This window comes from Hypomesus transpacificus, chromosome 3 (assembly GCF_021917145.1).
Source record: "Hypomesus transpacificus isolate Combined female chromosome 3, fHypTra1, whole genome shotgun sequence".
NCBI lineage: Eukaryota > Metazoa > Chordata > Actinopteri > Osmeriformes > Osmeridae > Hypomesus > Hypomesus transpacificus.
Genome location: NC_061062.1, coordinates 13,092,521 through 13,218,678, shown reverse-complemented (window position 1 = coordinate 13,218,678; position 126,158 = coordinate 13,092,521). Strand labels below are relative to the sequence as shown.

Here is a 126,158-nt window from a genome sequence, read left to right as displayed (position 1 = left end):
GACAGCTGAAGGTGAAATCCCCTCCCTAATTTATGACAATTATGGGTGCAGATCTCTACGAGCATCATATTATCTTATTCATAATCTTCGTAAGAGAGAGGTCAGATACAGGCCAGGCTGGTTCCCCGCCTGGGAGTGGGAAATGGAGCCAGGAGGAAGGCAGGAGATGGAAAATGAAAACAGCTATTCATACAGACTGTAGATTCAATTTGATATTCATTCAGACTGAACTGTTCATCAGTGTAAATATTCACAAAGCTAAAGAACTGTATAATTTGTTCATTTCTCAGGGGAAGGTGACATCAGAATCAGGAATGAATTTAGACACAATTTGGTCCAATTGCAATTGCAATTGAAATGAATCAATAACAAAATAGTGGCAAACTATGGTGAGCAAAAAAAAACACGGTTTGATTTGATTTGATCTCATGACTTGAACCTTCTACAGGACGTAGTGATATATCTGATGAATTCTTCAGAGAGTCATTTTACCATCTGTGTCTCAGCAGACATATGCCACTGCTGTAATGAACTGGTGAGCTGTTAAATTTAACAATGATTAAGTAGATAACGACCCCCCTGGGGTACGTTGGGTAAGACCTGATGTCTGTAACACACTTCATTACCCTGTGGATCACATGGTCCACATCCACCCCAAACCAGACACGACAAGACCAACACCCTGTCGACTCATCACTAACTAAATCTACAGTTTATCTGGGGTCAAGCAGCAGTCCAAGGCAAACATCCACCCCCAAGGACAGATAGATACTGGCAGAAGATACCGTTTCCAATTCCAACCAGCCTCTGATTACATCTCAGGCTCTCTGTCATAGCAGTTAAAGAGAAGGGTGTGGTTGCAGTGAAATACTGAATATATGGAGTGAAACTGTTAATATTCCTAAATCCCCAAATAGTAATGTGCTAAATTGAACGACAGGAAGCTGTATATAAGGTTATAACACTAATATACTGACTCATAGGCTCTCCACTGGGAGATCAGGGAGGAAGTGTTTACTTAATGACAGCCATAGGTTACTATCCACTCTCCGGACGTACACACAATCTCTCATCCATACAAATAAACTATTCATAAAGTGCCACGATCATTACATTGGCATCTCTGCTCTTTTTCATAGACTGTATTTTTCTCACTTTGGAAAATAAACAAATTAGAATAATCATGAACGTGTTCCTACTGGAGCATCAGTTAGAGCAGAAAGTTCTCTTCACTGCTGCCTGCAATCTGACTTGCTCCAGTTTAAGGGTGACAAGCTCATTGGTTTAAAAGGGTGGTACTAGATTTTCAAAATAAAACGCCTACCAAGGGACACAACACAACAGCAAAGTATGAAGAGACAGAAAGTTAAACTTTCATCCACACATTACTATAAGGACCACCTCAGACAGAGCTTCGCTCCTCCACCCAGGGGCACACTTAAGGAGAAATCAGAGCGCTCTCACAGTCTCACAGCCGTGAGATTAAACCCAAACACATATTGTTGGCTAAGAGCCGGCTCCCTTGGAGTCCAGTAAACAGCAGTGATAGGCATGTAGTCCACATCAAACCTCTGACAGTCTGGCCCATTCATCATTCTGTCTGTGAACGGGGAGAAAAATAATACTGCAAAAAGAACACAAAAGCTCCCTGAGGACTGTGGTGGAGCTGGAAGAGACATGAAAAAAAAACTAACATATTCTTCTGTCCTGCCATAAGGGAGACAGAGCAGAGCAGGACGACCTGTCTGCTACTGACGGGGGGCGGAGGGTGTATTTTGTCTGTGTTTGCCAAGGGGCAGGCAGACATGTAGCCCAGGGTTGTACAGTACGTTGTGCTGGCAAAGCTTCAGTCGTTTCCAGAGCTGCCTCTCAATCTGTTGTGAAACTGCCTGCTTTTCCCCAGGAAGTCTGCAGAGCAGGAAAGAAGGCAGGCCCTGCTCACCATCTGTTCTACAGAAGAGAATTAGAACACAGATCTATCTAGATCTATCAAGATCAATCTAGATCTTTCGACCGATAGGTGGTGTAACATTTTAGGTTTTGGAGGCAGTTAACCCCAAAAAGCCATTGGTAATTTGATTACTTTGATTACTTAATAAGTATTATTAGAATAGATGATTTAAGTCTCTATGTGGGTTTGCTTGCCAAATGTTGCTTCTTCCGTCTCTGGCCAAACTCTTCTCTCAAGGTTTTCCAGATGTCCTAATTTGCATCAATTCAGAGTTAACCCCACAGAATGGTGCACTGATGTCACATGACTGGGGTGTGAAGATGTAAACATAGCCTCTGAGCAGCGAGGCAGCATATAGTTTAGGCACCAGAGATCCCAGTTCAACATATCCTTTTAGCATCCATCTTATTTTAAGCTGTTCGTCTGACACAAAGAAGCGTGTCATTTAAATTCAGCCTTATACCCCTAATAGAAATGGATGGCATTCAAGGGCTCTCTAGAAAGGTTAAGTGAGCAAGCCAGTGGGATCCATCGATTGTTTGTCTGTCAGTAGGCAGCTGTCCTCTCTGTTTCAAGGTTAAGTCAGCTCATTGACATGGTGAGTCTGATGGACAATCGCATCACTAAACCGAGGCTCAGCTTTGGCAGGGGAAGGAACATGTTTTGAATTAAGGCGTAGGTAACAACTCGGCCCATCCAAGACCTCTACCCTCCTCTCCCGACCGATCTAGTTAATTGCCTCTTGGGAGAGACAAATGTTTCCCTTGAGTAGTTTCATTCATCATTGGTGCAAGACGGACAGTGTTAAGGAAGAATTCGAGTGGCACTGTGTCGATCTGAATAGTCAAGGGATATGGTTTTAATACAATTTATTAGACTATACAATTACATATGATTTAAACAAAGTACTTTGTGATCCGTCTTGGCGAAGGGTGTGATAGCCACAAATCGTTCGCAAGAGTGATGATCAGCCAGCACACATGCACTGCCTTATATAAACTTAAGATCAAATGGCATTCTATATGGTCAATCAATCAATGAAACAAACTCTGTGATTGGCCAACTCAACTTGGTGACAGTTTGAAACAATACATCTCCTATGTGTCCCGAAGTTCTTTGATGTCACAGCTCTCTCCAGAGCAGTAGATAATAAAGCCACAGGGGTTGACCAGTCAAATGGTCAACTGTCCTTTGTGTGACCATCTTCAAACAATACTTTTAATTAACACAAACAATGAAACAGGACACAGTCCTTCTAGCCAAAGTTCAGAGCAACTGTCTCATTGACCCCTTACAGTAACCAGAGGACAGAAGGCCATATAAAATGCTTCACCCATCCCCCAGGGCAAGCTGCCCACAGAGCCATCAGCACCTCACATTCCTTTGAACTCAACTTAATTATCTTCCCTTCCTGTCTCTTACCAATGAACATAGAAGATTATAGATTTCATACACATACATCTATGCATATGACCAACATTTCCATTACATTTCCATTCTTTTTTTTTTTAAACAACACCATAATTCAAACAGTGCATTGAGAAAAATAAAAATCAACATCAAAATAAGTATGCAATGCAACTCAGTAAAAAACATCCATACCGAATACAAACATACACAAAGCAAATGTATTACCATCAATCTAAACATACCCTTATATTTAGAACATCAGAAGCAAACACATTAATATCTTCTTCTGTAAATCTGATTTCATACTATCATTCACATTGATCTCTTCTTCCATCTTCAGTTGGCTATAGGCAATCTTCTTTCAGGCAGTGTAGTCTAGTCGAACCAATTGCAAACGACGATCAAATTGCTCGCAGCAACTTTCAACGACACTGCACTTTGCGTACAGCTCGGAAATTTTCTTGGTACTACGCAGAACGCGCATCCTCTCCTTCCGTCTCCAGGCAAGGCGCACGCTCGCCATGGTTAGCGTGTATCCACGTTGCTCTCCCCTCGACCCTAACCGCCGAATTAGTCGTCAGGAGAATCTGGTATGGTACCAGGACTTGCGTTTCAGGTCCTTCACCACGATCCAGTCCCCTGGTATCAAATCATGCAGCGGTCCAGTCACCGGAAGAAGAATAACCTCCACCTGCCTGTGAATCTCACACAAAGTACACTACAAAGGGTTGCACAGTGATAAACAAGCACACTCACAAAGGTCAGTTAAAAAGTTAACTGACTTCTTGTCGTCCGACTTCATCTTCAAGATCCCATTTTCTCATTCAACTGAAGTAATTGACACAATGTTGACTCCTATCAACTCCAAAAATAACTTCCTTAACCAAGTGTGACCCATTATCATTATATATCCTCAAAGAAAAGAAAAATCTAATTGAAGAATAATCTAAATTACCAAAAGCTTGACCACTGAGCCCAAATCTGCCTGAAATGTCTAAAACTTCTTCCAACAACTTCTTCTATCAATCATCAACAATCATGAAACAGTATCACTTCTCCAAAATGTAACTCTAAAAAACTCCTATCAATAATCAAATAGTTTCTCTAACCTTAAACGTGAAGCTTAACGTGTTAAATTCCCTTTCCCATATTACTTGTTCCACATATGAGTCTAACAAAATGAATATGCATTCATTACAAATCCCCATGTCTGTTAAAATTAATATATCACACAAACTGTAGAGGCATGATCTTTCCATGTGTTAACTGAGCAAAATCTCAAGATAAATGTGTAATGCAGACCATACAACCTCCATTTCATTCTCATATCCTTCCTTTTTCCAAAATGCATTTTCTTGTGGATTAGTCCAAATCTCCATTCCACCATTCCTTTCTCCATCCGTCTGCTGCATTCTGTAATTCTTGTCAAATATACTCAAACAAAACACAATTCTCACTCTGGGTTAAATACAGTCAAACATTTTCAACTTAGCAGTATTTCATCAAACCCCCACAATCTTACCACAGAGCCAAACTTCTGACACTAAAGTCATAAAACCCCCATAGTCACTTTCTGTTTGGATCAGTCAGTCATCAGTCAGTCATAAATTACTAAACGTCATCTCTTCCTCTCTAAGAAGCCTGCGCTTCCCTTAAAGAATCTGTGACAAATATTCTAACAAAGTCACACAACAATTTCTCGAAAGACTCCTGTAGACCCAAATTTGTTAAGTTAAGCTTATCAGAACATGGCAACACCATCCCAGCACTTCCTGTAAACATATGTCAACATCAAAAACATATTCTAGTTAGTTCATCATTGCTTGCAGGTAGTATAGAAACTGCTCCAGCTAGTTTCAGCACTAGCATTTCTCTGTGAAATAATCATCATTGTTAGAGTGAATCCCACATTTGCATACAGCAAGTTGTTCTACAGGTGAAAATAAGAAACTCCCTGTTTCCATACCTTTCCCAAATCCATATGTAACACCAATGATGTATTTAACCATCAGCTAATGTGTTTAACTCTTTTCCCTTTTATGAATTGACAAGCTTACACTGAAGCAACCAACTTTTGAACCAATCTTTAGAGAATCAAACTATTTTAGAAAACAACCAAATTAAGAATAACCTCAATTTTTAATCTCTTATTATCTTTTCTTAAAAACACTTTAGGAACCGTTCAAATTACTACCTTTATATTTGAGATTCTCTTCTATTTTTCTGTATTTAAATTCACCAAATCAAATCTCTCTTTGTCCAAGACATTAGGAAAACCATCCACTACCCCAAATCAGAATTTAATCTGCATGATTCCAAAATGAAACATAAATCTTAGCCAAACGTATACCCCCTGTATATTTCTATATAGGTTAGATAGGTAGAGCTTCATAACTTGCTTTGGCTGCAGTCCAAAACAGGCTAATTAGCACAAACCATCAAAACCACAATTTATCAGACATAATGAGTCTTCCCAAATCATTTCAAACCCAAAAGTTATAATAACCCTCTTCATGCATCAATACCACAATAAAACATCCTCATCACAGCCTAACTGTTCATCCCAAACCTTGTGACAGGCTCTGATAAAACACCCAAATAAAACTTAAAACCACATTACAATCAAACTCAAATAAAAGTACATTGTAATAATCTTCTCTTTCTCATTTCAAAACCAAAACTTCCCACACAAATGAAAATAAAAAACATCAATTGCTTCCATGTCAATGGATATCTAGTACGCACATGTTACAATCAAATGTAGATATTACAGTAACCTCATTCACACAACACAAAACGGAAGCAACATTTCCAGATAAATTCAATACGTAGGCCTAAACAAAACAAAAAAAAATATTCCTTTAACAACATAAACTGAAATTTCCGTTTGAACACATAAAAACTCTATAAACGTTTCAATAACCTTGGATTGTAATTCTTCAAATGAATATCGCTTTCGTTGCCAAAACTGGCCTTTACCAATTATCTGACCCAAGAACCGAAATTTAGCAGCGCAATAGCCTACTAATCCAATATCGAATCAAGATCATAAGATAGAAACTCGGTCTGTACATGATTTCCAAATCAAAAGTATGCCAACTCACAATATTTTCTTAACTTTGACAAAGAAACAGAAACACACATGTGTTTCAAACCAATACATTTCTATTTTCAACGTCAAATTCTCTTTCAGATGAGTGTATTTTTTGTTTTCTCTTTTTTTTTTTTTTATCACTCATGATGTTGTGGGCCACTGCACGCAGAATGAGCCGCTAGACTCAAGCGCATGCGCCTCTTTTCAAATGGAGAATTCAGCCAAAGAATTAACATTAGCATTTTCAAAAACAGACTGTCTCCATCCTTAAAACAAATCAGACAGATGTAAAATCTAACATCAAATATCGAACGGTCAACACACAGTTGTAAAACAATATAACAAGTCAATCGTCACTCCTCTACCAACGATGTCATAACCGATAAACATAAGAATCTGAAGAGAATATAACAAAGTATCTCCCAAGTGTTTCATCTGTGTACGTGTGTCAACATACATAGTAGCCTTCGTCACCAGTTCGGACCTCGACTTCCGGTCACGAATTTGCGAGTTTGCCCCCAATTTCCAGAAAACTTTCAACAGTGATGACACATCTCCGTACATTCACGTCCATAATGCTCAAATACACCCAATCAAACCACACATTTTGTGCTCAACATAGATGGACCATTCTATCCAATCGTGTTGGCCTAACTTTGTGTCTTCGACTTTCCTACATGTTTTCCCACCACATTTAAACATGTTCTGCATTCACTTTGATCAATCGTAACTCAGTGCTGTCCCTCGCCTATAACATTCTTAAACTCGTTCAGGGACTCAAACCCTTTTGTACCGGAGGGGACTTTAACTTCTCCTTCTTAGGGACTCAAACCCTTTTGTACCGGAGGGGACTTTAACTTCTCCTTCTTTTGAATAATAGGCAATAGTGCAATAGTGCAAGTCAAAGCACAAGCCGCAATCTTTGCGGGAATCCAAAGCAAATCTATAAACAAATTCCAGGATCCTGCTTTCTTGACTTATCTTAGACATCCGTCTGTCAGAAAACACTTCAGTCGTAAGACAAACGTCTGACCTCAGTTTCTTCTCGCTTAGCCAGCAAGACCTCATGCGCCTGCGCATCCACCCGCTAACCACTACGGGCTACAGATGAATACCCACCGCAAAGTGTGTCTGCGGAACAGCCATACAATTTGAATCGTGAATCTGTGTGGAAATAGATGAAAATTTCCCCACACTATCTGTTCTAATATCCATTTCTCTTTGACTCTACCTGCCTCCATCCAATTCTGAAAAGCCATCCAACCAAGCTACATCTATTATTTTCCAAATCGTGGAACAATTTCTCTCTGCACAAGCTTTTCATAATTTCACAACAAAATGAACCCACACTCCGAAATCCACATATATCAATCCATATTTGCATTTTCAATACACTATCGTTACCATACTTTTGCTTCATGTAATCAATGTTTGGGCAGGTTAATTCTGCCTCCAGACCATCTTTAGCCCTATTCATTTTTCGAATTACAATCCATATTTGAACATATTGAACCAACAATAACCAAGGAACATAAAGACACAATTACCCCCTTCCTTTTTTTTTTTTTTTACTCTCAAATTCCGATTTCACAACTTGTCAATGAACATATACCCTTACCGAATAGCCTACAATCGTAAATTACAAACGTTCAAACCAAAATAAAAAATAATTTAAAATTTTGATTTTTGTAATTTGTAGATATAGCTTTTACGTTGACACCATTAATTACTACCCATACTTCTTTTAACCTCAAAAAACATAACTTGCAAGTAAAACAAAAATGAACACGCGCGTTTACAAACTTCATAGGCCTATACCTACTTCCTAACTTCTTTTCTTTATCTTTTTTTTTTATTTTTAACTCAGCTGGTTACCGGTTCTCACAAGTATACTTTTCCACTTCTCTTCTGGACTTAGACATCATGTAGCGCCTTAGTAATAAATAAGAACTGTTATGACCACAATTGCCAATACAACTTCTCAAACTATCACCAATCCAACATATTCTAATCCTTAGGGTCTCCAAGAAACACATAACACGATATCACATGTGAATTTTTTCTCCCTCTGTGTTGTTTCGTCAAACACACGACCTCTATGTATGTCCGTCGACACACTCTGCAGATTTGTTTTTTACGACTCTCACGTAAAAGATAGGTTCAACAACCGTACCTCATTAATTCGTACGACTCACACGTACAGGACACTGTTCCTCAGACCACTGCCCAATTACTAACTTTTAACCGAATTATTGACAATAGCCTATAACCATATTTAGACAATTCAATATCACACAGTGACCAAAAAGAATATCTCACCTGTTTCTTTAAGACCCCGCGTCAGCAACAGCGCAACCAGTAAAACTCCCCTAGAATCGGCCCCGCTGTCTCCGAAAAATTTTGGAGGTTAAGGCAGCTGTTCCAGCCGGATTGATCAAATCGCCATCAGAGGGAGAAGTCTGTTAAACGCTGAGCAGACGAGGATTCCGAGTTCCGGCACCAAGTGTTAAGGAAGAATTCGAGTGGCACTGTGTCGATCTGAATAGTCAAGGGATATGGTTTTAATACAATTTATTAGACTATACAATTACATATGATTTAAACAAAGTACTTTGTGATCCGTCTTGGCGAAGGGTGTGATAGCCACAAATCGTTCGCAAGAGTGATGATCAGCCAGCACACATGCACTGCCTTATATAAACTTAAGATCAAATGGCATTCTATATGGTCAATCAATCAATGAAACAAACTCTGTGATTGGCCAACTCAACTTGGTGACAGTTTGAAACAATACATCTCCTATGTGTCCCGAAGTTCTTTGATGTCACAGCTCTCTCCAGAGCAGTAGATAATAAAGCCACAGGGGTTGACCAGTCAAATGGTCAACTGTCCTTTGTGTGACCATCTTCAAACAATACTTTTAATTAACACAAACAATGAAACAGGACACAGTCCTTCTAGCCAAAGTTCAGAGCAACTGTCTCATTGACCCCTTACAGTAACCAGAGGACAGAAGGCCATATAAAATGCTTCACCCATCCCCCAGGGCAAGCTGCCCACAGAGCCATCAGCACCTCACATTCCTTTGAACTCAACTTAATTATCTTCCCTTCCTGTCTCTTACCAATGAACATAGAAGATTATAGATTTCATACACATACATCTATGCATATGACCAACATTTCCATTACAACATTGACATTCAACGTTTTGAAGGAGCAGGGCCGCCTCCACATAGAATAGGATTTGTGGTTTTGTTCAATCAGATTTGATTCACTCTATTAGTTTTCCTTACGGGGCTGAAGTCAAAAAAGTCTCTATGGTTGTGGGAAAGTTGAGCCACAAACCTTTAATGGCACCCAACTGAAAATCCACCAGTTATTGGATTTATATTATAAATAAAGCTAATCAAAGAGTATTGGTTCGATAATGTAATTTGTTTGGTGTGTTTTCTGGGCCTAGATCTCCAACGAAGAAGACAGTGGGAAGTATCTCCCGTTGCACAGCACAAAGATATGTTTTAGCGCTTTGAGTGCAGGAAAGATGCATTACAGATCTAACTTATTTTTTATTATTATTATTAATAATTCACCATGATATTAGATGCAGAGAGACAAAGAGAGAATGAGAAACAACATAAATAACAACTTGCTGCGTTATGAAATAATAATATTTTTGAAGTTTTTCTCCAGTCATTCCTAATAAACGTGTTTGTGCATATCTGTCTAATATGGTTCAAATTCATTGACCTCTTAACCAAAACTGCCACTAAGAGATTATAGTCTAAAATAAGAATCACCTGCTCAAGCTGCAGAAGTAAAATGACTGAAAATGCTCTGGGTATTTCTCCTTTTAAAAAGAAAAGGTATGACCCTGTCATTACGATCAAAACAAAGAAAAAATGTATGACAGGATAAAAGTTACTGAAGTTATGAAAGGAAAAATATGTAATTATTTTCAGAGAAAAAAAAAATTGTTTTGTCCCCAGTAAACATGTTGTGTTTGCTAATGAGGGCCTCTGAGAGTTGTTTAGAAACAATTTCTAATTTAGTAGTGGCCCGCTACTTTCCAGCAAATCATGTTCCAGAGATTGTGTACCAGCCAATCCGCCAGCCTTCAGCGAGGCAGGTTTTCCACCTTGGCTTATTTCGTGAAACCAACTGCCAATCAAACTTGAGCTTGAGGAGAGTATGGAAGTTCAGACAAGAATCGGGGGGTGCTGTTTCTCAAATTTGTTTTATAATGTCACCTCTTGCATCTTTAATTAACACTCCTGCTGGATGGTAATGAAATGATCTCCAGACAAACAAGATAACTCTCCATAGACTTAATGTAGTCAGCTTATTGTGTACCTTCCCAAAACACACACACACACACAACACACTCATCTCCTGCTGAGGGTGTTGCTGAAGGGCACTCTCAAATCCAATAGAGAGATAGACAGTTTGCATACAACCTTCTGACTAGTGCTGGCGCTAGAGTAAACAAGTATAAGAACAGACACAAGTATTCACTAAACAAAACACCGCTCTCGCTGTCGAGAATTTACAAGCTGAATTTACAAACTGAATCACATTTAAAATACATTTAAACAGGGACTCTCCTTCAAGGATGCTTGTAAATGAAAGATTAGGCTCAGTCTCTGTCTAGGAAACCAAATAAATGCTATCTTTAAATCATTGAGAGCCAATGAATTCAGAGTGTTGTAATGGTTAGTTCTATTGGACTCCTTTGCCTTAACAGTGATGTGACCATTTTGTCTGAGTCCTGAAGATTGATGGTCTATCTGATTTTTAGTCCTGTGCATAGCACACATACCGTCAAACACACACACACCTGGAAAGCACCATGTGGTTGGAAGGAAAGAAAGAGAGAGAGAGAAGCGAAGGCACCACATACAGAATAAATGAAAACACACCAAACATTTCAATTATTCATCTTGCAGCCAAGTCTCAATCTTAATTTTCAGGAGCATATCGTTTATGGAGTAGAAACAATATCAATGCAAAACCGCAACGACAAACAGTCTAATTAGCATTATGAGATATAACGACTTCAGCAAATAAAACAACTCGAGCATATTGGCTGTGTGTGCAGATTCCATCACATTTCAGTTCTCTAATTATCTGACAACGGTAATGAGCATTTGGTTCCCAGAGTGAGGTCATCAACATAAACGACCTCTGAAATAAACATACCGTATCAGAGGTGTTTTCATGTAATTGGACATCAAACATAAGCATCCTAAGGGGGCAGTAAGAAGGAATGGTAAATGGCAGATAATATTCTATCTAAACGTCTACAGACTGAGTGTTACAGTAATCCGTTATTTCTTTGCTGTGAATGCCTCAAGGTTTGATGCTAAAGCTCAGCATTTTCTCAGTGAAAGAGGGATCTGCACCAAGTATATCTGGTTTGTTGTCCATTTAATGGAACATGTGTGTGCTTGTTTCATGTGTGTGTGAGTATCAGTGTGTATTCCATGTCCACGCATTCATGTACCACATTTGGAGATAATGTATCATCAATTTAAGGAGATTCTTTGTCTCAGCTTCATCATTCAAAGCTGTTCTGCACCTCTCTCTAAAGCCATCTATTTCTGGCTTCCATACAGAGAGGGTGGAGACAAAGCTGTCTTCTATACATCTCTCCTCTGCCTTCCACTTCTGGGGAAGGTGATGAACTGAGGGTCTGTGTGTGTGACTGTGTTTATTTGTGTGTGACTGTGTGTGTGTGTGACTGTGTTCATTTGTGTGTGAGTGTGTCTGTGTTTGAGCCAGAGGCTGACATGTTGTTCACTGTCACAGAGGCACAGATGATCCTCCCATCATCCCATCATCCCATCATCTCATCAACTCTAAAAGCTGAAAAGGAAATCCAAGTAGTACAGAGTGTAGAGGCACAGTGTGACCCCTCTCCATGTTCCCCCCCCCCCCCCTCTCTCTCTCTCTCTCTCTCTCTCTCTCTCTCTCTCTCTCTCTCTCTCTCTCTCTCTCTCTCTCTCTCCCTCTCCACATATCGCTCTGATTCTTTACATATTTTTCTCTCTATATATATCTTCCCTTCATGACAAAGATGTATTTTTATCAGACTATTCATACATCTCTGGAGAAGTCAATAAAAGAAAATCAAGGAAAAAAGGCAAATGAAGAATTAGAAGAGAGAAAGTGAACAGGAGAGAGCTGAGGTGATGGAGGGGAATGTAAATTACAGACACAGATTTGAGAAAGAGTGGTTCCGTGGAAAGTTTTCTAGCAGCTTTTTGAATGTGTAACCTAAAACCCAATAAATGATCACTTCTCATAACTGTGGTTGGAGAACAGAATCTCAGAGTTTCTGTGGTCTGTATCATACAGCAACCTCTCCAACTACAGTCATCTCACAGCACTCCGTTCCAGTCCGTTCAGGCACCTAATTCACAGGAATTCTCCAGAATGTATAGCACAGAATCTCTCATTTAGAATTTTTGGACAAAAAAATTCTGATTCTAGAAGCAGACATCAATTCCAAATTAATGAGTGCTAAAGGATTGGACGTGGAACTACCATGCATCATGCATCAAGCATCCTTGGTTAATCCCTGACATGGCAAGATGGCCCTGTGATAGTGGCAGCACGGAATGTGATTAATAATCTTTGGTTTTTCATATTCATGATTATAAAACTTGATTGACGCATAATGTAATTACTGTAAGATGGCTGTAGGGAAGGCTTTCACATGGCTGTGGTGGATGGAACGTGCTAGGCCTTTTCATGATTCTAGTTATTTGTGATTCAGGTAATTGCGTAGACTGTCAATCTGGTGCCCCATTAGGACAGGACATGTTGTCAAGCTAATGGTGTTAAAACCTACTTTTATGCTTCATCATCATCCTGTCTAAACCTAGAGAATCGAAAGCTTCTAAAACTTTCCCCCATGTTGCACCACTGGGCTCATACTGGCACCAGTGTAAGAAAAATTGCACAATATTATGTAATTGTGCCATCATTCTGGGGGATGAGTTTGTTGAAGTTCAATACTGAGGCGTAAATTCCATTCAATTGTAAATATATTAATGACAGCCTATTATACCCACCTTCCCCCCCAGTTCCACCCTCCACCTCACCTTCCCTCAGGGTGAGGGACGCAGACGCCTTGGCACCTGCAAAGATCTCAAGGTAGCCATGACAACAGAGCCACCCGGCGTCTCAGAGTTAGTAAAAACAACAGACCAAAATAATCACCCACATCTCATACTGCACTGCTCTGTGGAACCAGAAATCCCAATCACACCCATCCTCATACTCCAGCAGTCTACAGTCAGTCAGTGTAAAAAACAATCGCCCAGAGAAGTGTCGTGACCAGTGTGGGAGACTGGAAAACAAAGAGGTGGTTTCTTATTAGGCAGAGACACTGCGGAAAATGAAAAGCTTGATTAGACTTCCTCTTCTCCACGCTGTAAATCCACCAGAATAATGCAGAGCGGCGTTCTGGTGTCATGGGTAATCTTCAGTCCAGAGTGTGCAATTACAAGAAATGTCAGGAAATACAAAAAAAGGATTATTGGAAAGTCACGCCTCCTCGCAGCATTAGCGATTTACATTATCAGCCCAACCTTCTGATGCGAGCTGTTCATTAGACAGCTAAACACTGAGAGCCAAGCAGGGCTCCGCAACACCTCAACACTGAGGTCAGAAGGAGGATGGAACCAAGTAGAGCTGAAGTTAGATGCAGGGTAATGTCCTAGACAAGGCTGGGGCAGGGTGTGGAGAGGTGGGGTGAGGGTCAGGGATGGGGTGGAGAGGTGAGGGGTGAGGCAGAGAGAGGCCTGGAGATGAGGTGTGCAGGCTTCTGGAGGAGGCTGGGGTGGGTCTAAGGGATGAGACTAGCAGGAGATAAGAGGAGAAGTTGAGGTTTTACCGCACATAGCCAGTCTCAGCCAAACAGTAAAGAAGACAGTTTTTCCATTTCCTGTCAGTCCCTTGTGTTTGACCAACACTTGATGTTAGATATCAAGATATTGAGATAGAAAATGTTAGATATGTTACACAGTTTTGTCCCAGAGAAGAAATCAGTTATTAACGACCGATTACAGATAAGAGTGTTGCTGTAGCTTTTAGATGTAAATAAACCTCTCTTTGTGGCAAACGTGTTTCCAAGCAACCTGCTCATCTCTCTTTCAGGTCGGCATTAGTAACAGGCGGTGCTAGACTTGAACAAAGAGAGGGACTCTCATAACCATAAAGGAGGGGAAAACATGTACAATAAAGTCATATCATAGACTTCTATCAGATCAGTTATAATCTACAGAAAGCGAGAATTGTGAATCAATATGTTGCCACAGTAATGTCAAATTTTCAGTGTACTTTCTTTTCACAAATTACTCTGAAAATGCTGTGCACATGCTGTGAGTTGATTATTTATCAGTAGTTTTTTCCTTTATAGTCAAATAATCTTTTAACAATATTTTCTACTAATCAAATTCAATCACTGTCACAATCATTTAGCCCAGAGAAGTAGTACTGTGTGCAAACAACCGCATCATCTGCTTCGATTGGACAATTTTGACACTATTTGGTTTATTTGGCTTCAGTCAGAAAGGATTTTAAGCGTCAACTCTGAGGAGGACATCTGTTGTAAAGAGAGAGAAAATGTGTCTTCATATTTATTGTGTGAAACCAAAGAGCAGACACCTCCTAGGTAGTTTGAACAGCTGCCAAAGACCAGGCAGGCACATCTCTTTTCACTCCAAGCCTTCTGTAATTAACTGAATGTCTCCAAGCACCATGTTTCCATTTAAAAAGTACAACGTTATACCTGTCGGAGCCACTGCTGCCCTTTCAGCCAAATCCACCCATTCACTCAAGCGGTAAAAATATGATATTTCATATCTTGGTCCTGCTCTTGTTTTAAGAGAGGGTGGACTGCCCGGGAAGGGGTGTGAATGGAGCACTCTGCATATATTTTACTGTAGCAGACTGTATAATATAATGTGATTAATATTTTCACCATCTGGTCCTGTTTGATGACCACAGTGGGTGATCCCATTCATATTCAAACAGCGGATGAGTCAGATGGCCCTTTGGCAAGCTGCCTGGCCTTCTAGGGCTTGAATGATGCTGCTTCCTGCACACACCATTTTAAAGATGCTGTTAGGTTGCATTGTGCTTGCTTGATGTGAATGAGGTGTGACTGCTTCCAGACCAACTAGCAGACGGACTTGTAGCAAGACGTGGGTATTGTTGGATGCCACAAAACTCTGGTCTGGCAGTCTTTCAGCAACAGCCCACAGAGGAAGAGTCAAACTGTTCCTGCACCACCCACCCACGCACGCACGCACGCTAGACTTTTGAAGTGTGTGTGCTTCATACTTCATGCCCTTTGTATCTACTGTCCTGTGTATTTATTGTTTGCACTTATCTCACACTGTTGTGTATTGTTCTCTCATACAATGTAGTATTGTATGTGTTCTGTGTTGCACCCTGGCCCTGAAGAAACGCAGTTTCGTTCCAGTGTATATGGCAAAATAGAGGACTGACAATTAAATCTCACTTGACACTTTGGTGTGTGTGTGTGTGGGTGTGTGTGTGTGGAAGACGGGATGTGTGAGTTCAAGAACTTAAAAAGTCGATGAATTTAGTTTAATTAATTACTTTCATTTACAATACACTTTTCATGTATTTACAAGTTATGAATCATTTATTGTTTCATTTAGAAAGCATGGCAATTAGGAACTGGGTGGCCTTTCTTACAATAAATTGAAACCGATGCACTGCATCACAGTGCAATACAGAAAAATTCGTCAACTGATTAAATTGCTTCTCTGTGTGTGAATGCTTGTATTGTAAAACACATCTATTACAACGATACAGGAACCTCAGACAAAGTCTGCAGTCTAATATTGTGTAGGTCACTACAATAGTTGTACTACTGCTACTTTTGCAGTACAGAAGCAAGAATCAACTGGTTAAGAATGAAAAAAACGCCTTTGATAAATAAGTTATTTTCTGTGCCAAGCCGTGCTTTGTGTGTGGGTTTCTGTCCATTGGCCCAACAGTCAGTCATCCGGTTGGCCGTCCGGCTGGTCATGAGCAATAATTGTGCCCTCAGAGGCAACATGCCATCCTCATACATATGCAGGCTCCCTGGTCTCCATAGCAACATGTGGTGGATTTACCCAGGTTTATGTGAGCAAACATGGGCAACGGCTCGAGTCTCCGTCCATCCTGTGGAACTTGAGTGGGGCTGCTTGGGCTAAGCCTGGCTGTGCACCAGGGTAGAGGTCACTTCAGGCTCTATAGCCTCACCAAACTAAGTTGTCAATTCATGCAGCGTTTTTTTTTTTAAACAAGCCTGCTTCCACTGCATATTTCATGCATACATCTGTTTACTGTGTACTGGCACGCATACACACACGCGCGCACACACACACACACACACGTGCACATGCACACACAGACAGAATGCCTGCGTTGATGAAACATGTTGATTATCCTCTGTGAAGGAGCCATGTTGATCATGTAGATGGTTAATGAATACTATTCCCACCTCAGAGATCCCTACTGGTATCCAACCTGGCACCCAACTGGGTAATTGCAGGGTATAAATAGACTACATGACACTGCGGCACAACACATCTTGTATAGGCGTTCCTCTGCGGGTGCGTGCATGTGTGTGTGCATGCGTGTGTGTGTGCACGCGTGTGTATGTGTGTGTGTGTGTGTGCATGCATGCGTGTGTGCGTGTACGTGAGTGGGTGAGATGCAGGGATCACACCACCTGCTAAGTGACAGGAAGGACACCCGGAGTGGGGATCTACTTCCTTGTGTTGTTTGTGTCAGGATGGACTGCCAGTGAAACAGGCTGCAGGGACAAATGGCTCGTAGCTGGTAATGGATCTCATTAGGTTCACGGCTGTGCAGAGTGGGACCACTAGAGGTCCCTGTTGCATACATTAAAACATCTCATTTGGCTACTGTACAGAATATTATAAGCCTGGATGAGACACAGCGAGAGTGAGAGTGAGAAAGAGTACTGTCACAAAGCAAGCAATATGATGCAACATTTCAGTTAGGAACATATGAAGGGATTTAGATCTTTGTAAGCACCTGTAATCCACAATTTTACTGACCCTACCTGCCTGTCATACTCCTACTATCATCTTCAACAGCAGGTCTCTCAGATGTCTGATGCTGGCTTGCATCACGATTCAGTACATGGTCTAAGAACTTCACTAATATACTCTGCTGTTCAGAATTCAGTAGCTTCTCTTCTTTCTTGAAATGAACATGATGCTGTTTCTTTGACCTAAAATGATGCTGGACATGAAAGAGTACACTGTAGTTGGGTTATCATCACAGGGTTGGTGAAGACATGACCTATCAGGTACTGGATTTTAAACAAAATGATTCACTCTATCTTTTCATTCTCTCTCCCTCTCTTTTCCTCTCTCCACTCCCCTCTCTTTCTCTCTCTCAGTTTGATCTAAAGCCTTCTCCATATCCTCCTGTTGCCATGGCGACATCAATGTTGACACCCAGGAATTGAGAACACTGCAGCGAGTCTCAACACCCGTTAATAACAGGCGAAAACAAAACAACACAAGTAGTTTGTTTAATGGAGAGCTGAGATTAGACTATTGTTTTGAGCCTGATTGTGATAGATTTTGTATTCTTGAAGCTGTGTGCAGCCACAGTGGGGTACAGCAGGCTATATATTGTAGCAGTTGGTGGGCTGAGAGTATTGTGTACATGTCTTGGTAATGAGTCAAGCAGCAATGCCTGCCTATACTAACGCATCACTGCTGTTGGTACTTTGTACTTGTCACTGGAACATTGCCAACAGGCACTAGTCTGTCTCGGGAACAGAAAAAAAACCAGCAGGGCAGGTCTGAGAGAGGGAAGGCTGGAGGGAAATGGGAGGTTTGGGGAGGGAGAGTAACTCAGGGAGGGACTGGGGGGCTGGAGGGAGGGGTGCAGGGAGGGGTGCAGGGAGGGCCTATGGGCTGGAGGAAGGGGTGTTCAGGGAAGGAATAGGGACCTGGACGGCTCGAGGGCGGGGGGGGGGGGTGCAGGGGGGGACTGGGCGAGGGGGACTGGGCGAGGGGGAAGCTGGATAGTGGTGATGGGCAGGAGGTGTTTTGGATAAAACTGTCAGGTCATACTCCTGTCTGGATATGTTCATGTATATTCCCCTCATCCATGGATCTCTGTTCTGAGAGGCTGCAGGGAGCAGATATCCTGCAGATAGGAGCCCCTTGTGAAGGTGTGCAGTGCTGTGGAACACAGTGTGATGACCCCAGCTACTGCAGGATGAGACATGCCCAGCTCAGCAGATATGTAGTAGCTCAGTCTGGACACCTGGATTCTAAACATGAAGCTCAGTTTACAAGAAGCAGATTGGACAAAATTGAACATTTTGGGCTCTGGTCCAGCTTTACCTAACCTTAACTTGACCATTGATTGTATCTAAAAATGAGTCATGTGCCTGTTCGTCTGCTTCCAATAACCTGACTGAATCACAGAGCTTTTTCTTCATGTCAACATGGTTACCCTTTTTTCCCACATCATATTGCTGGGTAAGCATACCCTATAGCTGCCGCAAAAGAGACTGGATTTCATTCTGTGTTTCAAAAGTAGTTTTTTTGGGGGGCTAAACTTTGAATGTTAATGTTCCTTTTTTTGGTGTCCAGCCACCCTAAGGCAGGAACTAACACATCAACATAGAGACATTGATTAACGGCACTCAGACTGATTCCTGTTGACCATTCTAGATTTCACGTGGTATCCATGATCAATCTCTCTCCACCACAACGAACCGCTGACCTGGAAAACTGTTGAGCTCTGCTGCATGGTAAGCCCATATCAATACACATATTAAAGACCAAAATAGCAAGCAGAGCGTCCCACTTGATGATCTATAACATCCTTGTGCTGTATGACAGAATGGATCATGTTTGGAGAGTCAGTCGGTCCACGATGAAATGAGGTCTGGTTCACATCCACACACATGACAGTCGATCCCTCCAGCTTCTCCTCACCACTGTGTTCGGGGGGGAGGGGGGAGGGAGGGTGTTAACTGTGTCAGGCAGATGTTGGTGGAGCAATGCATCGTGGGAGGCCAGTGGATGTGGGACACTGGGACGGATAGACAGATGCTCAGTGGGACAGAAAGCCGTTAGAAAATCGGTGACCCCTCGGCTCCCATGGTTCAGTTGTACGAGTCCCTGTCCGACGGAGGGCTGATGACTCCCCATACCAGGATGCAGAATGGCGCAGCAAAGTTGGGGAGGGGAGAAGGAGGCAGGGGGAGAGGGGGTGGAGAAGGAGAAGAAGGAGAAAGAAGAGGAGGTGTGATGACCAATGGAACGGTGTCCATTCCACGGAAACCCAGCAGGCCCAAGACCGCCTCAACCCGCCAGGAGAGGAATTCCTGCTCCTCCACCGTTTCCTGCCCCGTGTTCTCCGTCAGCCACAGCGACCAGGATGATGACCCACCACCCCGCTGTCACTCCAGCCTCTCCTCCCCCACCCTCCAGGGCTCCCTTGCCAACTTCCACTATCCAAAGGGCTCCATCCCCAGCCTCCAGGGATCAACAAACAGCCTCCACTCGTCCAACTCGAGCACCAAGGGGTCCATATCGAGCCTCAACTCATCTGCATCCAGAACTAAAGTCTACCTTCCGAACCTCTTTGGCTCTCTCTCCAGCCTTCAAGGATCCTTACCCAGCCTAATGGGCTCAATATCTGGATTGAAACATTCACTGGGCAACAACGACGGAATGAACCCCAGTCCTGTTCGCAACCTGCGCTCCCCCAGCCCCATCCTTCGTAGCACCAGCCCCGGCTTCCGCAGCCCAAGCCCCAGCCTGCAGGGCTCCAGCTCCAGCCTGCGCAGTGGCAGCTCCAGTGAGGATGACAGTTGGGACACCAACAGCTGGAGCTCGGGTGCCACCTGCCTCCTGCGTTCCTCCATCAAGCAGCACAGCCAGGAGGTGTTCTTGTCCCGGGCCGGTTCAGGGCCCAGGCTCGATGACCTGACCTCCGCAAGTGACTCCGAGAACATCTACCAGAACCTAGATCTCTCCGCCCTGGGAGATGACCCTGGGCCCTGGATTGACAGCCGTGCCGAGGAAGTTCCAGAATGGCCCACTGTGAAAAAAGAGATCTTTCAGAACCCACCCAGATGGAACTCACCTCAGAGCCAACCCAGTCACAACCGAAAAGAGCCAGGACAGAAACATACAGCCCAGTCCAGCCACAACCGGAAGGAGTCCCCTCAAAACCAGACAGCACAGCCCAACCAGAGCAGCATATCTGCCCCTTCAGCCCAGCGGGTACAAAGGCTGGAGAACCGCCTCAAGTTCTCCCAGTTCCTGGATGAGGTGGCATGTAGTGTGTTGGGGACTGGAGGTGACCCACCCTTCAGTCCCCTCCCCCCCAAGGAGCCAGCAGGCCCACCGATCATACCTCCGCCTCCAGCCTCCTGGGGCGACACAGGAATTGGAGGCTACTCTGCGCTCCAGACCATCAACGAGCATGACCCTGAAGACTTCCACAAACGGAATTGGTGTTTCCCCAGCTGCAAGGTGCTGTTACCTGGGGAGGACCTAGACAGGGTGCTGCTACATGGGAAAGGAGGCCTGAAGAAGGTGCTCATGTTTGGAGAAGACCCAAAGAGAGAGTTGCTATCTGGAAAAGGAGGATTGCGGAGGGTCAGGGAGGAGAACTTTTATTCGGAGCCCTCAGGGAAGGCTTACCTGGAGACAGACATAGACATTCTGAGACGACAAGACGAACTTGAGGCTAACGGATCCCTGGAAAGAAAGGACAAAAGAAAAGATGCATTCTGGGACAGAGGGAATGAGAGGGAGAAAAGAGGAGGGCATGCAAGGCCTGAGCCTTGCAGCAGGAGCATGGAGGGGAGGTCCCCCAGGGACAGTCCCTGTCCTGTCTTCAGCTGGCCTGAAGGTTACCCCAGAGTACCATTCAGGTCCACCTCCCTGCCCAGACCTGTCGCCAATTCTGTGAGTAGAACATGTCATTTATGCTAAGCTCATGTACCATAGACCCTATACCTACTTAATCACACAGGGTCATTGTGATCTCCTCTAGACCATTACACTAAAGCCTACACACCCTATAGAGTCTGAACCCAAGAGAATGAGATCATGTGTCGGAAGACATTTTGACATGGATCCCTGTGGAAGGGTAAAAAATGTAAGTAAAGGAAAAAGAATTGTAGGAGAGAGCCTTATGTCTCTCTAAAGTTGGAGGAACATTATCTTTCCCACCATCATCATGATTATGAACTATGTGTGCTACATGAACACATCAGACCCTTTTGCACCAGAGGCAGCAACTCTTATCTCCGATTCCTCTGTTATCTGAGCTGTACATTATTAGAAAATGGACTACGATTACAGAGAGGACCCTTAATGATTTTTCTCTGTCATGTTGAAGACTTTGAAACACAGAATAGTGTGCTGACACACTTGTTGCAACCACACTCTAATTATTCCTCACTTATTGGAAACCATGTTCCAGCTTTGTTTTTGATCTACGGCTCGAAAGACTGTTGGACAGTTACAGGGTACAAAACTACACTTGGGGAGGAACCTAGACTCTGGCTGTGTTTTAATGGTCTGCTCAGTGCCATATAATATTACTGAAGGGATTAGAATATGAATATAATATAAGTTATTTGTTTTATGAGGGAAGTGATTTCTTGCTGTAAGCTGTGATGAAAACTTGCATGCAAGACATATCCTTTTTCCGTTAGGCAGTCCATAAACTAGTCACAGAAAAATATTGATCTCAGTTGGGAAATATTTATACTCTTAAACCGCTTATGGGGCTGTTGAGAATTCTTTTCCCCAAGGGTTCTCAGAGATTGACAAAAAAGGATGTCAAGGAATTACATGGGCACACCTCAATTTCACAAGCAAAAGCTCATGTTGCAAAACTTGTCTGTCTTAATGTTTATTAACCAGCTTTGATCAGCATGGATAAATAACAACATTGATTGACATACTGTAATATCTTTAATGAAGACCCACAGTAACACTCAAACATAATTTCCAGGTGAACCATTCCCAGCCTTACTGTCACACAAACTAGCTTCAACAGTGACTGTATTCTTCTATCTGTTGTCTGCTGTGTGGTGGACCTGGTGAACATATTAAACTGTGGCTGCCTGATTAGAATTCACTATGTGGCAGGCAGCTCCCTAGCAACTGTTCCGAGTGTGAGTGGGTGTTCACTGTAGGGAGGAGAGACAATCCTCACAGCCTCTCACAAAGTCCTACTGCAGCCTCAGGACCGGATGAGTGAACACACGCACATGCACACACATTCACACATACATGCACACACGTGCACAGACACATACCTTCCAATTATACACATGGAACACCGGGGTTTTACATTCCAAAATCATTCCAGTTGTAGAATGTCTACATTTCCACATCTTCTTCCCTCCTGGCACATGACATGTTGATGGTTTGTGTATATAGTATACGTATGTATATATGTATATATATGTACATGCACTGTCTTTATATGTGTGTGTGTGTGTGTGTGTAAGAGAGAGAAACAGAAAGAGAGAGACCGTTTAGCATGCTGTCTCATCCAGCAGTATGAGTCATCCTGTGTTATTCACACTTTTAATGATACGTAAACATATGCAAGCACAGACATACACACACACACACACACACACAGACAGACACACAAGGACACAAAAACACACACCCAAACACACACAAAACAGTTAAATGATAATGAGGAAGTGAACAAGATTGTTGTAATAGTAACTGAATAGTTTTTTGTTGCATAGCAGCTCTGCCCTCGCTCTTTCTAGAATCACATCCACTGGATGTATTGAGTAATTGGTTCTGCACCACGAGCTGCAGCCTTGTGTGTATGTGAGGATGTAAATCTCCCCCTTGTGATCCACGTTGTTCATAACGCATGGCCAGGAGATCACATCAGGCACTGACACTCACTCTCCTAATGCATATCCAGTTTAATGTAAACATACACAATAGTTCCCTGGCGAGGCATCAGGTGATCTGTGTGTGTGATATTCAACACATTTCATCACCTGTGAGTTGTCACTCCCTCCTGCTCTTGTCTCCTGCCTTCTTGCCTCAGCCTCAGTCTTCGTGTCCTCTTGTTTCATCTCTCTCTCTCTGTCTAGTGTATCTCACTGGTGCATTGTTGGCCATGGGGCACTCACTTTAACGTAATCAACAGTCCAGAGCATTTGTTCTTTTCATATACAGTGCCCTCCAAAAGTATTGGAACAGTGAGGCGAATTCCTTTATTTTTGCTGTAGACTGAAAACATTTGGGCTTGACATCAAATAATGAACGTGAGACCAGAGATCAACGTTTCAGCTTTTATTTCCAGGTATTTACATCAGGATCTGATGCACAACTAAGAAAATATCACATTTTGTTTGAATCCACCCATTTGTCATGTGAGCAAAAGTATTGGAACAGATATACTTAAAACATATTTAAGTGAATAAGACTTAATATTTAGTTGCAAATCCTTTGCTTTCAATAACTGCAGCAAGTCTGTGACCCATTGACGTCACCAAACTTTTGCATTCTTCCTTTTTGATGCTTTCCCAGGCTTTCACTGCAGCCTCTTTCAGTTGTTGTTTGTTTTGTGGGGTTCCTCCCTTCAGTCTCCTCTTAAGCAGGTAAAATGCATGCTCTATAGGGTTTAAGTCTGGAGATTGACTTGGCCAGTCTAATACCTTCCATTTCTTGCCCCTGATGAACTCCTTTGTTGTTTTGGCAGTGTGTTTTGGGTCGTTATCTTGCTGCATGATGAAGGCTCTGCCAATCAGTTTGGTTGCATCTTTCCTTAAATTGGCAGACAAAATGTTTCTGTAGACTTCCGAGTTCATTTTGCTGCTGCCATCATGTGTTACATCCTCAATGAAGATTAATGAGCCCGTCCTAGAAGAAGCCATGCAAGCCCAAGCCATGACATTACCTCCACCGTGTTTCACAGATGAGCTTGTGTGTTTGGGATCATGAGCAGTTCCTTTCTTTCTCCAAACTTTAGCCTTTCCATCACTTTGGTAAAAGTTAATCTTTGTCTCATCAGTCCATAAAACTTTGTCCCAGAATTTTTGAGGTTCATCTCTGTACTTTTTGGCAAATTCCAGCCTGGCCTTCCTATTCTTCTTGCTAATGAGTGGTTTGCATCTTCTGGTGTAGCCCTTGTACTTTTGTTCATGAAGTCTTCTGCGAACAGTAGATAGTGATACCTTCACTCCTGCCATCTGGAGGTTGTTGCTGATCTCACTAACAGTTGTTTTAGGGTCTTTCTTTACAGCTCTCACAATGTTTCTGTCATCAACTGCTGATGTTTTCCTTGGTCTACCTGTTCGACGTCTGTTACTTAGTACACCAGTAGTTTTCTTCTTCTTCAGGACATTCCAAATGGTTGTACTGGCTATGGCCAATGTTTCTGCAATGGCTCTGATTGATTTTCCATCTTCTCTAAGACTCACAATTGCTTGTTTTTCACCCAAAGACAGCGCTCCGGTTTTCACGTTGTTTTCACCTCTGAATACAGTCTGCATAGACAAAACCTATCTTACCCAATCTGAACCTGAGTGTAGACATTCAGTGGTATTTATTGATTGAATAATGTATGTAATAGGACACACCTGGGCAACAAAACACACCTGTCAGTCGTATGTTCCAATACTTTTGCTCACGTGACAAATGGGTGGGTTCGAACAAAAAGGTGATATTTTCTAATTTGTGCATCAGATCCTGATGTAAATACCTGGAAATAAAAGCTGAAACGTTGATCTCTGGTTTCACATTCATCGTTTGATGTCAAGCCCAAATGTTTTCAGTCTACAGCAAAAATAAAGGAATTGGCCTCACTGTTCCAATACTTTTGGAGGGCACTGTACATCCTTTGTCACCTTTCCCTTCCTCACGTCTCAGTGTCTTGCAGATGTAGACAGACGTATTGATAATACATATATTGTACATACGTATTAGTTACGTAACAACACTCAGAAGCAGGCCAAGGGACCAGACTGGAGAGTCGATCCTCCCGTATGTCTATGTGCATCTCATCGCAACGTTTCATCAGTTTTCTCCTGTTCCTCAGGAACCAAATGGAGAGATGCCTGATGCAAGGTAGGACATTTTACTCATTCCTGCCCGATCCCCCTCCCCCCCACCACCAACCCTCTTCACTCTTTCCATCTCCCCTCCCTTTCCATCTCCCCTCCCTCTCCATCTCCCCTCCCTCTCCATCTCCCCCTCCCACTCCTTCCAGCTTCATTCAGCTCTCTGCTCCCTCCCCCCTTTCTCTAGTCATAACGCACGCTGCTCTCAGCCGACACACACACACACACATGCTGTCATCTTCTCCCTGAACATGAGACGCAAAGCATACAAACGGTAAGTATGGGATTTAAGAAAAGGAAGCAAATATGTTTGTGAGAGTGTGTGTGGGCGGGTGTATCGCTGTGTTGTGAAGGTAAATACATTGCTCTCATGCCATTCAGATGTGTTGCAGAATGATCATAATTGTGTTGCAGAATGATCATAATTGCTCTCGTAGTTACGGTGTGCCGTGGCTTTGGTGTCTGTGTGGTGCTGACAGTGGGCTTCAGTGAGAGGGTAGCTCAACACTGCCAGGTGTTGCATTGAGCAGTGTTGCTGAAGAACATGCCCGGGTAGAACGTGTCAGACTCGGAAGCAGAAGCTTCCATAAGATGAGAGTGCAGTTAAACGATTAATAGAGTTAAAGGTGTTTCTGTGTATGTGTGTGTGTGTTTGTGTGTGTGTGTGTGTGTGTGTGCCTTTGTCTTCAATAGTTGTCTTTAACAATAGCTTTCATTATGAAGCTAGCAGTGAGCTTGTTTTCACTTCATAAGATAACATTGTTTTCGGTCAATTCCATTCTGTTGCATCTTTAATCTTGTCAGAGAGGAAATATTAGCTATGATCCTCAGGCTCAGCACTAGAACACAGAGAGTGTGTGTGAGTGGCTGTACTAAGAAACTAAGTTGTTCTCATCAGATGAAACTGGGCACACTTGTCTCAAAAATCCATAATTGTCGCACGTAAGCTGGGCCTGGACAGACAGCAGTGATTGTGGGCTGTGAAGAGAGTCAATTACTACCTGAGTTTTTTCAAGTCTCGCCTTCAAATAGCCTGATAATGTCCGAGTCAGCATAAACTGTCCATTACCTTCGGCATCGTCAAGGGAGGTACACTTCACCTCCAGGTGCTGGCTTGTGGACATGAACCATGTTTGAGTTAAAGCTAGTTAACCCCTAGCTTTCCAAGGAGTAGCAGGGCACGTCCAGGCTATTGGAAATGTGTCGGCCCTTTCCCAAGCCTTTTTAGTTTGTATCATGCCTTCAGCCAGCAGGGCTAGTTCAGCCTCAGTGCCTAGCCTCCCCAGGGGCACTTGGAGCCCAAGATCCTCTCCCTCATCCCCTTTAGAGCCCAACCCCAGCCCTAACCAGCACTGGTGCCCCGGCTGAGACTGTGTTGGCTCACCATGCTGCAGCCTACAGGATCAGCTATGGGAGCTCAAGCCTTCAGATAGTGAGTAACGTTTTAATAAAGAGCTGCGTTCACAAAACATGAAGAACGTCATGGAGCTATTGTTCATCCTTTTAAGGGTCTCATGTTCAGAGGAGATCTTTATACGTATGTCTGTGTATGTTTGTTTCTGTTGTACTGGTGTGTGTTTATGGGCTGGGAATTGAAGGACGCTGCCCAGACGTTTCTAGCCTTTTAGATTGGCTGTGCAACACATTTATATATGGACTGAAAGTATTGCAGACAGACATACGCACAAACTGTAGATACACAAACACACATACACTGTGGATACATAGACATGCACAAGCACATATGATACGCTAGCTCCAACCATGACCTCTCTTCCAAACCAGGGCTTGTGTGGGAGTTGGATGAAGAATAGAAACGAGCTGGAAGGGAAAATGCTGAACCTCCTTAAAGGCAGAATCTGAATACAAATCCTCATTCGCACATGTAGCTGCTAGGTGGACATGCTTTTATTTCTGCTTAAAGCATTTAGCCATGTAAGACACTGAGCCATGGAAATAAATCTGTTGTAATTGTTTTACACTGTATAACTCAGTGTTGGAAGCCGCAGGAGATAGGTATTGAGACTCACAGTCCTTACATGTGTTTAGTTACCATAGTTATGTTCTGAGTATAAATACTACATGGATTTATTTGCATGACTTAGTCTTTAAATAATTAAACTGTAATTTGCACAATGCAATCGGATCCAAACCCTACTCAATTGACACTCAATGTACTTTCAACAACAATTACAAAAATACTCTTTTTAGTTTTTTTGACACAATCTGTCAGTTGGTACATTGTTCCCGGCAATGTGGAAGCTTATTCTTTGTTCTGGCTTGTATTCTGGGGAGCACAGGTATGTCACGACTGGTGTTGTCTTGGCAACCTAAGCCTGGGTTGAATTGATTCTGAGTGAAAGCTGATTTCTCTAAGGTAGCACACAAAGACAGGCTACACCAAACCTTAGTATGAAATATGGCATGAAGACATCATGTAAAAGTATGTACATGCCTACTGTCTGTTGGCTATTGTCCTCTTTCTCTTTGTCTTTGTCTCTACTCTTGTATTCAGACATTTACAGAGGGAGGGTGGGTGTGAGTGGATGGAACAGCTGGTACAATTCTCTCTTCAACTGATAAGGAGTTGATAGTCGTTTCTTCTTGAGATACGTCGTTGACTATTGTCAAGGACTGCTCTTCCCTCATCAGCAGAATTATTCCACGATGGGTTATAGTGTCTACAAAGTGTTTCCTCAACACAGCAGAACAGATCCTAGCTCGCTGACTCACACACACTGTCTTTTTTTTATTTAATTGGGTCACAGAACAGCAGTGAAGTGAAGTTATTCCAACATGAAGAGGGTTTGGAGGGGTTTGCTGTTTATGTAAAAACAAACGATTAAAAAGGGAGGCATCACATATGCCATGAATTCCGATTCCATTCAGTACTACTGCCACACTGCTAGCCAAACGGGAACATGCTAGAATCTCCCATGGACACCACTGTAAGGGGAGGCATGTATGAGTCTTTGCCTTTTCACTTCTTGGTGAAAATACATGTTACATTGTCACATTTTTGTCATTTGGCAGATGCTTTTATTCAAAGTAACGTAGAAAATGTACATGTATAAAACATTGAAAGAAATGTCATGTAAATGTGAGGTAGTGTGGGGCTTATCATATTTATAAATATCAAGTGTCAGTTGATCCAGCACTTCCTATTGTTCAGCTGCACCACCTCCTTCTGTCCTACCTCCCACCTGCTTCTCTCGCTCATTGATAAGATGCAGAACTACACAGTGAGCTCCATGTTAGCAACTAGTCACATGGGGAAATTCCTCCTTTTTCTAATTTCCTGAACTTTCCCTTGCAGATAAGAAAGAGGAGGAGCAGAGTGAAGGGAAGGGAATAGGAGGGGAGAGGAAAGCTGCAGCAGAAAATCCTGGCATGTTCCTGTTGGCTCCATGAGCCACAGATGGGGGAATGTGTTAAGAGACAGAGGAGGATATGACAGAGCTGGAACGACACTTCCACTGCAACAGCCCAGTCCACCGGTCTCGTCTGCTTAATGAGCTCAATCTCTCCTGTGGCACCTAGTGCTAACAAAACTCTAATCTTGTGTGTTTGTGAGGGATTTCACATGCCATTTAACAACATTTCAGTCCTGATGACAGCCAGAGAATGTATCTCAGGGTAGCGGTTCTCTCTCCGGGCACCAGAGTGTCGTTGCAGTGAAGCCACACATATCTATCATGGAGGAGTTCGATCCCTGTCTCCACCTAACACTGCATGACAAAGTGATTTCAAATTGGACTCTAAAAACCCAGCAAGGGCTGTTTTCCACCTCAGACTGGGATCTGACAGGGCCATATTAGCCACAGCCAGCTATGTAATTTTCCCTTCGCTTTAGAGCTCCACGGCTTCCAGTCATGCTCTCCCCGCCCTGTTCACTTTAGCACTCAATCTGTGTCTGGCTGTATGGAGCAGGTCCCCTAGGCAGCAGTATAATTCTGCAGTCCCATGACCCAAAGGCACACTGGTCCATGAGGTGTTGCAGAGCTGATGACCTCACTTCAAAGGCCAGAGAATGGAACAGTGCCAGCCTCTCTAGAGAGAGCGCCGCTTGCCACAGAGCATCAGCCATACTGTCACAGTGGAGATGGTGTCAGAGATGGAATTGGGCATGTACACCCATGCTCACACACACACACACACACACACATTAGCGTAGCCACGAGGGTGCCTTGGGGGGACCTAGGCTATCTCATTTACATGTGCAGCTCCCCCAGATTTCTGATTAATTACAATAAAAAAGTAAGAAATTGTCGATTTATTTTTTATTTTTGCCCTCATTTTAAAATAGTTTTTTTTTGTTGCCACTGCACACACACACGCACACACACACGTACACACACACACACACACACACACACACACAGACACACACAGACACACATACACACGTTAGTAGGAGCTCTCTGAGGTCTCTTCTGATGTGTTCCCCTGCTGTGATGTGATGGGAGTTGGATTTGCGAATCACCTGAAATACGACGTGTTAATTGAATTTCTGTTTCCTCCACAAACACACACACACACACACATTCCACCACCTCCCACACATGCACACACACACATACACACACAGACAGACACACAGAAACATGTTTCTGTAATATCAATATGACAGACAGCGTGATTTGGGGAAATGGGAAGCTGACAGTGGAGAGGTTTTGGTGAGTCATATCACAGCAGGAGAAGACTTCACTCACTACAAGATAATTAATCCCAGGGAGCTCTCAGTGATACAGTACTACAGCCAAGTGGCATCAGATATTCAGTCTCAGGAAGCCATGAAGCCAGGTTTTAAATGTACAAGTTGACAAGTGACAGTTGACAGTTGACAGTTGACAGTTGTTGACAACGGGCAATGTGCAGATGGAACTGCATTGATGTTCTCAGTTTCTTAAGGAATTGTCCAGTTTTCTGTTTATCGTCTTCAGTCTCTCCGCTTTGTGTGTTTTTGAAAGTCCGAAAAAGTTAGTGCCGAGACATTCTTTGAGCCGTACACGGCATGTTGGAAGTATGTGTTGTTTAGTTGTTCCTCTTGTGACCAATCCCCACAGAGCTACATCTGTGCCTGTGGTAGAGACTTGGGTTTCTGCACAGTTGCATCAGAACTCTTTTTCATTTAGTTTTCTGGTTTTCACAGTGTCAATGTGAGTAATGAATACATTTCAGGTCATTAAACTTTAATTTTGTCATCAGGTGCTGTAGGGTGATAGATGAGCTATTTGTGTGGCTCTGTCTCATCCTTCTTGTGGCTAATTGGTACTGTATCACTTCCCGAAGCCATTAGGGGCCAAACCAGTCGATCCAAGATGGATGCCAGTTGTGGTGTTTTAATAAATATATCACTTAAACAGCTGTTTTCATATTTAATGAAAGAAACAACCGCTCTGGGCTTGACATTGAAGCTTGTCTGCTTGTCTCTGGAGTAGGTAATACATATTTGATCAAAATAACTGCGAAAATATAGGCTTAACTGAGCTCAAATTGGAGATGGAAAGGTGATCTGAAATGAATAATGGTCAGGCAGCCTTGGTTGCGCTGTCTTAATGAAATGCACTTGTTATGATTGGTTGTGACTCCATCGCATGCAGAAAGTGTCGCCGAAAATCAAGGACCAGAAGAGCATAGTTCTAACTCTGTGACACCGTGGTCAGCGCCGAGGAACAGCCCGTAGTCATACCGGACACGTGCTACCTGTGGTGCAGAACCGGAGGAGGACTCCTCCTGCTTCACCACAGTTCTGTTGTGGGCTTTGTTTGGGTTGAGCTCTGTTCCTTCAGCCGTGCTGTCGTGAGGAGCTCCCTGCGGGTCTCCAGAGGATGGGCGAGCAGGATAGCTTCTCCAGTGGCTCGTTTGTTTACTGCCTCAACACCAGCACAGAAGGATTCAGTAGCTAGGCCTTCCACATCTATTGTTTTCCTGCAGTCATTTGCAGAGAGGACTGACAGGGCTACAACACTGCACCAGAGATGCTTTTCATGTTGTTGTTGTTGTTGTTGTTGGGAGTGTTGGGTATGTTTGTGAGTTTTGAGTTTGTGTGTATGTGTTTACTTGTGGTTCTGTTTTGTGTTTGTGTGCACGTTCTTTACAATCAATTTCTTCCGTCAGAGAACATGTCAACTTATCTCTCTCCATTGCCCTGTGACTTCCAGATAAGGAGCAGCCATAGCCAGCGTGTTTAAACACATACAGACACACACACACACACACACACACACACACAGGCTCTTTAAGCACCGATGATGAGAATGTTCCAAAGTTTGGTGAATATATTCAACATTGTTTTTTTTGTTGGGTTAATAGGAGACTGCATTGGTAATAAGGTATTGTGTTGGAGATAATTGCAAGATGATTATCTTTGAACTGTGCAGTGAGGTTGTTTTCTAACAAAAATATGCTACGGTAATGTGAGCTGAGACATAAATGATCTAAGAATGTATTCAGATTGAATTTAGCTGTGGCCTGCAGGTTATCCAGCGATCTTGATTAGAAGGAGGTCTGTAGCCTGATAGTTTCTGAAGCCAACATCGACCCACACACATTATATATTAGCTCAGTGTTTCAACGAAAAAACGGAATGAACAAGCATAATTATTTTAGATTTATTGTCCAGAAGCAATGCTGCTGCATTGGCTAGGGATATTTGGTTTGCCTGGTTATAAGATTTCCAGACAATATCTTATGTTCCTGGATGCTTTATACTGTGTCTATTGCCTGTACTGCACCATCCATATACCCATCAAGGACCAGACCGTCTCTGAATGCTCCCTAACAACCAAGAGACGGCACCATCTCACAATCAGACAGCATCCTGTTCCTGTGAGAGGCACCAGAAGTGAATGTGCTGTTAAACTTGTGATTCTCTGCTCTGTTGGCAGGGTGATCCCAAATAGCCTCATCCTTCCTGCCACACGATGCAACCCCCATAAAGACCTGCCAGCCTTGCTTTATGGTTAGACTTCAGACTTGGCCGCAACCTATCAACCTATCCCATCTAGCAGCAGTGATACTCACATGAAGGCCAAGGCAGAGAATAAAATATGAAAAAGATATATATCGGTAAAACAGCTCTCAAAGCCCAGAGAAATGGTTGCAAACACCCGAAAAGAAGGTAAGAAAAATTGGTGTGAACTTTCCATTGCCACCGACCATCTTTGTGATGATTATTTCCCACCAAAATACCTCTTCAGCCTTTTGAGGTCAAAGGTTCTCATTATTACATTTCAAAGCAATGCTCCTGCAGTATATCACTGTCTTGGTGAACATGCCCACTCACTCACTGGTCATTTTTCATCTTAAACCCTTCTTATGACTACTGGACATGTCACATGTATTCATAGTGGAAACCCAGCTCTTGTATTAAGTTGTATTTCTGAAGCCTCTGGTTTTGGCTCTCTCGGCTGTGTACAGTGTGAGCGGGGAGGGAGACACACACACGAAGACACACACACACAAAGACACACACACACAAAGACACACACACACACACAAAGACAGGGAGTCAGATGGCTGCGCGGTGAGGGAGTCTGGCTACTAATCAGAAGGTTGCCGGATCGATTCCTGGCCGTGCCAAATGACATTGTGTCCTTGGGCAAGGCACTTCACCCTACTTGCCTCGGGGGAAATGTCCCTGTACTTACTGTAAGTCGCTCTGGATAAGAGTGTCTGCTAAATGTAAATGTAAGACACACACACAAAGACACACACGCAAACACACTCATAAACTCTTTCCCATCCATCTCTCCACCTATCTCTCCCTTTCCACTCAATCCATTATTCTCATGCTGTCTGCCTCTTATGTTAATGTTGATGGTGTGTTAGAATGACATAGACAATTCAAATGCAATTGTATGTATTGAATGCACATTTACATAGTTTTAAATATAGATATCTTAATTTTTAAGCTTAAATCCCTCCACAAACTACTCAATAGTCTAAGTAAGTGAATGTCTAACCAGAAACTGTGTCCCCACTTCCTGCTTGTCTGTTGTAGTTCCTTTCATGACCACAAGGAGGACCTACGCAAGCGTCTGTCCTACACCACCCACAAGCTAGAGATGGTGGAGTCAGAGTTCGACTCCACCCGCCAGTACCTGGAGACAGAGCTTCGTCGAGCTCAGGAGGAGCTGGACAAGTTTACGGACAAACTGCGCAGGTGAGACGCCCACACAAACCGAATCATGACCGTCGCCGTGACCATATCCTCAACCACAAACCTTCTCCCTACTCTCAACTCCCGAGTTACTTACCCTCACCATATTTCTAGATGACAAAACACTATACTAAGCAACACGGGTCTGAAACTCCAGTCTCTAAGTGATGAGTGAAGCAGGAGTCTTTTGGGCATTTGGAAACAGTCCTCTGTGTTTTCTTAAATATAAGAACATGCATTCACACCCACTGTGATCAGTTTATAGTTTTAATTTCTTACATGCTCCACTTAGAAGGCATTTAAGCATTTCCATCGAAGCCTTCTAATAGTATCTTTGTGCACCAGAACTCTGCTTTGAGTGATCTTCAAATCTGGATCATTGCCTGAGACTGTTAAATACTCTTAGAGAGAACCTCTGAATGAAGTAGTTCTGTGTGTTTGGCAGCTTATACATACTGATCCTACCGAGGCTTATAGAGGATTGAGCCTGATCCATCTCCATGATAATGCTGTTCTTTCTGTCCTGTAGAATCCAGAGCAGTTATGCAGCGCTGCAGAGGATCAACCAGGATCTGGAGGACAAGATGCACAGGACGGTAAGACTCCAGAACACTCACAGAAATTCTACAGCTCCGAGTGGTGGCTCTCTGGAGCAACATAATGCCAGATGAAAGAGGAGTGTAGCTTTGTCCCACAGATAGCATCCTGTTTACCTTTTCCCCTAACAACTCCATTAGATCAGACCCAGCAGAGCAAATAAACAAGTAGATAGCTCAATGGTTATTGTCTTCCTCAGGTCCCCCAGCATGCCTCTGTGGCATGTACTTCTGGGGATTTTTATCTACTTAAGATTATATGAATAAAATAGGCCATGGAATAAAATATTTATGTGGTTGTAGATTTATAAGGTCCTGCCGACCTGTTGGCAAGGTTTACCAGCCGTGCACAGCTTGGTAGTTCAGTGGCTGTTCAGTGGCACACATGCACACACACACACACACACACAGCAAGCCTCTGATTAGATGTTGGATTGAAGCTGAGACCCTTGATTCCTGCTGAAGCAGACATGACTGGAGACAGACTGGAGACAGAAGAAAACTATGGGTTGAGTGGCAAAGGAAGACATTTGAGAGAAGAGAGATTGAAGGTGGGAGACGAAGAGGAGACAGAAGGAGAGTGACAGGTTATCACTTGATAACAAAGCATAATCACCCGAGAAATGAATGCATCGATCCATCCATAGTATCCATCTCACTCCATCCTTTCAGCCATTCTATCACTCTGTCTCCATTTTCATCTTTCTATTTTTCAACTCCTTCATCTCCCCACGGAGTCTGTGGTCTGCGGTCGGAGATGAGAACTCAGGGCTGATCGATCGCCTCGCCGCCATCACGACGAGAGCCACTCTCACAGCAATTACATGATCAGAGACGGTGCGCAATCAATGTTCAGAGTGATTGGTTCGCCACCAAACCTTGTTAGAAAACTATTACAGTCTGCCTTTTACCTTACAGCATGCATCCCCACACTGAGACAGGGTGTGCTGCAAGGCAGGTCCATTTTCAGGCCCAATCTGGATTATCATAGATTATATCCTCGTCTTTAGATGGTGCCACGGATCACCTCACAGAACAGTACTATACTGTATATGAAAGGAAGTTGTCACCAATCTTCTGGTGATTGATTAGGACCGAGAGGTGGCCTTCCTGCACACCATAGTGGAACACGGCATGTCACCAAAGGTGTTAAATTACATGTAAAGGTGCAGTAGTTGTACTGGTATGGAAGCAATTGAAACCTGTAAATCTGTAGTGTACAAATCCATGGGGAGAAGTATGGTTACTATGACTACAGTTATCTGTGTGACACATGGTGTGTCTGATGTGTTCATAAGAAGGCAGACAGGTCCTGGAAAGAACAGCTAAATCCATGAAACAGTCCACATGATCCACTTGAGGTATCATCAAAACAGCAGCTGGTCGGCACATTAATGGAATCCAAACCCTTAGTGGTTGTGGTATCCCTCAATAATCCTTGTTGTATTGTCACACTGAGAAAAAGACTAAGGGGCCTAATACATTATTATTGATCAGTTCTCTATCTCTCAGGCTCACTATCTGTCTCTGTCTGTCTCTCCCTCAATCCCCTTCTCTTTCTCTCTCTGTTTTTCTTTCTTTCTCTCTTTCCCTCTCTCTTTTCTTTCTCCCTCTCCGGTCTCTCTCTCACCATGTGTCCTTCTCTCACACACACATCACATATGTCCCCATTTTACAAACAGATTTTTGCACAAGATTGGATTTTTAACAGGAAGGCCTGTATACCTATAGCGAAGAAGGATCTTGGTATGTAGTACATGGTGTAGCTCACTATTTCTTTAATGTCATACAATAATATTTGAACAAAAAAGGTCCTTAATAGGATTTGTTATTTGCAAACAGGTTACATCAAACCAAACACGCATTTAAAGGTTCTAAAGAAACACAACTACAGTGCCCTCCAAAAGTATTGGAACAGTGAGGCCAATTCCTTTATTTTTGCTGTAGACTGAAAACATTTGGGCTTGACATCAAACGATGAATGTGAAACCAGAGATCAACGTTTCAGCTTTTATTTCCAGGTATTTACATCAGGATCTGATGCACAAATTAGAAAATATCACCTTTTTGTTCGAACCCACCCATTTGTCACGTGAGCAAAAGTATTGGAACATGTGACTGACAGGTGTGTTTTGTTGCCCAGGTGTGTCCTATTACATACATTATTCAATCAATAAATACCACTGAATGTCTACACTCAGGTTCAGATTGGGTAAGATAGGTTTTGTCTATGCAGACTGTATTCAGAGGTGAAAACAACATGAAAACCAGAGCGCTGTCTTTGGGTGAAAAACAAGCAATTGTGAGTCTTAGAGAAGATGGAAAATCAATCAGAGCCATTGCAGAAACATTGGCCATAGCCAGTACAACCATTTGGAATGTCCTGAAGAAGAAGAAAACTACTGGTGTACTAAGTAACAGACGTCGAACAGGTAGACCAAGGAAAACATCAGCAGTTGATGACAGAAACATTGTGAGAGCTGTAAAGAAAGACCCTAAAACAACTGTTAGTGAGATCAGCAACAACCTCCAGATGGCAGGAGTGAAGGTATCACTATCTACTGTTCGCAGAAGACTTCATGAACAAAAGTACAAGGGCTACACCAGAAGATGCAAACCACTCATTAGCAAGAAGAATAGGAAGGCCAGGCTGGAAATTGCCAAAAAGTACAGAGATGAATCTCAAAAATTCTGGGACAAAGTTTTATGGACTGATGAGACAAAGATTAACTTTTACCAAAGTGATGGAAAGGCTAAAGTTTGGAGAAAGAAAGGAACTGCTCATGATCCCAAACACACAAGCTCATCTGTGAAACACGGTGGAGGTAATGTCATGGCTTGGGCTTGCATGGCTTCTTCTGGGACGGGCTCATTAATCTTCATTGAGGATGTAACACATGATGGCAGCAGCAAAATGACCTCGGAAGTCTACAGAAACATTTTGTCTGCCAATTTAAGGAAAGATGCAACCAAACTGATTGGCAGAGCCTTCATCATGCAGCAAGATAACGACCCAAAACACACTGCCAAAACAACAAAGGAGTTCATCAGGGGCAAGAAATGGAAGGTATTAGACTGGCCAAGTCAATCTCCAGACTTAAACCCTATAGAGCATGCATTTTACCTGCTTAAGAGGAGACTGAAGGGAGGAACCCCACAAAACAAACAACAACTGAAAGAGGCTGCAGTGAAAGCCTGGGAAAGCATCAAAAAGGAAGAATGCAAAAGTTTGGTGACGTCAATGGGTCACAGACTTGCTGCAGTTATTGAAAGCAAAGGATTTGCAACTAAATATTAAGTCTTATTCACTTAAATATGTTTTAAGTATATCTGTTCCAATACTTTTGCTCACATGACAAATAGGTGGATTCAAACAAAATGTGATATTTTCTTAGTTGTGCATCAGATCCTGATGTAAATACCTGGAAATAAAAGCTGAAACGTTGATCTCTGGTCTCACGTTCATTATTTGATGTCAAGCCCAAATGTTTTCAGTCTACAGAAAAAATAAAGGAATTCGCCTCACTGTTCCAATACTTTTGGAGGGCACTGTATGTGTGATGAAGGTCACGAAAAATGAGATTTTTCTTTAGAGCAGGCAAAGAAAAACAAGCAAAAAGCATCTTGATATACTCGATGGAATCTGTCAGGATGGGGTTAGAATGCAGTTGGAGGAGACAAGAAACAATCAGAATAGGGTTTAAAATGCAGTTGGGTGAGACAATAACCAATCAGAATAGGGTTTTGAATGATACGAAAAAACACCTGTAGGGTGTTTCAAAAGAAGCCCACAGGCTCAATGCATCAGGTATGCACATGATTTTTTTAAGTATTATCTTTATGCAGTAGATTAAGGGAGATTTGCATCAAAAAGTAAAGTAAAAGGGAGATCAGAATCCCAGCTAGCTGTGATTAATGGCACCTTAGAACCACCAAGTGTGGGCAGGTTTCTTTTGGAATTTCATGAAGCATTTTGTAGAATTTTGAAACTAATGCTTTAAAACTTTGTCAGGTGGCTTTTCTGAAGAGGGGTAGGTTTTTTTCTTGCAAGGTTACACATTCTAACCTTTTCTCTTTCTGTCAGATGACTGCATAATGGGGGTTGTTCCAATTCCCTCTCCCTATTCCACACTTCAGTAATTATGTCTCAAGGGGGCTGAGCTCCGTTTGTTGCCCAGAGAAGACTTCATCTCGACTGAAACACACTAACTAAATGGCAGGGGTGGTGTGTGTGTGTGTGTGTGTGTGCATGTGTGTGCTTGTTTGTGTAGGGTTAGATAACTAACACTAAGGCATACAGTATTCTCCTGCTCACTCAGACCCAACTAATTCCTCTCCCATCACACCTTCACCCAAACACTCTCTTCAAAAGATCAATAGTGAATGTGAGAGTAGCTTTACAAGCCTCCTTTCTCCCCTCCCTCTAACCCATTACATATCTACATTTTGCACTCAGGAGTTCAGGATAAAAGCCTCATTTGAGGTGTTGTCAGAAAAACACCTCCGCCTTATCACTCGGGTGTAATTAGATGGTGCAGTGGTGGAGGTGAAAGCGAGAAAAAGTGTCTAATTGGCTTCTCTGACAGACAAAGACAACATGTGTCCGTGATGTCAGACACTGCTGTCCTCTGTGTTGTGATCAAGGAGATCAATGGTTTTCCTGTAATGTCCAGACAGACCTGGTTCCACCCTGAAAAGATGACTGTAGATCACCTTAGGAAGCGTACTTTGATGCGCCATGCTGCACCACAGGGCGAGTCACAGGAGAGAGAAGACTGAGCAGTAGAGAGAGAGCTGTTATAGAGTTAGTGAGCGGAGCGATGAGTCACTGCCTCTCCTCTCAGTGATTATAGTCTGGTTATCTCGAGATAGAATAAAATCCCACTCATATGGTAATCCCTTCCTCCAATTTCAGCTTGGCCTATGTGGACTGTTTCCTAAACTGATTTTTGGCCAGGACTGTGTGTGTGTTTTGAGTGTTTGTGTGTGTGGGGGGGAGGTGTGTGTGTCTGTGTGTGTTTTGTTGACTATAAAAATGCTAGCATTAAGTTGATGTGAGAGAGTGTGATAAAAGTGATGGTTTGGCTCTGTAGCCAGTGGGGTTCACTCCCCTCAGCAGTGTCTGGCAGGAAGACAGACAGCACTGTTCCAACTCAAGCCAATTCATGGTTGGAAAATCCCTGATAGAAAAAAGGCTAAACCTGACTTTAGGTGTGGGAGTAGAAAATGGGGAGTAGGAGGTAGGAAGTAGTGAGTAGGAGCTAGAGAGTAGGGAGTAAGGAGTAGGAAATAAGGAGCAGGGAGTAGGGGGTAGGGAGTAACAGCTATGGAGGATGAGCTAAGGGATAAGGAGGTGGTAGTAGGGAGTAGAAACTAATGAGTAACAGCTGGGGAGTTGGAGCCACAGGGTAGAAGCAAGGGGGTGGGAGGTAGGAGTTAGAGAGTAGGGAGTACTGTCCTGGACTCCCATAAACCTTTACTGATGGTTCCCTGTTGCAGATACTTTTGATTCTAGGATCAAGCTTCAGCTGCTGCAGGGTAAGCAGCCCCTCGGCCTGCTACTGTACGTAGGAGGGGGAAGAGAAATATGACTTTAAAATGTACTCTAGAGAGAGAGAGAGAGAGAGAGAGAGAGAGAGAGAGAGAGAGAGAGAGAGAGAGAAAGAGAGAGAGAGAGAGAGAGAGCGAGAGCGAGAGCGAGAGCGAGAGCGAGAGCGAGAGCGAGAGCGAGAGAGAGAGAGAGAAGAGGGAGAGAATGCCAGAGCTACTTGCTATTACTAAATAATGAGTGACTGAAAGAATGGATCCATGATATCAATGCTGAGCTATTGCTCCAAGTTAAGTAATTGCTGCCTATCAGATTGGTCGGTCTCTGCCCCCGTATTTCAAAACAATAACAGCCCTCGAGAAATTGAAAATTGGAGAGGTGGAGGAGTCAATGATTTTGTCGATTATTTGTGTTTGACTGAGGGTTGACAATTAGAAAGAGAGAAAAAAGGAGGCAGAAGAGGAGAGGGAGATTTTTAAAAAGAGACAGCATTTCAAATCAAAACAATTTTGTCAAGCGCAAACGGCCATGCCTTCAGCACTCAACAAGGATTTTCACTTTCTCCCTCTCTTCTAGAGTAATTGATTTGATGTGGGCTCTGGCAAGTGTAATCTACTTTTAATTAAGACCTGCGTCTGGCACAATCTTGTGACTATTACTAACTGTCTGCTCTCTTCCTCGCTTCCTCTCTTCCTCTCTTCCTCTCTTCCTCTCTTCCTCTCTTCCTCTCTTCCTCTCTTCCTCCCTCCCTCCCTCCCTCCCTCCCTCCCTCCCTCCCTCCCTCCCTCCCTCCCTCCCTCCCTCCCTCCCTCCCTCCCTCCCTCCCTCCCTCCCTCCTTCCTTCCTTCCTTCCTTCCTTCCTTCCTTCCTTCCTTCCTTCCTTCCTTCCTCCCTCCCTCCCTCCCTCCCTCCCTCCCTCCCTCCCTCCCTCCCTCCCTCCCTCCCTCCCTCCCTCCCTCCCTCCCTCCCTTTCCTATAATCTCCTTTGCTCCTTTCCTTCCCTAATCCTCTTCCTCTCCCACCTTCCTCTATTTATCACCTCACCTTCTCTCTCACTCTCCTTGTCTCCTAGACCGAGCACCATGATGATGAGAAGCGAGCTCTGAGCAGAGAGATCATTGTTCTCAACAACCACCTCATGGAGGCAAAGCTCACCATAGAGAAGCTTCGAGATGACAACGTGAGTCCACAGAAAAACACAGCAGAAAGAAATAAGCCAGCCTTCCCTCCTGACTTTTCAGTCGCACAACTAACAGAGCTATACTTTTAGTAAACACATGGAGAGCTACATTCAGAAACATCCATGTTTGTTGTTTGTTTATATATTCTTTGGTTTGTTTGAAGTTTCATCCACCACGTATAATCAACCTAGTTTGAAGAGACAGGTAGTATCTCGATTTCTCTTGTTCTCTTTCATTCTCTATCTCTCTCCCCAAAACACGGTTGACATGAAAAGAGACATCAATGATAAACTGCAGTTCTACACAGTCTATGGCTGCAGTTGTCCTCAGTTGAAAAAGTAGCACTTTGAAAAGAAGTCACTGCTAACTGGTGAGGGGGTTGAACCCATCAAAGACTAAGCTTTGATGTTTATGAGAAGGCTGTCAGGTTTGCAGTGTTACCCAGGAGCAGAGGGAACTGGAGAAGGACAGACAGATGTGAGAAAGAGAGAGAAATAGAGAGAGAAATAGAGAGAGAGGGAGGCGGGGGGTGTCAGAGAAGAGAGCGAGGGACAAAGGAATAAAGAAAGAGTGGTCTTATTAGAGGAGGAGGGTGGATACAAGAAGAGAGGCCATTTCAGAGCCAGCTAATAAAATTAGCAGAGACTGAGTCAGGGAAGCTGAACAGGGTATTACAACCGAGAAAGTTCCTCTGACTTTTTAATACAATTCTGGCCTCACTAGTGGCCCCAAGGGTCCGATTGGTAAAAACGAAACAAATGGTGTTCTAACTCATGGATTGTCCTCAGGATTGATGTTCTTTGGTTTTCATTGACTTGTCCTTAACTGGCCTCCCTTTTTAGGACTGACACTGACACCCATTAGAAATGCCAGGAGTGGGGGGCTGCTAATGAAAAAAACAGCTTGCGGACACATTCATCTATTTGATGAGCAACGTTTTGTGGGGGCTTAATTTGTTCTTTTGCATGAGGTGATTTCTAATAGCCGACAGACTGCGATAAACACTTAATGAAGGTTGAAGTGTTGTTACGTAGAGGCCCAATCTAACAATAGAACACTACTCAACACCCTTGGTTCCATGTTCACTGTGCTTCATTTTCCAATGAAGAGGTTTAACAATTTAACATTTCTTATGTAGGGTTACAATACTGTACATATCTGAAATCCTCATTTGACATGTATTAGGTTTCAAATAACGTCATAAGCAGTATAAGTCATGACATCTCTTAGAACTTTGATGTTGTGTAATTCCATCTATATCTTACCCACCAGGACCTGTACAGGAAGGATTGTAATCTGGCTGCTCAACTGTTGCAGTGCTCCAAGTCACACTACAGGGCTCACAAGCTGTCTGAGGTGAGGCTCATTCTCCTTTCCACTTCTTTCCCCCTCCCTTTCTGCCCTCCTCGGTTGTCCCTCCCTCCTGACCCTCCTCCCTTCTAACTCATGACGGGATTCAACAGCCCCCCTCTCCTCTTTCCTCCCTTCATCTCTCCTCAACCTCCCTCGTCTCCTCCGTCCTCACTTCGTCTCCCCTAGCTCTCCCTTCTCTCCCCTCTGCTCCCCTCTCACAGTGCTGTGCTCACCAGCTGTCAGAGATGAGTCCTCCTCCAAACCCTCCCTCTTCCATCCTCCTCTTTCACCACCCTGATTCCAAGGCTGCATCGTATTCATGCACTTCTGCCATTTTAGACAAGTCGATCCAAAGAGGTCCAATCCATTCATGTCGAGTAAAGTTAAATAATGCAACCTAGAATTTGATCTTTCATCTAATTTCTGTTGAATTCCTATCTGAGGAACAATAAATGGCATTGACCCTCGACCCTCCCAAAACACCAACTGATGATTGTGCAAAAAACCCGCTGTGCGAGTTTCTCCACACTAATGTAAATCTGCAAATTATGAGCTCAGAAATCAATGCGTGCTGAGTTTGCTCAGTAAAGCAAGGGAGATGTTGTGTGTTGAGTCACGTGTTCGCCCTGAAGTCTCACCTACTTTCCCCCTCAGTCGTCTCTGGGGGAGGCAGCAAGCTTCTATAAATAGCTTTGGCTTCAAACGGGGCGCTCGCTTCATGCTCAGCGTCTCTTTCCTAACAAAGCCAACTCGGTAGTTTATCTTTTTATTTTCCCAGCTGGAGACCCAGAGCACTAGTCTCATTTGAATCCGAGCTGCTCCCCGTAGAGTTTTAGTGTGTTTGATGGTAACGAGGAGAGAGAGAAAGGATAGAGAGAATGAGATAAATAAAGGAGAAGGGAGGGAAGATGGCCAGAAAGAAAGGAATAAAGAAAGAAGAAGAAAAGAAAGAACCAATGATTGAAAGAGGCGAACCCCTATGAATAACCCTGTTGTTCCTGACCCCTGTGTGGAGCAAGGAGACCAGTCTATAATTGCAGCTCATCCTGAGGCTGACCAGCCAGTGAGTCATGATCACACGGGGGATTGAGGAGCAGTTTTTGAAAAGAAAAACTCTTTAAAGGGAGAGAAAGAGAAGTATGAGGAAGAGAGAGAGAGAGAGAGAGAGAGAGAGAGAGAGAGAGAGAGAGAGAAGTATGAGGAAGAGAGAGAGAAAGAGAGAGAGAGAAATAATAAATAGTAAAAGCCGGTGTTCATCCACAATGTGCTGTAACAAAGATGGTACATTTTGCACTTTCTGTACTCTATATATAGGTAAGGGAACACAGAAGCTGTCAGCAGTTTTTCATGAATACTACCTTATGTTCGAAAATTGCTTACAGTATCACCTTTGTTTGTAATAGTGGTATATCATATCACACCAGCCCCCCCCCCCCCCCCCCCCCAACAAAAAAAAAACATTCAGTTTGGTCCTGATCCTTTATTATTTTTGTCTGACATCTTCTCACCTTCTCTCCTCCGCTCCCCTCCCCAACGCCTCCCCTGCAGCTGCCTGTTGACTTCCAGGAGAGGGTGAGCACTCACATAGAGAAGCACGGGCACAGTGGTGGGGTCACTATGGCAATGTGCCACTCCCCTTACTCTGATGCCGTTCCCACGGCGATCATTGCCAAGGTTCTGGAAAAACCTGAGCCAGGAAGCAGCCCAGTTACGCGCTCGCCAAGCCCCACCCCCCAGGACGGCAACTTCCTGTCTAACAACATGGGGACAGGAAGCACAGATCATCTTAACCGTCGCACGGCCTACAAGACGTCTGACCTGTACAGCAGGTTGGCCTGACTAGTTGTCTTCCATGTCCATGCTTCTGTGTGTATACTACTTTGGTTAAAAGCTGCAAAATGAATAAAATGTCCAATGCAACAGTGTCTAAATGAAAAAAATACATATTTGTACAAATCTGTTGATTCTACCCCTCTTCCGATTTTCTGTCTTCTTCTTTTCCTTCTGCAGCGACACTGCTCTATACTGCCCTGAGCGCTGGCAGGAGCGCAGGCAAAGCGTTGATGTCCATGGTGGCCTTCACCTCCAAGCCCAGCTCTCCACCGACAGCAACCCAGAAGAGGAGGCCTTCATGTCAGGCGGCTTCTTGCAGGGCCGCCCCCCCTCCTTCCAGGCCTCCAGCTCCTACTCTAGCTTCAGTGTGGCTTCGGACGAAAAGGGGGAAGCTCAAGACCCTGGCAGCACGCTCTCCTCCTCCCACCAGGGCCTTTACATAGACTGGCGTGATGACTACGAACACAAGAGCACGTCCTCCTACGACAAGGACACCATGTCCTGCTATGACAAAGACAGCTTCCCCAAGTCGCTCAGCTTCCAGAACGTGGCTCCGCCCCGGAGCCCCCAGACAGGTGCCGGAGGCCGCATCATCGCCTCGCCGGCATATACCAGGACAGCTTCCTGTTACAGCGAGCCTTACCACCCCTCTCCCTCCCCTCGCCTAGCCTCCTCCCACAGCATGGGCACCACCTCCGACCTGGCCTCGGCGCTGGCCCAGACTCCGCCCGGGGACGTGGAAGTCTCTGAGGAGGACTTGAGCACGCGCTGGAGGCAGCTGAGCGTCGATGAACTCAGCAGCTTCTCGTTCCGTGACCTGGGTGGCCGCGTGTCGCCCTACAGTTTCTCAGAGAGGCACTTTGCCCTGGGCCCGGCCAAGGCCAAACACGGGCCTCTCTATAGCAGCTTCCAGGAGGGGGACCATGTCTTCCACAGCTTTGCTGGTCCCCCCTCCCCGAGTCCCAGCCCAAGTCCAAGCCCCAGTCCCAAACTTGGTCCTGGCCATCGTAAGCAGGAGAAGGGTATCCTCTACAGGGCCAAGCAAGATAGCCAAGACTCTGAGTGCAGCCTATTCCTCTCAGTGAGCTCCAAGGAGAAGGAAAGCGTGTCAGGGACTGTGAAAAAGGACTACGTCGACGTCAGCCCCAACAGCTCAGCGGAGTCCTTACAGCCAGGGTCACTGGAGCCCACCAAAATACAGCACTACCAGAGAGAGAGGCCCAGCTCCAGTTCCAGCACCAGGCCCAGGCCCAGCCTCAGGCCTAGCTCAAGCCCCAGGCCCAGCTCCAGTCATGGGCCCCGGCCTCGACCAAGCTCCAGCCTGGGCCCTGCACTTCCTGAGAAGACTTCGCCACGATACCAAAAATTTGGCAGCACAGGACTGACGAGGAAGGATAGTCTGACCAAGGCGCAGCTCTACGGAACCCTGCTGAACTGAGTACAAGCTTGTGTTTTCATGCATGGTAGTATTTGACTTTACGTCCCTAATGTTTCAAGTTGGGATGGGGTGTAAGTAAAACGTTTGATATGTTATCTGCCCACAGCACGTATCCCGCAGTCTCAATTCAACACGACTGTTTTGATTTCCAGACGTTGTAAAAGTAGCGTCTCATCTGCGCCACTGTATCCAGCTTAGTGGTGTGGGATCTCATTACCAGACCTTCATGGTGGTATCTCCCTCCCAGAACCACTGGAGCGTGACTAACGGAGGGTAAACCAGCAGCAGGCGGTCCATTATACTGCTGGCTCCAAGCAGCAAACAGCCATGCCAGTCTCACTCTCATCTGTTCACTGACAAAATGCATGTGGAGAGTGTCAACAAGTATGAAGAAGCATTTATATTTCTTGTTCTGGGAGAGAAACGGGATACTATTTTAAGAATCCCAAAATACAACATATGTCCAACAAGCCACACAGTTTAATACCGTGCAGATGTTTTTTTACGTACATTTGAGGCAGCTTTTTACATGGACTGTTAGAAATCTGTTGATTATGATGGAGACAACAAGTGCACATTTGAGACAAAGGACGTGCACATTTGAGACAAAGGACGTGCATATTTGATCGTTTATTACCTTCCTTTACACCATACATAGTTTTGCCTTGTCCAGCATCTCTATCTGATTACAACAGCTCCATTAGTCCTCTAGATTGACACAGGTAGAGCATGAACTGAAAGTTAGTGATAAAATCAAATCCCATGAAACTAGTATAATATTCTGCCTTAATCTTGTTCAGTAGCTGGGTGTATTATATTGTATGTATGTAAATGTGTTTTTACTGTTTCACACACAAACCAGACATGACCACCGAACAGGTTTTTGAAGCTAGCTCACCTTGCTTTAGTCAAGATAAAAGCACTTGTTGTGACCAACTTTAGGCTCACCTGATATAGCTCCAGTTGCCACATTTTAATTTGCAGCACAGTTGCAACAATCAATACAGTTACAGCCTAGCAACAGCCTCGCTATAACCCAGCTAGGTGAACAGTTTGGTGCTGTTTGCCACCAGCGGCGTGCCCAGTATGTCATAGTGGTTAGCCTGTAAGCTTGTGACTGCACAGAGGGGAGTGGTGAAAGGCCACTAGAGTCCCCATCAACAGAGTATTTTTGTTGTGGATGTAAAAAATGAAATTATATATAAACATATAATCATAACTATGGATATTTTCACCTTTGGTTCTGTTAATGGTATATGTTTGAACCCTTAAGAGATGTTGTCCAGTTCTGTTCTACCTCAACACTCTGAACAAGGAGCAGCAGGTCGCGTGTCTGTCTGGCTGCCTGTCTGATGCATGTTTCTATATTTTTGCTGTATGTTTATTTACCTAATAAAGATGAGAAACAAACAGCGCCTCCCTGGTTTCTATGGCCAATAGGCCAACACCAGCATGATCAGCGCTGTTCTCAATCTTTACATTTTGTCCAATGAATCATGGCAACTGAAATCGAATAAGATGCCATGAATTCAAAGAATAAGGATCAATAATATTGATTCGAAGGCACAATATGCAGTCTCTCCCCCAGTCGTTCTGGATCATGGATGTGACACTCGGATGCATGCAGCTCGGGTTTAACAAAGACTGTCCTTAAAATATTCACAAAAAATACTTCTACAAAAAAAACATCAAGTATGTCTCTCTGTCCTTGGAAATGTTTAATTCATACTTTCATAGTTTGACAGAAGGGATGCGCAATAGGGCTGACATTCTTTTGAAGAACTACTAAGCCTGTTTGTGGTGATGTAGAAATGCGATAGGAGCCGAGCTGTCGTGGTAACAGAATATATTACGTTTTTGGAGCACAAAGGACGCAATCCATGTACAGTCTGCAAACGAGAGGGCCAACTATCTTCATTAAATAAACATAAGCAAATTATCACCAGTCTTTTCATGTTAAGACAATTAGCTGCACGTCCTGATGAACTGAACAGACAGCCGATATCTAATAGAGCAAAGTTAGAGGCTGGCTCGTTGCAGAATCTGTGGGGGAGTTAAGATCTATTATAAAACAAGGTCAGTTTGCAACCCTTTGATATGTAAATGGAGAATTTAGATTTCTTTACCCTTGTTATTCTCACTATGAGAAGGCTGATAAACTTTATTTTCACCATTCAATTGGGTGTAGCCATTAAAACAAAAGGAACCATTAGGGGCTTTAAACCAAACAGTGTCCTCAGTGGTCAGTTCCACACCCTGACCTGCCCTCCCCAGTCACAGGTGGCTGCCACGGCAGGGAGTGTGGGGTGCAGGGACACGGCCACACAGGGATGCTCGTGGCCGTGGAGAATGTGCAGAGTCCGAGAGCTCTGGAAGTCGTAGAGGTGGACGGAGCCCGTTGAGCTTCCTGTGGCCAGTATAGTTCCGTCCTGAGAGAAGTCACACCGCACTGCGTACCCTTCCACCTGGGGTACCGACAACAGGAAAACACTCTTGAGTGGCAACATTATTATCTCTAATTACAGCACTAGTACACTAGTTTGGAAGACCCATCACAGCACCGTATTATTATAAAGCCTCCATAAAGTCTTACGGGTATTCACCTACTCCACTATCTGAGTACCAGGAAACACACAACCTCAATGATGTCAGCAGAACACCAGTATGTCACAGTATGTGTGTTGTGTATGGATCAGTGGGAGCTGTGTATGGATTCATGTGGTTTGCTTGCTATGTGTGTTGCTATGGATCAGTGTGTGTTTCTATGTGTGTTGCTATGGATCAGTACGTGTTGCTATGTGTGTTGCTATGAATGTGTGTGTGCAGCTATCGATCAGAGGATGTTGCGTATCGCTCCCATGCCCCCCAGGGCCCCCGTGCCCCACTGCCCCCAAGACCCCTATGCCCTGCAGGTCACCATGCGGCCCTGCCCTCAGAGACCCTATGCCCTGCAGGTCACCATGCGGCCCTGCCCCCAGAGGCCCTATGCCCTGCAGGTCACCATGCGGCCCTGCCCTCAGAGGCCCTATGCCCTGCAGGTCACCAGGCTGACCTTGTGTCCTTCATAGCGTCTCCTCTTGTTCATCCTGTAGGGGCGCAGTCCGGAGAACAGGGCCATGTAGTTCCCGTTGGTCTGTGCCACAAAGCCCTCCTCCACGGGGTGCAAAGCCAGGCTGGGACACGTGTACCTCTCCTGGCCACACAGACAGACCACAGACAGACCACAGACAGACCACAGACAGACCACAGACGAAGGGAGAACGGACAGAACGAGAGCGTGAAAGGATGGATAGATGTATAGGATGAATGGGTTAATGATGTGCAGATGGACTGCTATATGGATAAATCAATGGACAGGATGGATGGATGCATCAAGTTTTCAAGACGTTTGATCTGGGCCGAAGGGCCTTTGTGTCTAGGTAGTTGCTGCTGTGTGGAGGAACACAGAGGGACAACATGTCCTACATGGAAGATCTGGTTGGAGAGCCTGGCGGTGGTGCGGTAGTCCCAGGCCATGAGGGTGAGCTCTGCAGAGTCTCGGCTGACACAGTCAGAGCTGCTGATGAACTCTCTTCCTCCAGACAGGAAGAGGACGTCCAGGGTCTGTGTTCCAGCACGGAACACACTCTCCACCTGAGGCACACAAACCACGGATGAATGAATGGATGCATGGATGAATGGATGCATGAATGGGTGAATCAGTGAATGGATGGTAAACATTGTCTTCCAGTGGTTCTAGCATCATCACAGTGTGTCTACAAATACTTTGCATTTTCATAGGCCGGGTTCAGTCCGTGTTCCAGACCTTGCCGGAGCGCGAGTCCCAGGCCTTGACGTCTGGGCTGTATCCTCCACACAGAAACACTTCCGGGTCACTGGGTTGGATAGCCAAACACATCACGCGGAACTGGGTCCCAACCTTCACAATCTGCTGACCTGACGAGTCACACACCCACCCACAGCACCACGCACATAGACACACACGTACACAAACACTGCCTGATCATTATGAATTCATTCGACAGACCATCTTTTACCAAACCCAATTTAAGTTCTTCATCATGGACAGTATTGTATCTGACAACCATTTGACACACAGGTATTTCAAACGTTTCAATTATCCCCAACTTCACATGCATTTAAGTGTGAAACTTCTGGTTTGATTAGTTCTCTGCTATGCTGGGCACAAATATGAAGACTAGAAGACGTGCCTGGGAAATCAGCCAGCAAAACCCAGTTTGAGAGACTGGGATACAGAGAAACTCTGGGATACAGTGAGACTCTGGGATACAGCGAGACTGGGATACAGAGAGACTGGGATACAGAGAGACTCTGGGATACAGAGAGACTCTGGGATACAGAGAGACTCTGGGATACAAAGAAACTGGGATACAGAGAGACTCTGGGATACAGAGAGACTCTGGGATACAAAGAGACTGGGATACAGAGAGACTGGGATACAGAGAGACTGGGATACAGAGAGACTGGGATACAGAGAGACTCTGGGATACAGAGAGACTCTGGGATACAGAGAGACTCTGGGATACAGAGAAACTGGGATACAGAGAGACTGGGATACAGAGAGACTGGGATACAGAGAGACTGGGATACAGAGAGACTGGGATACAGAGAAACTGGGATACAGAGAAACTGGGATACAGAGAAACTGGGACAAACAAGATTTGTTCTCCCAGATGCACAGTTTGCTGAAAACATTGATTTCATTCATTACAGGAAAGCTCTCCACGGATTGGAATCCATTAGAATAGATTTACAGGCAATGGACTACATTTCATAAATATTGTGGTGTAGCCTATATCATACTGACCTGATGAATAATCTCATTTGAACGCAAATTGACTGATGTGACATGAATGATGTTCTTTAAGGCCACAGGTTTCAGGCCAGAGTCAGCATAGCTATTGAAATTCATGAAACACATACAAATACATTCCAGTCTTTCATTTCATAAATGTGAACATTGCAGAAGAAAGAAGCGCAAGCTTGCAATCCCCAAATCTTAGTTGGAGGAAGAGGGCAGGCATTTGTGGTTGGATTTCAATGACATGACAAAATAATTCTTTGGAAATAGCATAAATGTATTATGCCATATGGAAAAGCCAATCAGGCTAATGTATTGGCACAGTGAGTCTGAAGCATTCAAAACTAAAAAGCCAATTACCTTTATCTACAAACCAGAAAAAACAATCCTGAGCATCTCTAGTATTTTTTGAAGTATGCTCCAAACCATGTCAATAACATGATTCCTCTCCAATCTCCAATAACTGAAAACATTTACATTTAGTCATTTAGCAGACGCTCTTATCCAGAGCGACTTTTCTCTGATAAAGACTTCCTGACTGACAAAGGGGAGGTGATTTAGGAGGAAGAAAGGAGAAACGATTTTAGCCAACGGCTGTCTGCAGGCTTGCTCTCATTCAATTAATGTTTGTGTTGAGCTTCAAAACAAAAACACAGAGAAGCTTAAATATAATTAAGCGTGAAAGGGTGTGACAACAAACCAAAAGTTCCACTTTAAAGAACTGATCAGTGGAACCTTTCACTGGGAACCAATCGAGACCAACACCAGCAGATCCGTCAGAGGCTAGGCATATGAGCGCTCAGAGCCTAGTTACATTCATTAATCTAACAACCAACAAAGACTCCATGGAACAGCGTCAAAGTGACCTGAGTAAAACAATGTGATTAAAGTTCACATTCTCGTACAAGGGATGCCTGCCCAAAGTGGTGTAAGACGGAAAGGAAAAGTGGCATGAATTACAAGTGCGGAGAGGGACGGAGTCTAACACCAGCCTCTGGGGCTGCCGCTGTTGACGACAACCAAGTTTTATGGGATGTTTCCTCTGGTCTGGCATGGGGCCCACTTCTTTAATTGGGCTCCTGTAGCATGTAGCACCAGTGGGAGAGTTTGGGACTAATCTGTCATCAGACGCCACCACAGCTAATGTTTGGGGGATGAGAACTCGCAGCCCCTTGCATAATAAATAAGGCCCTTCACGTTTTAATTAAGGAAACGTTAATTGGCTTAGCTGAGAGGGGAAATGAGGAGGATCGCAATCTCCCTAGCCTTGAAAGGCTGACAACATTAAAGGCTTTTGTAATCTGATCCCTGCTCCTCCTCTTCCTCCCCCTCTTCCTCCACCTCATTCTTCAGCAGGCAAGTCTCCTTTCTGCCTGCCAGAAGTCATTTCTGGTTCTACCTGTGGTTCTCTGCCAGTGAGCCATCCAGGAACTGACTCAGACAGCAGGGCAGCAGCTGTCACTGCTCACCAATGCCCTTCAGAGGAAATTAATTTACCTCGGTCTCTTCCAACTCCACTCTCTATCACACACACATGCATACACCAAGTTTCTCTCTCTCTCTCTTTCTCACTCTCCTTGACTCATTCCATGTCTTCTTCTTTATCAGGACCCTAATCTCTCTCCGCCTTCATTTCTCAACTTTTCCTGATTGCTTTCTACAAAGCTGTGCCAGTTTGTTTATGGCCCAGAGAACTGCCGGCAGGATCCCTGTCAACGAAACAAGAAACTGAGCTACAGCAGATAAAGAAACCCCCAAGAAGACACTCCTACTACACCATGCATACAAATGGCAGTGGGAGTCATGTAGTTATACATTAGCAAAAAATACTCCCAACTTTGATCCAGCCTCATCTCTGGCATAGCCTCTAGCCTCAATCCCCCAGGTCTCAATCCCCCGTGCCCCGGCCTCTAGAGTCAAGCTCCCAGCCTCAAGCAAGGTTAATAACATTTATATTAATGTGTGACGGTCAACCTAGCTACTGCCTCAGAAGATATCATAATTATCTCTGCCTGTTTGGTGCTGGTATATGTGCAGCACTGAGTGTCATGAGTCTGTGTCAGTGTGTGAGTGTGTGTGTGTTTTGGAATGTTTGTGTGGTCAACATCAGGCCCCAGAGTAAAGCACACACACTCAATAGCATCAGCTGAAGATAAGGTCAGACTGCTGATAGACAGGGGCGGGTAGCTGGCACAATGACATGTTTGGGCAGAGCATCAGCTCTGTGTGGGGGCATGCTAGTGTGGCATGCTGGCATGGCCTGTGGCGATATGTCTTTTATTGAGCTGCTCCCTTGGCTGTGGGTGTATGTAATGGGCAGGCCAAGCTATTATCCATGGGCTGTATTGGCAGAATTGACAGCCCCATGGAGGGGGAAGTGCACAACTGCAGATCAGAGTCATTGGGCTTCAGTGACCAAAGAGATTGCCACAGGGAGATTCCAATTGGTTAGCATCTGGGAGCCTGATGCTAGGAAACAGCAGGAATAGTCGGCTAATGTAGAGTAATTATCAAGCTCTCCAAATGAAGCAAAAAAAAAAAACTAACAAAAAAACTAAAAGTACATTGTAATTAAATATTTAAAGAAATCTATGGTAGCATTTGATCTCCCCTTTTGGGATGAAAGTATTTTCAGGAGGCCTCAATATCACGTCTCAAATCAAGATCCAAATGAATTCACTGATTGGTTCACAGGGGCACAGCTGACCTGTCTCCACATCCGTCACCATAGCAGTGCTGTCGAAAGAGCCAGTGAGAATTCGGCGCCCACAGGGTGACCAATGGGCAGCTCTCACTGCCCCAGTGTGGGAGGCATAAACCATTAGGCACCGCCCACTCTCTGCTCCATCCCAGACCTGCAATACATGATCACAATAGCCTACATTAAATACTAATACATTACACTTCACATACTTATAGATTACACGAGTACAGGAATACTAGTCATTAAATTCATATGGCATTATTCATTAGCATTCAACTTAATTAATTAAATGATCTTTTAAAGTATAGGTCAAGAGTAAAACATAATAGAAGGGTTCTCATGAGTGATAACTGGCCAAACGTCACACTGGGACAGGCTGGGATAGTAACTGGTTTGGTTGTCAGCAAAGTAAAAATCAATTTAGAATACAAACAATCATAAACTGTCTCTGTATAGCACTCTCTCTGCCTTCATCCATCCTCTCTCCTTCCGACAACAGTATCAGAAGGATTAACAGCATTCCATTCTAACCAAATGCGCCGCATCACTGAGCACTGGCAAATTGCCTTAATGTATTTTGAAATAAGGGTTATTTCAAGGCTTGAATGCAAAGCAGCTCTCTTCCAACTCATTTAAAAGGCTAATTACCTTTGTTTGTCTATAAATCAATTTATAGCAAGAAGAAACAGAGTAATGATTTTGTCATAAGAGAGGCAGATCAGTCAATGGCAGCATCCTGATGGAAGAGTGACAGAGCTGTTTAACACTTCACTAGTTTAATGAGTTTTTTAAAACCAAACTGGGTCAATCGCTTTTTGCAAATACCTGAGGTGCGATTGACTGACCTAAAGATGCCCCATGCTAAGAAATGTATGGATCAGACAGTCCTAGAAGTGCAAGCTCAGTTAAATTCTGAACACCAATTGATTAATTTCAAGAAATGTATCGATAGAGCTGATCTATTCTCAGCCATGAGATGAGCTGCAGAAACAAACATGACTGCAATTGAGGTGGATAACAATTTGCTCTCTGAACCCTGGGTTAGCTGTCAGCCGCTGCAAACTTCTGAACTAACCAGGTACCGGGGGCCCAATAAGGGTCTGTGGGAGGGTTGTTGGATGTGAGGAAGAGAGCCTCAGTCCCCAGGAGTGGGAGGCTCTCACATTGAGTGGGTGGTCTGGTTCTGGTAAGGAGGCTCGGATAACGATGAGAATGTTATCAGGTCATCATCTGCAGAACCACAGAGAAGCTTTGAAAATTTCTCTTTGCCTGTGTTTCATTATTGAAACCTTCTGCTGCACACGGACACATCTTAAAACAGCATGGGGAAGTATGACAGCTTCAACACTTCAGGCTTTGGGACTGACAGAACCATCCAGGAACTGGGTCTTTACCAAACAGAATTACTGAGGAGCTTGAAGCCTTAGGGCAAGGCTTGAAATCGATGACATTTACGATTTTCATTAGATGAGTCCAACTATGCAGAAAGTCTATGGAACTTACAAATACAAGTGTGATTTTACATACATACAGACATAGGAAAACACTGCCCTCTTGAGGAAATATGAACGCTTACAGATCATTCATATTTGGCCTGAATCAATCCACTTTTTTTAGTTTGTTGCTCAAGTACAACCAGACAAAAAAAGAAAAACAATATTTTCTTACAGGTCCCACAAAGCACAAGCATGAATCCTTCAGGAACACAGTAATTATCTACACTAGGAAATTGAACACTTACTCTTAACTTTTTCATTATCCATTTCACCGGTCACTGAACAGACAGGCTGAGTGCATTCTCTCTGATGACTCACTGTAATCAGCATTCTAATGTGCTTTTCCCCCTCAGTAATTAAAACAAAAACGCTGAAGTAAACTGCTTTTTTAACCACCGCGGTAACCATAGCAATGGGAGCAATCAAACAAACTGGCTTGTAACCTTCTGTGGACAGTCAGACGTTCAGACTAAACCAAGTAGACAGTGTGTGGTGGGGAATTTAACCTCTCATGTTACGGCGCATTGTCACTCAGTGTTCCACATTGCAGTGTACAAAATCATTAAGAATGGAATACAAAGTAAATTCCTCAAACCCATTAGCCTCCTGAGCCGCCTGATGATTTGAATGATTGAACCAGGGAAATAATCGTAGTGTCAGTCAATGAGCTGGCAAAGTGGCACGCTCCTCTCACCAAACCTCGTGGGCCCCTTAACCATCTGCTCTGGGCTGCAACTCCTGGAACCAGAGGAGGCAGGCATACCAGCACACCGGGGCTCCTTCATGAATATGCAAATCCCCTCATGCATATTTAAATTGTTAATTATACCTGGAGACCCATTGGGTTGCAAGCTAATGCTCTGCAATACGCCACGAGAGAAAGGCAATTTCCTCTCAGGATGGAAATATTTAGTCATCTGCACCTGGATCACTTGACCTTTTCTTCAGCAACGGATGGATGGCTTTTTTCACTTGGTGGTGAGAGAAGGGGGTGGAGGAGTAAATATGGAGTGGGAAACAGAAGGAGAGAGGGGGAGAGGAGAAGAAAACCAGAGAAGTAGAAGACAGGAAAGCCCTGGGGTCCTGACACATATTCAGCTGACAATGACAGAGGTGTTTCCAAAGGCAGCCGGTTAGAGGATATACCGTGCTTCACTGCCAGAGATGAAATCTCCATCTCTACCTCTGTGATGTGCACCTGTCTGAGAAACCTTCGACATAGTACATCAGATAGCCCCAGAGTGAAAACCCACTTAGCTGACATGTTTCACACATTCACCACGAGTGAATTACTGTCACGCTCACACATACACGCACATGAGTCAGACCCAGGCCTCGATGCCATTGGCCTAGAACGTATCCCCCATGGAGTTCCACATGATGCAATGTTGTATCTCATGTAATGATTAAGTATGGGGTCAGATGGCTGAGCGGTTAGGGAATAGGGCTATTAATCCAAAGGTTGCCGGTTCGATTCCCTGGATGTGACAAATGATGTTGTGTCTTTGGGCAAGGCACTTCACCCAACTTGCTTCGGGGAATGTCCCTGTACTTACTGTAAGATTGTCTGCTAAATGAGTAAAAGTATTTCCTGTCGCATGTAGCTATTTACAGCCAGTCGTTACAGCTTCCCACTGTGACATTACCTTGACAGTCTTGTCCATGGAGGCAGACAGCAGCAGGTGGCTGATGTGAGGGACAGGGCACCACTGGACTGTGTTCACAGGGCCCAGGTGGGCTTGCATGCTCAGCTGCACACTCCTGCAGGGACAGATGGAGACAAGAAATCTCAAGTAATGGAGCAATACATAGCTCCAACTCTACAAGATTTCCAATGCCCACGTGTGCTGTAAGATTGATGGTTTCTGGAACCATCTCATGCTATGATATAATCTATCACATCATTCGAAATAAAATACTTTGTCCGGCAACTCTGGTTTTGGGAGCATCTGGGAGCGAGTACATTTGACTTCATAACACCATCTACCTCTTACCTTGGGACTTGAGCCTTGCCAGGCCTGTGGCCCAGATATGGTTGCACCACTTCAGACACCTCAGTGAGCTGCCTCGACGCTGGGGCATGGATTCTAGAGGCTGGTGTCTGATCCTCCCTGGGTAGCTTGGAGCTTGATGTCTGATCCTCTGGGACCTTATCCAGGTAACTGCCCGGTCCATCTTGGTCTCCTGGAGTGGCCAGCCTTTGTCTCTTGGAAATATAAGGTCTTATCCCAGCTGGGGGCTGGTGCTCTTTCTTTATAGTGGCTACGCCCATAGGCCTCTGGGAGGGTGGAGGAAGGAGAGAGATGTAGGGAGGTGGGACAGTGCAGCTGTTAGCGGTTCCAGAGGATACAGATGGAGGAGCAGGTCTGGGAGGATTCTGGGAGTCTCCCCTCCTCCTAACCTGTTCCTCATGGGTATGGATCCTCTGAGGTGAAAGTAAACGTGGTTTGGTGCTGCATTCTACAGTTTCAGAAGAGCCCAGTGCAGTCTCTGTCCACTGGTTTGACAGTGTGCCATCACTATGTTGGGTGTTTGGCTGTGGGTGAGGTATTAGGCCATAGTGAGAGCCTACTACTTCCAGGTCTCTCTGGGATGGTCTTTGGACATTAGCACACTTGGTAGCTAGTGGAGGTACCCTCTTCTCATCCTTTACCGAGTCATCCTCTGGATCAGAATCCTCATAGGTCACCAGTGAGGCCATGTTGTGCATTTTTCCTGTATGAGGCCAAAAAAGAGAGACATTTTTAAACATTTTCAGGAACAGTTCAGTAATATTATTCCTGTTCACCCCTCTCTGTACTCTGATCTATGGTGTCTGACCACGTTATCATGATACCAGAATGTCAGCTGTAAACATTAGAGTGTCATCTACCGAATATTTTGAGTATTGCACACATCGTCAAAAATACCCACCTTCATATAGCTAGCTCAAATTGCGGTAACTTCCAACCCCAAAATACTTGAGTTCCAAACACATGTCAGAAGCAAATGCGAAGATAACATTTATATTACACTAATCCATAGCCTACTTTCGAAGCCCAAATACATTAAAGATTGTGGAGTCGCAAGTGGACGTGGCTAGCCATAGCTAAACCATGAGCTAGCTAGACCATGCAAAACACTCATTTCACTTAAAAGTCCTTTCTACATTTTCTCGCATGTGTGCTATCTTTTAGTGCTAAAGCTACATTCTACAGACTCGGGATCTAGTCATCTCTTCCGCCAAAACTCTGGAACTGCCTGTCCGGAACGGATCACAGTCAAAACACAGCGCTTGTTTTGTTGGGACTCATTTTAGCCGAACACCTGTTCTGCTGAGCTGATGCAAGTTGAATGAGAAGACAACCTGCTGTCAAAAGAATACAACGGTGAGGTATAAATGGCAAGCTGTTAAGTTAAATGAATAGTGTCTGGTGAATTATGTCTCTCCAAACGGGTTTATTTTGGTCAATCAGATGCCCAAAAGCCAGTGAATAGAACATGGTATCGCTACCATGCTCACATATTGCACGTCAGATGAGTGACTGATAGCGTCAGTCCACAAGAGTGCAGTGAGTGATTTATTTAGCCCAGCAATCATGTTGTTTGATTAAGATGCTTTACAAGCTATCGTATATGCAATCTACCTCTGCAAGACAAACACTAGATATAAGGTGTCGAGGGACATGCAGTAAGCACTGTTGGTCGTCTGGATGAGGCAACTTAAGAATGTAACAGGCCAACACGTTACCTTCCACTACATCCAAATGACTGGGGGGGGGAAAATGGACATGCCATGGACATAGTTAATACATACTTCCACGATATGGCTTGTTAGCACACTGATGTGACTTGTGCTGTGCTCCAGGTATTGTCCAGACAGAAGATGACGGAGTGTCAGGGAGACGGCGCAGGGGGGATCACCCCAATGGAGCTCTACCAGAAACTGTCGGAACAAGGGGACAATGTCCGAGCTCTGAAATCAGATAAAGCTCCTAAAGTAAGATTTTAATCATGTGACCTGCTGTACCTTTTGTCCAGTGGTGCCCCGTATGTCTGAACAGTGAATCGTCGTCGGTAACGTCCCATTTCGGGTGGTTACGACTCATAGATGTGTTCCTCATATTGCGTTGTGAACCCCCAGGCTGACATTGATGCTGCTGTGCAGCTGCTACTGCAGCTAAAGCTGGACTACAAACTGCTGACAGGCAATGACTACAAACAGGGCAGCCCCCCCACTGAGGCCTCGGTAACCCAGGACAATGGGCCCCAGGAGGACGGGGAGGACCAAGTGGACCCCTGGAATGTCACTACCAGCAACGCCAAGGGAGTGGACTACGACAAGCTCATTGGTCAGCCCTGACCCTAAACATGATATGGGGTTTGTGTGAGACTGTGTGTGGTAGTCATACAAATGTATGTCGTTTTGTGTCTCTCCAGTGCGGTTCGGCAGCAGTAAGGTTGATCAGGAGCTGGTGGACAGGATTGAGAAAGTCTTGGGACAGAGAGCTCACCGCTTCCTACGCAGAGGCATCTTTTTCTCACACAGGTCAGTTTCAGCTGTCTACCTATCACAGGGTTCTTCCTCGGATGGGAGTGATGCGATGTGAATGTGTGAGAGTGAGTACCATTCTGTATTTGATGTTATCACATACGGGGTCATCTGAGGATCGGTGTGTTTGTTTTCACTGCAGAGACATGCACCAGGTGCTGGACGCTTATGAGAAGCAGAAGTCTTTCTACCTTTACACAGGAAGAGGCCCCTCCTCAGAGGCCTTGCACATGGGGCACCTCATCCCCTTCATCTTCACCAAGTGAGCCCACGAACCAGTACAACCTACAACACAACAATGGATCAGCACAACTATACAGCACGCGACTCCAACAAATTTAAAACACACACGTTCGACCCAGTCTTGTAACGAGTTGAGCTCAGGGTTTAACTCTAAACGAAGGTACCCGACCATCATCCCCTCCATCCCTCTCCTCTGTCCCCCAGGTGGCTGCAGGATGTGTTTGACATCCCCCTGGTGATCCAGTTGACGGATGATGAGAAGTACCTGTGGAAGGACTTATCTCTGGAGGACTGCCACCGCTACGCAGTGGAGAACGCCAAGGACATCATCGCCTGCGGCTTCGACGTCGACAAAACATTCATATTCTCTGACCTTGACTACATGGGGTGAGATGCCTACCCTGCAGAACAATAGCAACAGATATTACTCGTACCCACACATAACAATATCTCCTGACAAAGCATGTTTCAAAGCCATACTTTACTATAGTTGTATCCCCTTCACTGTCATGCCTTCCAACTAGTTGTCAAAACCTTCAGAACTTGGCTTGATCCCAGACAATGTGTATCCACATGGGGGTGCTGTTGTCATCTGACACTGGGATTTCTACAGGGCATCTCCAGACTTCTACAGAAACGTGGTCAAGATCCAAAAACACGTCACGTTCAACCAGGTCAAAGGGATTTTCGGTTTTACAGACAGCGATTGCATCGGTGAGTCAGGCAGCCATAGAGATATGATAAACCCGAATGTTTCCAAATTCCAAGCTGGTGAACTCGTAAAGGGCAAGTTTGTGAAAGACTATGGGAGTCTCAACTATGTCACTGTTAAGGTGATGTTTGAGTATGATGAGACCACAGCATGACCCTGTCCACTGCTGCTGGTGAGCTCAGTGTAAAGGGTGCGGTCGGTAAAAGTCCAACTGCTGGAATTAGGCAGAATCATTAAAAAACTAATATAGTCTCAAAACATAACTTATTGTAAAACTGTTCCTCCCATCTCTTGGTCTTTTGTTCTCTTTCTTTCTCCAATTCACTCAACATATCTCTTTTCCCTCACCTAGGAAAGATTAGCTTCCCTGCCATCCAGGCTGCTCCATCCTTCAGCAACTCTTTCCCTCAGATCTTCAAAGGCAGGAAAGACATCCAGTGCCTCATCCCGTGTGCTATTGATCAGGTTAGACTCTCACACAGCGAATGATGATGCATGTCGTTTCAACCGCATCCACAACCAGCAGCTCACTATTCCCTTCTGATTCTGTAGTCTTCATGTTCCATCCAGTCTGAGGCTTCATTTCTCGGTTTTAAATGACAGCATTACACAGCTCTGCAGTCCTCATCGTTCCCTTCTCATTGCTCCTTTCTTCTCCCCTCTCCCTACTACACAGCTACACCCTCCTTTTCTCCTCCACTTTGACTTAGATTGACGGGATCCTCCCCTCTGGCTCTCTCTCCCCCAGGACCCCTACTTCAGGATGACCCGTGACGTGGCTCCCAGGATCGGCTACCCCAAGCCGGCGCTGCTCCACTCCACCTTCTTCCCCGCGCTTCAGGGAGCTCAGACCAAGATGTCGGCCAGCGACGCCAACTCTTCCATCTTCCTCACAGACACACCCAAGCAGATCAAGAACAAGGTGACGGAACTTGACTCTTCCTCCACTAAGAGCATCGGCTTTCTTCTTTAACATTTGTGAAAAAGCCTATACTTCTTGACCTATACTTCTTCAACAACACCTGGCTGCTTCTCATCACAAAAGTGCTGATTACTATCAACACCGATATGTCGACACTTCACACCAACTGTGTCCGGTCTCCAGGTGAACAAGCATGCTTTCTCGGGGGGACGGGACACAGTGGAGGACCACAGGAAGTTTGGAGGGAACCCGGACGTAGATGTGTCCTTCATGTACCTCACCTTCTTCCTGGAGGACGACGAACAGCTGGAGAAGATCCGACAGGTAGGGAGGGGGAAATGAAGAGGGGAAGCAGGCTTTCCCGAAGAAAATCTGTTAGTTACGGTGGTAGGGTGGGGTTTGCCGCCAGACCGGGGGGGGGGGGGAGACGTTCTGCAGAGAAGACTGGCGTTTTGGAATCTAGGGGACAAACCATGACAGAGTAACTGCGGATATTGATATAAATAAAGAAAAAAACACGTAGTTAAGGCGGCAGGCGTGTGTTGCTTAGGCAGCCGCCTTATCTGAAAAGTGCTGCGGGAAACCCTGGGAAGTTTGGAGAGTAAAAACAGGAGTTAGGTGAGGGCATAGGACGCTATTAGGAAGTAATGTTTTGCAGAGACAACTAAGTGGATAGCTGTTAGAGAACATTGTGTGCTGTATTTTATCTGTAGCCTGACTAATAACAGTGATAGTCTTTTATACTCAGATATAGATTGAACGGCCTTCAACAGTATATACAGTGCCCTCCAAAAGTATTGGAACAGTGAGGCCAATTCCTTTATTTTTGCTGTAGACTGAAAACATTTGGGCTTGACATCAAACGATGAATGTGAAACCAGAGATCAACGTTTCAGCTTTTATTTCCAGGTATTTACATCAGGATCTGATGCACAAATTAGAAAATATCACCTTTTTGTTCGAACCCACCCATTTGTCACCAGAGCAAAAGTATTGGAACATGTGACTGACAGGTGTGTTTTGTTGCCCAGGTGTGTCCTATTACATACATTATTCAATCAATAAATACCACTGAATGTCTACACTCAGGTTCAGATTGGGTAAGATAGGTTTTGTCTATGCAGACTGTATTCAGAGGTGAAAACAACATGAAAACCAGAGCGCTGTCTTTGGGTGAAAAACAAGCAATTGTGAGTCTTAGAGAAGATGGAAAATCAATCAGAGCCATTGCAGAAACATTGGCCATAGCCAGTACAACCATTTGGAATGTCCTGAAGAAGAAGAAAACTACTGGTGTACTAAGTAACAGACGTCGAACAGGTAGACCAAGGAAAACATCAGCAGTTGATGACAGAAACATTGTAAGAGCTGTAAAGAAAGACCCTAAAACAACTGTTAGTGAGATCAGCAACAACCTCCAGATGGCAGGAGTGAAGGTATCACTATCTACTGTTCGCAGAAGACTTCATGAACAAAAGTACAAGGGCTACACCAGAAGATGCAAACCACTCATTAGCAAGAAGAATAGGAAGGCCAGGCTGGAATTTGCCAAAAAGTACAGAGATGAACCTCAAAAATTCTGGGACAAAGTTTTATGGACTGATGAGACAAAGATTAACTTTTACCAAAGTGATGGAAAGGCTAAAGTTTGGAGAAAGAAAGGAACTGCTCATGATCCCAAACACACAAGCTCATCTGTGAAACACGGTGGAGGTAATGTCATGGCTTGGGCTTGCATGGCTTCTTCTGGGACGGGCTCATTAATCTTCATTGAGGATGTAACACATGATGGCAGCAGCAAAATGAACTCGGAAGTCTACAGAAACATTTTGTCTGCCAATTTAAGGAAAGATGCAACCAAACTGATTGGCAGAGCCTTCATCATGCAGCAAGATAACAACCCAAAACACACTGCCAAAACAACAAAGGAGTTCATCAGGGGCAAGAAATGGAAGGTATTAGACTGGCCAAGTCAATCTCCAGACTTAAACCCTATAGAGCATGCATTTTACCTGCTTAAGAGGAGACTGAAGGGAGGAACCCCACAAAACAAACAACAACTGAAAGAGGCTGCAGTGAAAGCCTGGGAAAGCATCAAAAAGGAAGAATGCAAAAGTTTGGTGACGTCAATGGGTCACAGACTTGCTGCAGTTATTGAAAGCAAAGGATTTGCAACTAAATATTAAGTCTTATTCACTTAAATATGTTTTAAGTATATCTGTTCCAATACTTTTGATCACATGACAAATGGGTGGATTCAAACAAAATGTGATATTTTCTTAGTTGTGCATCAGATCCTGATCTAAATACCTGGAAATAAAAGCTGAAACGTTGATCTCTGGTCCCACGTTCATTATTTGATGTCAAGCCCCAATGTTTTCAGTCTACAGCAAAAATAAAGGAATTCGCCTCACTGTTCCAATACTTTTGGAGGGCACTGTATCTCGTGTGTCAAACACAGGACAAAATCTATTTGTTCCGGATAAGATTTTACGGCTCCCAAGAACAATGTTTGTCACCACCAGGATTAATCAGTGTTTGATGTATTCTGTACTGAGCACACAAACTCATGACTTCCTTTTGTTCTCTTTCGTTGTCTCCTTCATCATTATCATCATTTTACTTTCCCTCTATCCCCTCTTGCGCTATCTGTCTCTCCCACTACTTCTCTTTTTCACCTTCCCTCCAGGACTATACCAATGGAGCTTTGCTAACCGGGGAGTTGAAGAAGATTCTGATTGAGACATTGCAGCCAATGATTACTGCTCACCAGGAGAGGCGTAAACAGGTCACAGAGGAGACAGTGAGAAAGTTCATGACACCCAGACCTCTAAACTTCCAATATTAACCTCTGGCTATCCTGTTAATCACCTGCTAAATGCCTGTGCTTTAGAAGAAGCTAAGTGAATCTGCGTAAAGGGTCTGTTTTACCTCAGACGGTCACTTCCTGTTTGGCCAGGAAGTCTGTAAGGACTGATCCCAACACTGAATGAAGCTGCATGTCCAACTTGGCTTGCGTTTACATCACATGCTGACCACAACAGGGACAGGATGATGCCAGATATTGGCTGATGTGTTGCTGTATACAGATTTTCCACCTGCAGCTCAATGTCACTGCAGTGTCTGGAATGGAAACATTTCAGCTCAACAAAGCATGGGCAGAAAAACACAACACCATTGTGAATAAAACAATAATGTCTGGTCTTGTGATTGCAGTTTTTTATCAAATAATTAAACAGTTTATATTAACAATATATTCTTTGTTTCACTATAAACACTTTATATTTAAGTCAGTCACATAACAAATTACACAGCAATCTGATTAGGTGTCCTTTGGTATGAAGGAACACTTGCATACCAAGAAATATGTTTTTCATGCAAGGTGAACGCTGACAGTTTGATCCCAGTATAAAGTTCACACTACTATACAACATTAGTGGATAAATTGTAGAATACTAGATAGAAATTTATAGAAAGGTACATAATACAGTACATCAGTTAATTACAGGGATTCAGCCCTGGTTTAACAGGTATGCCATAAGGCAGTTCGAGTCTCAAGTCCAAGTCTTTTTTATTTGTCAGGTGCACAGAGCAACACAAGGTTAGACTGGGCACTGAAATTCTTAAGACAAGACAACGCAAGCACTTGGCATAACATAACATATAAGTACACAGAACAAATTTACATCTATGCTGAGCTTAGATAAGTGAACTTCCTAAATATACAGATAGCAATAAATAAACGCCTATACTAACCCTAACACTAAAACTTCCTAAATTACAGATAACAATAAATAGTACGCTATACTAACCCTAATACACAAAAAAAAAAAAAAAAAAAAAACACAACCCTATAAACTAATCTAACCTAAATGGAGTACAGTGCAGTAGTGCAAATTTACAGATCAGTGACTTTGTCAATGACCAAACAGGAGCCTGGTGGCGAGGTACAGTAGTGCAATGTTACTGAAAGAGCAACCAGTAGCTGAAAGTGACAGTGTATAAGTGACTAGTGTGCAGTAAAAATGTCCATATCAGTGTCCATTGAGAAGCCTGATGACCCTTGGGTAGAAACTGTTGTCCAGTCTGCGTGTGCGCGACCGGATGCTGCGGTAACGCCTGCCAGAAGGCAACGGGGTAAAGAGACTGAAGGATGGGTGGGAACAGTCTCTTAGAATCCTGCTGGCTTTCCTAAGGCAACGTGTGTGGTAGGTGTCCTGTAGGGCTGGGAGCTTCCTGCCGATGATGAACTCAGCAGAACGGACCACACTTCGTAGGGCCTTGCGGTCCCGGTCTGTGCAGCTCCCATACCACACTGTGATACAACCAGTCAGAATGCTTTCTATAGTGCATCTGTAAAAGTTAGTAAGGATGACTGAGTCCATACCAAACTTCTTCAGTCTCCTCAGGAAGAAGAGGCGCTTACGGGCCGTTTTGACCACCTTGTCCGTGTGAACAGACCAGGTGAGGTCTACAGTAAAACTGTATTTTCCACCTTTCATATGAGGTAAATGTTTGACTTGATACTGCTTGATTCCAGTAACAGCAATAATGTACCAGACCTAGACTGACTTCAGTACATTAGTAATGCTGAATACTATTAGCCAACCCTCCCCTGGAACGGGAGTGTTATGTGTGTTAATTCAGATTCTATAAATGAAAAACTTCCATTCTGCATTAAGCAATTCACTGATCTGACATGAACAGCTTGGTAATAGCTGTGTAGAGAAGCATACATGTTTTCATCAAGCCAGCCCTGTTGGGTCCAATATGTCTGCTTTAAGGAGTAAGGAATGGGTGTTGCATTTCCAGAGAAAGCACCTTCTTAGACCAGTTAAATGACAACGGAATGCCATTAGTAGAAACAGTACCTATCCCCCTAAAATTAAATCCAATGTGCAAATAGTTTACCAAATTGTTAGACAGGCCATATGTTTTTCAGTTCCTTCACATCACGGTCACTTTGTGCAAGAGCAATTTGGCACCAACGGTGTTGTTATAAAGTACATAGCAGCAACAGAGAGAACGGGCATTGCTCTCGCTCATCACTCTGATCAAGAATCGTTGCTGTCAGCAGAGACAGCACCAAAAACATTTAAAACAAATTCACGGCCCCCCTTTCCCCTTAACTTAAAAAAGGGGAGAACCTCCTCTCAATCAATCTCTGTTCAATTTAGATAAGGTCTCTGAACTTCACGACGGCCTATGGTGCGGTGCGCAGCAGTCGGATGACCACCTCGTACATGGCGAAGACGGACATGTTGACGGGGAAAGCTCGTATGCAGTTAAGGGTCAGGCCTTTAAACAGGACCCCCGGGCCCTCGGTGCGGACGCTGTGGGAGATGCAGTGAAAGAAGCCCCTGTACCTCCGCTCACCCATCCCGTCCATCTGCAGGCGGGCCTTGATCAAGTCCATGGGGGTGCCGATGCACCAACCACACATCCCTGACAGCCCGCCTGCCAGCAACACCACCCCCCACTCTGGAGAGAAAGGACAGAGCATTGCAAGCTCAATACACACACTGGGTGTTCAGAGAAGATGTATTCCCTACAAAGGCCACCAGGTCAAAATGTAACTGATTCTGTTGTTCGTTTACCTGGCCGGCTGGTGCCGGGAGGTGAAAGTTGTTCACAGATGAGGTTGTAAGTGAGGAAGTAGGTGGCAAAAGAGGGACCATCCCTCAGGGCCAGGGCCTGGGCCCCCTTATACAGCCCCAGGACCCCCTCCTCTCTGACGATGGTCAGCAGACAGTGCACTGGTCCACGGTACTTAGGCTTCTGGGCATCTGAGCCCTGGTAGGGAACCATCTGACACTGGAGACGCACCTTCACCATGTCAGCTGGAGACATCACCGACACCTGGGGGAGATAGGGGGAGAGGATGGGAGAAAGGGAGAGGCAGAGTGAGGAAAGGAAGAACTAAGTATATTTGATTTTTGATTTGTTAACTCAAGACTATCACCGTCAGCCTCCCCCCCTCTCCCCCCCCCCCCCCCCACGCATACACACACAGCCTACTGACATGAAGCTTAGCTTACCTGGGCAACCCCCCCAGCCATTCCTGACAGGAAGATGTCCAGCTTGGCATTAGGAGCGTCTGGCCTGGAGTTGCGAAGCTGACGGAGACACTGGAGAACGTTCCTGTAGGTACCAAACACCACCGAGGAGCTGATGGACACTGTGGTGACCGGCATGGACATACCCTTGTAGAAGCCATTTACCTGGAGAAGTAGGGCACATTCCATCTCTGAAGATATGATACCCAACTCTTAATGTGAGAATCTACTATGGTGAATAAGGAACTCACCCCTTCTGTCTTGGATGTAGTGCGGATGCAGTGCCAGATTCCCGTGAACTTCCTTTGCGTTTGTATCCTCACCTGTAATGATTTGATAAGACCAAGACAATTTACATTAAATCACTGACAAAACGGACAATAGAAACCGCTAACTAGCTACACTTCTGGCATCAACGCAAATCCATACCTTCACTGTGTCTAGAGGATATCCAACAGCAACTCCAAACGCTCCTATTGACAAAAAAGGTTTACTATTAGACTATTCAGCGAATCGCTATATTATTATACAGACGGAACTAAATGGCGAGGAGATGCCTAATTCGCTCATTGTCATCAATATCTAAATTGATCGACCATGTATGACTATTCATTACCTCCGACGGACCCAGCGACGAAATCGGCTAAATGCATCCTTTTTCTTCGGGCATCCGCTGTCTACTGTACCCGGTACTTTAGCTAACTAGCTAAGATAGCTTTACGTTCCCGATCTCTAACAGATCTTTACTTTTCGAAGTCATATGACTGATCATTCAACACTTAAGGATATTCAAAGGCATTATCCGAATATGCATTATAAAACGGGTAGAGACAGTTAATGACCGTGAACGACCTCAATTAATGCTAGCATGCTATACTTGCTATCGGCACCGGGTGCACACGTCAAAACGTCAAAAGAGCAACGAATTGTGTCACAGTGATCCATGACTCGTGGTGCAACAACTGCCACAGCAATCATAGATAATGCTGTATGGGTCATTGACCCAATCACTGACCTAAATAGTTAAAAGAATTTAAAATGATCATGGCAATATGGTATATATGTATTCAATTTACCTTCCTTTTAGCATTTCAATTTTATTCTATTCCTAGCCTCATCCTTATAGGGTATATACAGGGTGAAAAACAAGAAAGGTCCCATCTGGTGATAGTTAGTAATATTATCATTATCAGGTTAGTTTCACCACACTTTAGTGTGCATGCGTGTGTGTGAGAGAGGGGTAGGGGGGGGGGGGGAGAGAGAGAGACAGTATGCTCATGGGGAGGACAGGTCTACCCATAAACTGCTGGACTCACACCAACTCCTTGCTTTAAACCCACAATGGTAACCAGAAGGGCGATCGTCTAAGGCCATCGCACTAAAATTTGTAAATTAAATTAGTCCACACGTCGTTGCAGGTGATGGGACCTTAGACCCAAACAGTTAATGTGACGATACTCGGTTCTGGCCAGACAGGTATAAAAACAAATCTGATAATAAATTAGCAGCGGTTTCTAAACAAAAAATATGCAATCGAGCTTCTTTTTTTTGCAGCGCTCCACGCTCAACTAGACCGCAAACCAATAAATGAAGGGGTGTACAGAGAGGCAGGGGGGGTGTTGTCTTGCTTACTGCGATCCGATTGGATAACGTCTTTCTCCAAATAGGGCAAACCAGAGCCATAGAAAAAGAGAGTTGCGACACTTCCATCGACTTTTTCTATGGCTCTGGGGTAAACTGTATCCCTCCCACTTGGTTAAACTCAGAAATAGAAAGAGCTGGATAGATCAACTGGTGGTGTGGCTATCTACATTCTTGAAGAGAGGAGAATCACTCATTAACTTAGTACACATACCTTATTATATAGCAGCTAACACAGACCGTGTTGGCTGGGCTTAACTCAAGCCAGGCACAGTTCTAAATAGGTGACTAGCTAAACTGTCAATTAAACGTACTGTAGCTAGATTGCAAAGATTTCTCACCTGCGAAGATTGCCGATAAAATTGATAGCCTATCCCTAATTTTGCATTAAAGAGCATTAAGGTAATGGCAATGGACTTCGCTGCGGGGTGCATAGGAGGTAAGTAACAGAAGTTAGCCAAAGTTTGAATGTCTTTATCTACAATCAATAGTTCTCCAATGAATAACATTTTGAACATCTACAGCTAGCTACAGTTTACTTGGGAGCCAGTTTGGCAACATTTCCTACGTGGCTGCTGATGTCCTGCTAGCAGTGTGAGCCCGCCTCGCAGTCGCATTGAAAGACAATGATTTGCATACAGTATTAGCAAGCTAGCTAATGCAAGTGTTGCGTAGCTAACTATCAAGTAATGAATGTCCAAGGTTAGTTTATTCAAACTTACTGATTTTAATTTTCTGATTGTCAACCATGCAATATGGTGGCGAAACGAACGAGAAAACACAGTTGCATAGGAAAAGTGATGAACTAGTAGAGCATGCATCGTACTTAGCTAGCAAGCTACCAACACTCCCACGCCGGGTTTTAGTGTCTCTTCGGACATGCATAATTTCCTTACGATTTGCCCTTAAACCGGTCAAATGCGCCACTTAAAATATTTCGGTGTTATCTTAAGCAAGTCAAACAACCAACCTGTCTGCATTCCTCTGAACTTGCTCACACACATTTGCTTGTCAAATTGAGTTTATTGTTAGTTCTTGAAAACCTCATTCCTATATATATATTTTACCTTGAATCGGTATAAGGGAAAATTGGAATACAATCTTAAACATGTAGGACTACTTATGTCTTTTCATAGATCTTCATACAGTTTTGTCCACCTGAAAGTGCATACTATATAGTGTTTGACCAGAAGTGGTGATATCCGTGATGAAAGTTGGATTAATCAAAAAAACTGAATAGTTCAAGTAAACTTTGGTTTTGTGTCATTACATAACAAAAAAATACTAATCTTTTTTGTTTTAGCTGTGTAAATGGCAAGGTTGATGTAATTTGTGGCTCTAACATCAAGTGCAGTATTAGGGTATTTTGTGATCAAATATTTATTCCTAGAAGCTTCGAGTCTCACGGACACGGAGTATGTTTTCATCGATCCATCAATGACAGTCGAACTGCTTGCTTGTTTATCTGCATGCATATTTGACTGCCTGGTCAGTAGAATGTGAAAATATAGTATGATGCTCTGGATAAGAGTGTCTGCTAAATGACTACATTTAAATGATGCACTTGTACATTCAACTTGCTCTCACCAGTCATAATTCAGACAGGGCTGCATCATGAAGTTAACCCAATAAACTTATTGGCCACAGAGATTTGTCATTTTTCAAACCAATGGACAAAATATGTGCATGGTTCCGTTCCAACCCCCCACAAAGAAAACACACATTTTAGGTAGCATTTTGTCTTGTATTTTTCAGGTGCTGCTGGTGTACTGGTCGGACATCCCTTTGATACAGTCAAGGTGAGTTTTTGTTGTTGTGTGATGCAGTAAAGGTTGGATTCTGTTACAGATACTTGCAAGATGGGATTCTGTTATTGTGACTGTGACATTCAGGATGAGCTCCATAGTGTGACATTCCAGTTGGGTTTTCATTTAAAATCTGTTGTTTCATTGTCCTGACTCCTATCATTCCCCAGGCTAGATTAGCCTAGTCTGTGGGCTTCATTAATGTTTAGCCAGTCGGTGATTCCAACACATGTCTGCAGGGTCAGCCTCTTACAAGTGACCCAGATGTACCCGATAGACCTATAATGCCAACGGGTGCAACTACAGAACACCTTTGCTTCCCCTAAACATAGGAAATGCCAGATACTTAAGAAAAAAATAGCTGTAAAACTAGGGCAGTTTAAAGACCAAAACTAGTGGTTGATGGTTTTGCTAAGTATATATGTGCTGGGAGCCAGTTTAGAATTAAAAGTAGGAATGTTCAGTCGCATTTCTCAACTTTCAATTATTTCATGTAATGTGTTCAACTGCTGTTTACTTAACGTGTTAATAAGTCATAGCACAATATTAACAGTATTTAGTATGTTTTGCATCAATGTTTTATCAGTTTAGACCATTAATAAGTCTGTCTGGAAGACACACACACTGAAACATCCACCTGGGCTCAGACGCACCAATCATATCAGACTGCTTATTAGATGGTCAGATAGTAGGTCCATGTGGGATGATGCAGAGGTGAGGGTGGGGTAGGACAGGGGGTGATGGTAGGCCAGGGGCTGGGGGTGGGCTGTCCAACAGCACAAGTGTCACTTTGTTGTAGATGAGGGTGAGGGATTAACAACCTCTCCACGGAAGTGGGACCTAGTAAGTATATTCATACTGTCTCTCCCCTGTGTCCTGTTTTGTGAAATACAGAGAAACAGAAATCCAAGCACGGCAGAATATTGTGCAATTCTATTGAACTTTCTATTCAATTGAACCCATGTTTCACCCCTAACACCTTTCCTCTCTCTCTGTGTGTCAAATTATATGTACTTGGATAGTTGTTTGTGTACCTAATGTTACCTGTTGCTGTTACTTTGCATATCTATTAGATGGCATACATGTCATCAGTTGCTTTCTCTCGTGCTCAGGTCAGACTTCAAGTTCAGAATGTGGACAAGCCTTTGTACCGTGGAACCTACCACTGCTTCCAGTCCATCATACGTCAGGAGTCTGTGAGTAGTCGCCATCTTGACTGTCGGCATCAGCAAGTCTGTAGCCCAGCAACAAATTTAACATATCAATATTCTACTGCTATATATATACATATATAAATACATTTATTTAATAAATGTTCTTGTTAGACGCCATTGTACGGCAGCCACGAGGAGGGCTGGCCGACCATGTGCTCTAAGCAGTGCCAAAACTCTGCCGTAGGTGGAGCCGGTGTCTAGTTTCCCCCTTGGTTCCTGGCCCTCGCGTGAACCAGCCAGTTGGTCAGTCAAGGCTCATTCAAATTCTCACATTTGAATAATTTCTCCTAAGTGGAGAGCTCCCTCTCTCATTAGCTCTCTTCTCATTAGCTAACTCTGTGTGTCCTCAAAGGAAGTCAGTAATAAAGAAGCTGCTGGGAAGGGGGGGGGGGGACTGGAAATTGTGGTGGCACGACACATCAAGAGCTGGGGGTCGGTGAGGACACTGCAAGCCTGAGCTATATTAAGATTAATACTGTGCCATTTTGAGCTGCCAGTTTATGGTCTCAGTAGCTTGCTAGCTAAATTACATGCGGTCCCAGAAGACGTCTGCTGTAGAATCAACATTATCTACTGTATCTGAAACAGTCCAGTTTTAGTGCAGTTTTGGGCTAAGTTCTGTTAGCTTAGTGTTTAAATAGATGAGTAAGAAACTGTTGTCAACTGTAGATGTATAAACATTTCTATTTTATTAAATGTTTGTGTGTAGTTGGTGTCAGATGGCTGAGCGGTTAGGGAATCAGGCTATTAATCAGAAGGTTGCCGGTTTGATTCCCGACTATGCAAAATGACGTTGTGTCCTTGGGCTAGGCACTTCACTCTACTTGCCTCGGGGGAATGTCCCTGTACTTACTGTAAGTCCTTCTGGATAAGAGCGTCTGCTAAATGACTGAATGTATTCCAACCAGGCCAGTAAAGCCTTATCCCTAAAGCTACCATTGTGAGAATCATGTTTACTCAAGTCAGCATCTGTTGAAATGAGAAAGATTGTGCCTGTGTAATGATCAGTAGAGCCCTTCCTGTGCCAACATGCTCAGGGTCATTTAACTTGATCTCTCTTCCAAGCTACGCTACCAATTATTTCTCTCCTATCTACTCTCACCTCCCTTCCTCAACTCTCCTGTGTCTTTTCCTTCTGATGTTTCATCTGTCTACAAAGGGATCCTGTCTTTCTCTTCTCCCTGAAATATAAACCCTGTTAATAGAAACTTAAAACATAGCATTTTGCTCTTACAAAAATATATGTAGCAATTTCTTTTTAAATTGTTATTACTGTAACAATTGTGAGGCTAACTTGTCGCTTGTTTTTCCTCAGATGCTGGGTCTGTACAAGGGCATTGGTTCACCAATGATGGGCTTGACCTTCATCAATGCCATCGTGTTTGGTGTCCAGGGCAACGCCATGCGCAAACTGGCCAAAGACACGCCCCTCAATCAGTTCCTGGCAGGCGCGTCAGCCGGCACCATCCAGTGTGTGATCTGCTGCCCCATGGAGCTGGCAAAGACTCGCATGCAGTTGCAGGGCACAGGAGAGAAGAAGGCTTCAAGGAAGTTGTATAAGAACTCTCTGGACTGCCTGGTTAGAATATACAGAAAGGAAGGCATCAAGGGCATTAACCGAGGCATGACAACCACGCTAATGCGAGAAATGCCTGGGTTTGGTGTCTACTTTCTTGCCTATGACACGCTGACGCGCTCTCTTGGTTGCGAACCAGACGACCCCTACATGATCCTCAAACTGCTGTTCGCGGGCGGGATGTCCGGCATCGCTTCCTGGCTCTCCACCTATCCCGTGGACGTGATCAAGTCCCGCCTCCAGGCCGACGGGGTGGGCGGGGTGAACCAGTACAATGGCATTGCGGACTGCGTGCGTCAGAGCATGAAGAAGGAGGGCTGGAAAGTGTTCACACGTGGCCTCACCTCCACCCTGCTGCGAGCCTTTCCCGTGAACGCCACCACCTTTGCCACTGTGACTCTATTCCTGATGTACATGCGAGACGGAGAGGAAAGGGGCATGCAGGATTGCGAGCCCCCTGTAACCCACGCACTGCAGTCCCAAGCCCAGACCTCCAGCATATAACCTGTAGGTCGTGGTGGTGGAAGAGCCCTCTGCTGGGCTGGGGTGGTTGAACACCAGCGACGAGATGAAGAGCCAGGTGGAGCTTAATGCTGATCTAGGATTAGTGTTTTCAGTTCTGCCTCCTATGGTTCATGGTATGGGACAGTAGCTGGTCCCCGAGTGACCTCCCATGATCTGCTTGTGCTCAGAGCCTCTCGCTGTCTGTGTAGCTTCACCACTGGGTTGAAACTTTAAAACATAGGCACATTTTTTTTTTACAAAACAAGTCTATATCTTTATATGGAGACTATGCTTGTAAACACAATGCATCCTACTTATGTCTGACCTTTGTCTTGTACAGGGCAGCCTTTTTATTCAATTGTTGTTTTGGTTAATTTGGACATTTACTGTTGCAATCTCACAGAAAGACAGAAAGAAAAGCTTACTGAGAACACACCCATGAGCATGTCCATGCATGTTGTGGATTTAGTCACGACTTTTCACCTCATGCCAGGATGTTTTGTTCCAGAAGCCTCGACTACTCCGTCCTATGGTAGAGTATGTATCTCACCTGAGATCAACTTGACTTACTAGTAAACTAAACATCTTCATAAACCCCTAGCTTGTAGAATCAAACTGTGAAACCATTGTTTTTTGACAGTATCGGGGCAGTGTTGGTACCAGACTGTTGGCTGGTAAAGCTGTAGCTCACTACACTGGATATTTATGTTCTGAAGTAATGTGAACAGGGCTTGATATTAAAGCCAAGCCACATTGCTGCTGTGACATGTCCATGGTACTGTTGCCAGTAGACAAAAAAGTTGTGTATGCAGTATGGAAGGGCTGCTAATGGTTTCAGTATATCATGTTCTTACAGTTGAATGGCACTGTACACTTTTGGGTTACACGTCATATTTTTGACACTGACAACTGGTTGACACACCTTTTAAGAGTGAGAAGTTACAAAGGGTTGAAGTTGTTACACTCAGGACAACTAAGTGTATTCCTATTGGCTAGAAGGTTGTACCTCTCAGCTTGAATCAAGTAGCAATGTCTGTTAGGCGCAGAATCAAACCACTAAGATGTGGTCTATCCCGTTAGTGAATGTGGTTGTGGAATTAATGGCACAAAAACTGGACTGTTTGCACAGATACGTCATACCGACGTATAATGTGAACTTGGATTGTGTCTGTCTTTCCTTCTCTCTTTGTTACAGTTTGACAGCCACTACATCATCAAGTTATGGCCTTGTGGGTTGGGCATTCAGTTGTATTCCAACCAATCCCATGGGATGGACTAATGGTCCAATTAGAAATGTTTTACACTCAAGGGCTAATGCATATCTCAGACTGGCAAAGATTTAAAACATCTTAATATTCTATGTAATGTATGTGAACCGATGGTAAAATTAAACCAAGTCTGATCAGTCTGTTTCTCCTGATTATTAGCTTGTATACAATATGGCCTGACAGAACTAAAATTGCTACATGGCTTTGAGTGAATGCAATTAAACCATTTACAACAAACACACACACACACTTTGTAACAGTCCGTTCTAGAGAACAAAATAGGTGATGAAACTAACCCTACCTGGGCACTGCTGTCTTTCATAGCTAAGATGCCTGTACTGCAGGTGGGTCCCTGGCCTGTGGTGTTCTATATGTTCTAGAACAGAGATCAACTCCTTTGTTCCATACTGACCTTTGACCTACTGACCAGGTCAACCTTGCATGCTCTTCATTGTCAGAAGGTTTCCAGGGACGACCAGCACACAAACAGTGACACTCAAGCTATTAAGTGTTTTTTGTCTACCAGTGTGTTAAAGTACCAATTTCACTGGATAAAAAAGGTCATCAGTATTACATTGTTTACTGTAGCCATATTGTTCAAACATGTTTGAATACAAACTGCAAAAGTCTATGATGCCATTCTGAGATATTCTGTCATGGCAGCTGCTGAGATTAACATCAGCGGTCTGCCGTCACAGATGGGTGACTACCCATGATGTCATCAACAGGGAGTGCAGAATGCCACATGTACACCATGGCTTTAATTCTTTATTCAATTCAAACAGACCACACAATATTACAAAATATTAAGTGCTCATGTCACAGATGCAATCGTTTTGTTTCTAAACCGAGGTCCTCATCAACTTTTCAATTCTATTCAGGAAAAAAAGTATAAATACAAAATAATTCTGTACAGGTACAAAAAAATAATGCTTATTGGAAAAAATACATTTTCTTAATTCAGAATTTCTAATCTACACCTTAAATCACTCATCTATTTTCAAATACACACGCACACACACAATTTCAAGTTTTGTTAGGACAGGACATTTTGACCTCACCCGCATCACAGGGTAAAGACAGAAACAGACTGGCAAGGAGCTCAACTGTAATCCCATCTCTGAAACGTCTAGAAAACAGTTCTATAGTTATGTCTCAAAAAGGGCTCACAGCTTTTGAGACATTGAGGGTGATTCTTCTGCCCTTTGTTTACCTAGTTTAATCTACCACACATATTGGGGAAAGTGTTCATTAGAAAAGAAAAAAAGTTCTCCATGGATGCATGGGGAGGGTTCAAATCGAACAATTCATCAATTTCAACTGCAGAGGGAGACAAAATGACTCAAAATTGACTCCCGGAAACACAACACATTTGAACCAGGTGTTTGCATATTACTGTTTTACACTTACGGAATGATTTCCTTTGAAATATATAGCAATTTAATACTCAAGTTATTCAACGCAAAAAATATATAAATTGTATACAAATTCACATTGATAGACAGAGAAGTTAAAAAAAATAAAAACTTAGCTGCCAAATTTGATGTCCCTGGTTAGCAAAGGATCAAAGACTAGGTAGATATGGTGACTTCACATAACTTTGATTGATGGATCCATACAAGGTCATGATCTGTGACGTTACCCATACACACGTTGATAATATAGCAACAGTAAAATCCTGCCTGGTCAGCTGTGAACCTTTGTGTTTCACCTGGACAACCAGATCATGTCTGAGAGGAGGACCTTATCCATACAACCAGCTATGAAATACTTTACAATACCTTAGATTCAGTGGGAAAATACACCACATAAACCACAGACCTATGGAGAAACTGCAGCCAGCCACAACCCTCTACACATTAAGATATGACAGAGTAGGAGAAGTATAAATGGTGGAAATTCCATCTATCAGAGAAGAGGTTGTTGAGGCATTGTCCTATCCCGTCAGATGTTAGCAAGTGTTGAGGACTGAAGGGCTGGTGGAGTTGTTCCTGAACAGGTTCAATGTGATCCCTGGTATCTTACACCTGGGTGGTAACATACTTCACAAGCATGGATACCACCCTGTGAAGCCACTGAGTTAAAGCTGACATGATACATTGCCAAAGAGGCTGATGGTCAAACAGTGGAGAAAACATGTTGACTTTGGAAAATAAAAGAGCATAAGAATTCCTGAGATTTGAGGTTTTCAATGTAAACACCCAATTCCTCCCACATGCCCCAGCTATATTATTTGATATGCATAAAAGATGGCTGCTATGTCTTATCAGTTAGCACACTAGACCGTAACAAGCCACCTGTCATTTACAAATTAATCACATTAACAGCTTTGAAGACTGGACAGTGCATGCAGCCCTCCCCTCCCCCTGAACCCCAAATATATACATTTTGCATGAAGAATTTAGAGGCAACGCCTCACTGACATCAAATACACATGGCTAAAGCAAAGCATGGCTTTATAGTGTAAAGTCTACATTGCTCATTCCTCCATCCCTCCCCGTTCCTTCTGTCGCATCCTCCCCTTCTTCATCAATCCCACTCTATCAGATGCATTCCCATGAATCCCTCTCCATCGCGCTCCCTCACTCTATCTCAGCTACGAAGTAAATCCCCCAGGTCATAGGTATTGAAGAAGTCAGACACGCCCTCTCCGTCTTCCAGGCCCCAGAGGTAGTCGTCTTGGTCGAGGGGTGGGGAGAAGCTGACGAATGGGGCGTTGGGGTCGGGGGTGTAAGAGGGGCCGGGGAGCTGGTCCTCTGTGATCTGCAGCAGACTGGGGGGCAGACCCAGGAGGCCCTCCACGTCCAGCAGAGAGCTGCTCCCGCTGGGGGGCGGGAGGGCACTGCTGCCGGGGGTGCTGGGGGGAGGCAGGGGACGAGGTCCGGTGAGGGCAGCTGTGGAGAGGAAAAGAGAGGAGTGGGGAAAAGAGAAAAGGAGACGAGAGGATTAGTCCCATACTACTCAAGAACAGTTAAGACGTGTCTAAAAAACGAATACTATCAACTTTAATAATAAGGCCTACCAAACACTGTCCCTCACTACGGCCCCCAAAAAGCTTACCTTCCATAGGTTCCTCTTTGACAGTGTAGTTGGATGCTGCCATGGTGGGGGTGGCAGGGGTTCCCAGAGGTTGAGGGTGGGGGCTAGGGTAGTCCTTCCTGGGGGTGGAAGTGCTCTTGACGGGACTGGCATCCTCCAGACCCTCCTCAGGACAGAGGTACACCTCAATAGGCCCGTTCTTACTCTTCAGGTATATCTGGAGAGAGCCCTGGAAGAGAATAGGGAGGAAGGGTTTAGGATTAGTATGAAAAATCTACGCCCAGTTTCCCAGACATGGATTGAACCTAGTCCTAGACAACAACAAAAATTATATTGAGATCTTTACACACCCCCGGAGATTCAGGAACTTCCAACTTGGTTTCAGAGGGGGCCTTGACAGCAATGACCGTCTGGTCCTGCAGACTGCTAATGGAACGAATGTCCTGATAGGTCACATAACCTAATGTGGGGCAGAGTCAAGGAATGTAGACCAACCGGAACAGCCGACACATGTCCAGGTGAACACGATGAACACACGCAAACATACAGACTCAGACAGACAGGCATAAAGACCATACATGGGGATGCGGAAGCAGTTTTCGGACTGAAAGGATATCTCTGGTTGTCTTTGTGCTCTGTGAGCTGTTTGAGTTGGGTGCTGCTAGACTGGATCAGATCATCCAGAGCGTGCTCCGCTCTGTCCAGGTCCGCCAGCTCTCTCTTCAGCGACCGTGCCTTCTCCCCTCCGCCTGCGGACCCCTCAAACACACCACCCACCCTGGACGAAAAGCACACACCCTCAGTCAGATAGATCCACCTCTGAATCATAACCAAAGAAAGGTCTCAAAGATGTCAAACTCCTAGGTCACTTGAAAGTTCTCCGCCAGGGCATGGGGTGTCTATGATAGGTTTTCCTGTCTGGTCTAGGGAGTCAGGTGGCTGAGCGGTGAGGGAATCGGACTAGTAATCTGAAGGTTGCCAGTTCGATTCCCGGCCACACCAAATGACGTTGTGTCCTTGGGCAAGGCACTTCACCCTACTTGCCTCGGGGGGGAATGTCCCTGTACCTACTGTACGTCGCTCTAGATAAGACTGCTAAATGACTAAATGTAAATGGTCTACTTACATCCACTGAATGTTGTTCTTGGACTTCTTGCGGATAAGCTGGACTCCTTCTAGAACGTTGGTGATGTCATAGATGCGTCGCTTCTGGACCTCCAGCACCTCGGTAGCCCAGTTCAGATCCAGAACCCCGTCTGGCGACTCGCTGAGCAGGCCCACAAACTTCTTAGTCAGCAGACCCAGGGAGGTGTCGTAGCGCGTGCGCTCACCCGGAGACTTAGGGGCTGAGGGGAAGTGACACAAGAGGAGGATTTGTGGTTGGGCGGGGGACTGGAGTTATGTAGAACATGAAGACGTGGCAGGGTGAGAAATCAGAAGTAGTAGAAGTACATAAACAGACAGACAGACAGACAGATACTCACTGTGGGGGCTTGGGATCCTGGCCGCAGCGCTGCTCTTGCCCTTTGGTGTCCTAAAGTCTGGCAGGTACAGAGGATCCTCCAGGTCCAGCTTTCTCTTGGCCTGCAGGGGGCGACAAAGATGCAGGGCTTTTATGAGAGCATGTCGGTGTAGCGCTCAATACATTTCATCTCCCTGGAAATTTGACAAGGTAAAATACTTGTTAGTCTTGTAAGTTCCTTTGAATTGAACTGACTAGAGATTACCACGCCCAACAGAGTTAGGCTGACACTGGTTCAGGGAACATGGTATAACCTTAGCATTTGATGGCTTTGACTGGCTTTGACTAAAGTGAAAACAATACAATGTCCTTTCTTGGCCTTGAGAGAGTTTTGAATAAGAGTATAAGGTGTTGGAAAGGAGCTGAGGCCTATGGCATAATATCCCAGCTATAGCCTGTAGAAACTGGCTCTTGTGTGTCTGAATACTTAACAAGCCCTTTTGACCTTTAACATGGCCCCATAGAGCTATAGATCATGTGTGTGGTAGAGGAGGCCTATAGAGTGAGCCCAGCCCATCCACAGCACTGTCACATCTGTGCTAAGGAGAGAAAGGGCATTCGTAGGTGCTGTTGAAAAGTACCGGGTTGTAAATGTAGCAGAGGACCTCAAGATCTAGAACAAAGCACCCTCACACATTTTCAAGTGCTTCAAGAGGGGGTTGGGGGGGGGGGGGGGGGGGGGGGGGCTAGTGTGTGTGCATGTGTATGGGACCACCTCCCGACCCTCGCCCGCCAAACGCCAGGATATCCCTGGACTCACTCAACAACTCCCCTCTTCCCCTCGGCCTGCATTTCTCCCCCTTCCTCGACCTCCCTCTTTCTCTCGTTCTCTCCTTTCTTCTCTCTGTCTTTCAAGAACACACAGGCAGGCTGCCACATTCCTGCCTCACACACTGCTGCCACGAGACGGCTTCAATCCATTGGTCACCTGCCTGTAATCCTTAATACATCATACGTCCGCACACACACACACACTTACCCACGCGTTAACTTGTAGGACACATGATCGACATATTCTCAGATCAGAGCCATCACACCTAGTCACAGACACACACACACACACCTGAAGCTCTACTTCTGCCTACACACGGTTGAGTGATCTTACAAGGTGTAGGATTTCATCCAGACGGTGCCGGCTAATTAGCACTTGATGGTAGGATGTGGTGAGTGTGTGTGTGTGTGGGGGGGGGCACAGTTCACCTCACACCTTCCTCTCCGTCCCTCTCTCCATCCTTACTTCACCACCCTCCTCTACCTCTGAGTTAGTGACACGGTAAAAACACTACTTTTTACCATGTGAACACTACTTTTTACCCCCCATGTGACCCACAAACACCATTCTAGTACGCCCTAGACCCCCCTTTCCCTCAGCACACACACACACGTCCAATGAGACTATGCTCTGCTTCAGCATGATGACTAGGGTTATTCAGCACATGCTGTGAATGCATAGCTAAGGGCAACACATGTCTTAACCCAGAAGATTAATCCTGTCAATGAGGTCCTATCTGTCTATCCCTTACACTAGCGACTATTATGAACGCTGGAATAAATTCTAGGCATGGCTCAATAAGGACAGAACGACAGAACCACACAGAACAAAGAAATGTAGTTTCTTTCAGTTGTAGATTTGTGCTTCAGCAAATCTGAGAGAAAGGAAAATGGTATGAGTGTGAAAAGGAGAGTGGAAAAAAGGGGGGGGGGGGAGAGACCATTGTCCCAGTGTCCTCTGTGACAAGTCCACCTGTTAGGAACGACATCTGGGACATAGCAGCAGGTGGTGTGTGTGTGTGTATGTCTGTGTGTCTGTGTGCTTGTGTGTGTGTGTTGAAAGCAGAGACGTGCCAATGCTTCCACTGCTCGCACATTCCACTTTCACTTCAATGGTAATGAGAGCTACAGGAAATAGGTGTCCTGTATGGTACTTTACATACACACTCTACAGTTGACGTGTAATGACCCGTTCACTTGGAAACCTGTTCAACCACAGTTTTGGAGACACAACCCCAGTCTGTGGTCAGGCAGGAGTAAATCAGCTACTCTGCCCTGGGGAAGAAGGAGGGGACGGAATGAACAAGAAAATTGTCACCACTCCATTCAGACCTCTCTGGGGGGATCAGGATCTTTTGTCGTCCAATCACAACTCGCTGAATTAGCCCAAGTGTCAAATACAGAAAGCACAGACGGTGGAGGTTTATTTTCGCTTTCAACAATTTTCTCCATGCAGCTAGGTCTGTCTCCATCCTATTGACCAGATCTCCTAGCTCCAGTATTTGGGACCAATACAGACAGTTCAGAATAGTTGTATTTATTACTTGTGTTGGTTGCTGACTGAAGCAGAAAGGGACTTACTTCCTGCACCAGTGTCTGTCGTTGTGCCCTGCAGCTGTTGGTGAGAAAACTGCGGGGAGGCCTCACTGTCTGAATGAGAGCTCCCAGGCTGTGTCAACACTGTGCAAACACAGCCTCAGAGAAAAGACATGTCCTGTCTGTCCCACAGTAAGCCAACCATGCTGAGAAAACAGATTCAACCGCTGAATACTGAACACACACACACACAACTGTATGTACAAACTCCTTGATCAGAGAAACATACCCAACTACTGCAATTGACAGAATATTACCGTATGTCTGAAACTAATTCTGAGCCCTCCCTCTCTACTTCAAAGCACACATAAATTAGTTATTGTTGCAACATACAGACAATATGGTGTCACCCAGGTCACACCCAGACACACGTGAGTCCAGCTATGTAAGTCAGTGTCTCCACCATTCTTTATATCTCTCTCTCCCTCCCACGCTCTTTCCCCATATTTCTCTTTCCCCCAGTCTCTCCGTATTTGCTTTGGAATATTTCACTGTCTATATTTCACAGGAATTGAACATGTCCCAGTCAGATGAGATGTGTGTGAGCAGTCTCACCCACATAAATCTCACTCATCAAACCCTAATGCCTAGAAAAACCTAAACCGGGTTAGCATTGATATCCTGGGAGTGTCCTTATGCCTCTCCAGTACAACCTATTAAAGAGTTGACCTTTCAAACATACACAATGTTAGGGGGCCAAAGGAAGAGAAGGAGGTGGTGAGAAGGAGCTGGTCAGTTTGGGCTGGTTGTTTGTGGAGCTGGAGAGTGGGGAAGGGGACTTTGAAATGCTAATCATCAGGGTTGGAAGCATGTTTGAGGGCCTTGGACAAAGGGGGAAATGCAGGAAGATGGAGCACCAAGATAAGCAGATCCTACAAACAAGTTTACTAAGTGGGCAATCTCACACCCTAACACCCCATGCAAAGCCCCAATGGAAGTCTCTGGTAGGTGTCTGGGGGCTGGGGATAGGATCAGGGCAGTCAGGCCTAGTGTTGGCAACTTGGTGTGAAATGGTTCTAGTGGTAGCTGCCTTTTACAGAAACACTCTCATCAACATGGACTTTTACCCATACAGGAAACACAAACGGCTGCAGAGTCATAATCGACAACCCCAACCAATCTTCACGCCTGCCACGATTATTTTCACATGGATTCTCTCTCTCTCTCTGACACACGTCTCTCTTCTATCTTTCTTTCTGTGGTTTTCCAAGGAAGTACCAGAATAAGCCTTCCGGTGGACTTGGGAAATTGGTTTGTTTACAGCCTGTTGTAATCATGATGTTGTTTAATGATTGTAGTTAAGAAATGACAGGAGTATGGAGAATGACAGTTAAGAACAGGGTCAAACATTCAGTTTCATTTACTTTTTGAGTAGGTAAAATATAATGAAAATTGCATTAGTGTCCTATCACTATGGTTCAAATGGGTCTTACTGATACAGACTGTTGAATGAGAGCCTCCGTCTTGTACACATATATTCACACACACAAACTATCAGTCTGAAAACACACTGGGTGTGTATGTTATTATCTTTTGATGTCCATGGGGCTGTATTCTGCATCATCTTCCTAACCCACCCTCCTGACACACGCTTAGCTGGTCTGAGAAGATTGTGTAGGCTGAAACAAGATGGCCGCTCCTGGGCCATGGCTTAAATCTGAAAGGTCACGTGACAAATAGATCACAAGTAGCTTATTTTGTTATACCTCACAACTCCTGAAAAATGTGACTGTAGTAACCAGGCGAGTATGGGACGCGGAGATTTAAAATACACACAGCACAACATAACACACAGCAGGATTTACATTCCAGGGTCAACAAGTTACACAGATGCAGGTCAACACAGCAGTTGTCCAGCGGTGACCCTAAAGAGACACAAACAGATTGACGGCCTTTACATGACCCAACAGGTGCTGACTGGATAGGCTAGGTGTGGTTATTGTTCAACAGCTGAAGGGAACTCCCTGAACTACTGCAAAATGCTTTTTTGAGAAATAAAGTACCAGTTACTCTATCTTTTTCTTTCTATATATGACATCTCTCCTCCTCTGCTCAAAAAGTTCAAACTTAAGCCCTATGATGGTGCTAGAGGTGGTGGGACACATAAGCCAAGGGAATTGCTCCCCCCCCCCCCCCCCCCCCCCCCCACTGAGAGCAACCATCCTTCCATTCTTTCTGGGGGGGAGGGGGGTCAGCTACAGCTGTGATGCGGCAGCGGGAGGAGAAACGTCAGGGAGACAGTAAAACTAGTTTCTCGCTCGTTTGCAGCGCAAAAAAAAGATGACTATCCCATTCATTCACGTAAACGCACACTGACTACTCTATATTGTATCTAAGAGTACGTCAGGCGACTACAAAATCTAAAATGCATGCATACCAATGGAAATGAAGAATAAAGTCTGCCCACACTGTAGTTGCTTGCTAGTTAGCTAGAACACAATACATTAGCATCATTGTATGCTATACAGTTACATATTACTGTGGTCGGTACATATTTTGTTTAACAGGGTCTTTACCGGGAGTCGACCGGAGGATGCTCTGATGGGTTTGGCCTCAGGTCCGTGGGGGGTTGCATAGAGGCAATTCGCCCTTTGTTCCGCTGCTGTGGTGTTGCATATCTGAGTGAAGTAACCTGTCGGTACCGAACTCATCGGTGGACTCGAGAGTCCGGTGTTGAAGAAGTCTGTCTTTACTCCCGAAAGAACTTTCTTTTGCGAGCAGGACAGTCCCGTTGCCCCCCTACCTGATGCAGGAGAAATGCCTTTGGGCATCCGGATCATTTTGATTTACTAAAATGAAGAGATCTAAAATGAAGAGATCGTTGCAATTAAACTGCTGGGTTTGTTCTAGTTGCACACCGAGGAGTATGACTGGACTCGATGAGTTACTAGCTCACGAGCTGTAGGCTATTTCCTATGGCAAAGGATAGCCTACTTTGTTTTCTCAAACTTAACTGCAATTTCATAAAGCAGCTATTTTGTTTATATTATCCGTGCTAAATGCATACATATAATATGCACTACAGTTATCTTTCGCACAGTAAAAAATATTATGATGCAAGAATCCAATTCAGCTGCTTGTAAAGGGAAACCGATATTATCCTTTGTCCAAAGAAATACAGAGTTATATTGCGTTAAGCTGAATTCTCAAATAAATAAACAGTCCAACATATAAAAAGTCTAAAATCAGCAGATGTAAAAGTTTTCTTCTTGAGTTGCAGGATTTTCCACAGGTATTACCGAGTATTCTTCGTTTACGGAAACAGAGACTGTAGCCGTTGTCTGTCCAGCTACAAGGGTTGGCTTGTCACTCAAAGAGAACGGGAGCTTACAAGAATTACTTTTTACCGCCAAACTTGGTCCCGCGAAATTTAGATCTCCCGCGGTTAGAACTCGATCCTGGTTGGCCAGCGGCACGTTCGGATTGTCCTTGTCCGCATAATATTTGCATAGAACAGTTGGATCTGGGCGTGCCAAACCTTAAAGAGGCAGCAGTATAATTTGTGTATTTTTTAGAACAATGACACATTTGAATAGATGTCGCTTCGCCAATTCTCAAATATATTATAATTCTTGAAAAAAACTCCAACGTTACTTTTTCACTCATCTTTTTACAATAGTTTAAAGACAAAGAGCGCACGTAACTAAACAATAGTTGAATTATTTACTTTGTTGAGTCTGCTTTAAAGTAATCCTTATCTGAAGCGAGCTTCTTACCCAAACTACAAGTGATATGACTGTAATGTGTTGAATTATGTGGCACAAATGTGATAATATGAATAAGCGTGTAGAGCAAACATTTGCACATTCACTTAGAAGATGATCGATCATCAGGATTCAATGAAGTGCCCCCACCCCCATGCCAGACCCTCAAGAGAAATATGACACACATAGCCTTGCCCTGTTTCTACACAGTACCTGCGAGGCCCTTGGCGTCAATTGCAACCCCACTCCAACGGATAGAGCCTGGGACAATCTCATACAAGTCAGATGAGGTGATGACTGTCACTCAACCTAAGACAGAACGATGTGGCATGTCAGTGTCTCAATAGCTCCCTTAAAGCTCTGGACGGACAGAGGGGTAACCCAGAAAGTGTTGGAGGTAGTTTAGTCCCCATCAGCAAAACCTTCCCCACATGTGAGGAATGTGTATTGTATTGTAATGAGAGTTCCATACATTTATTACAGATTAATATCTCTCCTGTCTACGTTTTATTTGTAAGGTCATTTTGTGGAGGTTATTACATTAGACGTATCCATAACATTTTCCAAAAAAGTAAATGTTTTCATTAGGCCAGTAATGCTTTGAGGCATTGTTCGATACGTGTTCAAATATCTCCATCTTGTGGTGCAAAGTGGAATTTGATCTATACCACATAGCAACCCAGAGCACTGTGGTTGAGAAGAAAACTAAAGGAGAGAAAGAGAGAGAGAGGGAGAAAGAGAGAGAGAGAGAGAGAGAATATGAGAATATCATAATCTCTGTAACACAAATTTGAATTATTCAGACACAATACAGATTCAGTGGATGTCCCTCTTGACACAGAGACAATTGTAACTAAAGGGGCACTTCAGCTGCCATTTATCATAGTTTTTCGCAGTTTGCATAGTCCTTGTACTTTCAATCATGTACGCCATGAGATATAACTTATATTTTCCTTTCAGACAGCTAATTCCAAACTAGACTGCCAACCAAAACATTGAGGTAATAAACACTAACGTTTTAGGTCTTTGCTTGCTTTGTGTAATTCTCTCTTGGTGTGAACAGTACATTAATTAAACCACTAGATGGGGTAAGTGTAACCCTGTCTCTTTCCGCAGGCCTGCAATTCCAAATGTAACCACCAACTGTCATCTGTTTTCAAATGAGTCCTACCAGTATGACAATACAGACTTGGATGTCCGCAGTTCCCAGTTAAGCCTACGGAGGCTTTCAGGGATTACCACTAGCAACAGTAAAGTCAGTAGGAATCAATTGCTCATGTATTAGGCATCCACTCATGACGTTTCTGTTTCAGGTTTGAAATGTTTAAAGTGAGATGTTTGGACATAGACCTGTGCTCAGCATCAATTCTGCATTGGTGGAATTGCAAAAACATTCCCCACCCACCATTTAGACATGAAACAACCCAGAGCTTCTACATTGATGTCCCCATTTCTTCAACCCTGATATGCGCTGGGTATGCCCCAGAGTCAGTGAGTCATTCACTTGCAGCACTGGTGAGCAAAGGCAACTATGACTCCCAAATTTTACAAAAAGTCATGAGACCAAAAAGCCACAAAGCCCTGATAATAATGTCATGTAATATCCCTTTGGGTGCCTCAATGGCTCACTGCAGTGAGCACATTAAATATGGGAGAAGGCCCTGATGCAGCAGCCTGGGTTCAATTCCAATTTCTGCATGTCTTTCCCGCTCTCTCTCCCTCCATTAAGGCTCTTATAACCCCTACTGTTTCTATTGGTGAAAAATAACCTAACATTTTTCACTCAGTAGTAACACACACATGCGCACACAAAACTGGGAACACACATGCACTTGTAACATACATGCAAAAGTATCATCCAATGAAATATGTCCTAATTTTCCCATCATGTTGTCCTCCCTCCAAGGGCAGCAGTCAGCTACATCAAGGATGTACAAGAGCTCACCTCATGCCTGGCCAGAGACATGGGCAGGAACGCAACCTGTTCTGCATGTTTTCATTGGGGTTCTTTGTGAAAGGAACACTCCAAAACATGTGAACTCCACACAGAAAGGCCCAGAAAATACTCACTTATCCCTTGTGTCCACTAGACGTATCACCCTACAAGTGCTCCCGAAGGAACCAGGTGAACACTTCACATCAGGGCACCCATGTGTATGTCTGGTTAATCTGAGGGGTGTGCAGGCATTCTGGTGTCTGCTTATGGAAAAATGTATACACATACAGGAAACTCCCTTCATTTTGATTTTCTAACCACCTCAAAAACTGAAGACATCCTGGGTGCTAAGTGGTAACCAGAGAAGCACATCACCACTTTTGATCTCTTTAGGAAAGTATGACAATGATCAACTGGTTATTAATAGTGCAAAAGGTTAAAGAGAAACTAGATCGTATGAGAGACATTTGAACATTTCTTCATTTTATTACGCAAGAACATACAGAAAAAACATACTTTTATAAAAAGTTTATAAAACTCAACATTGTCTGTAGAAATGCATAATCCCTACAAACACTTTACAATCAACTCTATTATAGAGTTCTGATTAAGACCCAAGCCCCCATCCCTCTTGACCCACCCCACCAATTCCACATTCGAACCCAACAACCTCACACCTCACACACAATGTCCATGATCACTTCTAACATTCTCCACATCTTGGGTAAAACAAAGGAAACACGGGGAGAATTAAGTGACATGGTGTAAGACTGTTCAGGAAAGAAAGAAAGGGGTTGAGGTGTAACAAAATCATTTTAGTCCAGAGACTTTGGGTATGGAATGTAACAAGAAAGGTGGAGAAAAAAAAAACTACAATGATTGAAATTCAAATACACTCATGGGGATTGAAGGATAAAGGGGGATGAATGCAGATTGAGAAAGAGAGAGTGGTGCTGTAGCAGAATGTCTCTTCAGTTCCTTTTCAGCTTTGGTGTTGTGGACACGTCTGGTTGCCACCAACTGATATTGTACAGAGAGAACAGGAGGTTGATCTTGCGTCGAGAAAACAGTCCGCTTTCTTTTCTCTCTCTCTTTATCCCCCCTCTCTCCACTCCAAATACCTATCCCACCCTTTCTGCCCCTCTTGTCCTCTTGCCTGGAGTGAAGTGGAGACATGTGTTTCCCTGCACCTGCATGGAGAGAAAGGAAGAAAAGTTAAGTCAGATCTTGCTCTCTCTCTCACGCTCCCTCCCTTGCTCCCTCCCTCCCTGCAGAGGGAGAGCAGACAGACTGGCGCCGAGCGTGGAACTTTCATTAACCCCAGGCAGATAGCGATGAATCCGCTACACATTCACTGGGCTGCCTAATTGGCAACCATGGTGAGTTGGTGGGGAGGAGGGGGGGGTCAAGGGAAAAGAGCAGGGGACACTACTCTCTCTGCATATCAATGCCCATACAGCTACTAACTAGAAAAGTGTTGCGTTCATTTATTAAGACTGTATTCCCCTGGGAGCGGGTTGCCTCTCTGATTCAACACTTGCATCCCACCCACTTTACACAGCAGTTGAACAAGACAGCTTTAACACAATGCAAATGTATACTATATAGGCTAATGTATACTCTATGATATAATAGGTATAATGAAAACAACAATAAGGCATTAGGCACAAGAGACGTTAGATTAATACACACCATGTGTGGAAGTTCTGCTTCCTCTGATTCCTTTAGTGACACAACCGACCATCGTCTTTGGAGAAATTGCATGCAAGGTCTGCCGCCTGGATGTGAAGAAATGGGAACATTATAAGTCACTGTGTCACTTCTCTGCCGTGTACAAGGGTTGAGTAACATGTTGCAGCAGTTGTCATTGTCGTTACACAATGTATGATACAAAACTGTGGTGCAAACTAGATTTTTTTTTCTTTCTGTCCACTGCTATAGCAAGACAATGACAACTATTAACATTACAGAGATAAATGCAAACAAATGCGAACAAAGAGAGAGAGAGAGAGAGAGAGAGAGAGAGAGAGAGACAACCGCACCTTTAGTGACAGGACCATTTCAGGTGTGGCTGTCGTTTCGTCCTCAAGCGCAATCTGCAGGTCAAAAATGTAATCGATAACGTGCTGCAGAATCTCCACTTGGCTGACGGACTTGTTCTGCGGTATGCTGGGAACCAGCTCTTTCAGTTTAGAGTAACAGTCGTTCATGTCGCACAGCGCACCCACGGGTTCTTCCAGAGATGGCTTATTCCGGGCGATGACGAGGCTTTGCTCCGAGATACAGCACACGGCTTCGTAACAGCTTCTGACCGACCGCACTGGACTGATAGCCTTCATGATGCGTGTGTGAGTTTGGGTCTTCAGCTTGAAATCGGGTGTTTGATCTCTATGGATTCAGATACGTTCAATCCTTGCTCTCTCAACAGTCGACAGCGAAAGTACCCTTGGAACGCAGCGAGTATGGTCTTTATACAGCTGAAAACAAGGTACCGCCCCGCTCTCACAAATAAATGAACTCCGGTGTTCTGATTGGTAGTCATGGAGGCCCTGAAGAGTTACTGGCTTCGTATTGGCTGTGCGTAGTATAATCTTCAGTGGGAGGCTGGAGGAATGAGGAAGTAAAGTTTGGGATCCTCTTGAAGCCTTTAGGATGCACACAGGGATTGTCAAGCAATTAGACGTCTAATTGCCGTTCTACAACCATCTGCATTACAAAACACATGCCTTTGAGTGAATGAAGTGTAGCTCACATAGGCCTATCCCTGATTTAACTTGTTGTTTAAGCAACAAGCTCAATGCCATACTAATAAAGACAAGACAAATCTAGATGTCCAGGATCATTTTCATTTGATAAAGTTGAAGCCACCAATGGCCGAATTTGACCATAACAACAATTTGTTCTCTTATGACTTGGAGACTTCCTGTCGTCAGTTTAAAATTGATTTAAATACAGAAGGAGTGTAGCCTAAGTTTTTTGCACATGATTTTTAAGATACAAATGTAGACATGGGTAATATACAGGGTTTACACAGGGGGATGGACTATATTCTTATAGGCAGGTTGACGCAGGGACATCGGTAATGTTAGACTGTAAACAAGATTGTTTTATGTAGGCCTAAGTTATATTATCATTTGTTTGAGTGGCTTTAAGATTATGTCACAAGACAATCGACGTCTGCTCATCTGTTAGGATTTCTGATGAGTGCAGTATACTGTAGATAGTTATAGACCGTGTTCAGCGAATACCATCTGAACAATTCAACAATGAACCTCAAAGAAAGTTTAATAAAAAGCTACATGTGTTATATTCGTTGACAACATTTCCATTTATTGGTTTCAAATTCACACCAAACCCTGCAATTAATAATGAGCACTTATAAGTTTGTTCTCTTTCTTTTTAACCCTACATTTTTAGAATACATCAAAGCATGTCTCCTCTGTTCCTATTTGGTCTTATTTTCCCTTTTCTCACAATCCTGTTTTGTGGAGGAATGCACCCTCGCGCCAGCTGTGTGTCCTATTCCACCCCAGCTGTGTTGATCTAACGCGCCAGTCCCAGACATGCTGGCGCCAGGCTCCCGACGTCATCCATTCACCCGCTCGCTCCAACGCGCCCCTCTGGCAGACAGCCCGCCCTGACCAGAACCTCGTCGCGCACTGGGTCTGCCACTCAGCGCTCTGAGCCCGCCTCCTTTCCTCTGCTCTGTTGCTGCTTGCATTGCGGATAGGAGTTTTTTAGTAGAGCTAACCTTAACCTCCTTAGGACAAATTAATTGCATGTTATTTCATATATTACAGATTTCAGAATGACATATTAGCTCTCAAGACATCGAACAGATAATTAGATTTCTGGTTCAGATCTATGGCACACTGATAAGAAATAGAGCATAGCCTATATTTGTCTCCAAATGTAAAAAAAAAAAAAATTCATAGAAGAGACATATCTTTCTTAATTGATTCGACTGTGGGAACTTTGATAATTGTTCAGTTTTATAGAAACGTTTTCCGCATTAATCCCAACTGCAGCTGTCCCAAATGCAGCGGTCGCACAGATGTTCATGTCAGCGTGAGGAGGTTACTACCCACTGCCTTCCGCTTGGCAACGTCCTCCCACCTACTGACCTCTGTATTTGACAAGAAGTCACTCAGCGACCCCACTCAAGAGCAACCCCACTCAGGCTGTATCGTGAGACCGGGAGTTTTGGTCCATTTCTATTTTAGAAACATATTTTGTAAACGCAACTGGCTGTCCAAACAAGACTTTGGCCTCAAATATCTTTTTAAATATGTCAAGGAGATGGGGGTGAACAAATATTGTCCTATAATCTCTGGTCTGGTGGGAAAAATCCTATTTCCATTTGCTGAGTGGACAAACTCATGGGCTGATAATTCATATGGACCTATTAGCTTGCACATAAATATGGCAGGTCATAGCCTACATATATCGGTTATATACTTGCCCATGTGAGTAACAACAATATTCAACATTATAATCGTCAGACTCCAATTACCATTTCTTATAACTATCATATTGTTTCTATGGTCACTATTATTTTATAATGTCGCCACTATGTATAGTGGCCGGCAAGTACATTCTTTGGGCACCGCGGTTTTATTGGCGGATTCCAGAGCTCTGAATCTGTGTGACACGCTGGTACGTCTGGGCAGGGATCAGGTGCCCTCGCACCGCACTGTCGGAAAGGCCCCGACACAATCGAGGCTCTCTTTCAATGGATGGGAGAATTTCGAGCCTGGCGTCAGTGAGTCTGCCTCGCTCCGCATCCCCGCCCTCTACTCTCCCCCAGTTCCCCGTGCAGCTGGACGCAGACAATCAAACTATCAACAATCGCCATGCATAATTAGCAGCGCCGACCCTCCCCCCCTGCTTGCCTCCCCCTTAACCCTTGTCGCCTCCCACTCGTCTTTTACCCAAAGAGAACCTTTCAAGGCGCTGTCTCCTAATCCGCCGTCAACAAAGCGTCTCTATTTCTCCACTGCTGACAACAGAGGAGGGAGTCCAAAAGAGTACAGGGTCAACTTAGAGAGAGAGAGAGAGAGAGAGAGAGAGGGGGGGGGGGGGAGGGAGAGGGCCACACCAACATATTGTTATTTGGAAAGGCATGCATTGTATACAGAAGGGTGTCTTTTTCTCACACAACTATCACAGGGTAATTTAGTGACAAGAAACAGAGTGAAACTCAATTCCTCTTATCCATTGTGTCATCCGGACGCCCTGTCCTCCCTCTCTTACTCCCCTATTTCATTCTGTCCTTTCTCTCAGATCCTTCAGATGTGTTCAGCCTTGAAAGGTCCAGAGATTCCAATGCTCTGTTTTTGAAAGGTCTTCAATTGGAAAGAGATTCCTTTACAATGTCAAAAGAAAATTCATTTACAGAAATGTTTAGGCTATCATTTTATGATCTGTCACCTGTCATATGATGGACAATGATTATTGTTTGTAAAATTTCACACAATCAGAATATTGTTTGGAAAGACATAACTGTTGGTTCTGTCATTGGTTCACCTATATACAGTATAGAAGACAATTCTTGGTCTGTTATCATACTGAATGCATCCATATCATGCTAAAGGGCTGGGCAACATGTTGGCGTTCCCTGGACTTCTTTCTCCTAAAGCCCGTACGGACTTGGGAAAAAAGACATTTGTGCAAGCTGCACCTTTGACATGAATATATGCAGAATGAGTTGAAACTCAGAATGAATCCTGTTAAATGCTTTAATATCAAAATCTTTAGAATTAAAGGCAGTTTTCTTTAAGATGCAAATGTTTTTAATTGACCTTGTTAGCTACAAATCTGACTCCAATACAATTCTCTTTTGAAATATGAGTTCCCTGTGCTGAGTTCTTCATGTTGTCTCCTCTGTTATCCGTTTATAGCTATGTTTTTTTTTTTTATTATGCTGCTGCATTATCTTGACCAGATCAGTTTAGAAAAATACCCTCAATAAATATAACTTTGACCATAATCCATATCACAAAATCCATTCTCCAACATTTACATAGTATTTTTGGTTTGAAAAGAAGGCTTTTGATACAATAACTATTCTTAAGTGTGCTTCTTCAACTTTTTGTCCCTTTTATTCAAAATCAAGACCTCTGTCAGGTTTTCAAAAGTTAGCTTGTTTTCTTGATTTTAAGCGTGGGAATATTATCACCCTGATCCTGTTGTCAGATGGAGCTGTGTACCAGACCACTGACAAAACTGGGAACAGGGAGGCAAGGCGACAGAAGTCTGAGAAAACCAGTAACAGAAGGTCAAAACTACATGGCCCTGACCTAGGGAGTGATCTAAAAACAAGGGACTTGTTCCTGCTTGCAGTGTGACCAGTGTGCCATGTCTCCAGTGCTTCATCACCTGAGTCAGGTTAAGGACACACTGTTTGCACACATTCTTAGTAAGTAAGAGTGATTGTATGTGCCTCACAGAAACATCCAGACCGTAGCATGACACTGAGCTTCATGTCCCATCTCAGGGCTGGAGCCTGAGCGACTCAGAAAGACACAACAACTCTCCAGGGTCAGACAAGACAAGGCAAGGTTAAAAAAAGGGGGAAACTCAGCCTGGAGAATACATCTGGAGTATTTGAATATTGGATTTACATGAATGGGATCACCAGAAGGCTTGCAACCCTCTCCTCCCCCTTGAAACTACAAATTGACCACAACGTCTTTAGACTGCAGAGAGATGTGTTGTGCTGAGACTACTCTGGAGACTAGACCTGCTCCTGTTGGTTGACTGGCAGACAGACTGATTGACTGACAGGGAGGCAGGCAGGCAGATACACAGGTAGACAAACAGACAGAATGACATTCAGACAGGCAGGTACAGACACAAACAGAGGGAACCCAAGGTTCCTGTCCTACTAAGGTATTCAAATGGGAAGACAGAGAAGAGAGAAGAGTGATAAAAAAGAGGGGAAGAAAGGGAGGGAAAGGCCCCTGCTGTTGCCAGGGGTTCAGCTGGTCAGGCCTCTGAGAGATACAAAGAGGGAGGCCAGGAGGTCTCTGGTGGGTATCTCTGCACCTGTGTGGTGTGCGTGTTGGGTGTGTGTGTGTGTGTTGTGTTTCTGGGTCAAGAGGGTTCTTGAGAAATAAGGAGGGCCACAGCGGTTACTCTCACCCTCCCTCCTTTCCTACCCCCATCCAACTACGCTCTTTGCCCTCTTCAGCCCCACATGTTCACATACACACACACACACACCTCATCATTCCCATCTCATACTTGTCCCTGCTAATGAAGTGATCTGAGATTCTGAGGCGGCGCACAGCTGATCTCTCCCATCCTCTCTCCACCTCCCTCACCCCCCACCCTAAACCACAACTACTCACCCTTCACCAATCTGGGTCACTGATCCCCCCCCCCCCCATCTCCCTGTCACCCGCATCCGCCCCCCACCCAGACCCTTCCAGACGGTCACAGGCTGGGAGCATAAGGGTCTGGGATTGGAGTGACCTGATTAAGTGGTCTTGCACGAACTACTGGGCCAGTGAGCTAATCAAACAGAAGCCACACCCTGTCTGCCTGCCTGGGTATATTAGATTACGGGCCTAGTGAATGGTATTCACAGCATTATGCATGGCACCCAGGATGGACAGAAGTCTACAAGGTGGAGTTCTGTAAAGAGAAATCAGAGAACTATGACACTAGCAAATGTAAATTGTTTGTGGATGATAATGACAATGATTAAATCCCCAAATGGTGACAGTGAGGATGGTATGAGATGACATCGAGACGTGGAACCAGAACAGTAAATTGTTTTTGATTCTCCCCTGATACCAGTCATGACTCATTGTGAGTAGTTAAACATTGCTTGGAAATGTGTGTGTGTGCGCACGTGTGTGCGCAGGAGTGAGTGTGTGAGTATGTGTGCGTGTGTGTGTGAGTGGGCCTGGCCCTGCCTGATCTGTGTATTGTACTCAGTTCACTTCCTGCTAGGGCTAACATTCTCTGACCACTCTGTAATTTGCTCAAAATATCCCTTCACCAGTAACTTAGAATTCTCCATGTGTACGGGGGTCAACGGCACTCAAGATTCCTAAAAATGTTCCTTCCTTCTCTCCTTCTCAAGGCCAAAATAGGGATGAACCACAGAACGAGGTTCTCACAAGCTCAGGGCTCACACACACAAGCTGCCACTAGAAATGGCGGGGGGGAATGTTCTGGTACGAACGGCCATGTAGTATATTATAGCTCCTTAATTTCAGAATGTAATCCAGAATATTATGTATTCACGAAGACAAACAGTTTTGACCATTTATTAAATTTGATTTAACTAAGCATGGAACTGTGCAATGCACTCTCGTGGAATATGACGTGACAAAAGTAATAAAAGTAGAGGCAAAATGTTGATCTCTTGGTGTCCTCCAGTTGAGAGAGTAGCGGAGATAACTGGCTGTCTCCTGCTGCTGACCTTTACATACAGAGCCCAGATAAAGACAAGCTTCAAACACACTGATAAGCTTCGACAAGAAGGACAAGATTCCAGCCTCCTTTGAAAGAAAGGACAACAGCGATAGGGCCTTAAGACTACAAACTGAGGGACAGATAGTGGTACATTATGACCCCACTGTGTTACATTATGACCCCACTGTGTTACATTATGACCCCACTGTGGTACATTATGACCCCACTGTGGTACATTATGACCCCACTGTGTTACATTATGACCCCACTGTGGTACATTATGACCCCACTGTGGTACATTATGACCCCACTGTGTTACATTATGACCCCACTGTGGTACATTATGACCCCACTGTGGTACATTATGACCCCACTGTGTTACATTATGACCCCACTGTGGTACATTATGACCCCACTGTGGTACATTATGACCCCACTGTGTTACATTATGACCCCACTGTGGTACATTATGACCCCACTGTGGTACATTATGACCCCACTGTGTTACATTATGACCCCACTGTGGTACATTATGACCCCACTGTGGTACATTATGACCCCACTGTGTTGGATTCAAATAATGCTGTGTGTGTACGTTGGCAAATGTGTGTGGCGTGTCAGTGTTATTGGGTGTGTCGTCACAACATGGATCTAATCTCAGTTCATTTGGTCTTCCCAACAGTCTTTGCTGACAGTAAAATATTGACACGAAACATGGTATATCAACCTGATATGACAATGCACATCATCTTGCTTTGTTTGTGTGTGTGCTTATCTGGAAGTCTGTATGGCTCCAAGTGTGTGTTTCTGTATAGGTGTGTGTGTATTTAGGTGTGTGTATGTATGCTTGTTTGTGCTTGTGTGTGTGTTTATTCCCCTCACAACAGCCGTCTAATGGTTGTTAAATAAACCCAGTGGTGGTCACCTGAGTCAACGAGGTGACTGAAGGAGTTAATCATTGTCTTCCAGACGTCTGGGCTGCTTTAGACAGGGATAGTGATGGACAGAGAGGGAGAGAGAGAGAGAGACAGAAAGAGAGAGAGAGAGAGACAGAAAGAGAGAGAGACAGAAAGAGAGAGAGAGACAAATACAAAGACAAAGAGACAGAGAGAGTTGGTGGGTAGGTTTATAACTACGACTCAACCACACCCAGTCAATTAAGCCAAGTGGAATAGGAAGTTACATGGTTTTCAATCCTTCAAAGCGATTGCATTTTTCTTGCCGTCATCTTTTCATGTTAACTGACCTTGGTTGTTCCGAAAAGAAACGGAGACCCAATCAAATGGAAACCTTTATAACAAATGTATCTCAGTACACAGGCTGTCATCGTAACATAGCTGGATGTAATCCCTGGTCAGAAAGCAGGAATATTCACCTTCCTCAGAGAACAACAACACTCAGTGTTGCGCTAACCTCCTGGTGACATTACCACCACATCTGGAAAACGTTAGACATCACCTGGATCCACCGTTTACGCAGTAATCTGAGTAGAGGTCTTACAGATGCTCTACGGAAGGGGCTGGTGAATGCACCCCACTTCGCCTTGCAGGGGAGGGTGGGGGGAGGGGGTTAATACAATCGCACTGTTCAGGATGGAACCATGGAGCCCGGCGTGCGCTCAGCAGGGGACCCCTTTTCACGTTGCGCACAATGATAACCCAGCCTGGGAGAGAGATGCAAGCCAATAGAGAAAAAGAGAGACAGAAAGAGAGAATGTGTGCCTTGACGTTGCCTTCTCCACATACACACGCTCACACACACAGCAGTTCTGTGCAGCATGGTGGAGATGGGTCTGTGTCTCCTTTTGTCATCAGCCACCAGGCGGAGAGGACAATAATACCACGCGGCACGCCTGCCTGCCTGCCTGCACAGCTGGCATATTTTGGAGCTGCTATTTCCCGTAAAAATTGTGACACAGGAATAATGATGTCTTTGATTGGCCCCCAGTAAACGGGAGGAACTTCCTGTTCTTTTGTATTGGTTCCATTGTGAGGCAAGAGGGCGGGGGGAGGGAGGGGGGGGGGTGGCAGGGGGGTCAGGGAGGGGGAGACAGGGGTTTGAGGGAAACAGCTGCTAGAGATGCCACAGTCAAGAACATCCCTGTTCCTCCCCCACTCCCTCCCTCCCCTGTTCTCCCTTCCCTGTGTGGCACAGGCTATATCCTGGACTGCAACTGAAAGGTGGGCTGGGTAACATTTATGCAGAACCTTCAGTCTATTTCAGTACTTTTGGGGTTACTTATGACAACATAAGTGAGGCAAGCAAAGCTCCAGCCTACATATTTCACTGTTCACCAGACCGAATCTCTACTATCTTCCATATGTATTTACACAGTGAACAAACCTTGCCCCATTCATTTCCCTCTTGTCATTTGACTTTGATTTGACTGAGCGTGGCCGATACGTGATCTAGGTGGATCCACTCCCGTTGTCAGAGATGATGATACTCTCTTCGATCAGATTACAGAGGTGACCTTCCCGTCGGAAGCTACAGATACGGAGGCTCCGACATGATCAATCAGGATCGCTGTGGTCAACTCGTGGTCAACTGGAGGTCAGGGTGTTCTGACTCGCTGACCACTCCGTCAGCAACCCGAGCAGAGACATCACCACAGAGAGAGCGAAGGTAGGAGGCTTCTCACAGTGCATACTTACATACATACTTACTTCATGGTCAGTGTCCAAACCCAGGCTTCTGTTGTAGATCAGTAGTTAAGTCATTAATGAGCGGGCCATAGTCTGGTAGAAAGACATACTATGCCTATGAGGGAGAGTGGCAGAATGACTTTAGTATAGCCTCCTCTCCTCTGTCAAAGTGTCTTCAAGTAGCTTGACTTGCCAATCATTACACCACACACAGTTCTGTGACCAGGTGATCTGCTGTCGACCAATTGAAAAGCCATGCATACCAACAAAGCAAAAGTTATGTTTCTGTTTCCCTCTGATGTGGAGGATAGTGGAGCAACTGAAGAAGCAGTTTGACAATTTCCTTTTTTGTCTTTCTTGTCAAGCTGTTATGGACAAAGACTTCAGGAAGTTGAGGATACATAGCAGATATATTTCAAGAAATGTTGGAGAGTCTAAAGGTTTGACTGGAGTTTAGCAATCTGCTATTAGCCTGTTTGCAAAGCCCAGTTCCTTATCTCAGAGAGAGAATACGTCTGTCTGAGAGAAAGGGTCTCTGTGACAGTCTAAACCCTGGCAGATGTATTTAATGTCTATGTATATCCTTTACAAGCACTGTTATTTTAAGAGGACACCTCTATCTCTTTTTCTCATGAGGCAAACACACACCTGCATTCACGCACGCAAACACGCAAATAAGTATGCACACATGCACATGCACCACACACACGCACACACACACACACACACACACACAGTTGTTGTATCTGAGTACATTTTCCATTAGCGTTTGCAAAGATCACAGGTTATGCAGCTTCCTGCCACAGCCAGTTTTCTACCACAGCAGCAAACCAGTAGGCCTGTGTGCCTCTGCACACACACTTACACACACACACATTCTGGGCCTTTTTCTTTTCATATCAACCCTTGAATTTTATTAGAAAAGGATGTGGAAAGAGAAGAGATTCAGACCCCTAAGCAGAATGATCCACAGTGTCTGTGTGCGTGTGTGTGTGTGTGTGCAAGTATGTGTTTAATGAGGATGAGAAATGAAAGCCTGAGTGTTTTCTTGTCTCGGTCTGTCTGGTAGTGGTAGGTCCAGCTTTCTTCTCCCGGACTTTCCCTCTTCTTTCCTCCCACTTCCCTTTGCGTGGGGCTTCTTTCACTGGACCGCCACCGCCTTCTCCCCCTGGCCTGTCCGTGCTCTCTCCTCCACCGCTCTGCTGTTTCACCTCCCATTCTCCTCTTCCTCCTCCTTTTCATGGTTGTCCCCCACCTCCCCCCACGCCCCCACCTCCACCTTCCTCCCCCTCTCCTCAGTGCCAGTCTCAGAGGAGAGCTGATGTGAGCTCCAGATGTTGATGCAGACAGACTGGAGACACAGAGGGCAGAGGGCTCCCTCTCCTCTCCCTCTACCTCCCCCTCTTCTCTCCTCCTACTCTCTCCTGCCGCCACCCACCCCTCCCCCCCCCACACACGCACAATCCCTCCCCCTCCTCTCTCCCTTTAGCCCCTTTGTCCCCCTCAGCCTCACCCCAAGTGACAACAACAACAACAGAGAATGAGGGACAGTGAGAGAAAGAGAGAGAGAGAGAGAGAGAGAGAGAGAGAGAGAGAGAGAGAGAGAGAGAGAGAGAGAGAGAGAGAGAAAGAGTGATGGCGACAGAGTGGAAGAGAAAGATAGAGAGAAAGATAGAATGATACTGAAACATGGGAGGTGACTGTGAGTTATGTTATGTTCTACTGTTCCATGGGGGTTCAGAATGTCGTAAAAACGTCCGGCCTTTGCATTTGCTAGGGGGTCAGATGGCTGAGCGGTTAAGGACTCGGGCTATTAATCAGAAGGTTGCTGGTTCGATTCCCCGCCATGCCAAATAACGTTGTGTACTTGGGCAAGGCATTTCACCCTACTTGCCTCGGGGGGAATGTCCCTGTTAATCAGAAGGGCTATTAATCATAAGGTTGCTGGTTCGATTTCCCGCCGTGCCAAATAACGTTGTGTACTTGGGCAAGGCATTTCACCCTACTTGCCTCGGGGGGAATGTCCCTGTACTTACTGTAAGTCGCTCTGGATAAGAGCATCTGCTAAATGACGAAATGTAAATTTGCACTTGCAGAGATCGATAGTCAAGGTCTCTTTTGTCATGTCAGAGCCAATACTAAGCCAACAAAGTAGAAGGTTGCATGCCAACAGTAACATGCTGTAATGAGTTTATCTGGATTGTGTGTTCAACCCTAATGTTAATTGAACAGAGAATTGGGACAGAAGTAGAGAAAGAAACAGAGAAAGACTTGATTGAGGCACAGACAGACTGGCGACTTCAGACGACCTCACAGCAGGTCAAAATGTGTTGTTGTTGTGACTAGTCTCTTTCACAAACACAAACCTGTCTTAACCACATGACCCCTGTCCACAAACACCGAAGCACACGCTTACACACACACACACACACACACACACACACACACACACACACACACACACACACACACACACACACACACACACACACACACACAGGAGAATGTTCACACACATTGACACACACACACACACACACACATTGAGCAACACATTAACCCTCTTACATAGAAACCAGCAGTGCTGACACTTTTACACCATGGCCTGATGGGCATGGTCAAAGGTCATTCAGTCTTACCGATACAATCTCTCTATCTGAGCAACCATCTATCACTGTGTATACTGTGGAGAACACTCACCTCAACCCCCTTTCTCACCACCCTCCCCACTCTACTGCTTTCTCAACCTTGCACACACAGCAACCCCCCCCCCCCTTTCTGCTTTTCATACCTTCACCCTCATCTTACCTCATCTTCATCCTCCCTCAATAAAAGTGAGATGTCCTCCCCCCAACCTCCCCCTTCCCCCTCAGCCCTTGTTTCCTTCAAAGGGAGCAACGATCGATGGAGTGAGCCAAAATTGACAGGGATATAGTGAAACGGGGCATAGCTGGAGTTTAGGGGGACTGTGTGTGTGTGTGTGTATGGTAGACGGGTTGTAGTAAAGGCTTCAGCGTAAAATTGGACCTCATGCTGAGCTAATTGAACTGAGAGTCGCTAACGCGTGTCTCTGACCAGTGAGCCGTCTGATTGCCTTAGACCTACAGTTGAACAGATAAGGAAGAGGGGACTGAACTCTGGAAGATTTATGTGTGTGTGTGTTTGTGTGTGAAGTGATCACTCAAGCTAGGTAATCAGAACACCACCCACAACAATCATCAACAACAACAGCCGAGCAGTTTGTGGACCTGATTGGTAAAAGCAATGAGGATGTAGATAAGAAAGGAATCAGTGAGAATTCTCCTGAATCTTGACTGAGAAAACACCTCACAGCTGTAAAATGTCCAAGGTGTTGTGACCTATCAAGGGGAAAGATCAGTAGAAATACACACGTTTCAATGTGCAGATTCACATCCATAAAGGAGGCAATTTGAAAAAGTTGTCGAATTAAATGTTCAGAACTGTCTTTTTTTTAACATTGAAAGTTCCAATTGTCCAATTGTTCCAAATTGTCATAGTTAAGGATCTCACGTTCTCCAACAAAACAGACTTTGTGCTTTAAATTGTCTTTGTGAAGAACTATCAGATAAAAACCCTTCAATTGAGCCAGCTAGGAGCTATGTGTGTGCTCAAAAGATTCCATGACGGTTCTTCCAAGGGCTTCTAACTCTGGGAAGCACTCTTGTTTGTCATCTTTGTTCCAAGGCCTTCCCCTGTTGTCTCCAGTATATTTAGTGCCACAACTGCCCATGATGTGATTAGCTTATAGCAATTGTACACAGTGGCATTATAGGTCTGGTGAAAGGGACAGTGCTCTGTTTGTTGGGTTAGCAGCCGCAACCATAATAATTGTAATGACTATAGCCAACAGCATAGAGCAGACTGGTCAGACGACGTTTAAAAAACATTAATGGCTAACGTGTGTTCTAAATAGCAGGTGAAAATTATTATTTGGGAGTGTGTGTGTATGCATGTGGATGCTTAATGTAATAGTCAAGTCACCTCTTAGTCATAAAGTATCCCCCCTGTAATAAACCAACCCAGACACAGAGAGGAGTGGAGAAAAGAGGAAAGGAGAAGAGAGGAAAGGAGAAGAGAGGAAAGGAGAAGAGAGGAAAGGAGAGGATGGGAGAGAAGGGCCAAATATTTCAGTGATAAACTGAGGCATGGCAACGCATGTGATTTTGATTCTTGTTTCCTGGTTTAGAAGTTCTTCCTGGTAAGCATGTTCCCAGGAGGAGTGGGGTCATAGCTTATCCAGGGGGAAGGTTACACCAGTTGTGTCCAAGTGTAATCAGTATGAATGGGATCTGAACCAATGAACTCTCGACTCTCAGACTGGCTGCTTTGATGTTGACCCCACGCAGTCGACCATCATCAAATGTCCTGCACACGTACACACCCATCCTCTGCATATCCAGGTGTGGTGTGCTGTTGTATGGGCCCGTGTGTGTGTGTGTGCTGTTGTATGGGCCCGTGTGTGTGTGTGTGCTGTTGTATGGGCCCGTGTGTCTAGTGTGTGTCTTTATAAACATCCAGACCTTGTTTTGTCCCGTTCTACTCCTCTTATTCTTTTTCCACATCCTCCATCTCCTTGTCTTCCTCTCCTCATCCTACCCTTCTTCCTTCCACCTCCTCCTCTCTGTTCTGTCATCCATCTCTCTGACCTAACCTCTGACCTAGTCATGTGACCTCTTCCCTGTTGACCGCTCTCCGCTCGCCCAGCTGTGAAACAAGCCTCTGGTCTACTAGACACACACACACACACACACACACACAGAGTCACTCACGCACACACACACACACAGAGTCACTCACGCACACACACACACACACACACACACACACAGTCACTCACGCACACAGCTGCCAATGTAAGTGCAGTGGTTGTGGGTCTTGCCCTCAGCTCTCCCTGTTTTACCAGAATCCTTGCTCCCTCTGCAGAGAAAGTTCTGGAACTGCATCCCAAAAAACCTTTGGTAGTCTTTAAATACACCTCATAACTCAGTGTACGTCTGTCCTAGATTAACCTTGAGAGAACCTTTCACATCAACTTGCAGTGTCACAAGAGGCTAAACAAACTTCCTTGCTGGTCCCAAAGTTTCTTCAATCTTTTCTCTCTGCTTTTTCCTGGGAGTATTCCCTTGTCTTCCTTGAGGGCTTAAGTTGGTTATAGGTGCCAATCTATGGGCATTGGTGAAGCTCTCTGTAACACTGAGTTATCCAAATCAAATTGTATCCACGGTTATACCTTCAGACCCGATCTAGGCTTTCAGAGACAAGGACATGACTGGGTGAGAAGCTGGAGAGGAAGCAGCCTCCGCAGAAACTTCTCAGTCCAAGATGTTTTATTGACATTAATCAATTTTATATTAATGATGGAAAAAAGCACAAATAAAAAGTAAATCAAAATGTATTCCCAGGTTCACCAGACGTTGACAGATCACACAATGTATATGGACTCATGTATTTTACGCTGAAGAAATGTACCTTAAATTGGTATCCCTGATAATGCAGTATGATTCGTCTCATCTGAGTGATTTCATTAGACTCAGGGAAACATTGTAAATATGTGTTCATAACTGTTGGTCATATCAGTCATGTTTCAACACAGGAAAAGTGATGACGTTTTCTCTAAAATAGGGAACCTGGGTGTTACGCCACCCTCCTCCTAGAACAGCCAGCGGGCTTATGTTCTCAACGGTTCTTCACTCGTGTTCAAGGAAAGCGCACCATGTTTTCAAATGTTCCTCTTATTGCACATCTTACTAAAAGTTTGGTTTGAGTTTTAAAGTTTGTTTTTACTTCAAATAAAACCATTCCTGCACAAGACTAACCCTAAATTATGTAATCTAACACTTTGTCTGTGTCTGTGCTTTAAAAGTGGCGTTGTCATGATATTCTGATATTCTGAACATAAAACCCTAACCCTTGTCTATTTGTATTGTTTTTGATGACATTTTAATGCTTTGCCGTGTTAATTTCATCAAATGTGAACATATGTAAAGACACACAGATAAACATAGCAACATGACAGCACCAACTTTTCAGTACATGTTTGAAGCACACACATGTTACAGTGATTACTGGGTGATCTCTCACTGTCTTTCTCTGTGTCTCAGCTCACAGGGCCTCCGAGCAGAACACAGGGCCTCATTCGTCCCCTCCCATCCCTCTCTCTTTCTCTTTTTCTCTCCCTCTATCTCTCTCTTGCTCCCCCCTGCTAGGATCCCCACAGCTGCGCGGACCAGGTGCGTTCCGCCCCGACACACACACACGCGCGCACACACACACGTACACACACACTCACTCGCACACACGCACACACACACAGACACACACACACTTCCACCCGCCAACGGACACAGCAGGAAATGCCTAATACCAGTTTTAGAATGATGCCACTGTGCCAGCATGACAGGGAGGATGCAGGGGCCGCCACTCTCCTGAGAGAGAGGGGAGACAGGGAGGGAGAGAGAGAGGGAGAGAGACATAGAGAGGGGGGAGAGAGAGAGGGAGAGAGAGAGACAGAGAAAGGGGGGAGAGACAGAGGGAGAGACAGAGAGAGGGGGGTTTAAAAGAGAGAGAGAAGGAAACAGGATGAGAACGTCTGTGAGTGACAGGGACATTGACCGAGACACAGACAGAGAAAGACACAGGGACAGAGAGGAAGAGAGACACAGACACAAAGAGAGAGAGAGAGAGACGATAACCACAGAGAAACAAGCAGTGACCATGACCTGGCCTGAATCACAGGTGGCCTTAGATAGTACCAAGTCAGCCATCCATCCCTCAGCCACTCTCTCATCCTCTCTCCTTCCACCCTTCCAGCCCTCCCACCTCTATCCCTTCATCCCTACCCTTTCAATCTCTCGATTCCTCCATCCCCAACTTTCACATGTCTGTCAACGTCTAACATTGCCCGTCTGTTACCACTCTCTGAGTGTGTGTCTGTGTGCTTGCCTCTGTGTGTGGGTGGGAGCACATGTGTTTTAACAAAAAAAAGTACCATAGTTATTTTGGTCTGCGGCTCACCACAACTCACACTCTCCCTCTGTTCTCTCACGGCCCCTGGAGAGACGCAGAGACACAGTTAGAAACACACGTTTTATTAGGCTCAATACAACTCTGATATCTTTAGTACATCAACCAGCTCATGAGTGCAGACGGAGGACTGAGACCACATGCTGTTAGACAGCGCAAGATTGTTTTCTGGATGGTCAGGCTGGACCTTTGAGGCCTGTGTGTGCACGTGTGTGTGTGTGTGCACGTGTGTGTGTGTGCGTGCACGTGACAAACAGTCGGCACCACCTGAATGGAAAGCGAGATGGGCCACAGTTAGACAAGAGAGCGAAGGGGATGTGACACGTCATTAGCAGACTAGTCGTTGATGGTGTACACATACATGCGTGTCTATGTGTGCGCTTTACGTGTGTGTAGTTTCATTGTAATGGAAACTCGTCGCATGTGACCACAACAAACACATCAGGGTGCCCTGAGCGTTATCAAGCCACAGCTTCCAGCTCTCACTGCACAACACCACAGACCTGCAGCAAGAATAGAGGTGTTGATGGTACTACTTCTGTTGAGTGTGTGTGTGTGTCTTGTGTGCGTAAACACTAGTATGTATGTGTGTGTGTGTGTGTCCTGTGTGTGTTCTGTGCGAGCGTGTTCTGTGTGTCCTGTGTGCAGTCACACATTCACCTCAACCTTTTTCCAGCTCGCTAAACCAGTTTCCAGTAGCGGATGAGTTTTGAGGCCACTTCTGTGGAAAGACACAAAGGGCCTCCACCGGTCCTGGCTGACTAGAGGTTATTACATCAGCAGCTCTGTCACTATCAAATAAATACAAGTTTGCGACAACATAGGGTTGTTTGTCTTGAAGGGATGATAATACAAAGGAAATACAGACACGTGGGCATGCAGGCACACACACACACACACACACTCCAACAGGAAGAGAGTGGGTGTTTGGGAGCAGCTGCATGGAGAAGCGTCAAACATGGTTTCCTCTTGATGCAGCCGGCTCTAGCTCTCCTCTTCTATCTCTTTCTCTCCTTTCTACCTCTGTCTCCCTCTTTTCCTGCCTTCACCCTCTCTTTCCGTCTGCTGCTGCTCTCGAGCTTTTTCTCTGACAGTGACAAACACACCAGCATGCCATCCTCTGTATCTTCAGCTCTATCAGTCAGCTAAACCCGACCCTGCGATTCTAACTGAACCATCAGATTTAAATCTGCAGACTTAGCAGACCTGTGTGTGACAGACATACAGAAAAACTAGGCTGACGAACACACACACAGAAGTGCAGAGACAGCATGTGTGTGAACTCTCTGTCTTCTGAAGGGTGACATGTACTGCAAAGTACTCTGGAAGACACAGTGTTAAAATGTGTGTGTTTTGTAATTCATTTAGCAATCAGAGAATATCAGATATGTTTGTTCACTGTTTGCACATAGGTTTTGTCCTAATTTAATATTAGAATTACAAGAGAGAGACAGGACCACATGGACAGAAGTATCATTTGACATCGAAGATTTCTCATATAATACTGATCAAAATGAAATCATTGGCCTAAGAATTACTTCCTGTTAAAAAAGGACATACTGGTCAGCAGGAAAATGGGCTGTTGAATGCAGGAGGATATTGAGGCATACACACACAGCGTGTGCGCGTGCACACACACACACACACAGGGCAGGAACCAGGCTGTGGAGGATCTCAGACAGGGCCTATTGTCCACAGATGGCTCTTTAATGACAGCACAGCTGGGCACAAAGACCACACCGCCACTACGCCTCTGCACCGGACTGTTCACTCACTCACACACACTCACACACACACTCATACACACACACGCACGCACACACTCCATAGGCTTTGACATACACTCACAAACACACAGCTTTTATGTACTAAGAAGCACACACATAAACACACATTCCATAGGCCTTGACAAAAAGTCACACACACACACAGCTTACATGTCCTAAGATAGACACACACATATGGACACAGTGAGATTGATGCACACTCACAAACACACACACATGAGCATGGAGACAGACTTTAACGTACCTGGAAAGAGAAAGACAGATATACATCACCATTTGGAAATTCATACCTAACTTGTGATCTATTTCTTCATCTTGAAAATGTTTCCAAACCATACTAGTCTAACCCACATCAAATCTTAACCAGGGATGCCAGATATGAACCCCCTTAGAAAAGCTTTGTTTAGGATTCCCCCATAGTAATGTTGGGGTGAACCTGGCAACCCAGGAGCATGGAGGTGTATTAGTCATCGTAGGAAAGAGCTGAAAAACAGGCAGAGAGGTACATGTTGTTTACAGAGGTGAACACACACACACACTTCCCGCCCTCGCCCCCGTCCCAACCGCTACCGCCGTCCTGCACAGCAGCCTAATGCAGAGAAGAGCACACACGCAACTGTTAAAACACACACACACACACAGACAGACAAACCCTGTGCACCCTCATACGGAGGAGAGCGCCCACGCATCCTGCTGTGTCGCACAGCCTGTGATGTACAGAACACCTCTGAACACCACGCTCCCCAGCCCAGCTCTCATCCTCACCACACACGAACCCTCACCTCAGCTGGTCTAGAACGTTCTATTGTTTTCATACAACAACTGACTCTCACACCTGCAGCTTTGGTGACGTCATCAACACTTGTTTGGAGTTCTGGAATTCAAAAAAGAAAGTGACCAATGTTCAAAAATATGTCAACAACTTTTTCAGGCTTTAAAAAAATATATATATATATGTGGGTCAGGGTGCCATGTGTAGATGTAAAAATGTGTGTGTAAAGTACTGTGTGCCTGCACGCTTTTATTTGCATGTGTATTCCTGGATCTATACGTGTGTGGGTGTGTGTGAGAATGTGTGGGTGTGATTGTGCGTACGCGATCGAGATGCCAGATGTGTTTGCATCCCTCCCATCCCCAGGCACTGGGTCCTAATCGGGGCATCAGACCACAGCTCTAGGCCAGAGCACAGCGGGCCCTCTGTCCTGCCCAGAGAAGTGCAGCCTTGTCTGGGGAAGAGCATCTGCAGCCCGGGGCCAGGAGCACCGGCAGCCTGGGTCCCCCTTTCTGGACCAGCTGACCTCTGCACCCTGGGACGTACTTCAGAGAAAGACGACAGAAAAAGAGAGATCATCCAGCTGATCTCTCGTCGTCCCTCTTTTTGCTACATCCGTTCTACGCCATCATCCACCCTTCATCCTCTCATCCTTCTCCTCTCTCTGACCACAGTCACTCCATACTCACACCTCTCTCCCTAATTCCCCGTCCACTTTCAACACGCATAGCACAGCCTCTACCCCCTCCTCCTCCTCATCCTCCTCCTCCCCCACCACCCAGTCCTTCCCTCGATGCCCCCCCACCCCCAGCCCAGTCCTCGGGGTGCAGTGTGACCCTGCACGTGTTGTGGGCCTGGCAGTCTGGCTCAAGGCCCACTCCTCCCTGCCTCTCTGCCTCTGACAGCAGCCTGCACCTGGGAGCCTGTCACCCCGCACACCGCCCAGCCCAGACATCCCCCACACAGGAAACCCAGAAATAACTGCTGAGTGTCTTCATCAGAGAGAGAGAGAGAGAGAGAGAGAGAGAGAGAGAGAGAGAGAGAGAGAGAGAGAGAGAGAGAGAGAGAGAGAGAGAGAGAGAGAGAGAGAGAGAGAGAGAGAAAGATAGGGGATGGGAGAGAAGGAGATAGAGACAGAATGACACTTGCACCTGGACAGTTTCACACTGTCCAGTCTGGCCCTGTGACACTAGCATACTGAAACACATAACAGACTATCAGTAGATTTCTATTTATTTCAATTTCAGTTTCTGTTGTTTCCCCATATCTAGAAGTCATCAAAAATCCAAAATATCTGTTCACATTTGTACATTTGTCTGCTAATGTTTGTGAGTGCATCTGTTGATTGTCTGACTGTAACTACATTTTCATCTGGGAACGGTCCAATCTGGTTTCAGAAGATGAGGCAGCCTTTCACGGAAACTCTGTTTACAATGAGGCAGGAAATCACTGGATCTTCTGTAACATTAAACTCCCACATCAACACCAAGATAAGGCTATTAAGGTCTATCAGAAGTTATCTCTCTCTCTGTTATTTCAACTCTACTGCTACAGCACACCATGAACCAAAACAGTTTGCTATCCCGACCAGGTCTCACAGCATGATACAGTCAGGTGTTACACACACACACACATACACACACACAGGCCTGCATGCAGACACATGCAAAAATATCTGCCCCAATACTAAAATAGGCCCTGAGAGCATGCACCTGCACCCCATAGTCCACACCTACACACAGGTGTCAGGAAATGACACACACACCCAGACAAAGAAAGAGATAGAGAGAAAATGAGGGCGAAGTGAAATCAGACGACTGTGGTTGCCCAAAACTCTTTTTTTCTTCTCTTCTTTTTTTTTGTTGATTTCTCAGAGTTTAACCATGATTGTGTGTGTGGTTGAGGGAATGTGTGTATGTATGAGTGGGTTCACCATACTGTCTAAGTGTTTGTGAATGTACTGTAAGCCAGGCTGAGAAACAGGTGTGCCTTCATCTAAGGGTAAATAATCACCGTGAGAGCATAAACAGAGTGAACATAGCCCCATGCAGGCTCCTGTATATTCATCTGCATGTTTAATCATCTGTGTGTTGTGAGTACATAGAGTGAAGGTACCTGAAACAAACTCTTGAGTCACATCCTGTAAGTCTGTGACTAAACTACAGGTGACACAGGGACCTGCCCTTAGATGACTCACACACACGCACTCTCTCTATATATATTTCTCTCTTTGTAGAATGAGTGACCAATGATTAATGGAAACAAACACATGTATTATTCATTCCAGAATCTGTGAAAAACGAATTAAAGAGATATGAAGATTTAAATACAATTGGACAGTCGCTTCTGTATGTGTTGTGGGTCAGGTAGCTGCTTGTACCCGCTGGTACTCTCAATCATCCTTCAATGTATAGCCTGGATATCACATTTATGTGCAGTGACTGCTATGCGCACTAGGTGAGAAGGTTAAAGTGCAAGACAAACAAGCAAGAGCAAAAGGACCAGTCCACGGAATCTGACAATCAATCTCAATAATTGACCCTTCTGAAACAAGAAATCGGAGAAAAAACGAACTGAGATCACTTGATTACAGCTTGTAGTAATCAGTTGTTGCTCAGAGGCATTTGTGATCCCAGCTACATAGTGAGAGGAATGGTCATGCAACATCCTGGTTCCATTTAAGAAACAACTTTCGAAACTGCTATTATTTGGTACATGATGGATCAGAATACAAAATCAATCAGGAGTCAATTACAGTGATAACTTATACTGATTAGGAAACACAACATTGTTTTAAAACATATGTAGAATGTATTATCTGTGTGTGTGATGTGGGAATGACATAAAATCTTCGTTGAGTTACTCATGTTATTTGGTGCATACTGACATCTTCTGGCTATTCGACAACACTGCAGTCTGGAATGCAAAAGTGTCAATCGGAATTCTGTAGACTAGATCTTCAGCAAGATTACACCTAAAAACCAATACCTGAGTCGTTATTGCTCAAGTAAATATTTAAAAAAAAAGATCTGGTTTGGCCATCATCAAAGTCAAGCCTGTCAAACTCCACTCTGCGCTCCCTAATGTTCCTCCACCTCCTCCTCTTCTCCTGCCCAGGTCACAGCTCGTCCTTGTCACCAGCCCCTGCTCCTATGGGGCAGGAGACCCCAGTGCCCTTGAGGCCACAGTAGCCCTTGGGCACCTTCTTCAGGTACTGCTGGTGGTAGTCCTCTGCGTAGAAGAACTTCTGGTCCTGCAGGATCTCCGTGGTGATGGCCCCATGCCCCTTCTCACTCAACACCTAACACAAACAAAGAGCCCGTGTTTGTTACATATTGACATATTTTACATTTTATTCATTTAGTATATTCTTGTATCCATGTTGTCGGACAAATAGTACATGTAGAAAAGTAAAGCAAAAGATCAATGGTCACAAGTGACAGTTTGAACAGTATTTCAGTGGTCTGAGTCAATCAACAGTCTGTTTCTACCAGGCACGTCTCAGTCAAAGTGATCACATCTCATCCGCTCTTCTTACAACCCTGTCTGCGAGGAGCAGGCACAGAGGAGATCCAGTAAGACGGATGTCATGTGACAGTGCCAGTCTATGACAGCTGGGATGTACTGCAACACTGGCTCTTGGTAGTGAAACTACAGGAGTATGACCATGAAAAGATGGCCGTTAAGTCCCTTCCACTCACTTAGCAACACAAACAGGGAACTTAAGGACTAAGTTCCTGTGTGCTACATCACAGTGCTCACTGACTGAAAGTAAGTAGGTTGCCTAATGGGTATTGTCTGATGTATCTATTGTTGATACCTCGAGTTCATGAAAACAATAAGTATGGAAGAGGGATTTCTTTGGGGACTAGATCCATGTGAATGACAGATGAAAGCACACAGGCAGTGTTTGTGTTTGGCGGTATGTTTGCGTCTGACGTCCATCTGTCAGGGGGTGTGAGTACCTCTGAAGGGCCGATCATGAAAGAGCATCAGTGGGTCGGTCTTTGAGGTGTCCTCAAGCACCGCTACAGAGAGGAGAGGCCTCAGGAGAGATGCTTCAATCAGGCAGACAGCTCCCCTACTGGGAGGAGTGGGACTGTTCCCTCAACGCACAACTACAAGGCCTCAGCACTACATACAGCTCATCCTGAAGCCTTTAAAGTTCAACACCCCAGAGGGCAGCCCAGAGTAGAACCGAGAGGCATTGCTTGTTTGTTATTTGCTGGATTTCTTCCATGAAATCTCAGAGGAGAATATGGATACACAAGATATACACCAAATAGATAAGAGCAATCTTAATTCATGACGAGTCATTTGAGCCATGTAGTCTGGACTGGTGCCTCGTCGAGGCTTAAACAACCAGCCCCTGATCCTCCTGTGGAGTGCTGTGATGCATGTTGTGAGGGAGAACAATGACCACGAGATGCAGTACTCATTCTTGGCCACAGGGTGGCAGTGTAGTATTTGTAGTGCTGTCAAGGCTGAACTGATGCAACGGACGTGGAGCATCAGAAACAAACCAGGGCAGCAATGGTCCTCCTCCCTCCATCCCAGAAGTCCTCCCTCCATCAGCCCTTACTGGGCAATGCTGCAATGATCGACAACTAAGGAAACATGTAAGGCCATATTTGGAGAGCTTGACGGATAAAACGTTAAATTGAAAGGGAATTCATTGTTACCAGAGATTTATAAATCTAAAACTGGGCATACAGCCAATTGTGATATAGAAAATGCAAAGGTAGAAATACTGCATTGTGGATGGGTCTCCTAAACACCCAAAACAAACATATTCAATGGATCAAATCTAGGTGGACTTCCTCCTGGTCTGTGTCCATGGCCAATGAGCATCCTGTGCCCTCTGCGAGCAGTGTTGTGGTGATGGTGGTATCATGGCCTAATTAGCCAGTGGTTGGAGAGAGAGAAGGCTGGAGGGTAGCAGAGGGTGAAGGGAACACTGTGTCCGATTTGTTGTCTGGTACAGCGAGAGTATAGTCCACCACCAAGCTTACTGCAGTCACAACACGGCGGGCAGTCAGGCAAGCGGCTAGGCGGGCGGCCATTTTAAATCCATAAATCAGAATGCATGTCGTCTCGCTGAGTGTGACCCTGTGTGGCTTCGCTCTGCTCTGCTCACTGCGGCTGAAGAGAGGGAAGGATGTAGTAAAGAAAGAGAAATAAAAAGTGATAGAGGAAGTTTCTGCTGGACAGAAAGAGGACAGAACAAAATGAAAGAGAGACAGAGAAAGAGAGACTGCGTAGTTGTGATGGTCAGAAAGAGATGTGTGGAGAAAGAGAGTGTAGGAGACAAAGAGATGGTTGTAGGGAGCAAAGAGAGCATTCCGGGTGAGATGCTGTGGTTAGCGTTAGCCTTGGTAGTGTTAGGAAAGAAGGAGAGTATCCTGGGTGAGATGCTATGGTTAGCATTAGCCTCAGTGGTGGTAGGAAGGAAGGAGAGGGTCTTGGGTGAGTCAGCCTTTTACTCCTGTCAGATAAAGTCCCCTGTCACACATGTGCATGGCTCAACAACTCCCTTTCCATTTCTCTCTTTCTCACCTCTCTCTCAATTTCTCTCGCTCCACATCTTTCCCATCAGCTATTTCTCAATTTTCTTGCCTTTTAATCTCTCCCTCCCTCTCTCCTCCTCCACCGACCCCCTCTTTTCTTGATCATCCCATTCTTTCTTCCCCCCCCCCCTCTCCCGCTTGTGACTACGGCTCGTTGCTCACCCTCTCTGCAACCAAGCGAGATAACCTCACCGTTTCCACAAACGCTCGAGCCTGGATGCAGATATGACGTGACACACTGAGAGGACAGGAAGAAAAAGAAAAAAGACCCATCTTCCACCATGTCTCTCCGTCCATCCTCTACGGACGGCCTCTATACCCGAGAGAAAGCGAGTGAGAGAAAGCGAGGGCGGGGGGTTAAGGCAGGGAGACAGATAGCGAAGAGAGGAAGAGAGAGGAAGAGAAAGAGAGGGTGGGAGACCAGTGACACTGACTGACTCATTTGAAGGACATTAGAGAATCCCTCCACAGTCATTTATATAATCATCACCACCACCATCATCATCATTAGCATACAAAACACTCCATCCCAGTCCTCTACGGCCATCAGTGGAATATGTAAAGAAATACCACCGTTTAACATGAAATATAACAGAAACATAAAACATCTGTTACAGTCAGGGTAGTGAAGAAATCTAGGTTCCATAAAGAAATAAAGAATTGGTTCTGCGTAGAATCTACCAGAAATGTATGACATCGCCGACCTAAAGGAGGGTGTGAAATAAAGATTTAAAGACGAGAGGAAAGAAAGAGAAGAGAAAAAGAGGGAGATGTGTGCAAAGTAGCGAGGGACGGAGGCAGATCCATGTCAGGCCAGGATTCAGAAGCTCAACACACCGAGAATGAAGGAAAAGAGACAACAAAATTGACCGAAACATGCCGTGAACTGCACAACGTGTGTGTGTGTGTGTGTGTGCGTGCACGCTCTATATGTGTGTGTACGTGCATCTGTGCACGCAGGAGGAAAAGAGTGCGTCTCCGCTCACTCATCCCTCTCAGAGCGGGTCAGGCAGCCATTTTAGGTTGTCTCTAACCGGCAGCAAGTGCTCCTACATTTTGTGCAGTAGCATCATCATCAGCTGCAGGGATGGGACCAGCTCCAGATAGGTCGTAGCTTTGCTGTACCCACTAATCTCATATGTAGGGCTAAGTCGACGCTGCATAGCGGTAAACCCAACCACTGTATATTGTTCGGAGTGTGCTTCAAACAAGATAAAATATAGAATAGATTTGGGAAGGATTTTCCGATGTGTTTTGCCGTGACTTTGTATGAAAAAAATAAAAATGAAACGTTAAATACATATGGCTGTGTTCGGTGTTTCAGAGTTCTAGGTGGAGGGGATGGAGAGAAAGAAGCTACATGGAGCGAGGGAGATAGAAAAGAAGACAGAGAGGGGGAGGTTAATTGTGTGCGATGGAGGCAGAATGAGAGGAAAAAGAGATGGAAGAAGTAGGTAAACGACATGTTAATACCATCCCCAGGAGAATGGAGAGATAGTCAGCCCTTTAAGAACCCCGGGGTTCTCCCCAAGACTTTTAGCTCCCAATCACCCCCCTCTTCCTCCCCTCTCCACCTCGCAATCCTTCCTCCCCCCACGGCTCATTAAGTTGGGATGTCTTATCAGAGGGCACACTTGCTCCACCAAGGCCCTACACAAACACACACACACACGCTCACACAAACACACACTCTCTCTCTGGTCGGATTGATAAAAAACATTGTTCTACACGCACAGAACAACCCCACCTCCTCCATCACTCCCTCATTCTACCCTGTCCTAAGCCACCCCCCACCAAGCTTTCTCCTCCTAATCAACCCTCTCCATCCCTCCATCCCTCCTCTCCTCCCTTCTTCCCCCAAGCTCGAGGGACAAACTGCAGCGAAGAGTGATGCAGAGAGAGACAGGAAGAGGCAGAGAGAAAAAGTAAGGAGAGAGAAAGAAAGAGAGAGAGAGAGAGAGAGAGAGAGAGAGAGAGAGAGAAATAAAGAAAGGGGAGAGAGAAAGAAAGAAAGGGGAGAGAGAAAAAAGATGGAGAGAGGAAAGAGAGAGGAGACAGATAGGAGAAAAAGAAAAAAGGGAGAGGAGAGACAGAGAGGAGAGAAAAAAAGGAAGAGTGAGAGAGCGCGCTGCGCTCCTCTGCTCCGCTGCCACAGCCGCTCTGCTACAGAAGCCTTTGATGTTCCACAAATTTCAAATTTCATTAAAGAGAACCCCCCTCGCGTCTCCTCCTCCCCCTCCCCCTCTCCTCCCCTCCCCTCCCCCCTTCCTCCCCCTCTCCTTCCATCCCTTCTCAGCTCTCGCGCTTAAACAAGCTTTTCTGCCTCGCTTCTTTTTGCCCCAATGCTGAAGTTGAGAAACTGAAAGCCCTGCAGAAGACCATCTTTGTATAGCTTAATTATTCATTGGGCTGTGTGTCTGTGTGTGTGTGTGTGTATGGCAGGTTGGAGTACGTTAGAATCTGGGTCTTCAGATGCCCATCGAATCATCTGAATAGCCTCCACCCACTCTCTCTTTGCTACTGACAGGAAGCCAAACACATCCCTCTATGGACAAGCCAGGCCTTTGGAGGGCACGCATACACACACACATATGCACACACACACACGTACAAACACTCAGACACATACACACACAGATGCATGCGCGGTACTCATAATGAGGTGCAAAGTCATATATTATTACATCTCTAGCAATTCTTATGCAACAGACTCCACTCATCAGATATAAGACCTGGCAACACAAGCATGCTCACATTCTCTTACACACTAACTTGCTCTTTAAGCCTCTCTAACCATCCACTGCTAGGTGCATCCACAAAGACCGCTTTACAGAGGAGCCATTTTGGCTCAGTGTGTGTGTTATCAGCCGCACTGTGGAGCCATACGTTCCAGTTGCCATCTGGGGAAACTAGTGCCAGGGGACAGGTTGACAGTTAGGGTGTGTCAGCAGGACTGTTGTCCTTCCCGTCAGAGTTGAGTCAGATCAGTCAGTCCCTGACAGGGAGGTGACCGTGTGACAGCCGCTGGTGACGCAGCGGCATTATGACACTGAACCCCACAGGGACCGTGGCACGTGTGGGGGCAGAAGGTCCTTCCCCCGGGCCCCCGGGGGCCCCTGGGGGGCCCGAGGCTAGGTACTCTGTAGGGGGTCACGGCACGTGTGTGTATGGAGGGGGTTTTAGGGGGCGCAGGTCACCAAGGGGGCGGGGTCTGTGGCAGTTGACAACCCATCAGTCTTGGCCCTCTGGTCTGATTGCGTCCCCCCCCCCCCCCCCCCCAACCTCCCTCCTAACCTCCTCTTCCTGGACCCAGCTGCCATCCCCCCTGACCTCTCACCCCTGCCCAAGGCCAAGTCTGGGGGCAGGGGGGAGGGGGTCGTCACGGCAACCTGACAGTCCCCTGGTCCATGACCGGTGACCCCAGGAGTCGTCAGTAACCATGGCAATCCCGTTTCCTATGAATCCCATTTAGAGAGGGATGAAAAGAAGGAGGACGGGATGGAGGGACGGGTGGAGGAGTGAAGGGATGGACAGAGGGACACATGTGCGAGCAGGAGAGATGTGGCGATGGATTACTGACCCTCCTCGTCTCTGGGGATGGAGGGGATGCTGGGTGTCACTTATGGATGGATGAGGGATGAGGGGTGAGGAGGGTGAGGGAGGTTAGGGGTGAGTGGCTTGGCTTGACTAGCTGATGTGCTAGGCTAGAGGTGAACACCCCTGAAACCAGAAGCACACCTCTGGTATTGTCATTCAAATAGGAGAAACAGACAAGAGCAACGACTGACACCCCAGGGCATCTATGTGTGTGCTTGTGTGATTAGGTATCAGTGCCTTCTGGTAGAACTCTGCAGTCCTCAGAGACATGTGTGTGTGTGTGTGTGTGTGTGCGTGCGTCTGTGTGTAGTACGTGTGTGTGATATGTGGTGTGTGTGGTATGTGGTGTATGTGCGTGATGTGTGTGTGCGTGGGTGTAAGTAGTGTGTGTGGCGTGTCTATTTGTGTGGTGGTGTGTAATGTGTGGACGTGTGCTGTGTATGTGGTGTGTGTGTGTGTCTGCGAGCGGTGTGTCTGTACGTGATGGGTGTGGAGCGTGTGTGTGTGTGTGTGTGTGCACACTGGGTGTACCTCTTGGTAGGTATCTCTGGTCTTTAGAGCCAGCTCCTGCTGAGGGGGACTGGAGGTGTAGATGGCTGAACGGTACTGAGTCCCTCTGTCGTTCTGCTGTCTCATTCCTGCACGCACACACACACAGACAGACAGAAAGACAGACAGACAGACATGCACACACAGACATAGACACAAACAGGCAGACTTCGTCAGACATGAGCACAAATGTACATATGGTGGAGACAAAATAACACATTGTGGTACAGTATGTTCCAGGTCACACATTTCTGTGTCATTGTGTACTTCACTCGGGGGTGTCTTGGTTTCCCATACTCATAACCATACTGTCATCATTTTCATCAGCTTTGCATCAGTCAGCCAGCCAGCCAGCCAGCGAGGAGGCTGTGTGTTCTGTGGTAAGGGGCCACATGGCTCGGGTCTATTTTCTGCTTTTCAAATGTCATCCTGAGGTAAGCATGAGCAGCAGCTCCTCCATGATTGTCTGTCCATTTTTCCTCTCATTCCTCCCTCTTTCGCTCTCATCACCCACCCCCTCAATGTCTTTCTTTCTTTCAATTTTTGATTTTTTTTGTCCTTCTATTCAACCTTTTATCACCTTCTCCCTCCTTCTATTCAATGTATCTTTGTCATTCTTTTCTCTTTGTCCCTCCTTCCAAATATCTCATTCAACTCCTCAACCTTGCTCTCCACCTCCACCTCTTCAGTCGTTACGGTACACTCTCTACCTCTTTCTCGTTTTGCCTTTACATCATTCCTTCCTTCCTTCCCTCCCTCTCTCATTCTCTGTTCTCCTCCACATCCCTCCATTTCTGCAGTGCTGGATGGCAGCCATCTCCCCCAGCTCTCCTCTTCCTAACCAGGCTCATGGCTGCCCCTCCATCAAAGGGCACAATGCCGCTCTCCCATTGGCTGCCTGGTGCTGCTCTGGCTCATCACTCTACCCCCGTGACCTTATTGTATGACCCTGAGGTCCTAACTGGCCTCTACGCTAGCAACTGCTAGTGCCTCACCACCAGAGTAGGACAGAACACTGGTACATTCTAGAAGCGGTGAGACGTCACTGAATACAAAGAGAGAGAGGAGGCTTTGAAGCATATTGAAATAATGAAACTATAGAGAGGATTATTAGTCATCCAAAAGGGACTCAGTCTCTTTCAAATAGCAGGACATTCTTAACTTCTCAAAACAACCTGCAAGGGCCCCTAAAATAAGAAGAAACAAACACACTGAAAATTCACCTCTTTTTTTCTCTATCCTCTCTTCATTTTTAAGGACCCCTGTTTTTTCCCTCCATCCATCAAAGGGCTGAGAAATTATTAATGAGACCCTCCCCATTCCTCATGCATAATTCATGCTTCCTTGCCTCTGAAAGCAGAGGGGCTGATGGGGGGTGAGGGGAGGGTGGGGAGGGTGGGAGGGGGTGAGGGGAAGGGCATGGGTCTTAGAAACACGTCACCCTTTTGAGAAGGTTCTTGACCTCCACCCACAAAGCCCAAACCTGACAAGACCCCCCCACACCCCTCACCTCCACACACCCCTCACCTCCACACACCCCTCACCTCCACACACCCCTCACCCCTCACCTCCACACACCCCTCACCTCCACACACCCCTCACCCCTCACCTCCACACACCCCTTACCCCACACACCCCTCACCCCTCCCCACACCCCTCAACTCCACACACCCCTCACCCCTCACCTCCACACACCCCTCACCTCCACACACCCCTCACCCCTCCCCACATCCCTCACCTCCACACATCCCTCACCTCTCTGTAAAAGTAGCTCTCTTTTGCCCAAAACTGAAACCCTTTTAAAAGGTGGCAAGAAAGGCAGGTTGGGGGTAGCAGAGAGGAGGTCTTCAGGGAGATGGATGGAGCTACTGTCCTTAACACACACACATCACCAATAACACATCACTGCTGGGGCTACAATCCCCCTCTGAGATTTTGCAGCAACTCAGTTCTCTGCAAAGTCTCTTTCACGCATAGACAGACACAAACACACACACACACACACTAACAGCCATAGCTTCATACTGCAGGCTTTCTTACAGCCTAAAAGCCACCTCTTTCTCCTGTCAACTCCCTCTCCAGTCTCTTTTCTCTGCTTTTCTTTCTCTCCATTCCCCCAATCCTTTTGCCACTGATGGTGGATAGGACGCCTGTGTTGGGTGCATATTCTGTGTGTGTGCATGTGCAATAAGTATATAAGTGGGAGTGTGTGTGCATGTACTTACTTATGCGTATGAGTGTGTGTGTGTGAGAGTGTGCACATGCGTGTGTGTATGTGTATGTGGGTGTGTGAGGAGGGAGGAAAGGGGGAGGCCCAGCATTATGCACAGATTTGTGTGTTTTTCAGTTGCCGGCAAAAAAGGGTCTGAAACGGTAAGAAGGTAATCAGATTAAAAGGGCTGCCGGCTGCTATGAAAAGACCGGGATGGCAAACGAGGGAGGGAGGTAGAGAGGGAGGGAGAGAGAGAAGGGTAAAAGAAGTGGGGGTTGAAATGATGATGCACCATTCATTTAGGAGAGCATGGCGACGCATTCTCCGTGCCATGACAACGATTATAGTCCATCACAAAACAGAGGAGGGGGAAGGCGGAGAAACAGACGCACTCTTCTGTACAGTAGGTGTTAAGAGTGTTAACCTGCCCCCCTAGCCCCTCCACCCCTCCTCATTCTGCTGAACCTACAGCCTGTCTGACCCTGGAGAGCTAAGTCTCCTCTGGCATCTTCACAACATCCTCAAACACACACACACACACACACGGGCCTTTATCCTGTTAACTGCTGTAAGTGCTGAGATTAGCCTGTCATCTCCAGCTTCTGTGTCACCACCGGCCCACAAGAGAATCCTCTCTGATGCTCTGGATCTCTGAACCTCTGTCACTTGAGCCTCTATCACCAGCCTCTCTCAGCAGCCTCTATTACTAGAGCCTCTATGACCAGCCTCTCTCAGCAGCCTCTATTACTAGAGCCTCTATCACCAGCCTCTCTCAGCAGCCTCTATTACTAGAGCCTCTATCACCAGCCTCTCTCAGCAGCCTCTATCACTTGAGCCTCTCTCAACTGAACTTGTATCACCTGAGCTGCAGGACTGGACCAGGATAGACAGGGTCCCTTCTATTGTCTCTGCTATGCATGGCAACCCCCGTCATTTACAGATAAAGTGTTTAAATATGTGTGTGTGTGGGTGAGAACTGCAGTGATTCCCTGTTGCTAGGATAGCACCAAGGGTGATACTGTGGCCTCTGCACTAGAGCACTTTGCGCTACTCTATGTGTGTGTGTCCACTGCTGTGTGTGTGTGTGTTTGTGTGTGTGCAACTGTTGTGTTTGAGTATGTGTGAGCTACTCTTGTGTGCATCTCTGTGCTACTGCTCAGTGTGTGTGCTGGGTGTGTGTGTGTTCTACTGCTATGTGCGTGCCAGCAGAGATCGCTGCTATTTTTGCCCTTCTTATGTAAGCTGCTGCTGACGCGAAGAAGTGTAGGAGCAGGGGTGGTAGAGAGAGCACCTCCCAGCACACACACACACACACACACACACACAAACGTTAAGGGTTTAGTAGCCTAGCCCTGCAGCTAAGCATAGTAAAGTGGTAGAGGGGTTTAGTTTTGGTAGCAGAACAGTGTGTGGTGTGTGTGTGTGCGTGGTGTGTGTGTGTGTTAGGGAATGCTGTGAGCATCGTGGGTACTGACAGGAGAAGATGCTCTTCTGATTCCGTCACTGCATGTTTGGGGCTACCCTAAAACACTAACTGAGAGTGTGTGTGTGTGTGTGTGTGTGTGTGTGAGGCATGTTCTGAAAGAAAGTCTTATCGCCCCTTCTTCTGTGTTGGTTTAGTAATTTCCTTAACCTTTATCATCTCTGCTTGTTAACAGTAGTTAGTGTCGACTGTCAGTCATACTTGGATTGCTGTGTTGAGTCTTGAGGGGAGTTTTAATAGGCCCAGCCTCCAGCCTAATACAGGACTGTGAGGCATCACACTCTACTGGGTCCACAAATATACCTCCAGACTCCAGACAACCACCCCTTCCCCTCCTCCAGCCAGACTAATTACAGACCAACCAAATGAGGCCCTGACCCCCCCCCATCCCACCCGCTCTGAGCAAGGTATATGTGTGGTTGGGGGTGGACTTGGGATGTGTGTGTGTGTTGAGACAGAGCGTCTGGTTGTGTCTGTCTCATTGTCTCTTCAGAAGGTAATTAGTATGCTCCTCACTGAGACTGGGAACCCTGGCTAATCAGCACACCGGGCCTCTACCTGCCGACACACACTGCCTCTCGCCTTCTCTCCTTCAGAAAGGTAAAACACACACACTGAAAATACACCGTGGACACAGAAAGCACACATTCCTAACTGCAATATTTTGCGTAAACACTCCTACTTCTGATTCTGATTCTATCTTTCGCCACTACTAAACCGCTGACACACACTTCAGACATTTATACACACACTCACTCACTCACTCACTAATAACACACACACACACAACACAAACACACATTCACTCTTCCCTCAACCACCCACTCGCCACGTAATCTCCATAAATTAGACCTGTCAGTGGTGGAGCTGTAATGAAGTGACACAAGATAATGAGCGGGCCTTTTTCAGCCAACCAGAAGGAGGGGGTTGGGGGGCAGGGTGAGGGGTCAAGGTCAACCCTCTTGGGGGTGTCTACAGATACGAGGGGCTCCCCTAGAATGAATGTGGTGACATTGGGGATGCAACTACCCCAAAGGGGGGTTGGGGTGTCTTTTCCAGCTGAAGGGACATGTGCCTGTGTGTATGTGCCTGTGTGTGTGTGTGGTGTGTGTGTTTGGTCATATACATATATATGACAGGGTTATATACATATAATATATATATATATATATGTGTATATAACCCTGTTTATATACATATATATGAACAATGTTTAAAAAAAGTTGATGGAAGAAAAGTACTTGATCAAATGGGTCAGATTCCAATCATACCACTTAAGATACACGGCCCTCCCAATGGCCTTTAGAGAAATAAGACTGCTTTATCTGGCTGTGGCAAAGCTAGCTCACATATAGAAGACAAAGCAGCAACCATAAGTGGAAACAGACAGAAACATTTAAATCATCCTTTTCAAGTGTATCACAATTTTACAGGCATTAATGCAAACATGACAAGAGGCTGGCTCTTTAGTCAGCCCAGTGCTTGTGTAAATAAAGCATCTCTCGTCTGTTGTGATCAGCAGTCTTGATTTGGCTGTCAACACCTAGCACTCTCCCATCGAAGGACGACAGCGTCGGCCATGTTGTGTGTGCACGCGTCGGCGTGCGCTCGTGCCGTCTGCTCACTGACGCAGCATCAGCCGCAAGTGACATAAATACTGCATGGCCTCAAAGAAGAGAAGGGAGGAGGTAGAGCGAAAAAAGTGAGGGAGGGACGGAGGGAAGGAGGGAGGGAGGAAAGAGAGAGAGAGAGAGAGAGAGAGAGAGAGAGAGAGAGAGAGAGAGAGAGAGAGAGAAGGAGGAACAAAGGGGGGGGGGAACCCAGGTTGTTGGGATGAAGGTGGAGAGGGAGATGATGGAGGAAGATAGGGAGAAGAAGGAGGGGGATGGGGAGGAGCGGGGAGGGATGAGAGAGAGAGAGAGAGAGAGAGAGAGAGAGAGAGAGAGAGAGAGAGAGAGTGACTAAGAGATAAAAGAGGAGTGCGTGTTCGCGTGTGTGAGGATGAGCGAGCGGCCTGGGGGAACGGTAGACTCACAGCGCTGTTCTGCGGATGTACTGACGGGATGGGAGGGATGGAGGGATGAGGGGAGGGGGAGGGGGAAGGAGAGGAGGAGGGGTGGAGGGGTAAGGAAGGGGGAGATAAGATGCTCTTATCCTCTAGACAGGCTGAAAGCCCCAGGGTCCTGAGGGAACAGGGGGTTGGGTCCCACTTTAACGAGGAAGTAACGAACATCCCAACAACCAAGGCAGGCATGTCCGTGCACCACAAGCATGTGCGTGTGCATCCCATTGTGTGTATGCATCACATGTACGTGTTTGATGAGTGTCTGTCCATGTAAAGCATGTGTGTGTGTGTGCGATAAAAAGACGTATGCTGTCTATGTGCAGTGTGTGTTCACCCATTGGGAGTGGTGTTGATGTGCATATTTTGCAGAATGACAAAAACATAGCTGCACAATTCTAGTGAGGCATTTTGAACGTTTTCGAAAGGAGAGACTATCCTGGCAAAATCTTGTCTCACAACTTTTGGACCATTTAAATGTCTTCGAAATAGCCTACTTTTTGAGAATTTTGTTCACAAAGATTGTTTTATCCTGAAAAGATGCCCTTCATTTAGATGCAAAGTTTTCAGCTTCCTATGGCAATATGTAGGAGGAAAAATTCCAAGTGTGAATTTAAAACAGCAGTTTCTGTTGTTGACTGGTGCAGCTGCCACATTATGGCCTTGATCAACACACTGTGTGTAGTTATATATATGTGTGTGTGTGTATGTATTTACTGTAGGAGTTGCAGTGTTAGAAAGACAGAACAAACTTGTAATTTGTGTACAGGGTTGTTCTTTCTGCAACCTAGCGAGGAAAACCAGCAGACAGAGTCTGTTTCTGAATATGGAAAGAGGGCACAAAGAAGAGGCTGCTGGGAGTTTCTGATTGGCTGTTAATGTTGCTATCCAAGACGTGATTGGAAGAGCAGACGTAGCTCGACATCACGTTGTTGGGACTGAAACCCTTTTTAACTGAGGCAAAGCAGAAAGGCAGAGTTCTCAACACACACACACACACACACACACACACACACACACACTGGAACCACGTGATTATATGTATGTGTGCCTGGGTGTGTGCATGCGTGTGTGTGTGCATGCATGCGCGTGTGTGTGTGTGCATTCATGTGTGAGTGAGCCCGAATCAGTGCAGCCAGTGATATCAGAGGGAATATTCCTTAATGTCTTCCCTTCTCTTCAAACACAACCTCCTAGGTGGACAGAATAAATTGCAGCTTAAGCACGCGCCGAGGAAGAGCCTGAGGCCCACGTCCACCTCTCTACGCCACATTTGTCAAATCAGAGCGATTCTGCACGTGAACCCACACGGGGGGCGGGGAGGGGGCTGGGGGGGCATAGAGAGGGCTGGGGGGGCGGGGAGGGGGCGGGGGCGGAGGGGGGGTTCAGAACGGAGTCACGTGAGCGAGTTGTCTTCTCTATACTCGGTGAGGGAACAATTTGGGAAAACATGGTTCACGGTACAAAATATTATAGGAGACACGGTTCCACTAGGAACCCCAAAAACTGTACTCCAAAGGTTTTCGAGCTGATATTCCCTACATGTTCTGTATAGGTAAGGGGTCTACTGTACCTACAGGGCATGCACAACACCCAGCATTCTACAGCATGAGTCTATGCACAAAAAACTCCAGTAATAACTGTCATTAACAATTCATGACAACTAGAGTGTCCATGGATCAGTCCCAACTGAGAGGAAACATAAATGCAAATGTATTGATCAGTGTATTGATCCGTAGCTGCCTCGGGTGTGGGTGACAGTGACAAGGAAAAGAGGAACTATGAGTCAGGCTACAAACGTGTTCTCTCGAAAGGAAACCCTGACGAAAAGCAGCTCTTTGCAGACAGAATTGTTCAACAGAACTTGAGTGTTCAGCACCTTTCAGTCTGTAGGGTTTGCGCCCTGCCAGTCTGTACCTGGTTGTGTGTAGGTGTGTAGGTGTGTTTTCATTCACAGGTGTGGGAGGAGATGACGATGGCCACAGAGCGCCATGAGCAGCTAACATCAGCGTTAACTGACGTGGTTAGAGGCGGGAGGTCGGTCCTTATCAATCTTTGATTCAGCTCTCCTTCTGTCTCTCTCTCTTTCTCTCCACCCTTTTTGTCTCGCTCTTTTCCCCTTCAACTTCCTCCCCATCTCCCTCCACTTCGCTCTCTCTCTCTCTCTCTCTCTCTCTCTCTCCCTCCCTCCCTCCCGCCGTCCCTCTCTCTCTCTCTCCCTCTCCCTCCCTCCC

At 45.1% G+C, this 126,158-nt stretch overlaps 8 protein-coding genes across 11 annotated transcripts in view; 3 read left to right on the top strand and 5 right to left on the bottom strand.

The window, feature by feature from the left end:
* The first annotated feature begins 32,656 nt into the window (after positions 1 to 32,656).
* LOC124463461 (brain-enriched guanylate kinase-associated protein-like) lies at positions 32,657 to 46,269 on the top strand. Its single transcript, XM_047015188.1, has 7 exons — positions 32,657 to 32,727; positions 33,610 to 33,771; positions 34,298 to 34,364; positions 40,985 to 41,092; positions 42,366 to 42,449; positions 43,995 to 44,275; positions 44,457 to 46,269. Exons 1-7 carry the CDS (start codon positions 32,657 to 32,659, stop codon positions 45,715 to 45,717), a joined length of 2,034 nt encoding a protein of 677 aa, XP_046871144.1. The 3' UTR covers positions 45,718 to 46,269.
* Positions 46,270 to 46,334: 65 nt separating this feature from the next.
* On the bottom strand, positions 46,335 to 57,977 carry wdr25 (WD repeat domain 25). The gene is made up of 8 exons (XM_047015201.1): positions 57,653 to 57,977; positions 56,734 to 57,454; positions 56,386 to 56,500; positions 53,247 to 53,394; positions 49,523 to 49,653; positions 49,183 to 49,350; positions 48,770 to 48,910; positions 46,335 to 48,182 (listed from the first exon to the last, which is right to left on the bottom strand). The coding sequence occupies exons 2-8, from the start codon at positions 57,447 to 57,449 to the stop codon at positions 47,961 to 47,963; spliced, it is 1,641 nt and encodes a 546-aa protein (XP_046871157.1). The 5' UTR covers positions 57,450 to 57,454; positions 57,653 to 57,977; the 3' UTR covers positions 46,335 to 47,960.
* Positions 57,978 to 58,013: 36 nt separating this feature from the next.
* Positions 58,014 to 64,690, top strand: LOC124463477 (tryptophan--tRNA ligase, cytoplasmic-like). 2 transcript variants are annotated; one of them, XM_047015208.1, is made up of 11 exons: positions 58,014 to 58,107; positions 58,587 to 58,718; positions 58,863 to 59,070; positions 59,159 to 59,267; positions 59,413 to 59,532; positions 59,718 to 59,900; positions 60,127 to 60,227; positions 60,578 to 60,690; positions 60,974 to 61,147; positions 61,331 to 61,471; positions 63,837 to 64,690. In XM_047015208.1, the coding sequence occupies exons 2-11, from the start codon at positions 58,605 to 58,607 to the stop codon at positions 63,993 to 63,995; spliced, it is 1,422 nt and encodes a 473-aa protein (XP_046871164.1). In that variant the 5' UTR covers positions 58,014 to 58,107; positions 58,587 to 58,604; the 3' UTR covers positions 63,996 to 64,690. The 2 variants fall into 2 exon arrangements, with proteins under 2 accessions (XP_046871164.1, XP_046871173.1); XM_047015217.1 differs by having other exon boundaries at positions 58,040 to 58,112.
* A 1,566-nt stretch (positions 64,691 to 66,256) lies between these two features.
* Positions 66,257 to 68,400, bottom strand: slc25a47b (solute carrier family 25 member 47b). The gene is made up of 6 exons (XM_047015230.1): positions 67,820 to 68,400; positions 67,633 to 67,676; positions 67,455 to 67,526; positions 67,186 to 67,368; positions 66,745 to 67,006; positions 66,257 to 66,628 (listed from the first exon to the last, which is right to left on the bottom strand). Exons 1-6 carry the CDS (start codon positions 67,854 to 67,856, stop codon positions 66,351 to 66,353), a joined length of 876 nt encoding a protein of 291 aa, XP_046871186.1. The 5' UTR covers positions 67,857 to 68,400; the 3' UTR covers positions 66,257 to 66,350.
* A 503-nt stretch (positions 68,401 to 68,903) lies between these two features.
* Positions 68,904 to 75,348, top strand: LOC124464448 (mitochondrial basic amino acids transporter-like). Of its 2 annotated transcripts, XM_047016316.1 has the most exons (4): positions 68,904 to 69,283; positions 70,600 to 70,643; positions 71,762 to 71,845; positions 73,179 to 75,348. In XM_047016316.1, exons 1-4 carry the CDS (start codon positions 69,250 to 69,252, stop codon positions 73,941 to 73,943), a joined length of 927 nt encoding a protein of 308 aa, XP_046872272.1. In that variant the 5' UTR covers positions 68,904 to 69,249; the 3' UTR covers positions 73,944 to 75,348. The 2 variants fall into 2 exon arrangements, with proteins under 2 accessions (XP_046872272.1, XP_046872278.1); XM_047016322.1 differs by lacking the exons at positions 68,904 to 69,283; positions 70,600 to 70,643; positions 71,762 to 71,845 and adding an exon at positions 72,695 to 72,717.
* Positions 75,349 to 75,968: 620 nt separating this feature from the next.
* e2f2 (E2F transcription factor 2) lies at positions 75,969 to 85,549 on the bottom strand. Of its 2 annotated transcripts, XM_047016307.1 has the most exons (8): positions 85,379 to 85,549; positions 84,656 to 84,943; positions 79,735 to 79,834; positions 79,377 to 79,596; positions 78,867 to 79,028; positions 78,601 to 78,715; positions 78,272 to 78,479; positions 75,969 to 78,105 (listed from the first exon to the last, which is right to left on the bottom strand). In XM_047016307.1, the coding sequence occupies exons 2-8, from the start codon at positions 84,917 to 84,919 to the stop codon at positions 77,804 to 77,806; spliced, it is 1,371 nt and encodes a 456-aa protein (XP_046872263.1). In that variant the 5' UTR covers positions 84,920 to 84,943; positions 85,379 to 85,549; the 3' UTR covers positions 75,969 to 77,803. The 2 variants fall into 2 exon arrangements, with proteins under 2 accessions (XP_046872263.1, XP_046872255.1); XM_047016299.1 differs by having other exon boundaries at positions 84,656 to 85,549.
* Positions 85,550 to 88,241: 2,692 nt separating this feature from the next.
* On the bottom strand, positions 88,242 to 90,223 carry id3 (inhibitor of DNA binding 3). The gene is made up of 3 exons (XM_047018370.1): positions 89,822 to 90,223; positions 89,472 to 89,557; positions 88,242 to 88,969 (listed from the first exon to the last, which is right to left on the bottom strand). The coding sequence occupies exons 1-2, from the start codon at positions 90,116 to 90,118 to the stop codon at positions 89,504 to 89,506; spliced, it is 351 nt and encodes a 116-aa protein (XP_046874326.1). The 5' UTR covers positions 90,119 to 90,223; the 3' UTR covers positions 88,242 to 88,969; positions 89,472 to 89,503.
* A 19,447-nt stretch (positions 90,224 to 109,670) lies between these two features.
* The window catches only part of si:ch1073-358c10.1 (mitochondrial peptide methionine sulfoxide reductase), a 24,760-nt gene continuing 8,272 nt past the window's right edge, over positions 109,671 to 126,158 (bottom strand). Inside the window, exons 5-6 of the mRNA XM_047018383.1 lie at positions 118,150 to 118,256; positions 109,671 to 111,755 (exon numbers count right to left, since the gene is read on the bottom strand). Of these exons, the coding sequence (XP_046874339.1) occupies positions 111,573 to 111,755; positions 118,150 to 118,256 (290 nt within the window). The 3' untranslated portion in view covers positions 109,671 to 111,572. The remainder of the gene's footprint in view (positions 111,756 to 118,149; positions 118,257 to 126,158) is intronic.

Coding starts and splice junctions, on each gene's coding strand:
- LOC124463461 (XM_047015188.1), top strand. CDS start 32,657: ATGAAAAAGATATATATCGGTAAAACAGCTCTCAAAGCCCAGAGAAAT. Junction 32,728..33,609: donor TGCAAACACCCGAAAAGAAG/GTAAGAAAAATT, acceptor TGTCTGTTGTAG/TTCCTTTCATGACCACAAGG. Junction 34,365..40,984: donor AGGACAAGATGCACAGGACG/GTAAGACTCCAG, acceptor CTTGTCTCCTAG/ACCGAGCACCATGATGATGA.
- wdr25 (XM_047015201.1), bottom strand. CDS start 57,449: ATGCACAACATGGCCTCACTGGTGACCTATGAGGATTCTGATCCAGAG. Junction 56,501..56,733: donor GGCAAGGCTCAAGTCCCAAG/GTAAGAGGTAGA, acceptor CTGTCCCTGCAG/GAGTGTGCAGCTGAGCATGC. Junction 48,911..49,182: donor TCTCCAACCAGATCTTCCAT/GTAGGACATGTT, acceptor CTGTGTGGCCAG/GAGAGGTACACGTGTCCCAG.
- LOC124463477 (XM_047015208.1), top strand. CDS start 58,605: ATGACGGAGTGTCAGGGAGACGGCGCAGGGGGGATCACCCCAATGGAG. Junction 59,071..59,158: donor GGACTACGACAAGCTCATTG/GTCAGCCCTGAC, acceptor GTGTCTCTCCAG/TGCGGTTCGGCAGCAGTAAG. Junction 61,148..61,330: donor CCAAGCAGATCAAGAACAAG/GTGACGGAACTT, acceptor TCCGGTCTCCAG/GTGAACAAGCATGCTTTCTC.
- slc25a47b (XM_047015230.1), bottom strand. CDS start 67,856: ATGCATTTAGCCGATTTCGTCGCTGGGTCCGTCGGAG. Junction 67,369..67,454: donor CTACATCCAAGACAGAAGGG/GTGAGTTCCTTA, acceptor CTACTTCTCCAG/GTAAATGGCTTCTACAAGGG. Junction 66,629..66,744: donor TCCCGGCACCAGCCGGCCAG/GTAAACGAACAA, acceptor CTTTCTCTCCAG/AGTGGGGGGTGGTGTTGCTG.
- LOC124464448 (XM_047016316.1), top strand. CDS start 69,250: ATGGCAATGGACTTCGCTGCGGGGTGCATAGGAG. Junction 69,284..70,599: donor CGCTGCGGGGTGCATAGGAG/GTAAGTAACAGA, acceptor TGTATTTTTCAG/GTGCTGCTGGTGTACTGGTC. Junction 70,644..71,761: donor ATCCCTTTGATACAGTCAAG/GTGAGTTTTTGT, acceptor TCTCGTGCTCAG/GTCAGACTTCAAGTTCAGAA.
- e2f2 (XM_047016299.1), bottom strand. CDS start 84,919: ATGATCCGGATGCCCAAAGGCATTTCTCCTGCATCAGGTAGGGGGGCA. Junction 79,835..84,655: donor CATCCTCCGGTCGACTCCCG/GTAAAGACCCTG, acceptor CGCCCCCTGCAG/GCCAAGAGAAAGCTGGACCT. Junction 79,029..79,376: donor AAGAACAACATTCAGTGGAT/GTAAGTAGACCA, acceptor CTTTTCGTCCAG/GGTGGGTGGTGTGTTTGAGG.
- id3 (XM_047018370.1), bottom strand. CDS start 90,118: ATGAAGGCTATCAGTCCAGTGCGGTCGGTCAGAAGCTGTTACGAAGCC. Junction 89,558..89,821: donor AAATGGTCCTGTCACTAAAG/GTGCGGTTGTCT, acceptor CTTCACATCCAG/GCGGCAGACCTTGCATGCAA.